General features: G+C 53.5%; 6 protein-coding genes across 11 annotated transcripts in view; 1 reads left to right on the top strand and 5 right to left on the bottom strand.

Moving 5' to 3' along the window:
* The window catches only part of PTGIR (prostaglandin I2 receptor), a 4,799-nt gene extending 1,959 nt beyond the window's left edge, over positions 1-2,840 (bottom strand). The window contains exons 1-2 of one of the 2 annotated variants that reach the window (XM_003915757.2): positions 2,580-2,840; positions 1,033-1,812 (exon numbers count right to left, since the gene is read on the bottom strand). In XM_003915757.2, coding sequence (XP_003915806.1) covers positions 1,033-1,800 — 768 coding nt within the window. In that variant the 5' untranslated portion in view covers positions 1,801-1,812; positions 2,580-2,840. Of the gene's footprint in view, positions 1-1,032; positions 2,075-2,579 lie in introns of those variants that run through there. The other variant, XM_017952549.3, reaches the window with a different exon arrangement.
* Positions 2,841-10,810: 7,970 nt separating this feature from the next.
* Positions 10,811-16,121, bottom strand: GNG8 (G protein subunit gamma 8). The gene is made up of 4 exons (XM_017952550.3): positions 15,474-16,121; positions 12,931-13,193; positions 11,355-11,481; positions 10,811-11,000 (listed from the first exon to the last, which is right to left on the bottom strand). The coding sequence occupies exons 3-4, from the start codon at positions 11,436-11,438 to the stop codon at positions 10,872-10,874; spliced, it is 213 nt and encodes a 70-aa protein (XP_017808039.1). The 5' UTR covers positions 11,439-11,481; positions 12,931-13,193; positions 15,474-16,121; the 3' UTR covers positions 10,811-10,871.
* An 8,483-nt stretch (positions 16,122-24,604) lies between these two features.
* Positions 24,605-37,674, bottom strand: DACT3 (dishevelled binding antagonist of beta catenin 3). Its single transcript, XM_003915760.3, has 4 exons — positions 37,317-37,674; positions 29,810-29,906; positions 29,493-29,645; positions 24,605-26,872 (listed from the first exon to the last, which is right to left on the bottom strand). The coding sequence occupies exons 1-4, from the start codon at positions 37,563-37,565 to the stop codon at positions 25,476-25,478; spliced, it is 1,896 nt and encodes a 631-aa protein (XP_003915809.2). The 5' UTR covers positions 37,566-37,674; the 3' UTR covers positions 24,605-25,475.
* A 10,476-nt stretch (positions 37,675-48,150) lies between these two features.
* On the bottom strand, positions 48,151-93,863 carry PRKD2 (protein kinase D2). Its single transcript, XM_031659130.1, is given in 19 exon segments — positions 48,151-48,854; positions 49,144-49,229; positions 53,151-53,418; positions 57,605-57,703; positions 65,828-65,989; positions 66,897-67,003; positions 67,937-68,009; positions 68,135-68,187; positions 70,089-70,347; positions 73,397-73,474; positions 73,966-73,989; positions 73,992-74,082; positions 77,586-77,739; positions 77,824-77,901; positions 81,218-81,440; positions 81,544-81,698; positions 87,678-87,809; positions 90,600-90,738; positions 92,862-93,863. Coding segments are annotated over 19 exon segments (2,634 nt in total). The 5' UTR covers positions 93,102-93,863; the 3' UTR covers positions 48,151-48,641.
* Positions 93,864-96,265: 2,402 nt separating this feature from the next.
* On the bottom strand, positions 96,266-123,650 carry STRN4 (striatin 4). 3 transcript variants are annotated; one of them, XR_002519003.2, is made up of 18 exons: positions 123,324-123,650; positions 115,677-115,780; positions 115,046-115,119; positions 113,682-113,760; positions 109,850-110,047; positions 107,541-107,682; positions 105,434-105,593; positions 104,710-104,823; positions 104,270-104,385; positions 102,235-102,410; positions 102,096-102,143; positions 101,570-101,691; positions 99,925-100,095; positions 99,610-99,750; positions 99,042-99,140; positions 98,786-98,872; positions 97,287-97,522; positions 96,266-97,091 (listed from the first exon to the last, which is right to left on the bottom strand). XR_002519003.2 is itself a non-coding variant. In XM_021931226.2 (17 exons), the coding sequence occupies exons 1-17, from the start codon at positions 123,603-123,605 to the stop codon at positions 97,353-97,355; spliced, it is 2,283 nt and encodes a 760-aa protein (XP_021786918.1). In that variant the 5' UTR covers positions 123,606-123,650; the 3' UTR covers positions 96,266-97,352. The 3 variants fall into 3 exon arrangements, 1 of the variants encoding a protein (XP_021786918.1); XR_002519004.2 differs by having other exon boundaries at positions 104,270-104,364; XM_021931226.2 differs by having other exon boundaries at positions 96,266-97,522.
* On the top strand, positions 123,190-135,915 carry FKRP (fukutin related protein). Of its 3 annotated transcripts, none has more exons than XM_031659127.1 (4): positions 123,191-123,260; positions 125,236-125,297; positions 126,036-126,142; positions 132,837-135,915. In XM_031659127.1, the coding sequence occupies exon 4, from the start codon at positions 132,876-132,878 to the stop codon at positions 134,361-134,363; it is 1,488 nt and encodes a 495-aa protein (XP_031514987.1). In that variant the 5' UTR covers positions 123,191-123,260; positions 125,236-125,297; positions 126,036-126,142; positions 132,837-132,875; the 3' UTR covers positions 134,364-135,915. The 3 variants fall into 3 exon arrangements, with proteins under 3 accessions (XP_031514989.1, XP_031514987.1, XP_031514988.1); XM_031659128.1 differs by lacking the exon at positions 123,191-123,260 and adding an exon at positions 123,620-124,211; XM_031659129.1 differs by lacking the exon at positions 126,036-126,142 and having other exon boundaries at positions 123,190-123,260.
* The last annotated feature ends 3,038 nt before the right edge of the window (positions 135,916-138,953 follow it).

The following is a 138,953-nucleotide window of genomic DNA, read 5'->3' as shown; positions in this document are numbered from 1 at the left end:
ATGCTGTGGAATGGGTGGCTGTGATCATTTTGAAAATTGTCTTAGGAAGTATCTGTAAGCCACTAAGTACGAGGTAGGCATAGAGAAGCGCTCAATGAGTGGTGGTTTTTCATTACAGGGGTAGGGGAAGGAGGGGGGATGCATTTTATTACGGCGGCTCAGGATGCCTGAGCTGGGAGACAAGGTACCAGAAGAAGTCAGATGCAGAAAGTCTTCTCCAGAAAGCCAGGATCTGTCTGACTGGGGACCAAGCCTCTGTCTGATTTGTTTTTGTTTTCTTTGTTTTCGTTTTGAGACAAGGTCTTGCTCTGTCAGCTAGGCTGGGATGTACTAATCACAGCTCACTGCAGCCTTGACCTCCCAGGCTGCAGCAATCCTTCCACTTCAGCCTCCCAAGTAGCTGAGACCACAGGCACAGGCCATCATGCCAGGCTAATTTTTAAATATTTCGTAGAGATGGGGTTTCACCATGTTGCCCGGGCTGGTCTCAAACCTCTGAGCTCAAGTGATCCTCCTGCCTCGCCTTTCTTTTTCTTTTTCTTTTTTTTCTTATTTATTTATTTATTTATTTATTTTTGAGATGGAGTCTCACTCTGTCACCCAGGCTGGAGTGCAGTGGCACGATCTCAGCTCATTGCAACCTCCGCCTCCCCGGTTCAAGTGATTCGCCTGCCTCAGCCTCCCAAGTAGCTGGGACTTCAGGCATGTGCCACTACACCCGGCTACTTTTCATTTATGTATTTGTTGTATTTTTAGTAGAGACAGGGTTTCATCATTTTGGCCAGACTGGTCTCGAACTCCTGACCTCGTGATCCGCCCGCCTCGGCCTCCCACAGTGCTGGGATTACAGGCGTGAGCCACCGCATCCAGTCCTGCCTCGGCCTTTCTAAATGCTGAGATTACAGGCGTGAGCCACCATGCCCACGATGTCTGACCTCTTTTGAGCCTCAGTCTCCCCATCTGTGACATGGGCACAACCCACAGAGCTGCCCTCCTGCTCTCCCCACTCCCCCCAGCTCCGGGGGGACTTACCGTGAGAGGCAGGGAGCACACGGCCATGACCCCCGTCATGAGGGCCAGCAGGATCAGGTGGTCCACCTCGTCCTCTCCGGTGCGCGGGCGTGGACCCACCGAGCTCTGGTGGCGCTTCTGCTGGCGGTACATGCGGCAGAGGCTGAGGGTGACCGAGCCGTTGCACAGGAAGATGGCGGCCACCAGCAGGGCCACCAGGCCGGCGTAGGCCAGCGAGAAGGCGGCGCCGCCCGGCTGGGCCCAGCGCATGCGGAGGAAGCACCAGCTACCGGGGCAGTACTGCTGGTGTTGGCCCAGGCCCAGCAGGGGCAGCGCGCAGAAGAGGACGCAGAAGGCGTAGATGGCTGGCAGCGCCAGGCGGGCACAGCGGGGCCCATCCAGTTGCGCGTAGAGGTAGGGGTGGCTCAGCGCCAGGCAGCGCTCCACGGCCATGGCGAAGAGGATGAGCATGGACGCCAGGCCGAAGAAGGTCATGGCGAAGGCGAAGGCATCGCACAGCGCGGGGCCTCCCCGGGCCAGGCCCAGCAGGGAGCTGTTGCGCGCATAGGCCACGAACACGGCCGGGCTCAGGAAGCTGGTGCCCAGCAGGTCGGTGGCCGCCAGCCCGGTGACCAGCACCGCGAAGGCCGAGGGGCGCGCCGGTCGCCGCGCGTGCAGGATGCCCAGGGCCAGCCCGTTGCCCACCACGCCGGCCACGAACATCAAGGTGCTGGTGGCCGGCCCCACCGAGCCCCGCACGTAGGTGAGGTTCCTGCACGAATCTGCCATCCCAGGTCTGGGCTGGAGGGTTCCCAAGGTGGAAGGTGTGGGGTCAGAGGGAGCCAAGACTACCCCCACCACCCAGCCCACTCAGGTGTCCCTACTGGCCAGTCCTTGTGGCAGCTGGGGCCTCCCAGTCAACCCCCAGTTCTCCTGTGAATGTGTATGTAGTCCTCTCCTTCTGGCTTCTCCCATCTCTCTCTCTCTCTCTCTCTGTCTCTCCCCGCCCTCCTATTTCTCTTTCTTTTTCTCTTTCTTTTCTTTCTTTTCTTTTTGAGATGGAGTCTCACTGTGTTGTCTAGGCTGGAGTGCAATGGCATGATCTCGGCTCACTGCAACCTCCACCTCCTGGGTTCAAGCAATTCTCCTGCCCCAGCCTCTGGAGTAGATAGATTACAGGCGCCCACTACCAGGCCCAGCTAATTTTTGTATTTTTAGTAAAGATGGGGTTCCACCGTGTTGATCAGGCTGGTCTCGAACTCTTAACCTCAGGTGATCTATCCACCTCGGCTTCCCAAAGTGTTGAGATTACAGGCGTGAGCCACCATGGCTGGCACCCCCCCACCTCCTATTTCTTTCCTTCTCTAGCTCTGTTTCTGCCATTAAAGAGACAGAGAACATCCGGGCATCACCAGTTCTTTCCTTCTCTGTCTCTCAGTCTCTTGCTGTTATCTCCCTGTCTCCGTCCCCTCCCTTGTCCTTGTCCTCCCCGTACCTTTCTCCCTCTAACCCCACACCCTCTACCCGCTCCTGCTCTGTGTTGCTGCTTCCCCAGCCCCTCACCGCACCTCTCCAGTCTTGCCCAGGCTCTCCTGTCCCGCGCGTCTGTCCCTTCACTTGCTCTGCTCCGTGTGTCTCTCGCTGCCTGTGTCGGTCTGTGTGTCAGCTTCTCCTTCCCTCCTCCCTCCTTCCCTCCCTCCCTCCCACCCTCCTCAGCTTGCCTGCTCACCCCAGCTTTTTCATTTCCTCTCTCTGCCCCGCCTTCCCTCACTGTTCTCCAGAGGGCCCCCTGGCACACTCCCCATTCCCCATCCACCCGCCCAACCCAGGACATCCATCTCCCATTGCTGCCTGCACTGTCCTCCCCACATCCTCTCTTGGTTCCCATCACTGAGCCACCTGCCACCTCCCCACACACAGGACTCCTCCCTCCCCCAGTGTCTCCTTCTCTGGCCTGGGTGGGAAATTCCTGAGTCACCATCACTTAGGCTTGGAGCCTCTTGGGGTAGTAGGCGACCGCTAGGAGGGACCTGAAGGGCACACACTTGACCGGGCTTCAATGGGGTGGCCTTGGCCTGGGCTGTCTCAGGGTGGCCTCTGGGATCTATTCTGGGCTTCAGGCCCTGGGGCTTAGGACATTGCCCAGGGATTGAGAAATGACCAGGAAATTCCTCTCTGATGTAGTGTTTTCCAGACACCACTGAGCGTTCTAGTCCCTGGACAAAACTCACTCCTTCCAGAAAACTGAGGAAGGAGGCTTGGCCAGAGAAAGACATGCCAGTCCCTCGAGCCTGTCCCTGGGCACCCAGCTCACCCTGCAGAGACCCGAGAAGGAAGCATGAAGGGGCGTATTTGGTGTCCAGTTGTCAGGAACAGGCCTGGGCGACTTCCACGGCCCATCATGGAAGGGTAGCACTGGGCCACCCTCTGACTTCTTGCACAGCACCCCTAGGCCCCTGGTGACCTTGACCTTCAGGAATCATATTTTGATCACAGGAAGCTGTCCACAACTCCAACATTGCTGCCATGCGTCCTCCACCCTCCCCAAACACAGCCAAGTCACCGCCGCTGCAGCCTCGGGCCAGTGTGACAGACCCACGTGCTCCCACTGCCCACACGGCGTTCACGAGTCTCCCTTCCCACGGAGTCCGTGGCTTCCCAGGCAGCCTCCCAGCCCCAAAGGGCCAGATAAAACCTCAGAGACCCTCTCTGAGCCCCGCTGTTTATCGGGGGGCAGTCTCAAATCCATTTGACTTGACTTCCTGTTTCCGTCTGACCACCTTTTTCCTTGCTGCGTGATGGACCCAGGCGAGGAGAGGGAGCTGGTAGACTTCAGTCGCCTCCTCTGTGCGTGAGGTAACACGGGCCTCACCGGCCTGGTGGCTGCCCTCAGCCTGCAGCACATCCCAGATTGGTCTTTGTAACAAGGAGAGAGCCTGTGCAGATGTCTCATGTCCAAGGCCAGGAGGGATGTGTCCAACCCAAGGACTGGACTGTGGGCAGCTGCAGTCTTGCCTTCTCTGTACCCTGGCGTGTGACCACAACCCCTTTGCCCCTTCCCCCCATCTCCCTATCACCCATGCCCAGCTGGCACCCACAGCTTCCAGCAGGATGAACGCCCAAGTACCAGCCCTACCGTGGCTCCCTAAGGGACCCCACAGCCCTGCTCTAGGGGTGCCTGTGCATGTGGGCTCCAGGTCCTGCCACGTGGTCCCGCCTCAGGCTGTCTGGTCCCCAGGCAGACCAGAGGGAACTCAGGAAGTTATATCGTATTAATGAAGGATGATGCCTGGCAGGCGTGCGTCTTGTTTGAACCGGGTGGCCTCTGGTTCCCCGAGCCTCCCTCTCTCTCGCTTCCTGTTACAAGGACGGTTAACACTCAGGAAGTCCCCTCTGCTCCCATGCCCACTGGGACTGCGGTCAAACCCCCGGTCCCTTCCAGGCCTCAGTTTCTTTTTTGTTGTTGTTTTTCTCTTTGCTTGTTTTTGATTTGAGACGGAGTCTCGCTCTGTCACCTAGGCTGGAGTACAGTGGCATGATCTCAGCTCACTGCAACCTCCGCCTCCCGGGTTCAAGCGATTCTCCTGCCTCAGCCTCCCAAGTAGCTGGGATTACAGGCACGTGCCCCTGCGCTCAATTTTTATATTTTTAGTAGAGGCGGGGTTTCACCATGTTGGCCAGGCTGGTCTTGAACTCCTGACCTCAGGTGATCGGCCTGCCTTGGCCTCCCATAGTGCTGGGATTACAGGCATGAACCACCATGCCTGGCTGTTTGTTTTTGAGACGGGGTCTTGCTCTGTCACCCAGGCTGGAGTGTAGTGCTGCAATCTCAGTTCACTGCAACCTCCACCTCCGGGGTTCAAGCAATCCTCCCACTCAGCCTCCTGAGTAGCTGGGACTACAGGCACCCACTGCCATGCCCAGCTAATTTTTGTATTTTTGTAAAGACAGGGTTTCACTATGTCACCCAGGCTGGTCTCAAACTCCAGGACTCAAGTGATCTCCCTACCTCGGCTTCCCAAAGTGCTGGGATTATAGGCCACCATGCCTGGCCTCAGGCCTCAGTTTCCCTGCTGATGCCACTAGGAGCCAGGAGCCCTGGCAACCCCAGCATCGGTTCTGTGTTCCTGCATCAGGAGCAGGTATGGGTGGCAGTGACTGTGCCTCCCTCCTAATGAGGGGACTGAGTTCCCCAGAGTCCGTACTGGCGCCAGACATGCCTCAGTCACCTTCCCCTGAAACCCAGCCTCCTGCTTGGCCATGGCCCCAGCTAGCCGGGCCAAGCCCACAGCAGTGTCCACAAGGGGGTTCTGCTCCCCGGCCAGGTGCCTTGGGGTGAGGAATCACCCACAGTGTGTTGTGCCAGGGGCGGCTTCCAGGGTGGGTGGAGCTACGGAAAGAGTCAGCAGCCCTCCTCTCGCCCTCTCTCCACCCATGGCGAGGAAAAGAACCAGGCCTCCCTGGGGAGGACCCCGAGGCTGCAGGGAAAAAGAGGAAGGACAGCTCAGAGACCACTGAGATTAGGGACGGACCAAGTGACACACAGCACCCGGGAGGGGAGAGAGATCGAGGCTAATGTGCTGGGGACTGTGGGTGTGTAACCGGATTGTGACTCTGCATAGTTAGTGTGGCCCACGTGACCTAAGTGAGCATTTTTCTCAGCATTGTGATTGTGTTTGTGTGTGTGAGTATTGTGTGTATGTGTGTATTGTGAGCTCATGGGACTCTGTGTGTGCACATGGGCACACAGCTATGTTGTAGTTTTGTTTTGTTTTTGAGACGGAGTCTCGCTCTGTTGCCCAGGCTAGAGTGCAGTGGTGCGATCTCGGCCCACCACAACCTCCACCTCCCGGGTTCAAGTGAATCTTCTGCCTCAGCCTCCCAGGTAGCTGGGATTGCAGGTACTCGCCACCACGCCCAGCTAATTTTTGTATTTTAGTGGAGATGGGATTTCACCATGTTGGCCAGGCTGGTCTCGAACTCCTGATCTCAGGTGATCTGCCCACCTCAGCCTCCCAAAGTTCTCGCATTAGAGTCATGAGCCACTGTGTGTGACCTAATTTTTTTGAGACAGGGTTTCACTCTGTCACCCAGGCTGGAGTGCAGTGGCAAGATCTCAGCTTGCTGCAACTTCCACCTCCCAGGCTTAAGCGGTGCTCCTGCCTCAGCCTCCTGAGTAGCTGGGACTTCAGGTGCCTGCCACCATGCCTGACTAATTTTTGTATTTTTAGTAGAGGCAGAGTTTCACCATGTTGACCAGGCTGGTCTCGAACTCATGACCTTAAGTGATCCCCCCCCCCCAACCTCAGCCTCACAAAGTGCTGGGATTACAAGCTTGACCCACCACACCCGGCCCAGGCCTGCATCTGGAAGTGCCGCAGACCTAAGATCCTGGCTTGCCCTGGGCCTGACCCTCTCCGGACTCCCTGGTTTCCGTCTTCCTGGCACTGGCCCTGGGAGGAGGCAGGCCTTATCTCATGTTCTGCACACACACACCACCAGCTGCTCGTGCCTGCCAGGCCTGCCGTCGGCCTGCTGTGCCCTCTCACTGCTTTGAGAAACTGCTACGTGTCCCAGACCTGTCTCGCCTTGACTCATTCCAGCATCCAGAGCCAGAGGCCTCCTTTCTCTAACCACTCACTGCCCTCCACCGCAAACAGGCCCTGGCCTACCTTCTTGTGGCTGCATCTCACCTTGCTCCAGGGGGCATAACCCAGTCTCCTGCCTCTGAATGGGCCATGCCCCTCACCTGGGGATCCCCTCATTTCCCAGTCTTCAAGGCCTCCTTGTCACCCCCTGAACCTGTCCATAGTGGTCATCCATCCGATCCTCCCATTCCAGTCTCAAACCCCAGCTGGTTACCTCTCCATGCCTATTTTTCTTTCTTTCTTTTTGAGATGGAGTCTTGCTCTGTCCTCAGGCTGGAGTGCACCGGTGCAATCTTGGCTCACTGCAACCTCTGCCTCCTGGGTTCAAGCGATTCTCATGCCTCACTGTCCCGAGTAGCGGGGATTACAGGTGCTCGCCACCATGCCCAGCTAATTTTTGTATTTTTAGTAGAGACAGGGTTTCACCATGTTGGCCAGGCTGGTCTTGAACTCCTGACCTCAAATGATCCGCCTGCCTTGGCCTTCCAGAGTTCTGATATTACAGGCATAAGCCACTGCGCCAGGCCCCAGGCCTGTTTTCTTTGTCTGTAAAATGGGGATAAACAGAGTCCCCTTGAGGGCTACTGTGAGCATTGAGCAAGATGGGACTGTTGAACCGTTCCCCTAGGAAGTGATGGCCAAGACTGCAGCTCCTGCAGGCTCTGGGCTTTCCGTCCCCTGCCCTACCCCTTCAGCCAGGCCATGCGCTGCTCTGAGCGCCTGGGTTGAGGTGCAGTTTGCGATGGGGGTGCAGAGGGAAGACAGCCTGGAATAGGGCAGCTGAGAGCCCTTCGGGTCTGGAGGAACAAGCACCTCGCCCTGCAGCCACCTCTACCTCCTGGCCTGTCTCTGACCCCAGCCTGGGCCTGGCCCCAGAGCTGACTTCACCTCTGGGGGTGGCAGGAAGCAGCAGCTGGTGACCAGAAGCTGGTGCTGCTACGAAGCGGTAAATCTAATAAGATTATTCGGATCTGTTCTCATGGAGGATGGGCACACGGGGACCTGCCCTGTCCCTTCTGGATTGTGACTCCTGGCTTCTCCTTCCCCCAGCCCCAGTTCCCCATCCTCCTCCTCTTCCAGAAAGATACTTCCTGCTGGTCCCCTCTGTGTCCCACTCCCGCCAGCCCTCCCTTCCCCCAACCCAGGTCCCATTCAACCGCTTACATCTCCATAGTTTCTGTCCCCCAAGACCAGGGATGGGAAGGAGGAAGGGTTTGCACTACGCAGCTCCGACATTCCAGCGCTCGAAGGATCTAGCTCCCAAGAGCCTAGGCTCAGGAACTCCTTACACTTCTCCTGATATGCCAAGCTCTGGAATCCTAGGGCGCAGGACCCCAGGATCCAGCCCTCGGAGGTCCTGGGATCCTAGATTCCTTTGCATTTCAGGTTCTGAGCTATGAGGATGCAGGATCTGTGAATTCTGGAATCCTTCTAGCTCCTTCCTGCCCAGCTTCTCTCCCCGTTCCTCCTCCACACCCTAGCTCATCTCTGGCTCACTCCCTGTCCCCCGTCTCCCCCGGGGCTCCCACAGACATGATGCAACCAGGCCCGAGCCAAGCAGGCTCGGCGGTGGGAAGCAGGAGGGAGATGTAATTACAGACGCTCCTGCCTGGATCCTACAGGAGACTCAGACTAGGCACCCGGGGGACCCTAATCCAATGTGAATAATGGAGCAGACTTGTGCACATTCCCCCTGTGGAGGGGAGGCCCAGCAAGCCACCTCCAGCCAGACCCAGGGTCCAGCCTCCACCAGCCACGAGCTGGGGAGCCTGAGTATTAGACAAGATAAGAGGAGATGAGGGAGAGGAGAGGGAGTGATCCTCAGGCCCTTGGACCAACCAGATAAGATAATTGGCCAAACCCACAGCTTCCCTGGCCTGCATTCTCCCCATTTTCTTTTTTTTTTTAAGACGGAGTCTTGCTGTGTCGCCCAGGCTGGAGTGCAGTGGCATGATCTCGGCTCACTGCAAGCTCCGCCTCCCAGATTCATGCCATTCTCCTGCCTCAGCCTCCTGAGTAGCTGCGACTACAGGGGCCCACCACCACGTCTGGCTAATTTTTTTTTGTATTTTTAGCAGAGTCAGTGTTTCACTGTGTTAGCCAAGTTGGTCTCGATCTCCTGACCTCGTGATCTGCCCACCTCGGCCTCCCAAAGTGCTGGGATTACAGGCATGAGCCACCGCGCCCAGCCCTCCCCATTTTCAATGGAGACACAGAATTTTTTATTTTTCTTTTCTTTTTTTTTTTCTTTTTGAAACGGAGTCTTGCTCTGTTGCCCAGGCTGGAGTGCAGTGGTGTGATCTTGGCTCACTGCAACCTCCACCTCCCAGGTTCAAGCAATTCTCTTGCCTCAGCCACCCGAGTAGCTGGGATTACAGGTTCGTGCCACCATTCCCAGCTAATTTTTGTCTTCTTAGTAGAGATGGGGTTTCACCATGTTGGCCAGGCTAGTCTTGAACTCCTGACCTCAAGTGATTTGCCCACCTCGGCCTCTCAAAGTGCTGGGATTACAGGCGTGAGCCACTGCGCCCGGCCATTTTATTTCTCATTCCTCTGTAAGAAGCCCCCGACACAGGCTTCAGGTTAAATGGCGACTGGTCCCCAGCTTCCTTGACCAGGAGACAATAGGGCATGGTGGGGATTTTGGTGAGCTGGAAAACCCAGGCCCTGTCTTACAGCCTGTGAGTCACCAGACCTTACAATTTCAGAGAAGACTTTGCAATTCCAGAGACATATGGACTTTGATGTCAAATATCTGTGTTTTTCAATTTGGCAGCCAAGTCAAGAACATCTTTAAACATCATGTAAAGCCATAAAAATTTAACTGTGGCCGGGCAGGTGTCTCATGTTTGTAATCCCAGCACTTTGGGAGGCCGAGGCGAGCGGATCACTTGAGGTCAGGAGTTCAAGACCAGCCTGGCCAACATGGTGAAACCCCGCCTCTACTAAAAATACAAAAATTAGCTGGGTGTGGTGGTGCATGCCTGTGATCCCAGCTACTTGGGAGGCTGAGGCAGGAGAATTGCTTGAACCTGGGAGGCGGAGGTTGCAGTGAACCGAGATTGTGCCACTGTACTCCAGCCTGGGTGACAGAGTGAGACTCTCTCTCTCTGTCTCTCTCTTTATCTCCTCTCTCTCTACATATATATATATATATATATATCTGCAAGCTACATATGTCCTGCAGGCCAGTAGTATGTGAATTGGAAAACAGAGGGCAAGAACCAGGGCCGTCACAGTCACCCCTGTGTCTCCAGAACAATGACAAAATAAAGGAAGGATGAAGGAATGTACTCATTATTTTATTTCCTCTCCCTCCTTCTAGCCATGTTTCTCTCTTCTCTGAGTCCCCAAGTTTCATTACCACCATGTTCCAGCTCAGATGTCACCTCCTCCAGGAAGCACGCTTACCTCCAAGCTGAGTCAGGAGTTCCCTCTGCACTCCCCGACCCAGCACTGCCCACTCTGGGTTTTTACCATCTGGGGGCAGGTCTTTCTCTCCCACTGGACTCTGAGCCCCAAGAGGGCAGGGCAGAGCCAGGGCTGTCTTGGTCACAGCCATGTCCCTAGCATTGCCCAACGCTGGTCAGAAAGTAGGTATCAGGGAGTGTTTGGAAGAGTTAATGAGTGAATGAATGAATGAATGAACGAGTGAGCAGAGAAAAAGTGCAGGACTTTAGGACAGAAGCGGGCCTGCGGTACAGGGAAACCAGGTGTGAAAAAAGAAGTCGTTCAGGGGGTGAGAAGTGTGGGATGGGGACTGGGAACCCTAAGAATGTCCAACCCAGTGGGGAGGAGAGAGGCTAGTGGAGGGGTTCAGGGAGTACTGGAGTACCCCCGTCAGCACTCTGTTACCTCCTAGCTTTGCGACTCTGAATAAAGGACTTCCTTTGGCTCAGTTTCCTCATGGGTATCATACAAGTAGTCAGCTGCCTTCTGGGGCCGTCGGGACCATTAAGTTCAGGATCGATCGTGGAGGAGATAGCACTGAATACTCATCTCCTCTGAGGCTTTGGTGGAGTCATACTCACTCCACGTCCACCCCTACCCCCAACACACACACTCAGAAGGAATGAGAACGGACACAGCTTCCCCCACGGTGGCCCCAAGCTCTGTGCGTACCTCAGTTTCCCTGAAAGCACAGGCACTACCACAGTTACCAAGTTTATTGGATCCATACTTTGGCAGGGGAGGGTAAGCTGTCTGGAGGGTTCAGAGCAGAACACAAAAGAGGCGCTTGTCGCGGAAGGGGTTCTCCGCGGCGGGTACTGGCGTCACCAGCGGGTCATCTTTGGCATGCGTTTCGCAGAAAGCCAGGAGTTCCGCTGCTGCCTGGGACACCTGCGAGCACCCGGGTGGAGATGTCACCGCCCTGCTCGGCTCCTCAGAGCCGCCCACTTAGGCCCCGCCTCTTGCCCGGTCCCCTCCTCCCACTCTGCCCCGTCTCATATAGGCCCCTCCCCCTGTCCTACCCCGACCCTCGTCCTGGCCCCTCCCCTGTCCTGCCCCCTCCTCGTCTTGGCCCCTCCTCCTGTCCTGCCCCGCCCCTCGTCCTGGCCCCTCCTCCTGCCCTGCCCCGCCCCTTGCCCAGCCCTCTTCCCAGGTGCATCCTTGCACTATGGCTCCCGGCCGACACAGCCCGGGACAGACTGCAGGCCCAGAATCCCCGCCCTGCTCCCTACCCTGACCCAGCACCTTCATGCGGTCGATGTTCACCTCCAGCTTCAGCTGTTCCACCGTCTTGCGGGCCTCGGCAATCTTGGCCATGTTGTTGGACATGGTTGCGGCGGGGAAGGGGTTAAAAGACGCGCGGGAGTTGAGGCTGTGGGAGTAGGTTAGGATACGTTTGGGTCCCGAGGCGGGGGTGAGGAGATGGACCCGGTAACAGGTGCGAGGGTGGAAGGGCGCGCGAATGGGGTGGCCAGGGGCTGGTGGAGAGAGGGACAGATGAGGGGGACAGGAACAAGAGGAGCGATGCAGGAGTGCACGGATGGAGGTACCTAAGGCAGGTGGGGAGAGAACAGGGAGGGGCGAGGGAGGGAAGGAGGGGCGCACAGATGGGAGGCTGAGACAGAAGGACAGGGCCACAGGTGCTGGATCAGAATCCAGGTGTCCTCACCCCCCGGGGGCAGAGCAAGAGCCAGGAGGGGGGCCCCTCCTCAGGCCAATTAGCAGCGGCTCCAGGGAGAACTGGGAATTAAGATCGCGGCGGGAGGGGCACAGAGGGGGACTCATTAGGGCCTTGGCAGCAGCTGCCCCCTCCGCCCCCCTCAGGGAGCTCCCCCACTCCAGCCCTGGCCACCTCAAAGGCTCCTCTGCTCATTAGCAGCCAGGGGAGAGGGTTGGGGGAGCCCAACCGAGGGGAGGCCTATCGGATGGACAGAGGGACAACGGGGCGCGCAGAGACAGAGACAAAGTAATGGAAGGAGAGACTGAGGCACTGGAGAAATGAAGAAACGGGGAGGAATAGAGAGAGGGAGAGACTGGGGAAGGAATGAAGTGATGGAGGAGAAAATAGAGGGACAAATGAAGGGGGGAGCAAGGAACAGGGTGATACAAGGCAACTGGCACCGAGGGGACAAAGGGACCGAGGGGACAGAGCAGGGGAGGTGGAGGAAGGGGGTGTGGGGTGGAAGAGAATGGGGACATGAAGGGAGAGGGTGTGGGGTGGAAGAGGATGGAGGAGATGGACGGATGGGGTGGGAGAGAATGGGGTGATGGAGGGAGGAGGTGTGGGGTGGAAGAGGATGGAGAGATGGAGGGAGGTGGTGTAGGATGGGAGAGAATGGAGGAGATGGACGGATGGGGTGGAAGAGGATGGAGAGATGGAGGGAGGCGGTGTGGGATGGGAGAGAATGGAGAAGATGGACGGATGGGGTGGGAGAGGATGGAGTGATGGAGGGAGGAGATGTGGTGTGGGGTGGGAGAGGATGGGGTGATGGAGGGAGGGAGAAAGGAGAGAGAAGGAGAAATGGAGGAAGGGGGGATGGAGGAAAGAGCAGAGAGACACCAAGGGGATAAAGGGACAGAGACGAGGAGATAGAGGGACAGAGGCAAGAAGGGAAGGAAAGAGAGGGAGATGGAGGGGTTGGGGAGAGATGGAACCAGAAAGTGGGAGAGAGGAACAAAGCGAGAGACAGGCTGATGAAGACGTAGAAGAATTCATTCACTCACTCATTCACTCATTCATTCAATCATTCTCAGGCGAAGAGAATGTGGCCACGGAGCAGGCAAAGGGACCAGCTGTGGGGCCGGGACCGGAGCTTCCTACCTGTTGCTGCTCTGAGCCGGGCTGGCGGCGGTCACAGAGGCTGGGAGGCAGCGTCTGGGTCCCTCCGGCCCGCCCCGCCCCCTCCCCTGGGGCGCAGGCCCTACGGACCCGCCTCCTCCGGGAGCCACCTTCCCCGCCGCCCCGCCGCCTTGGGGCTGCCTCTCTGGGCCCTCTCTCTTGTCTGTCAGTCCTATCTTTGTCCCTCTCCCTGTGTCTCTGCCGCTGCTGTCCTTTTGTGGGACTCTGTGCCTCTCTCACACTCACTAGAAAAGACAGTCTTGTCTAGGTGGGTCCCCGGCCTCGGTGCATTTAATCTACAGTCACACAAACCTCTCCAGTGTGTCCCACAGAGCCTCTCACTCAGCCACACTCGCCACCTCAGTGACACCCCCCAGCCTCATGCTCACTGTCCCTCACACAGACACAAACTGTCTTGCCCTGTCACATAGTAGCACCACACAACCTCACGAATGACCTTGCTCAACACAACCTCACACGGTCACCCCAAATGCCACACACAGCCACCACCAAGGGCAGCCCCAAGGGCTACACATCGGATAAATTATCTCAGAGCCCCAAACGTACCAGCAGTTTGCCACAGTGTCACATATAATGTCTCCAAATGTCACACACATTTGCATGCCTTTTTTTTTTTTTTTTGAGACTGAGTCTCACTGTTGCCCAGGCTGGAGTGCAGTGGTGTGATCTCGGCTCACTGCAACCTCCGTGTCCTGGGTTCAAGCCATTTTCCTGCCTCAGCCTCCTGAGTAGCTGGGATTACAGGTGCCTGCCACCACTCCTGGCTAATTTTTGCATTTTTTGTAGAGACAGGGTCTCACAATGTTGGCCAGGCTGGTCTCGAACTCCTGACCTCAGGTCATCCACCCGCCTCGGCCTCCCAAAGTGCTGGGATTATAGGTGTGAGCCACCGCGCCTGGCCTTGCATGCCATTTAAACTTCTCTCTCAGTTTCACACCCTGTCCCAGTCTCACACTTTCTGTGTCTCATAGTGGCATGCAGTTACCCATGCAACCTGTCAAGTACACACTGTTTTATAGTATTTCATAGTAACACCCAGTTGCCTGTCCAGTGACACCCATGGAAGGCCACACACATTCTCACACAGTCTCCTGGTGTCACACGCATCTGACACATTCCCTCCATACACAGTCTGTCCCTGTCACACACACGCGCCCCATCTCCTGGTGTCATACCTAGCTACCCACGATGGCTCAGTGTCTCACAGAGTCCCACACAATCTCGCAGCGTTTCACACACTCACTCCCGCCTCTCCATCATCTCTTGCCTTCTACACACAAGGCCTCCCTCACACTCTCGCTTCTGAGTGCCCTGCACAGTCACACACTCGCACGCACTGTCACAACGCTGCCATCTCTCACAAGCTCAGTGTCACACATAGTCACACAGTTTTGTTTTGCTTTTTGAGACAGGGTCTCTCTCTGTCACGCAGGCTGGAGTGCAGTGGCATGATCTTAGCTCACTGCAGCCTCCACCTCCCAGGCTCAAGTGATCCTCTCACCTCAGCCTCCGAGTAGCTGGGACCACAAAGGTGCATAACCACACCTGGCGAATTTCTTTTATTTTTTTTTTCGGTAGAGACGGCGTGGGGAGGGGTCTCCCTATGTTGCCCAGGCTGGTCTCAAAGTCCTGGCCTCAAGGGATCCTCCTGCCTCAGCCCCCCAAAGTACTGGGATTGCAGCAATGTGCCCAGATCATGCACTTTTTCACAAGCCACACACAGTGCGGCCGACAAAGACTGTCTGACGCTCACTCCGTCTGTCCCACCTCATGAGAGGCCTTCTGTGTGCCTCTCATGACACCTGTCCACACCACCTCTCAGTGTACGCCAGTCATCAGCCTCACTCCCTCTCACACAGAATCTGCTTGTGTGACACACACAGCACCATATGCTCACCATGTTGCACACAGCCACACACACTGCCCCCTCACACGCACCGTCACACACAATCTCTCACTCCCACATATGGTCTCTCAATGTCCCATACAGAGCCCCAAAGAGTGTCTCTCCCATACCCGATCACACACAACCTTTCATCAGCACACACAGTCACCCACAATCTCTCAGCATCACCAGTAATTTTACAGTGTCACTGTCAGCGACATGTCATCTCTGACATATGCAGTCCCACTCAGTCTCTCCTTGTCGCACATAATCTCACATCAATCAGTCACACACAGACTCCCAGCACCACACACCATCTCACCAATACACCACGGCAGTACACACTCATGGTGTCCTAGTTCTGGCATCACACACCATCTCCCAGCAGTACACACAGATCTCCTGGAGTCACACACCATCACGGCAGTACACACTCGCACACTCTCCAGATGTCGAACGCCATCTCCCGGCAGTCCACACTCACACAGTTTCCTGCCATTGCACACCATCTCCCGGCAGTCCACACTCACACAGTGTCCTGGCGTCGCACACCATCTCACAGCAGTACACACTCGCAGATCTCCTGGAGTCACACACCATCACGGCAGTGCACACTCACACACTCTCCAGATGTCACGCGCCGTCTCCCGGCAGTCCACACTCACACAGCCTCCAGGTGTCACACGCCATTTCCCAGTGTCACCGCGAACACCAGCGTCCCCCGCTCCCCAGCACTCCCCTTTCGGCGCTCACACGCAGCCCCTGCCGGCCACATGAGGGCGCGCGCAGCACGCCCAGGCGCCCACCCTGCCCCGCGAGACTACAGGAGGAGGTGGCCACAGGGAGGAGGGCCCGGCGGAAGATGAAGGGGAGACTCGGGACCAGAGGAAGCACGGCAGGGAGCCAGGGACCGGAGGGAGAGGACAGGAAATGGACGCTGAGAAATTCACAGACAGGGGAGGGAGATGCAGGGAGAGTCAGAGAGACGCAGGGGGCTATAGGGACACAGATTAAGAGAGGGAGCGAGCTAGGGACTCAGAGAGGCAGAGACGGGGAGGGCGCTGCAGAGAGAGAGACACGAGAGGCAGAGACAGACAGGACACAGAGAGACAGGGGGTAGGAGAGAGACACCCAAGCCGAAACGCAGAGTCAGAGACAGGGACGAAGACACAGACACACAGAGATGGAGGCAGAGGCGGCCAGAGAGACAAAGAGATGCGCAGAGGGCGCCTTCCAGTGGGGACCCGACGACGGAGGCGGGGCCTGCAGAGGCGCGACCGAAGGGGAGGGGTCCGGGGCGGGGTTTCTAAGGGGCGTGTCCCTCGGTGTACCTGGGGGCGTGTCCCGATGGATGGGGTTTGGGGTTCCTTCTGGACCTGGACAAGGCGGGAGCCCTAGGAAGAGGTGGAGGTGGGGAGGAGCGTCTTTACTGTGGTCAGCCCACCCTAACTCGGTTTTCACCGCCTGGACAGGGAAGGGAGACGGGCGGGAAGGGGACCCCGACCCGAGTCCCTGGTAGAGATTTGGGTCTCGGACCCTAGCTCCCCTCCCCCCTCCCCTTGCGGGCTCAACGGGGCCAGATAGAGGAGAGAAATCAAGCCCACATCTGGAAAGCATCAGGCGCGCCGGACGTGCCAGGGCCCCAGGCCCGGCTGCGGAAGAGGGGAGGGGAGCCAAGGCGCTCCCTGCCCCGCCATCGGGGTCCGCCGGCGCCGAGGAGGGGCCTGGGCGTGTGCCGAGCCTCTGCGCCTCTCGCAGCTGGTTTCCATCAGCAGTCTGGCCTGGGTAGCCCCCGAGGAGGAAACCCAGCTCAGAGCGGGGGAAGACAGGGTGACGATCCAGTCTTCCCTCCTGCTCCTCCACCGCGGCCAGAAGCTGGGGGGTGGGGGAGATGGACAGACAAACACTGCCTGCCGCGAGCGCAGCCTCCGTTCCTCTCCCGAGCTGCAGACGGCAGCAGATGACCTCAGTCCCTGCCCTGTGCCCCAGCCTCATGACAACTTAGCGCTTGAAGGCATTACGGTCCCCATTTTTTGGAGGAGGACGAAACTGAGGCCCTGGATTCGGATTCCGTTCTGAGGTTATTTATTCAAGAAATCATCAACAAATGGCAAGAGTGAATTCCAGAATCCAATACCCAACCGCCTGGGCGTTTAGAAGGTCTCTCAAACTCAACGCATCCAATACTGAGCTGATTCCATCGACCACATTCGCTCTTACTTCAAGCTTACTCATCTCAAGTGATGATAAATCTTTGAATTTTTGTTGTTGTTTTGAAACAGGGTCTTGCCTGTTGCCCAGGCTGGAGTGCAGTGGTGCAATCATAGTTCACTGCAGCCTGAACTCCTGGGCTCAAGTGATCCTCCTGCCTCAGCCTCCCCAGTAACTGGGGCTACAGGCGTGCACAACCACAAACGGCTTTTTTTTTTTTTTTTTTTTTTTTTTTCAGACAGAGTCTCACTCTGTCATCCATGCTGGTGTACAATGGTGCAATCTTGTCTCACTGCAACCTCCACCTCCCAAGCTCAAGCAATTCTCATGCCTCAGCCTCCTGAGTAGCTGGGATTACAGGCATGTGCCACCAACCCAGCTACTTTTTTGTATTTTTAGTAGAGACGGGATTTCACCATGATGGCCAGGCTGGTCTCAAACTTTGGCCTCAAGTGATCTACCCACCTTGGCCTCCCAAAGTGCTGGGATTACAGGCGTGAGCCACTGTGCCCGGCCTAACTTTTTATTTCTTTTAGAGGCAGGGTCTCACTATGTTGCTCAGGCTGGTCTTGAACTGTGAGCCACCGCACCCGGGCTGGGGTCATCCTTGACTCCCCTCCTTCTCTCACACTCCACGAGTCACCCATCAAGACATCCTGTTAGCTCTATCTTCAAAGCAACTCCAGAATCCAATCCCTCTCACTTCCTCCGCTGTCCCCACTTGGGTCCAGACACCGTTCCCTCCTGCTTGGACTATTACAGTGACCTCTGCATTGACCTCCTATCTTCTCCCTGTCCCCCTCAGCCTGTTTCCCACAGAGCAGCCAAAAGGACCCTGTTTCAAACTGTCCCCATATAATAGCAAGTGGGTATGTGGAGCAATCTGAACCCTCATATGCTGGTGGGGATGTAAAATGGTGAAGTCCCTTTAGGCAACGACCTGGCAGGCTGGGTGCTGAGGCTCATGCCTGTAATCCCAGCACTTTGGGAGGCCGAGGTGGGCAGATCACTTGAGGTCAGTAGTTCAAGAGCAGCCTGGGCAACATGGTGAAACCCTGTCTCTACTAAAAATGCAAAAATTAGCCGAGCATGGTGGTGCATGCCTGTGATCCCAGCTACTTAGGAGGCTGAGGCAGAAGAATCGCTTGAACCTGGCAGGTGAAGGTTGCAGTGAGCCAAGATTGCACCACTGCATTCCAGCCTGGGTGACAGAGCAAGACTCTGTCTCAAAAAAACAAAACAAAACAAAACAAAAACTTGGCAGTTCCTCAAAAGGTTAAACATAGAGTTAACATATGACCCAGCAATTCCACTCCTAGGTGTATACCCAAGAGCAATAAAAACATACAAAATCATATATAAAAATGTTCACAGAAGCAATTTTCGTAATAGCCCAAAGTGGAAACAACACACGTTCATCAACTGATGCATGGACAAATGGAATGTGGTCTATCCAGACAATGGACTATTAATCATTTGTCAATAAAAGGAAATGAAGTACTAATACCTGCTACAACATGGATGAAAGTTGGAAATAGTATGCTGACTGGGCACAGTGTCTCACGCCTGCCACCCCAGCACTTTGGGAGGCTGAGGTGGGCAAGTTGCTTGAGCCCAGAAGTTCAAGACTAGCCTGGATAACATGGCAAAACCCTCTCTCTACAAAAAATATCAAAAAAGTAGCCAGGCGTGATGGCATGTACCTGCAGTCTCAGCTTCCCAGGAGGCTGAGGTGGGAGGATCATCTGAACCCAGGAGGTAGAGGCTGCAGGGAGCTGTGATTGCACCACTACTCTCCAACTTGGGCTAAGTGAAAGAAGCCAGTCACTAAAGGTCACATATTGTATGATTCCATTTATATGATATGCCCAGAACTAGCAAATCTGTAGAAGGCAAAAGTAGATTACTGGATGCCAGGGGCTGGGAAGGTTGGAGGATGGCAGCTGTGGGGCACGGTTTCTTTTTTTTTTTTTTTTTTTGGGGAGGGGTCCGGGCTGGTTACCCGGGGGGGGGGAGTTGCCGGATCTCAGCTCACTGCAAGCTCCGCCTCCCGGGTTTACGCCATTCTCCTGCCTCAGCCTCCCGAGTAGCTGGGACTACAGGCGCCCGCCGCCTCGCCCGGCTAGTTTTTTGTATTTTTTTAGTAGAGACGGGGTTTCACCGTGTTCACCAGGATGGTCTCGATCTCCTGACCTCGTGATCCGCCCGTCTCGGCCTCCCAAAGTGCTGGGATTACAGGCTTGAGCCACCGCGCCCGGCCATAAGGGGCACGGTTTCTTTAGGTGGTGATGGAAATGTTTTAGAATTCATTGTGGTGATATTTGCACAACTCTGTGAATATACTAAAATACCTTTTTTTTCTTTTTTTGAGACTGAGTATTGCTCTGTCACCCAGGCTGAAGTGTAGTAGCGTGATCTTGGCTCACTGCAACCTCCGCCTCCCGAGTTCAAGCGAATCTCCCGCCTCAGCCTCCTGAGTAGCTGAGACTACAGGTGTGCACCACCACGCCCAGCTAATTTTTTTTGTATTTTTAGTAGACATGGGGCTTCACCACGTTGGCCAGGCTGGTCTTGAACCCCTGACCTCAAATGATCTGCCCACCTCAGCCTCCCAAAGTGCTGGGATTCCAGGCATGAACCACCAAGCCTGGCCACTAAAATACTGAATGTCTTTTATATTCAATATATTAAAAACCATTGAACTGTATACTTTACATGGGTAAATTTTATGGTAGGTGAATATATTTCAATACAGCTATTAACCCTCCCCCGCCCCCCCCAAATAAAAACTTTAAAAACTAAGTCTTTTTTATGCTCAGAATTCTCCCATGGGTGCCAGGAAGTAAAAACCAAAATTCCCACCATGGCCCATGAAGCCCCCACGATGTGACAGTCCCTACCTCCCCTCCTTTTCACCTCCCCACTCCAGCTGGCCTCCTTGCTGTTTTGTCAACAGGTCTCTGTTCAAATGTTATCTTCTCAATTAGACCTTTTTTTTTTTTTTTTTTTTTTTTTTTTTTTAAATACAGAGTCTCGCTCTGTCACTCAGGCTGGAGTGCAATGGCGCGATCTCGGCTCACTGCAACCTCCGCCTCCTGGGTACAAGCAATTATCCTGCCTCAGCCTCCCAAGTAGCTGGGACAACAGGCACATGCCACCACGCCTGGCTAACTTTTGTATTTTTAGTAGAGATGGAGTTTCCCCATGTTGGCCAGGGTGGTCTCAAACTCCTGACCTCAGGTGATTTACCTGCCTTGGCCTCCCAAAGTGCTGGGATTATAGGCGTAAGCCACTAACTTCTCAATTAGACCATTCTTGATCACTCTACTTAAAATTACACGCTCCCTTGGCTGGGCACACTGGCTCATGCCTGTAATCCCAACACTTTGGGAGGCTTAGGCAGGAGGATTGCTTGAGACTAGGAGTTGGAGACCAGCCTGGGCAACATGGCGAGACCCTGTCTCTACAAAAAAATTAAAAATTAGTCATGCATGGTGGTGTGTGCCTGTAGTCCAAGATACTCGGGAGGCTGAAGCAGAAGGATCCCTGTAACCCAGGAGGTCAAGGTTGTAGTGAGCCATGGTTATGCCACTGCACTCCAGCCTGGGTGACAAAGTGAGACGGTATCTCAAAAAATAATAAATAAAATTACAAACTCCCCTGCTTCACCACCCCACCCAATCCCCTCATATCTCTGCTCAGTTTTTCCCTATAGTCATCACCTTTAGCAAACTATACAATGTATATATTATGGTACCACCACCACCACCCCCGCCCCCAGCTTCCCTCCCTGTGACTCATTCCTGGTGTATCCTTTTTAAGATCATGGGTCCAGCAAACAGACCATGTAGGGCACTAAGGCCATGAACTCTGAAAATAGTCTGCCTGAATGTGAATCCTGGCTTTGCCACCTATGAGCTTCAGATACATTTTTGTTTGTTTGTTTTTGAGATGGAGTTTTGCTCTTGTCACCCAGGCTGCAGTCCAGTGGCACGATCTCGGTTCACTACAACCTCTGCCTCCCAGGTTCAAGTGATTCTCCTGCCTCAGCGTCCCAAGTAGCTGGGATGACAGGTGCCCACCACCACCCCCAGCTAATTTTTAAATTATTAGTGGAGATGAGGTTTCACCACGTTGGCCAGGCTAGTCTCGAATTCCTGACCTCGTGAGACGTGCATTTCACCTTCCACCACGATTGTGAGCCCGCCCCCCTCCGCCAGCCACATGGAACTGTGAGTCTATGAAGCCTCTTCTTCTTTATAAATTACCCAGTCTCAGGTTATGCCTTTATCAGCAGCATGAAAACAGACTAATACAGGTGGAAAAGATTAAATGAGTCAATGTGTGTAAAGTGGTGGGAATAGAGTCCAGCATGCCATAAGTGCTCAAATAAGTGTTAGCTGTTATTTTTTTGTAAGCACTAAAATCTTAAAAGCCCATCCATATTTACTTGAACCATTTCGGCCAAAGTGACCTGTGTAGCCCTAGACAAGTCTCTTCTCCTTTCTGACTTCCATTGCCCGTTTTATGGAATGAAGTTGGAGTAATGGTTCCCAAGGGCCTGCCAAGCAATAGCTTTTCCTGGAAAACTTTTAAAAATAACTTCTATTCATTATTATGCTAAGTAAAACGTAGGTTTATCCCTTACCCTACCCCCACCATAGAAGATCCGTAGGGCAGGGGTTTGCTTTCTGTTTTGTCCCCTGCTGTAACCCCAGTGCCTGGCTGGGTGCTGAAGATACAGGTGAACACAGCAGGCCTGGTCCCTGCCCTTTCCGAGCTCAAAGGGAGGTAGATCTACCCATGTAGACTCAAAGGTCAAAGCAGCAACAAACACCCATCCTTCTGACTGTGGAATCAGGTGGGGGCTGGGTCCTAGCCCTGGATTCCCCTTGCTATGTGACCAGGGCAAGTAATGGCCCCTCTCTAAGCCTCCATTTACCCACCTAAGAACTGAGCATAATTTTACATACCCAATAACAAAACAGGACGAGCACAGTGGTTCATGCCTGAAATTCTAATACTTCGGGTGGCCAAGGTGCAAGGATTGCTTGAAGCCAAGAATTCAAGGCTAGCCTGGGCAACATAGTGAGAGTTCATCTCTACAAAAAATGGGAAAATTAGTCAGGCGTTGTGGTGCACACCTGTAGTCCCAGCTGCTTGCGGGGGTTGAGGTGGGAGGATTGCTAAAGCCCAGGATTTTGAGGCTGCAGTGAGCTATACCACTGCACTACAGTCTGGGTGACAGATCAGGACCCTGTCTCAAAAATAATAATAAAAAATAAGAAGGAATGAAAGAAGGAAAGAAGGAAGGAAGGAAGGAAGGAACGAAGGAAGGAAGGAAGGAAAGAAGGAAAGAAGGAAGGAAGAGAGTAAAAAGGCAATTCACGTAAGAGGAAATACAAGAGCCAATAAGCATACAAAACTATGTGTTATATCAAGGAAAAGGGAAGAAATGTGCTAATTAAAACAGAACACAGTTTCTCCCCATAAGATTTGCAAAATGAAAATGATCAATAGCATCTATCGTTTGGTGAAGGGGTAGAAAACAGACATCTGAAAAACTGCTGTTGGAAATGTCAGTTGGGGGCAGTGCTAATGGAAGGAAGTGTGGCAGTTTCCATTAAAAGTTCTTACATGGGTATACTGTTAATGACCAAGCAACTCTATTTCTAGGAATGGGTCCTACAAAAATACACACAGATATGCACAAAGAGGCAAATATAAGGATATTACTGTAGCAAGATTCGCAATAGCAAAATAATTGGAGAGCTGAAATATAGGGTTAGATTATGAGAATCCCCATAATGGAGGGAAGCTGGGGGCGGGGGTGGTGGTGGTGGTACCATAATATATACATTCTATAGTTTGCTAAAGGTGATGACTATAGGGAAAAACTGAGCAGAGATATGAGGGGATTGGGTGGGGTGGCGAAGGAGGGGAGTTTGTAATTTTATTCTTTTTTTTTCTTTTGAGATGGAGTCTCACTCTGTCACCCAGGCTGGAGTGCAGTGCTGTGATCCCAGCTCACTACAACCTACACGTCCCAGGTTCAAGCGATTCTTCTGTCTCAGCCTTCCGAGTAGCTGGGACTATAGGAACATGCCACCATGCCCGGTTAATTTTTGTATTTTTAGTAGAGACAGGGTTTTGCCATGTTGGCCAGGCTGCTCTCGATCTCCTGACCTCAGGTGATTCACCTGCCTCGGCCTCCCAGGGTGCTGGGATTACAGGTATGAGCCACTTCGCCTAGCCATAATAGTCTTATATGCACCTATCAATAATAATATAGTGATAGGATAATGTTACCTAAATTTAGATGAAATGAGCCAGACACGGTGGCTCATATCTGTAATCCTAACATTTTGGGAGGCCAAGGCAGGAAGATCACTTCAGCCTACAAGTTCAAGACCAGCCTGGGCAACATAAGGAGACCCTATCTCTACAAAAAGTTTAAAAATAGCTGGGCAGGGTGGTAAGTACCTGTGGTCCCAGCTACTCAGGAGGCTGAAGTGGGAGGACTGTTTGAGCCTGAGGGGTTGATGCTGCAGTGAGTCACGATCACACCACTGCTCTCCAGCCTGGGTAATACAGCAAGACCCCATCTCAAAAAATAAAAGAAAAAATAAGTAGATTTAGACAAAATGGACAAATTCTTAGATGAATAGGGCCTAGCAAAACTGACACAAGAAAAAATAGAAAACCTAAATAGTACTGTAACTATCAAAGAAATTCAATCCTTAATTTAAACCCTCCCCATAAAGAAATCTCCAGGCACAGATGATTTCACACAGTGATAAACACTGCATACATATAGTTCAATTTATGTAAATATACAATTTCACACATATATTACATATATAACTATATGTATATTCATACATATATATTTATATAGTTATTTGGATTCATATATGTATGCAAACACATAAAGAAACATGGGAGGATGCACATAAACTGCTGATTATGATAACTGTGAGAGAGGGGATTTAGGGACTATCTCCTATTCTGTTCCCATTTTTGGGAAACCATATTTTTTGTTTGTTTTTTGAAACAGTCTTGCTTGTCATCCAGGCTGGCGTGCAGTGGCACAATCATGGCTCATTGCAGCCTAGGCCTCCCAGTCTCAAGTGATTCTCCCACCTCAGCCTCCTGAGTAGTTGGGACTACAAGAATGACCTACCATGCCTGGCTAATTTTTGTATTTTCTGTAGAGATGGGGTTTTACCATGTTGCCCAAGCTGGTCTTGAACTCCTGGGCTCAAGCGATCCCCTTACCTCCACTTCCCAAAGTGCTGGGATTACAGGCATGAGCTGTCATATCCCGCCTAAAATCATATTTATGACCAAACATAACCCAATCAAAGGCTAGATTCCTTGATGTAAAATAGCCAATGGTAGGAAGATGATGCTGAGATTCACCCTGGGGCCTCCCTGGAAACTGCCATATCCACAGCAAACAGAAGTTGCTCAATAAATGTTAGTCCAAAGGAAAAAGAGCATTTCTCCCACTTAATCATTCAATGAGAGTCCACCATATATGTAACACTGTGCATTTATTTACAAAGAGGTTAGAGAAACACACAGAATCTGGCCCCCCTTTGCACTGGGGAGTCACCATCGTCATAATAAATACAGTAATTTTAAAAAAGAAAAAAAAAATACTAGATTGGAACAGCTGAGGGTCATCAGGCTTCCCCCATTCCCTCTTACAGGGAGTGGGGGGTATGAGATAGAAACCATCTTCCTTCCCCTCTTCTACCTCCGAATCCTCCATAATTGTCCAGGGATCGAGGTGAAAGAGTCCTTCTTTCCAGGTGTTGCCAACCCCTACTTGACCCTCAAAACCCCCAAATCAGTGCTCCTTCCCTTCCCAGGGCACTCTGCAGAACCACCTGAGTCAGACACAGAGTCTCTGACCAGGGTGCCAAGGGGATATCTTAAGGTTCCAGGGGCATGGAGGGGGCACTTTGTGAATGAGAGGGGGCCATAGCTGGGCAAGGAAAGGAGGAATGAGAGGGCTCATCAGGAATGAGAGAGAGAGTGGTGAAGGGGAACAAACAGACTAGGCTTCTAAACTAAAACGGGGAAATTCAAACCAAATTACCCCTTTTGCATACATGGACACTTACTGTACAGATGAGAAAAGTGACGCCCAGAGAAGGGGAACTGTCTTGCCCAAGGACTTCCAAGCTAGAAGCTGAAATGGGTCAAACAGGGCTCCTCCCCATTCCTCTCGCTAGTGGTGGGGGAGCCTTTTCAACCAAGACTGCTAGGAGTGGGGAGAGTGAGGGGGGTCTTTGGAAGCAGAGAAAACGATGGTCTTTGGAAGGTAGATGTGGAAGGGTCAGTGGTTGAGAGTGTGGAGGTGCAGAGGCCATGAAGGGGGAGCCCAAGCAAATCCCCAAACTCACACTGTAGTCATGACCTTGAGAGAACCCGAACGGAAACGCAGTATCTTTTTCTTGAGCGCGTGGGAAGCCTTGATCTTCACGAAGACTTTGGCGGGGCCGGCGGGCGCCCCTGCACCTGCTCCGCCCCCGGGCCCGGAGGCTGCAGTGGCCGCCACCAGCTGCTGCGGCCACACGAGGCCACCGCTGCCGTCTGAGTCGCTGGAGGCAGAGCTGAAGGCAGGTGACTCTCCCTCGCTGGCGCTCGATTCGCTCTCCCCGTAACCCCCGCCGACGCCTCCCGGAGGCCCCCGGCGTCCCAGGGGCCCCAGGCGCCCGGCCGAGCACTCTGAGTCGCTGCCCGCGCAGCCGTAGAGCAGACGACGCTGGGGAGCTGACGGGGACGGGCCGGGGCCGGGAACACGTGCCGCCGGGGCTCGGGGCCGCACGCGGCGCCCATCAGCAGCGTCGATCTCCGCAGTGGAGCGCCAGCGACGGCAGGACCCTGCGGCCTGGGCCGCCAGCGTGGGCGCTGGACCGCGGCGTGGCCGTGGCGGCCGAGGCTCTTCCCGCTCCGCCGTGGGGTACTTGGGGGGCCCGGACGGGACCGCGGAGGCGCGGCCCAGCAGGCTGGTCTCGGACTGAGAGCGCGAGGCCTTGCGGGCCCTGGGCGAGCCCCGGCGGCCCGAGGCCTCCGTCATGCGTCCACGGCGGCCGGCGGCCCGGGGACGCTCCCGGGGCGGTGACTGCTCCACGCTGCGGCCGCGGGTCAGTGGCGGTGGTTTGCGGCGGGCGGCGCGACCGGGGAGGCCTCGGGTGGCCGCCTGGGCGCCCGGGATGTACTGCGCCTTCACCAAGCGGCCCTCGGCCGGGCTGTCGGGGGGCGAGGGGGCAGCGGGAGGCGCAGCCGGCTCGGGTGCAGCCTCCGACTCCCACGACGACGCCCAGGCGCGGCTCAAGGGGGCAGGGCTGGTGGGGTGGCCCCCGACGCGCTCCACCGAAGGCTCCCGCGCGGGCCGCGCGCTGCCGGGGGGCGGAGACGCGTCGGGCGGCCGCTGACGCACGCTGTTCTGGCGCCGCGGGCCACCGTCCGCGCCCCCGGGACTGGTCCGGGGCTGGCCCGCCCCCCGGCGGCGGCGCCTGCGCAGGAGCGCCGAGATGTAGCCGTCCAGGGGCCGCCCCGCGCCCCCCGCGTCGGGCGAGTCGGTGGGAGGGCGGCTGCAGGGTCGCGGGCTGCGCATCGCCACGGCGTGCAGGGGGCTGGGCGTCAGAAAGGGCCCGGCGCGGGCCCGCCGCTCCGCCGAGGAGCAGGCCTCCGGGCCGGCGGACCCCCCTGCCGTCGGGTAGGGCGCTGAGAAGGACCGCGGCACTGCTGCCCGCGCGCCCACCACCTCCGGAGCGCTGGGACTGGCGTCTCCTAGGGAAGGAAGGCCAAAAGAAAAAAAAAAGGAAGAGAGTGGAGGGGCTCTCAAAGTCCTTTCCCATTTCCCATCCAGCCTGGAAGGGGGGGTTTGCCTCCCTCCCTTCCATGCCCATCTCAGCAAAAACCCTGCTCTCACACCTTCCTTCCTGTAAAATTCATAATAAAATCTTTACAGGGTCCTACAAGACCCTGCGTGACTTGTCCAGACAATGACTCTGCCTCTCCCACTCTCACAACATCTTACCCCTTCCTTCCTTCCTTCCTTCCTTCCTTCCTTCCTTCCTTCCTTCCTTCCTTCCTTCCTTCCTTCCTTCCCTTCCTTCCTTCCTTCCTTCCCTTCCTTCCTTCCTTCTTCCTTCCCTTCCTCCCTCCCTCCCTCCCTCCCCCCCTCCTTCCTTCCTTCCTTCTCTTTCTTTCTTTTGACAGGTTCTTGCTTGCTCTTGTCACCCAGGCTGGAGTGCAGTGGCACGGTCATAGCTCACTGCAGTCTCCATCACCTAAGCTCAAGGGATCCTGCCGCCTTATCTTCCTGAGCAGCTGGGACTACAAGAACGCACCACCATGCCCTGCTGATTTTTGGGGGGGTGGGGTCTCACTGTGTTGCCCAGGCTGGTCTCCAACTCCCAGGCTCAAATAATCCTCCTGCCTCAGCCTCCTAAAGTGCTGGGATTATAGGCAGGAGCCACCGGGCTGACCCTTCTCCTCTTATTTATAGGACTCCAGCCACACTGGCCTCCTGAAATCACGCACCAGTCACATTCTGGCCTCAGAGCCTTTGTGCTTCCCATTCCAGATTCCAGATTCCCGGAATGCCCTTCCTCCTGGATATCTGTTAGGTCCACTCCCTCACTTAGTTCAGGGCACAACTCAAATGTTACAGTCTCATTGAGGCCCTCCCTGGCCTTATTTTCTAAAATTGCACTTCCTTCCCCAAACTCAAAGGGACACTTCTGAGTCCCTTTCCCAGGCTTATTTCTTGTCATAGCACATGGCATTATCTCTTACCCTAGATATTTTGCTTATTAACCCTTTTTTTTTTTTTTTTTTTTAAGACGAGGTCTCACTTTGTCACCCAGGCTGGAGTGCAGTGGCATGATCTCAGCTCACTGCAACCTCTGCCACCTGGGTTCAAGCAGTTCTCCTGCCTCAACCTCCTGAGTAGCTGGGATTACAGGCGCCCACCACCACGCCCAGCTAATTTTTGTATTTTTTGTAGGGACGGGGTTTCACCATGTTGGTCAGGTAGTCTGGATCTCCTGACCTCGTGATCCACCCATCTCGGCCTCCCAAAGTGCTGGGATTACAGGCGTGAGCTACCACGCCCAGCCATTTATCCTGTATTTTATTTATTCCTCCGATAGGCTGGCAGTTTCCTGAGGGCAGGGATTTGCCTGTTTTGTTCATTAGTGTTCATTTTGTTCATTGCTCCTTGGATACTGCTAGATAGCACATAGTGGAGGCTCAAAAACTTACTTGTATGAATGAAAGACAGCAGTTCCTGTTTACCAGTGACTGCCATGCTGCAAGTCCAATGCCTTAGAGCAGAGGCTCACTGAATATTCAAAAATATCCCCTTGGGGCGGGCACTGTGTGTGTGTGTGTGTGTGTGTGTGTGTGTGTGTGTGTTTGGGTTTTGTTTTTTTTTTTTTTTTTTTTTTGAGGCAGAGTCTTGCTCTGTCACCCAGGCTGGAGTGCAGTGACATCATCTCAGCTCACTGCAACCTCTGCCTCCCAGGTTCTAGCAATTCTCCTGCCTCAGCCTCACAAGTAACTGGGACTACAGGCATATGCCACAATGTCTGGCTATTGAGGCACTGTTATTATCCCATTTAATTTATTTATTTTATTTATTTATTTATAATATTTTTGAGACGGAGTCTTACTCTGTCACCCTGGCTAGAGTGCGGTGGCTCCATCTTGGCTCACTGCAACCTCCACTTCCGGGTTCAAGCAATTCTCCAGTCTCAGCCTTCAGAGTATCTGGGACTACAGGCACAGGCCATCACGCCCAGCTAATTTTTGTAGTTTTAGTAGAGACAGGGTTTTACCATATTGGTCAGGTTGGTCTCGAACTCCTGACCTCAGATGGTCCACCTGCTTTGGCCTCCCAAAGTGTTGGGATTACAGGCAAGAGCCAGTGTGCCCAGCCTATTTATTTACTTATTTTGAGACAGACTCTTGCTCTGTCACCCAGACTGGAGGGCAGTGGCGCAATCTTGGCTCACTGCAACCTCCACCTCCCAGGTTCAAGCGATCCTCCCACCTCAGCCTCCCAAGTAACTGGAATTACAGGTGTTCGCTACCACGCCCAGCTAATTTTTATATAGACGGGGTTTCACTATGTTGGCCAGGTTGTCTGGATCTCCTGGCCTCAAGTGATCTGCCCACCTCCCAAAGTGCTGGGATTACAGGCGTGAACCACCGCACCCAGCCATATTTCATTTTAACAGATGGAAACACAGAGGCCCAGAAATAAGAGACCTGCTCATAATCACGTGAAAAGAAAATGTCGCACCAGGAATTGGAATCCAGGCCCGATTCGGAAGTCTGTGCCCACAACCGTACTCTTACTGTCCTTTCCCTGGTCCCAGGGTCCCACCCTCACCCACCTTACCTAGGGACTTGGGCCTCTCGCTGGCATAGATACCCCGGGGCTCAGAGGGACCTAGGCGACCATAGGAGCTGGATCCAGAGAAGCCACTGTCCCCACAGAAGGTTGAGGGTGGTGAATCTGGACCTCCCGTGGAGCTGGGATCTTCATAGAAGCCTGAATTTCCAAGAGAAGCAGAGACTTCAGGGGGTTTGGGTGGGAAAACCAGGGCTGGGGAAAGGAGGAGATGGCGTGGGGAGAGACATGGAGAGCCTGAGAAATAGGGATACAGGGAACATGGCGGCATCCCAGGCAGACCCTACCCCTCTATCCATGCTCACCCGAGCTGCGCCCGCTCTCCTGTTCCAGGCCCCCAGACTCCAGGCTCAGGTCTCCCAGCTGCTGGCCCAGGTCCCAGACGAGCCCAGGCAGGGCCTCCTGAAGGTATAGGGAGAGAAGGATGGTCAGAAGGCCCCCAGTCCTCTGCCAACTGGTCCCCTATTCCATGAGCTTATGGGCAGAGTTTCACTTTGACAATGAGGCTGTTGCTTCAAAAGGATAAAAGTAGTACCTGAGTCCCTGGAACCCCTCAAGATCTCCGTCCCTTCATCCCCATTAGAAAGTCCTTCTGACTGTGTAACTCCAGTCCTTCATGCTGCAGCCCCATCTCATTCCCTCTTAGGTGCGATGAGGCCTCAGAAAACCCCCATCTCTTGCCCCCTCTTTACCAGTTGCTCCCTCCAATTTGTGCTCAGAGCCCCTCAACCCCAATTAGAATGTCCCTCCTTGAGTCTAACTTGAGGGATTGTTGTAAGGACAGTTTACTACTAAAAGGTGGCATCCATGACCCCCAGATCCCTTAGTCATAGGTCTGCCTTCTTCTCCAAGTTTTTCTTTTTTTACTTTATTTGTTTGTTTACTTATTTATTTATTTTGAGACAGGGTCTCACTCTGTCGCCCGGGCTGGAGGGCAGTGGCATGATCCCAGCTCACCACAGCCTCTACCTCCCGGCATCAGGCAATCCTTCCACCTCAGCCTCCTGAGTAGCTGGGATTACAGGCGCCCACCACCATGCTCAGATAATTTTTGTGTTTTCAGTAGAGGCGGGGTTTCACCATGTTGCCCAGGCTGGTCTTGAACTCCTGATCTCAGGTGATCCACCCGCCTCGGCCTCCCAAAGTCCCAGGATTACAGGTGTGAGCCACTTCGCCCAGCCTCTCCCTGTCTTTGACCTTTTTTTCCAGCTACACCCATTGCCCCTTATCACCAACAGAAGGTCCTTTTGTGAGTCTTCCTTAAGTCCCTCCTGCTGCAGATTGCCTCTTTCCCCAATATGGATAAAACAGGCTGACCATGACTCATATACCTCTTTGCTCTCCCTTCAGAAAGAACCTCCAAGCCTCCTAGACAGTCCTGTGAGTCTAGCCTTACTGGTACTGCAGCAGCCATCCCCAGCGTGTTCCTTTGCCCCAGAGACCACATCCTCCTTCTGCCTTTGGTCCACTCCCACCAGGAAGCTCCAGTGGGTCTACCGTTCCTTATCGCCATAAGAAATTTCCAGGAGTCAGGCTGGGCGCAGTGGCTCACGCCTGTAATCCCAGCACTTTGGGAGGCTGAGGCGGGCGGATCACATGAGATCTGGAGTTGGAACCCGACTGGCCAATATGGTGAAACCTCGTCTCCACTAAAAATACAAAAACTAGCAGGGCATGGTGGTTTGCACCTGTAGTCCCAGCTACTTGAGAGGCTGACACGGGAGGATTGCTTGAACACGGAAGGCAGAGGTTGCAGTGAGCCGAGATTGCGCCATTGCACTCCAGCCTAGGCAACAGAGTAAGACTCTGTCTAAAAAAAAAAAGAAGAAAAAAAGGAAAAGAAATTTCCGTTAGTCTACCCTGGGTGCTTCTTGCTGCGGGAAAAGAGCACTTCTCATCAGATGTGAATTAATGAAGGTGAAAGCCCTTTTAGGGGAGTGACCGTGACAAGAGGTGGCGTAAGGGCTGAAGCAACACGGATGGGGTCTCCAGGACATTAGGATTTAACCTCATTTTAGAAAAGAGAGGGTCAGAGGCAGAAGAAGACTCACATGGGTCTGAGTGCGGCTGGGTAGCAGCAGGCAGCCTCAGGCTGACGGCTGACCCTCAGACAAAAGCGGCTTGTCTGGACGGCAGGAGGGAGGGAAGTAGGGAGGAGGGTTTAGGAGGGCAGGCACCCAGCCCTGCCTATTTAGGGCAGAAACACTGGCCGGCTCCCCGGCAGCCACAACCTCCCCCAGTCCCAGTCTCTCCAGGGCCCAGCCTCTCCCCTCCCCCGAGAACAGAAGCCCCCATCTGGGCCTGTTTATTCGAGGAAGGTCAACAAATCGTTCTACTTTGGGCTCCTGCCCTGGGCATGTTGAGACGCTCACGGTGAAGTCATCTTTGAGCGGAACTCAAAAAAGCAGCCGAATTGTGCGGCATCAGGAAGTAGCTAAAAAAATCTGTCGGACCGCCCATGTCCCCCATGTCATGTCCCCCACAAATCACTGGCAATATTCACTCCCCTCTAGCCTCGCCTGGCCTCGCCACCGTCCCTCGAACATACCACGGATGCGCCTACCTCGGGAGAATGTTTCCCCCACATACCTTCCTTGCTTCATTCAGGTCTTTGGTGACCTGATCTCTTCTCTGACACCTTTCCAAAATAGCTCCCCTGTCATTGTGCACCCTGTTGCCCTGCTTTTCGAGTTTTTTCTACGTATCAGTAATGACCTCTTGATTTAAAATTATACATTGGGCCGGGCTTGGTGGCTCACGCCTGTAATCCCAGCACATTGGGAGGCCGAGGCAGGGAGGATCACTTGATTTCAGGAGTTCAAGACCAGCCTGACCAACATGGTGAAACCCTGTCTCTACTAAAAATACAAAAAATAGCCGGGTGTGGTGGTGCGCGCCTGTAATCTCAGCTACCCAGGAGGCTGAAGCAGGAGAATTGCTTGAACCAGGGAGGCGGAGCTCGCAGTGAGCCACGATCACACCACGGCACTCCAGCCTGGGCAACAGTGAGACTTCGTCTCCAAAAACAATTAAAATAAAATAAAATTATACATCAAGGTGTCATTCGTTTGTTGAATCTCTGACTAGAATGTCAGCCCTAGGAATGCAGAAATTTCTGTCTGTTTTGCTCACAGGTGTACCCCCACCCAGTGCCTAGAACTGTGCCTGGCACAAAGTGGGTGCTCAGGAAATATTTAATGGGCTGGGTGTGGTGGCTTATGCCTGTCATTCCAGCACTCTGGGAGTGCCAAGGTGGGAGGATCGCTTGAGGCCAAGAGTTCGAGACCAGCCTAGTGAGACCCAGTCTCTCTCTTTCCCCACATACACATATATATATATGAAATTTATTTATTTATTTATTTATTTATTTATTTATTTATTTATTTTTCAGACGGAATCTAGCTCTGCCGCCCAGGCTGGAGTACAGTGGTGCAGCCTCCGCCTCCCGGGTTCAAGTGATTTTTTTTTTGCCTCAGCCTCCCAAGTAGCTGGGATTACAAGCATGTCCCACCTCACTTGGCTAATTTTTGTATTTTTAGTAGAGACAGGGTTTCATCATGTTGGCCAGGTTGGTCTCGAACTCCTGACCACAAGTCATCCGCCTACCTCAGCCTCCCAAAGTGCTGGGATTACATGCGTGAGCCACTGTGCCTGGTATTTTTTATTTTATTTTTGAGACAAGATCTCACTGTCTCACCAGGCTGGACCGCAGTGGCACAATCACGGCTCACTGCAAACTTCACCTCCTGGGCTCAGGTGATCCTACTACCTCAGCCTCCCAAGTAGCTGGGACTACAGGCGCGTGCCACCATGCCCCGCTAGTTTTTGTTATTTTTTTGGAGAGACAGGGTCTCCCTGTGTTGCACAGGCTTGTCTCAAACTCCTGGGCTCAAGCAGTCCTCCCGCCTTGGTCTCTTGAAGCGCTGGGATTACAGGCATGAGCCACTGCACCCAGCTGTCTATTTTTTAAAAAGAACTATTAGATGAAGGAATGAATGGATACAATGGAATACTATACAGCTGTTGAAATGGAATGAGTCAAATTTCTATATAGAATCATTACCAAGATATAGCATTGAGCAGAAAGAGAAAAGTGCAGAATATATATAGGAGTGACTCAGAATTACCTGGAGGGCTTGTGAAAACCCAAATGACTGAGTCCCATTCCCAGAGCTTTCGATTTCAGCCTGCAGTCGGGCCCAAGTAGTTATATGGCTAACAAGTTCCTTGTGATGTGGTCCTGCTGGCCAGGGGGCCACACTTTGACTGGCATAGTCTCTGGGACCTCACCCAAGAAACTAGAATTTGTAAAATGCAAAGCTTTGACAAAAGCTCCATATTTTTGGGTATCTAAACAGTTTCTATTAGGAGATATGTTGGAAGAGGTCTGGGAGGTGACAGTAAGGTGACAATGATGGTGACCTCAGAGGAAAGGTTGGATTTAGGGGCTCCAGGGAGGAATGGGGGGACTGGATGGTAGAAGGAAATGTTTAAGGAGGCATGACTTGGCATCACATTAAGCTCTGCTGCTCCCCAGCTGTGTGACCTTGGGTGGGTGGCTTTACCTCTCTGGGCTTCAGTTTCCTTATCTATAACTGGGCATCATAGCACACCATCTCCTGGAGGTTATTGTGAGGATTAAATGAGTTTCTTTTGACACATAATAAATGCCAGTTTGTATGATTACAGGAAAGCTATGAATTTCTTACAAGGAAAATAGAAAATGTTTCCATTGTTTAATTAAAAATAAATGTAGGAGTCAGGCACAGTGGCTCATGCCTGTAATCCCAACAACTTTGCGAGGCCAAGGCGGGAGGATCACTTGAGGCCAGGAATTCAAGACCAGCCTGGCCAACATGGTGAAAACCCATCTCTACTAAAAATACAAAAATTAGCCAGGGGTGATGGTGCATGCCTGTAATTCCAGCTCCTTGGGAGGTTGAGACAGGAGAATCACTTGAATCCAGGAGGTGGAGGTTGCAGTGGGCCGAGAATCACTTGAACCTAGGAGGTGGACATTGCAGTGAGCTGAGATCATGCCATTGCACTCCAGCCTGGGTGACACAGCAAGATTCTGTCTCAATTAACAAATAAAGGCCAGGTACAGTAGCTCACACCTGCAATCCTAGTGCTGTGAGAGGCTGAGGCAGGAGGATTGCTTGAGCCCAGGAGTTGGAGACCAGCCTGCACAACATAGCAAGACCTCATATCTTAAAAAAAAAACAAATTAGCCAAGTGTGGTGGCATGCACCTGTAGTCCTAGCTTCTTGGGAAGCTGAGGCAGGAGGGCTGCTTGAGGCCAGGAGTTAGAGGCTGCAGTGAGCTATGATTGCGCCACTGCACTTCAGCCTGGGAGACTTTGTCTCTAAAAATAAATGAATAAATAAATATATCATTTACAAATACATAAATAAACGTGAAAGGATGGACTTTTCGGTAAGTTCTGCCAAGTCTAATTCCGGTTCTTCCATTACAAGGAAGAGCAGAAATTAAGGAGACAGACAGGAGATGCCTCATCCTCTCCAGCGCCTAGGCACCCCCCCGAAAATATTCCAAGTCTACACCCCTCTATTTGCAAGTCTGGCCTCTTTCCTTCCAGTTGCAAAAGGATGAATCTTTAAAAGATTAGAAAGTCCTTGGCCTGAGTCTGGCTCCCTGCCTCCCTACGGTGCCCCTCATCCTTTCTCTGCAGGCTTAATAAGAGTTCGGTTAGGACCCCTGGAGACCCCTTTGCCCAAACTTCCCTTACCTTGTTTCTCCCCTCACGTGCCCCTCATTGGTATCCAATGCCCATTTATCTCTATTAGGAAGTCCTTCCGCAAGTCTGACTTAAATTCTTCTTGCTGAAAAGGACCTTTTTCCTTCTTGAGAACAAGCAGGACCCAGGGAGCCCCTGTCCTCACCCAGGATTCCTGCCTCTCTTCTCTGCAACACCCCTGATCTTTACCTGGTATTCCCATCATTCCTATTAGAAAGAAATCAAGTCTGGCTTCAGTCTTTCTTGCCTTGAAGGAAGTGTATTCCTGGCAGGGGCTGGGGGTGGGGGGTAAGTCATAAGACAAGGGCTGGGGGATCAGAGGAAGCCCTCACCCGCTCTTCAGAGGGACCCAGGAACCCCCAGCACTAGAGAAGTTTATATTTAGCGCTTCTCTGCTCCTCCTCCTCCCCCCGCCTGCCACCGCCTCCTCCCTGATGCTGGGACAAGCTTTGCCTAGAGACTGGGGGGTGGGGGGGACAGGCCTCTCCACTACCATCTCATGCCGGGAGGACAGAGGGCTGGGGGGAGGAGGGGACAGAGGGACCGAGGAGAGGGAGACTGAAGGGCAGAGATGGGGAAGGTGAAGGGTGAAAAGGGGAGAGACCAAGGGCAGAGCGGGAGAGGACGCAGCTACCCACAGCTACCCCATCCTCATGCCTCGCTTTCTCCTTGTCAGGATGGAAAGCGCCTTCCAAGCCGAGCCAGCTTGGGGTGGGGGGAGCTAGCGAAGGCCCCCACAATCCGTCTCTAACTTTGGGAGGGGGTGGGGACTCCCACAGCTGTTTCTGTTTCCAGAAAAGAATGTGCGGGGGGGGGTCCCACTCCGGAGAGGGGGAGGGGCCCGGCGTGCAGCCCCGGGAGTCTGGCTTCAGCCTTCCTCCCCAGTCCCCATCTGGGGAGAGGGCAGTCGAGGTCAGCGGCGGGGAGAGCCCCCTCCACTGCCACCTCGGCTCAGGTTTCCCGAAACGGGAAGCTCTGGCCACACACAGGCTTGGGGATGGGGATCTGCGGTGGAGCCAGGGTGTGCGGGCTGGGGGGAGGGGAAGAGAGACTGAGCCTGGGACGTCGGGCAAGAAGAAGAGAGCGAGGTGCAGACAGGCAGGAAGGGAAGGCCACGGAGACAGACGCAGAGGGACGCAGAGATCACAGAGACAGAGAGACAGGATGAAGAAAGAGAAGCAGACACAGAAAGTCACAGGGATGTGGCAGGACGGAGACAGTGACAGAACCCCGGCATGAGGTCGGGAGACTCAAGGAATGACATAGAAAGGGGAGAGGCATAGGCCTCCTCAAGTCATTCCGGAGACCTCTGTCCATCTTCCACCATGAGAACACCCAGAGGCCAGAAGTCTCCCCCAGGCGCTGCCTCGACCTGCCTCCCCTTGGGTCAAGGAGAGCTGGGGCCAGCTAGGAAGCAAGGGAAGCGTCATCAAACGGTCAAGAGCCCAGTGGGGGGTCCTCAGGGACTGTGAGCTTTCTCTCAGCAGTGGTCCCTCCCTCTGGAGGCCCTCAGATTCCCCTCCTCCCACCCCGCCCCCTCCAGAGATCTCCAAGCACACCAGGACTTAGGGAAGATGGAGCCCTGGTGGCGGGGCCCAGAGAAGGGCATGTTTGGAGCCTGGCTGTGTGACCTTGGGTGAGTCGCTTGCTCTCTCTGAGCCTCAATTTCTCTCTATGTTAAATGGGGACTATCACCCCCTGTTTCCCAAGCTGCAAGAAGACAACGCCTGCAAAGTACCCGGTCCCGGGTTTGACACATACTTGGCGCCCAGAAGGATTTTCTTTGGGGAAGGGGTGTAACGGATGGGGCCTGTTTCTCACGAGGCCCCAGTGGGGGCGATGCAGTTTCCCCTCCCCCGATTTGGGGGCGGGGAGGCCAGGTCCATCCCGCCGCCGGAACTCCGGGGTCTCCAGCCCCACCCCCTGTCCTTTCTCACTCCCTGCCTACCCGGGTCCCCCCCCCCCCCCCCCCCGCCCGGGTGTCTGAGCATCCAACTGAGGCAGACAGACAGACAGACGGGGGTGGAGGGACGGACGGACAGGCGGCCCCTTACCAGCTGCTCCTCCAGGGCTGCTGCGGCCCGGCGCGCCGCCGCCGCATCTTCATCCTCATCAGCGTCCTCCTCGTCCTCGGCCTCGGCGCCCCCCATTCCGGGCTGGGCCAGCCGCAGCGCCTGCTGCACGCGGTACTCCTGCCTCTCCCGGAGCCAGTGTAACTCGCAGAGCCCGGCCAGGCTACCCTCCAGCCAGCCCCGCAGCCGGCCCCGCTCAGGGCTCACCGGGAACGAGAAGGCCCGGATCATGGCTGCGGCCCCCCGCCCCAGCCCGGCCGGGCCCCGCGGCCACCCCTCTCCCGGTCCCACCTCCCCGCCCCAGCAGCCTGCCCGCCCGCTGGCCGGGCTGTCACCGTCTCATCTGCATAGGCGCCCGCCCATTGGGCCGCCCACCCGCGCCTTATCTGCATGGCCACGCCCCCGGCGACCGAGCAACTGCCGCCTATTGGCGAATAACCTCCCCGACGGAGACGCTCGGCCGTGCAACCGCACCGCCCAACACGACGCATGCTCGCAACTGCCTACTCACTCCGCTCGCCACGCCCCCTCCGAGCAACTGCCTCGGGGCCCTGGCCTCGCCCCTCTACGCGTCACAATGAAACAAGCCCGCCCTTGCCTCAATGCCATTGGTCTGTGTCTGGCCGGTCCTGCAGCAAGTTCCACCCTTTTGCGGGCGAGCACTGGCTACCATTGGACTGTCCGGCGCGAGGGGAAGGGTGATCTATAAATAGGGAATGGGTCCACGTGACAGTTTGGCAGCTGCTCCTACCCCTCCACCCCGCCCAGCCTTCAGCTTCTGAGGCTGCGCAGGGGGAGAAAAGGGTTAGGGGGTCGAGCCCTGACTTCGCCTCCTCTTCCAAGAAGCCTTCCTAGACGCTCAGCTGTAAAACCAGACGGACGTCCTCCGATAAATTGTTTCTACGTAAGGCCGGCTTCACCGGCTTGGAATCCGCTTAGAAGGGTCTTCGCGCTTGGTTGAATGTTCTGCAATTGCTGTCTTGAAATTTTTAGTTTTTGAGCATGGGGCCCCTTATTTTCACTTTGCAGTAGGCCAAATATGTAGCCGGTCTTGCTGCTAAGAGTCTGAGATCCATTGCATTCCAAATTCTGGAATTATAAGACCCTGGGTGGAAGATTCTATGCTTTGACCAGAAGAGAGTCTAAGCAGCTTTTGTCTCCCAGGTGCTAGGAGGTTGTGTGCTCATCATTCTTCCATTCCAGGGGCCTTTGTTCTACGTTCTAAGGGGCTTTGTTCTCAGCCTTCTATGATGCTCTATTCTCAACGTTCTCTGGTCCTAGGAGTCTGAGCCTGACATTCGTTTCCAAGGCTTCCCGCTGTCTCCAGGCTCCGCGAGCAGGACTGGGGCACCCTCAGGCGGCCAACCTGTGTCACTACGCCGAGCCTGCCTCTGCCAACTTCCAAGACCTAGCTCTAATATTCACACTCATCTCTCAGACAGACCTTGGCTCCCTAAAAGCCAAGGCCCAGAAGATCATACGAGAAATTTCCTCTTTTATGATTCCGCGTGCACGAAGTGACCTTCTGGTGGTGAGATGGAGAGAAATTGATAGTGGCGACAGACAGCAAAGTCTCCAGGAGCCAGACTTCCTCGGGGTGAGTCACAGATCTGTCACTTTACAACTGTGTGACCTTGGAAAACTTAACCTCTCTGTGCCACCGTTTCTTCATCTGATCACGGGATCATAATACTGGCTGCCTCATAGAGTTGTTCTGAGGATTAAATGAAATGTATCAGATACTTGGAGCAATGACTTCCATGGATCAACAGCCACAGAAGGGTTTGATAAATACGTTTTAAAACTAATCTAGTAAGTTTCAGGGGAAAAAATGTCTTAAAATTTGGTAGAGACAACCTTTATTCAGTCTTCCTCTTGTTCAAAATAGAAAATTAGTCGGGTGTGGTGGTGCACGCCTGTAACCCCAGCTACTTGGGAAGCTGAGGCGAGAGGATCACTTAAGCCTGGGAGGGCAGAGGCTTCAGAGAGCCATGATCACACCACTGCAATCCAGCCTGGGCAGCAGTGAGATCCTGTCTCAAAAAAAAAAAAGTTGAGGGCCAGGCGTGGTGGCTCATGCCTGTAATCCCAGCACATTGGGAGGCCGAGGCAGGTGGATCACCTGAGATCAGGAGTTCAAGAACAGCCTGGGCAACATGGTGAAACCCCATCTCTACTAAAAATACAAAAATTAGCCAGGCATGGTGGTGGGCGCCTGTAATCCCAGCTACTGGGGAGGCTGAAGCGAGAGAATCGCTTGAACCCAGGAGGTGAAGGTTGCAGTGAGCCGAGATCATACCAATACACTCCAGCCTGGGAGATACAGCCAGACTCTGTCTCAAAAAAAAGGGGGGGGGGGTTCTCTTACACTGCCCTAATTTTCCAACAATAGGGAGATAATCAAGGATTGATAAGTGTCTGGGGAATGACATCAGTATTAGTTTTCCATCCCTGCTGTATGTACAAGATCAGTTGAGTCATTTGCCGAGTACAATGTTGAACCTGGAGCTGATTTAGGGTTCTGGTCACCAGGCATTTGAAGATGGATATTCCTAGGAAGATAACTAAAAAGAGAATAAGAGAGAAAAAAAATGAAGGTGTGAGACCAGAGAGCAGCAGATGGTGGGAGGATTCCAAGAAGGAGGTGAAGAGACATCCTTGGTTACTGGAGTCCAAAGAGCTGTAGCAATTCTGAAGATTTCCTTTCTGACTTCTTGATGTTTTTATTAATGACGATGCCAAAAGATTTCTGGAGAATCAGCCAGGTGCGGTGGCTCACGTCTGTAATCCCAGCACTTTGGGAGGCCGAGGTGGGCGGATCACCTGAGGTCAGGAGTTCAAGATTAGCCTGGCCAACATGGCAAAACCCCATCTGTATTAAAAATACAAAAATTAGCCAGGCGTGACTGCACACACCTGTAATCCCAGCTACACAGGAGGCAGAGGCAGGAGAATCGTTTGAACCCAGGAGGCGGAGGTTGCAGCGAGCCAAGATCGTGCCACTGCACTCCAGCCTGGGTGACAGAGGGAGAATCCGTCTCAAAAAAAAAAAAAAAAAAAAGAGAGAGAGAGAGAGAAAGATTTCTGGAGAATCAACAAGCAACAGTTGCTTCCAAACATGGCACACAAACTGGATATGGTGGCATGTGCCTGTAGTCTGAGCTACTCAGGAGGCTGAGGCAGGAGGATCACTTGAGCCTGGGAGGCAGAGGCAGGCGGATCATTTGAGGTCAGGAGTTCAAGATCAGCCTGGCCAACATGGCGAAACCCCGTCTCTACTAAAAATACAAAAATTAGCTGGGTGTGGTGGTGCACGCCTGTAATCCCAGCTACTTGGGAGGCTGAGGCAGGAGAATTGCTTGAACCTGGGAGGCGGAGGTTGCAGTGAGCTGAGATGACGCCACTGCACTCCAACCTGGGCAACAGAGGGAGGCTCTATCTCAAAAAAATAAAATAAAAGAGAGAGAACACAAATGAAAGGCAAAAGTCACATGATGAGAAGCAGGCACGGGAGGACCAGAGTGGGTATTAAAATGGAGAATCCTAGCCAGGCTCTGTGACATGCACCTGTAGTACCCAGGAGACAGAGGCAGGAGGATTGTGTGAGCTCATGAGTTCAAGGACAACCTGGGCAACATGGTGAGACCCTGTCTCTAAAATAGTGTGTGTGGGAGGGAATCCTGGAGTTTCTGATTCCGGGAGGAGGCTGTCTCGTGATGTCATCTACTTGACCCAAGGTTCTTGGGAGAGCTGTCTACAGATGCAGCCTCGTCCGCTTCCAGGGCTCTTGAAAGAGCCTCCCTCTGAGGTCTCTAATGGCAGTGGATTCCCATTCAGCACAGGTCTTATCTCTCTTCATCTCTGAGATATGAACCCAAGGCAGGACAGTCTGGTGTTTGCAATAGTGTAGGGTCCATCCCATCTGAGTTCAAGGTTAGTTTTCCTGCGATGTCTTTTCCAGAGGACTAAATTCCCTGTTTGGGAATTATGAAGAGGCTGTAGTGGAGTATTTGGAGGGAAGGCAGCTTGCACCTCTTAGTGACAAGCATGTGTGTACTTAGTCCTTGATAATATCTGAGAATGTCGATTGTAATAGATTAGAGTCCTCAAGGGCCCAATAGGAGTAGAATCCTTGCGAGTCTTTGAGTGATTATTTCATAAGATTATTGATGTGTGCTCTGGTAGGAAGAGCAATGGCCCCCCAAAGATGTCTACATCTTTATCCCTGGAACCTGTGAATATAGCACCTTTTATGGAAAAAGGAACTTTTTGTGATTAAGAATCTTGAGATAGGGAGATTTATCTTGGATTATCCCGGTGGATCCAATATCATCACAGGGTTCCTTATAAGATGGAGGCAGGATCGTTAGAGTCAGAGAAATATGTAAATATAGAAGCAGAGGCCGGGCCAGGCACAGTGGCTCACACCTGTAATCCGAAAGCTTTGGGAGGCCGAGAGGGGAGGATCGCTGGAGGCCAGGACTTTGAGACCAGCCTGGGCAACATATCTCTACAAAAAAAAAAAAAAAAAAAAAAAAAAGAAAAGAAAAGAAAAGAAAGGAAAAAACTTAGCCAGGTGTGGTGGTGCATGCTTGTAGTTCCAGCTAGTAGGGAGGCTGAAACAAGAGGATTGTTTGAGCCCGGGAGTTTGAGGCTGCAGTGAACTATGATCGTGCTACTACACTCCAGCCTGAGTGAGAGAGCAAGATCCTGTCTCAAAACAACAACAACAACAACAACAACAACAAAAAAAAGACAAAGGCATGTTAGGGTGCTCCAATTCCCCAATTTCCCAGACAATCCTTCCTTGCCTCTTCCCAGCTTCTGGTGGCTCATGGCAATCTCTAACATTCTTTGGCTTGTGGCTGCGTCATTCCAAGCTCTGCCTTCATCATCACATGCTTCTCCCTGTGTCTTACGTGGCCACCTTCTTATAAAGACACCAGTTGGCCAGGCGCGGTGGCTCACACCTATAATCCCAGCACTTCGGGAGGCCAAGGCGAGTGGATCACCTGAGGTCGGGAGTTTGAGACCAGCCTGACCAACATGGAGAAATCCCGTCTCTACTAAAAATACAAAATTAGCTGGGCGTGGTGGCGTGTGCCTGTAATCCAGCTACTCGGGAGGCTGAGGCAGGAGAATCACTGGAACCCGGGAGGCAGGATTTGCAGTGAGCCGAGATCATGCCACCACACTCCAGCCTGGGCAACAAAAGCAAAACTCCATCTCAAAAAACAACAAAAAAAAAGACACCAGTCATGTTGCATTAGGGGCCCACCCTACTCCAGTATGACCTCCTTTTAACTGATTACATCTGCAATGACCCTATTTCCAAGTAGGGTCATATTCTGACACTAGAGAGACAAAATTCAACCCATGACCGGCCCAGAAACCATTGGAGTTGCCTTTTGGATAGTCTTGGATAAAACAAAATAAATAATGGTATAGATGCATGCTGTGTGGATAAGGTTTTGCCTTCAAGGGCAAAGTCATGCCCTAAATCTTGTTCTTATGAATTACATAGTTATAATTTGCCCTAGACACTCATTATTTTTTATTTTATTTTATTTTTGAGACAGGGTCTTGCTCTGTTGCCCAGGTGGAGTGCTGTGGTGCAATCTCAGCTCACTGCAGCCTCAACCTGTCAGGCTGAAGCAATCCTCCCACCTCAGCCTCCCGAGTAGCTGGGACTAGAAGTGTGCATCACCACACTCAGCTAAGTTTTTTATTTTTTATTTTTGTAGAGATGGGGTCTCCCTATGTTACCCAGGCTAGTCTCGAACTCCTGGGCTCAAGCAATCCTCCCACCTTGGCCTCCCAAAGTGCTGGGATTACCGACATGAGCCTGTCCTTTATGAGCAAGAGCTTGGGGCCGATTTTTATTTGTTTTTCCTACTTCCTGTATAAGTGCAGAAACTTGGGGCACGTGTGGAGTGTGAGTGAGTGAGTGAGCTGCTGGAATGAACTGACCAGACAGGATATCATCTATGCATGGGATTAGAATGGAATTATAGGAGAAAACCAAATCCTTCAAATTAGCATTCAGGATCGGGAAAAAAAGTAACTAGGGGTTTCAACGAACCACTGAGGCATAGCAGTCTACGTATGTTTACTGTTGACCTTCCAGGGGAAAGGGAAACGGGGCTGTGGATCATCACGTGTGTGAAAGAAGGCAGAGGGTATGTTAGTACAGTCAAGTGGGTAGTGTTGGCTGCTCTGGAATAGAGGCCAGTGTAGTGTTTGGATTGGAAATAGCAGGAACTACAGTGTGACTGTTTTATTTACAGCCTTGAGGTATTGGACTTGTGGTATCCTTTAACACTGGGACTCTTATTGGGATTTTTTTTTTTTTTTTTTTTTTTTTTTGAGACAGAGTCTTGCTCTGTCACCCAGGCTGGAGTGGAGTGCAGTGGCGTGATCTCGACTCACTGCAACTTCTGCCTCTCGGGTTCAAGGGATTCTTCTACCTTAGCCTCCTGAGTAGCTGGGATTACAGGTACCTGCCACCATGCCACGCTAATTTTTTAATTTGTTTTTAGTGGAGTCAGGGTTTCACCATGTTGGCCAGGCTTGTCTAGAACTCCTGACCTCAGGTGATCTGCCCACCTCAGCCTCCCAAATTACAGGTGTTATGATTGGGATTCTTGGCAGACAGGAGTGTTGTAGGGGATGGAAGTGGATAGTAGGAGGCTCCGAATAACGCGTTGGGGGCCCTAGTGGGCCTCTGGTGTCAGAACACATTAAGGCAGCTTCAAGAAGGGCATGAAAAGATCTAATTCTATTCCACAACTTAGGGTAATTGGTTAAAAAAAAAAAAAAGGGAGCCAGGTGCAATGGCTCACACCTGTAATCTCAACACTTTGGGAGACCGAGGCGGGAGGATCGCTTGAGGCCAGGACTTTAAGACCAGCCTGGGTGACATAGCAAGATCTTGTCTCTATTTAAACAGAAAAAAATTTTCTTAATTCTAAAAAAGAAAGGATCTACTTCTACCTTAAGAGGTTTAGCCTCCCAGATGCACCCTATGTTTGTTGAGTTGGAGGCTCAGAGAGAATCAGGAATGCAAGTCGCAGATCTTGGATATGTGGGTCTGAGGGAGAGGTGGATGTTTCGGGAACAGGGTGGTTGGAGTGGTGGGAAGGTTAGTGGACTGGATGAACAAGGGCAGAATTAGGGACTGGGAGACATAAGCCCTCTTGTGAATGTGAAATACTATGGCTTTGGCTGGGCACGGTGGCTCACACCTGTAATCCCAGCACTTTCAGAGGCCAAGGCAGGTGGATCACTTGAGGTCAGGAGTTTGAGACTAGCGTGTCCAACATGGTGAAACCCTGCCTCTACTAAAAATACAAAAATTCGCTGATGGTGATGGTGTGCACCTGTGATCCCAGTTACTTGGGAGGATTAGGCAGGCGAATGGCTTGAATCTGGGAGGTAGAAGTTGCAGTGAGCCGAGATTGCGCCACTGCACTCCAGCCTGGGTGACAGAGCGAGACTACGTCTCAAAAAAAAAAAAAAAAAAAAAAAAAGAAATATTATTCTTCTACATTGATAGAATATCTTTTTCTAAAGGGATTATTGGAGTAATCTGAGTAAGAAACTTTGCTGGGTAGTAGAGGGCCCAACGAGCCCAAGAGTGGCTTGGACAGGCATAACCATGTGGCTAATTATGGTCTCATTACCATTATTGTTGTGTACTGAGGTAGGGAGTGGGCACTAATACGTTTATGGCAGAGTGTGTGGCCCCTGTGTCTACAAAAACCCTGGCAGGATGCTCATTAAGGGGGTTGATGGTCATTTCCCCCTGAAGGTTAAGGAATGCTTATAGACACAGAGGAGAAAGTTGGCTGGAAGTGAGTCACTGGAAGACTGAATCTTAGACTCAAATTCCTTTTGCACTTCAAAGCTAAATAGTGTCAAGTCCAATGTCCCTTTTCTTTACAGTATATTCAAGTGTCTCTATCAAGATTAGGTTTTGAGGCCGGGTGCAGTGGCCCACACCTGTAATCCCAGCACTTTGAGAGGTGAGGCAAGAGGATCTCTTAACACCAGGAGTTCAATACCAGCCTGGGCAACATAGTGAGACCCCATCTCTATAACAAAAAACATGCCCGGGCACAGTGGTTCATGCCTGTAATCCCAGCACTTTGGGAGGCCAAGGCGGGCAGATCAGTTGAGGTCAGGAGTTCGAGACCAGCCTGGCCAACATGGCAAAACCCCTTCTCTACTAAAAATATAAAACTTAGCCGGGCGTGGTGGCGCATGCCTGTAGCCTCAGCTACTTGGGAGGCTGAGGTGGGAAGATCACTTGAGCCCAGGAGGTTGAGGCTGCAGTGAGCTGTGATCATGCCACTGCACTTTGGCCTGGGCAACAGAGCAAGATTCCATCTCAAAAAATAATAAAAAATTTAAAACTACGTAAAAAACAAAAAATTAGCCAGGTGTGGTGGCTCATACCTGTAGTCCCGGCTACTCAAGTGGCTGAGGGGGAAGATGGCTTGAACCCAGTAGTTTGAGGCTGCAGTGAGCTATGATCATACCACTGTATGGAAGCCTGGGTGATAGACCAAGACCCTGGCTCTAACAAACAAAATTAGATGTTGTGGTTCCAGTGGTCTAATAGGATAAACTTTTTGTCTCTAATGACTTAGGTTGTAGGCCCCTAAGTTTTCATTGGGTGGATTTGACTTTTTTTTTTTTTTTTTGAGACGGGGTTCACTCTTGTTGCCCAGGCTGGAGTGCAATGGCACGATCTCGGCTCACCACAACCTCAGCCTCCCGGGTTCAAGCAATTCTCCTGCCTCAACCTCCCGAATAGCTGGGATTACAGGCATGCGCCACCATGCCCAGCTAATTTTGTATTTTTAGTAGAGACGGGATTTCTCCATGTTAGTCAGGCTGGTCTCGAACTCCCGACCTCAGATGATCCACCTACCTCAGCACCCAAAGTGCTGAGATTACAGGCGTGAGCCACCGTGCACGGCCTTGATTTTATCTTTCACGGCATCCTCATGATGTGCGCTATCTCCTGGAATCCTATAATTGAGGAATTTCAACGTTTTTGAATCATGTCTCTCATTTCTGGTCTCCGGATGTTAACTAGTGGCCAACACAGCAGCAGATCAGGTCTGATAGTCTTTTCCATCCATTTTTAGCCTGGGTCTGTCACGGAGATGGATTCACCTCTATGTTGCCTACACTTCCGGACCTTAGACTAAATAAAGGGATAGGCACTGGGGATGGAGTCTAAGAGCCTTTCCCCAATAGTCTTAGCAACTATGCCTCAGAGGTATCCTGCTCATTTGGATACCTTGATTTACTGAGGCTCATTTAGCATTTTCAAATCAAAGAGCTGCAGCTCAGCCAGGTGCTGTGGCTCATGTATGTAATCCCAACACTTTGGGAGGCCGAGGCAGGCAGATCGCTTGAGCTCAGGAACTTGAGACCAGCCTGGGCAACATGGTAAAACCTCTACAAAAAAATTAGCCAGCATGGTGGCATGTGCCTGTAGTTCCAGCTACTCAGGAGGCTGAGGCAGGAGGATCACTTGAGCCCAGGAGGTCAAGGCTGCAGTGAGCTGTGATCATGCCACTGCACTCCAGCCCGGGCAACAGGGACCCTGCCACAGGAAAAAAAAAAAAAAAAAAAAAAAAGCTGCAGCTCTGGAACCATCAGATGGACAAGTTGATACAAATCAAATTGGAAAATCCCAGAGTAAGCTCCCAGTATTAGCCTAAATTGGCTGCTAAATTCCTTCCTGTTTTCCTGGTTTTTTTTTTTAGGGATGTTGCCCAAACTGGACTCGAACTCCTAGACTCCAGCAATCCTCCCACCTCAGCCTCTTAAACAGCTGGGAATACAGTCACCTGCCACCATGCCCAGCTTTCAGGTAGGTCTTTGCAGCACGTAAGTCAGAGCGTGCTGAAAGTCTGAAGAAAACTTGTTCAGGTGCATGTTCGGATCATTTGCCTTCAGCTGTGGAAGGTGGAGAACCATGTTGTTAGGGTGTTATTGGAGAACTGGGGAGCTGGAGGGCTGGAGTCAAAGGTAGAGAGAGGTGGATACGTGTTCCCTCCAGTTCGTTCCCTCCGCCTTCAGTCTTTCAACGCTAAGATGAAGCTTAAGAGGTCCTCTCTGACTGCCCACCCTCTCTGACCCCTGAGCTCATTCTAGGCTGCCCAAGCCTCCCAAACTCCCCCAGTCCAGCCCTTCCCATTCTGGGTCATCACTGTCCAGGGGCAGGTAAGTCTCTCCACTGGATGGCGAACCCCATGAAGGGCAGTCCTTGGCTGTCTCAGTCACCACTGTGTCCCCAGCATCACCCAGCTCAGTGAGACAAATGAATTAATATATACTTCTCTATATATTTCGTATACAGAGAAGTCATCACATCAATATAAAATAAAATACTAAATGTTGCATATCAGTTTTCTAGTATGGATCAGACTTGGGCTAACTGCATTTTATTTATTTTTGAGACAGGGTCTCTCTCTTGCCCAGGCTAGAGTGCAGTGGCGTGATCCTTGGCTCACTGCAATCTCTGCTTCCTGGGGTCAAGCGATCCTCCAGCCTCAACCTCCCAAGTAGCTAGGACCACAGGTGCAAGCCACCACACCTGGCTAATTTTTGAACTCTTTGTAGAAAGGGAGTTTCGCCAAGTTGGTCAGGCTGGTCTCGAACTCCTGAGATCTAAGGGATCTGCCTGCCTCAGCCTCCTAAAGAGCTGGAATTACAGGCGTGAGCCACCGCGCCCAGCCTGAATTGTTAATAGTTGTGATTAGTAGTAACACCACCAAATAAAAAATCAGTCATCACAAACCATGAGATTACTTTCTTTTCTCCAAGTTCTCTACCCTCCAGTCACATTCCTTTCATCTCTCCCCAGTTTCCAACTCCTTCTCCATTACTCCTCCCTCTCCCTTCTCTTCTTCTCTCCTGGCAATCCTCCTCTATATTTTCTACCCCAGGTCGTCCTCCTTCCAAGATTCCTCTCCCATCAGTCCTCTCTCCCCACCCCCTCCATCCTTCCTCTTTTCAGGCAGTCCTCTTTCTAGATGAACTCCATCTTGGTACAACAAACTATGAGTTAAGAGTGCTGTGTGCTGAGACCAAGGCCATGGGGCCAGAGATGAGTCCGTTTTAATTGCTGGGGAAGCAGGGAGGGGCCTCGGAAATAACTCCCCCCACCGCACTCCCCACGTGTCCCATCCAGTTTGGGCAGGAAGCCACTTGCCCTAGAACAGTTCATTGCTGGGATCCTGTGAAGAACCGCTGTGGAGGGCAGCAGCTGGACGAGGGCACAGGACCTCAGAGAACACTGATGCGCTCCGCCAGCCCCTGCATGTCGTGGTCCTGTGGTGGATGGGCCCCACCAAGATCCCTGTCCGCGGGCAGCCCAGACCCAGGCAGCGGATGCTCTGCCACAAACTGCTCCCAGCGCGCGTCGTCACTCTCATGCGTGATGTATCGCTCTCCCATCTTCCCCTCCAGCTCTCGGAGGTCCAGCCACGTCTGGTACTCCTGGGCCCGACAGAACTGGAGTTAGCTTGGGGTCAGCATTGGAGCAGTGCCTGGAGGCCATCTGCTTTGCCACTGAGAGCTGGGTACCAATGAAGGTGAAGCCACACCCTCTGCACCCACCCAGCCAGTAGACATTTAGCTTCACCCCCTCTTCCAGCCAATGGGAGGACTACTCACATTCCAGACCCAAGGAAACCTACATCCGTCACTACCTGCCTAGCCAATAAGCAATCTAGTTCCACCCATTCCTCCAACCCAGCCAATGGGCCAGCCCTGCCCACTGCATCACCTGTAACCAGGGGTGGCTGAGAGATTTGTCCACGCTGTAGCGTTTGCGCATCTTCACCTGCAGCAGATTGTTGATGAGGTCAATGGCTGCATAGGAAAGAGAAACAGGTCAAGCCCTACAGGTCGAGGGTCACTCCTCTAATAGGCACGCCCTAGCCTACCTGCCTGCCACTGACACCTTCCTTCTGCACTAGCTCAGGTGGTTCAGAAGCCTCACCTGTGCCAATCACTCACCCATCCATTTCCTCATTACAAATTTGTCTCCTCCTGCACACGCATGTTCACAACAGCTCCCTCTTTACCTGTTCTCTACTTCAATTCCCCCATTCCCCTATGTCACCTTTTTTTTTCTTTTTGTCATACACAGGTACATACAATTACATGTGTACTATTCTTTTTATTTTTATTTATTTATTTATTTATTTATTTATTGAGACGGAGTCTCCCTCTGTCGCCCAGGCTGGAGTGCAGTGGCATGATCTTGGCTCACTGCAACCTCCGCCTCCCGGGTTCATGCGATTCTCCTGCCTCAGCCTCCTGAGTAGCTAGGAATACAAGTGTGTGTCACCATGTCCAGCTAACTTTTTGTACTTTTAGTAGAGACAGGGTTCGACCATGTTGGCCAGGCTGGTCTCGAACTCCTGACCTCAAGCAATCCACCTGCCTTGGCCTCCCAAATTATTGGGATTACAGGCAAGAGCCAACGCGCCCGGCCTAAATGGATTTGCAACTTACAATATTTCCTTCTTTTTTTTCTTTTTGAGACAGGGTCTCATTGTTATCCAAGTTGAAGTGCAGTGGCATGATCAATGCTCACTGAAGCCTCTACACCCCCAGCTTGATTGATTATCCTGCCTTAGCCTCCCGAGTAGCTGGGACTACAAGTATCTGTCACTATGGTCGGCTAATTTTTGTAATTTTTTTTTTTTTTGTATTTTTATTTTTATTTTTATTTTTTTTTTGAGACGGAGTCTCGCTCTGTCACCCAGGCTGGAGTGCAGTGGCCGGATCTCAGCTCACTGCAAGCTCCGCCTCCCGGGTTCACGCCATTCTCCTGCCTCAGCCTCCCAAGTAGCTGGGACTACAGGCGTCCGCCACATCGCCTGGCTAGTTTTTTGTATTTTTTAGTAGAGACGGGGTTTCACCGTGTTAGCCAGGATGGTCTCGATCTCCTGACCTCGTGATCCACCCGTCTCGGCCTCCCAAAGTGCTGGGATTACAGGCTTGAGCCACCGCGCCCGGCCAATTTTTGTATTTTTTGTAGAGACACATTGCCCAGGCTGGTCTTTAACTCCTGGGCTCAAGCAATCTGCCTACCTTGGCCTCCCAAGGTGCTGGGATTACGGCCCTCAGCCACTGCGCCTGACCAACTTATGATATTTTTAATTTACAATGGGTTTATCAGGTTTATCTAATGCCAGTGTAAATCAGGGAGCATCTATGTCATCAGGCTGGGCGCGATGGCTCATACCTGTAATCCCAGCACTTTGGGAGGCCGAGGCGGGTGGATCACCTGAGGTCAGGGGTTCGAGACAAGCTTGGCCAATACGGAGAAACCCCATCTCTACTAAAAATACAAAAAATTAACTGGACATGGTAGTGCATGCCTGTAGTCCCAGCTACTCGGGAGGCTGAGGCAGAAGAATCGCTTGAACTCAGGAGGCAGAGGTTGCAGTGAGCCAAGATCGTGCCACTGCACTCCAGCCTGGGTGACAAGTGCGAAACTCCGTCTCAAAAACAGAAAGCATATATGTAATTGGGCCGGGCGCGGTGGCTCAAGCCTGTAATCCCAGCACTTTGGGAGGCCGAGGCGGGCGGATCACGAGGTCAGGAGATCGAGACCATCCTGGCTAACATGGTGAAACCCCGTCTCTACTAAAAATACAAAAAACTAGCCGGGCGTGGTGGCGGGCGCCTGTAGTCCCAGCTACTCGGAGGCTGAGGCAGGAGAATGGCCTGAACCTGGGAGGCGGAGCTTGCAGTGAGCCGAGATCGCGCCACTGTACTCCAGCCTGGGTGACACAGCGCGAGACTCCGTCTCAAAAAAAAAAAAAAAAAAAAAATGTCATCAGATGGTAGTTAGTCACCATTGCCTGCAGAAGCCTCAGAGACTAAGGCCTGTTCATTGTGAAGAAGAGGACTAGCAAATGTCAAGCTTCAAGACAAGCCAGCCCTCATCCGAGGCTCTCTCCTTGATGGGAAGCCTTGAAGGACAAGGCTTCACTGTGTGAACCCATCCGAGGAGAGGCCTGGTGCACACAGGCACCCTGCTCCCGTCAACACCCACAGGATGCTGTGATCCTCACACAGGTGCAACCACACTTAAATTCACTTGTGCACACTCGATGCACTTTTACTCAGGGACTTCTGGGTGGGTCTCAAAAGACAATGTTGGCTGGGTGTGATGGCTTATGCCTGCAATCCCAGCACTTTGGGAGGCTGAGGCAGACAAGTAACTTGAGGTCAGGAGCTCAAGACCAGCCTGGCTAACACGGCAAAACCACGTCTCTACTAAAAATACAAAAAATTAGCCAGGCAGGTGGTGTGTGCCTGTAATCCCAGTTACTTGGGAGACTGAGGCAGGAGAATCCCTTGAACCCAGGAGGCGGAGGTTACAGTGAGCCAAGATCACACCACTGCACTCCAGCCTGGGCGAGAGAGCAAGACTCCGTCTAAAAAAAAAAAAGCCAGTATTGAACACCCCCAGTATTATTCCAGGACTCAAGTCAATCCACATTCTCACTGCTTAGGGCCTGTACTTTTAGACCACCACCAAGACCTTGTCTTGTCCTGCACTGAGCAACCTCCACATCACCCTGCCCCACCTGCTCCATGAAGTCACACCCTCCAGAGAGGGCTCTTCCCCCTTCCACTCTTCACAGACCACTCAAGGAGCTCCCCCGCACCTGACCCCTCCTGTCCAAGTCATCACAGTATTCCCAGAACTGGAACAGTCAATGCCTGGCACATCGTAGGCACTCAACATGTTGAATCAATGGTTATAAATACATGAATGTACTTGTTGAATAAATGGTTATAAATAAACGAATGAATGATCCCCCCCTTCCCATACTCCATCTGTCTTCCTGAGCTCCCTGGCTCCAAGACATGTCCCTCGTTCTCCTGGCTTCTGACACACCCCAGTATCTTAGCCTTGCCTCTGGCCCTCTAAACATGCCATCCCACACCCAGACTCAAAGCTCCAGGCCTTAGGACTTAACTTTTCCAAGCAGGGAAAGTTACAGACCCATTCCCAAGCAGGTCCAAGTCACCAGGCCCGGTGCCACCTCATCAGGCCCAGCCACGACACCAAAGCCCAGGAATGCAGAGATCGCAACGTCTGCCTCAGTCCTGGCTCCCTTCTCCTCCCCGCTCCCATCCCCTCCCAGCTTCCAGGCCTCAGGGTCTGCCCTGTTACTGGACCTCTTCAGAAACCCTCCAAGGCCACATCCCTAGACTGGCCCCCTCGGTCACTGGACCCACTCCAGGCTTCAGGCCCATCTTCACCCAAGTCATGGCCCCAGTACCCAGCAAAGTAGGCAGGCCCTTGTTCCTCAACTCTACCCACTGGTGCCTCCTTTTTGCAAGGCTTACCCTTTTGGGGTCATAAACCCAAAGGCTCCAGGTTCCAACCAATGCCTTGAGGGGCTCAGCCCCTTCTCCTGGTCACCCCAGCCCTTTGCCACCCTCAAGTCCAGTCCCTCTCCTGGTCCCACCCTAGACAAGCCAAGTCTCACTCAGCCCCCTAAGGCTCCAAGTGTCCTCCTTAGCAGTTTTGGGGCACTTGGTTTCCAGCCCAAGTAACCTAGTCTAGGACTGGGTCCCAGCTCACTGTTTATAGGATGGCTCCTCCTGTGGCCACGCCCCTCCAGTAGGCCCGCCCCACCACTAGGCTCCACCCACAAGGTGCCAGGCTGCTTCCCCGTCCATCCCCTCTCGTGGCCCCGCCCACTCCTCCAGCCCCACCCCACAACCCACCCACCCATGGGGTAGGCGGGCCCCAGGCACCTCCAGCTGAGATGTGGCTCCAGGGGCTGGCCGGGTACATGAAGGCAGCGTTCTGGATTTGGTCATTGATGTCCTCGTCCTCGTTGAAAGGGAACGTGCCGCTGAGGCTGACGTACATGATCACGCCCACCGACCACATGTCCAGCGAGCGGTTGTAGCCCTGGTTGAGCAGCACCTCGGGCGCCAGGTAGGCCGGCGTGCCCACCACTGAGCGGCGGAATGACTTCTCACCGATGATGCGCGCAAAGCCAAAGTCACACAGCTTCACCTGCAGAGGGCGAGGGGCGAAGGCTCTATCGGGTGATGGAGCCGCACCCGCCCCAGCATCCCCACCACACCACCCGCCATGGTATTCCAGAGAAAGCTGAATGCTGGTTTGAATCCAGGCTCCTCGGCTCACTAGCTGAGCAACCCTGGGCAAGTGACTTTCCCTCTCCGTGCCTCAGTTTCCCCATCTATAGGAAGAATATGAGCAGAAGAGCACCTATCTCAGAGGACTGCCATGATGGTTAGTGAGTTAAACCATCCAAAGCCCACAGGACAATATTTGGCATGCAGTTGGTGCACAATAAAGGCTAGCTGCTGCTATACCTCTGCCACCTCCAATGGTTTGCTGTTTTAAATAATGCAGATCTTTTTTTTTTAAATAGCCTTAAAATATACATGATTGGGGCGTGGTGGCTCATGCCTGCAATCCCAGCACTTTGGGAGGCCAAGGAAGATGGATCATTTGAGGTCAGGAGTTCGAGACCAGCCTGGCCAACATGGTGAAACCCCTGTCTCTACTAAAAATACAAAAATTAGCCAGGCGTTGGTGGCAGACACCTGTGGTCCCAGCTACCTGGGAGGCTGAGGCAGAAGAATCGCCTGAACCTGGGAGGCGGAGGTTGCAGTGAGCCGAGATTGTGCCACTGCACTCCAGCCTGGGTGACAGAGCGAGACTCCGTCTCAAAAAACAAACAAACAAACATGAAACATAACGGAGATCTTAACAGTCCCTACCTTAAAGGGTGCTTATTTAGACTGAAAGAGAAATACATATGCAACGTGTTAGGAGCAGTGTCTAGCACAGAATGAGCCTCGGTGATCTCAGGTCAGGAACCTAATTTCTCCAGGCCTTGATTTTGTCATCTGTATTGGGGGGTTGTTGATAACAGCCTCCTCTCAGGCTTTCCTGGGGATTAGGTAGGAGCAGGTGCTGACTGCAGTAGCCGGCAGACAGTACGGTGTATGCCTACCTTTCCCTCATTGTCTTATTTATTTATTTTTTTGAGATGGAGTCTTGCTCTGTCGCCCAGGCTGGAGTGCAGTAGCGTGATCTTGGCTCACTGCAACTTCTGCCTCCCGGGTTCAAGCAATTCTCCTGCCTCAGCCTCCCAAATAGCTGGGATCACAGGGACCTACCACCACACCTGGCTAATTTTTATATTTTTAGTAGAGATGACGTTTTGCCATGTCAGCTAGGCTGGTCCCAAACTCCTGACCTCAGGTGTTCCGCCTGCCTCGGCCTCCCAAAGTGCTGGGATTACAGACATGAGCCACCACGCCTGGCCCCTTTCCCTCATTGTTTTTTTTTTTTGTGTGTGTGTGTGAGACGGAGTCTCGCTCTGTCGCCCGGGCTGGAGTGCAGTGGCCGGATCTCAGCTCACTGCAAGCTCCGCCTCCCGGGTTTACGCCATTCTCCTGCCTCAGCCTCCCAAGTAACTGGGACTACAGGCGCCCGCCATCTCGCCCGGCTAGTTTTTTGTATTTTTTAGTAGAGACGGGGTTTCACCATGTTCGCCAGGATGGTCTCGATCTTCTGACCTCGTGATCCACCCGTCTCGGCCTCCCAAAGTGCTGGGATTACAGGCTTGAGCCACCGCGCCCGGCCTTCCCTCATTGTTAATGGCTGCAGTCTAAGGTCATGGACAGGCTTTGGAGCCAGCAAGACCTGGGTTCAAGGTCCTGCTCTGCTGCCTACCAGTCTCAGCCTCAGTCCCCGCTCTGTTCATGTATTGTCCCTTCCCTGTTCAAAACCCTTCCTTGGCTCACTGTTGCTTGCAGGATAGAGCCCCAAATCCTTGACGTCTGAAGCCTCTGTCACCTTTGAAACCAGCCACGTGCCAACCCCTGAGCTGAATCTCAATGTGACAGCCACACTTTCCTGAGGTCCTCTACCCTTTCTACAGATCTTATAGATCTTTCCCTTTTCCAAGATCTACCCTTTCCTATGAATCTTTTTTGTTTTGACGGACGCTTTATGTCGCCTGGCTGAGTGCGGGCGCTAACTTCAGCCTCATTACTGCAAGCTCCACCTCCTGGGTTCACGCATTCTCCGGCAGCGGGATCATGGCGACCACCACTCTGGCTAATTTTTGTATTTTTGACGGAGTTCTGTTCGTCGCCTGGCTGGAGTGCAGGAGCGCACCTCGCTCACTGCAGCCCTACTCCGGTTCACTTTATTCTCCTGTTCCAGCCTCCCCAGCTGGGACTACAGGTGCCTCCCACTGCTACTGCTAATTTTTTTTCTATTTTAGTAGAGACGGGTTTCACTATTGTCTCGATCTCCTGACCTTGTGATCCACCCGCCTCGCCTCCCAAAGTGCTGGGATTACAGTATGCTGGAGCCACCTCGCCACTTTTTGTATTTTTTAGTAGAGATAAATGCCAGCCGGCATGGTCTCATCTCCTGACCTCGCAGATCCTACTCTCCCCACTGCCTCCCGGAAGTGCTGGGATTACAGGCATGAGCCACCACTTCTGCTGGGATCTTTGTACCTTGATGATTTTATTTTATTTGTTTAGACCAGGTCTTGCTTGTTGCCCAGGTTGGACTGTCAGGGTGTGATCTCGGCTCACTGCAACCTCCACCTCCTGTCTGGAGCAACTCTCCTGCCTCAGCCTCCCGGGTGCTGGGATTACAGGTGCCTGCCACCATGCCCGGCTAATTTTTGTATTTTTTAGTAGAGACAGGTTTCACCATGTTAGCCAGGCTGGTCTCCAACTCCTGACTTCAAGTGATCTGCCCACCTCAGCCTCCCAAAGTGTTGAGATTACAGGCATGAGCCACCGTGCCCCACCAGAAAAATTTTTTTTTTTTGAGCTTTGAGTCTGGCTCTAAGGCCCAGGCTGGAGTGCAGTGGCCCGACCGCCTCACTGCAAGCTCCTGCAAGCTCCTCCTGGTTTACTTCATTCTCCTGCCTCAGCCTCCCCGAGTAGCTGGGACTACAGGTCACACCGGCCTCGGCTAGTTTTTCTCAGATTTTTTAGTAGAGACGGGTTCTCAATCGCGGTTAGCCAGGATGGTCTCGACCTCCTGACCTCGGATCCGCCTCGCCTCGCCTCCCAAAGTGCTGGGATTACAGGCTTGAGCCACCGCGCCCGGCCCTCAGAAAACTTTTAAATACGTTTGGAACAACTTGTGTATGTCAATCTATTTCCCCAACTGTCACACACCAGATTTTGAAGACATAGTATGAAAAACAAGCAGAATATTTCACTGAACTTTGTTTCTTTTTTAAGAGACAGGGTCTTGCTCTGTCACCCCAGCTGGAGTACAGTGGCACAATTATAGCTCACTGTGGATGCAGACTCGAACTCCTGGGCTCAAGCTATCCTCCCATCTTGGCCTCCCAAAGTGCAGGGATTATAGGCATAAGCCACCTCGCCTGGCCTTAATAATTTTTATGTTGACTATTGAATAAAGTGCTATATGTTGGGATACACTATATTATTAAAATTAATTTCATCTGTTTCTTTTTACTTTTTTTTTTTTTGAGATGGAGTTTCGCTCTTTTTGCCCAGGCTAGAGTGCAATGGCACGATCTCAGCTCACCGCAATCTCCACCTCCTGGGTTCAAGCAATTCTCCTGCCTCAGCCTCTGGAGTAGCTGGGATTATAGGCATGCACCACGACGCCTGGCCAATTTTTTGTATTTTTAGTAGAGACGGGGTTTCTCCATGTTGGTCAGGCTGGTCTCGAACTCCTGACCTCAGATAATCCATCCGCCTCGGCCTCCCAAAGTGCTGGGATTACAGGCGTGAGCCACCGCACCCGGTCTTCTTCCTTTTTTTTTTTTTTTTTTTTTTTTTTAAAGAGCTAGAGTCTCACTCTGTCACTCAGGCTGGAGTGCAGTGGCATGATCATAGCTCACTGCAGCCACCCAACTCCTGGGCTCAGGCAATCCTCCCATCTCAGCCTCCTAAGCAGCTGGGACTATAGGTGCACGCCACCATTCCCGGCTAATTTTTTTCGTTTTTTGTACAGGTGAGGTCTCGCTTTGTTGCCCAGGCTAGTCTCAAACTTTTGGGCTCAAGTGATCCTCCTACCTCAGCCTCCCAAAATGCTGATTACAGGCAAGAGCCACTGTGCCTGGCCCCCACATCTTGATTAGTATAATCCCCTTCCCCATCCCCACCCCGGCCATCAGCGTTGCCTGGATTTCCCCAAATCAGGAGGGGACATAACTGACCTGAGGAAATGGGTCCGCTGATGCCAGCAACACGTTTTCTGGTTTCAAGTCACAGTGGACAATGTTCTTGAAGTGAAGATGTCTCAAAGCCACTAGGATCTGAGGGGAGCAGATGGGGCCAGTAAGAAAGGTAGACAGGTACTCAGCCAAATCTCACCCTCAGCAGCCAGCCCTCCAAACCCGTCCATGCTTTTTTTTTTTTTTGAGACAGAGTCTTGCTCTGTAACCCAGGCTGGAGTGCAGTGGCATGATCTCAGCTCACTGCAACCCCACCTCGCGGGTTCAAGTGATTCTCCTGCCTCAGCTTCCCAAGTAGCTGGGACTACAGGCGTGTGCCACCATGCCTGGCTAATTTTATTTTTTTCTTTTTGAGGCGGAGTCTCACTCTGTCACCTGGGGTGGAGTGCAGCGGCGTGATCTCAGCTCACTGCAACCTCCGCCTCCATGGCTCAAGAGATTCTCCTGCCTCAGCCTCCCAAGTAGCTGGGATTACAGGTGCCGGCCACTATGCCCAGCTAATTTTTTCTATTTTTAGTAGAGACGGGTTTCACCATGTTGGCCAGGCTGGTCTCGAACTCCTGACCTCGTGATTCGCCCACCTCGGCCTCCCAAAGTGCTTGGATTGCAGGCGTGAGTCACTGCACCCAGACCTGCCCTGATAGTTTTTTTTGTATTTTTAGTAGAGACAGGGTTTCACCATGTTGATCAGGTTGGTCTCCAACTCCTGGCCTCAAGTGATCCACCCATCTCAGCCTCCCAAAATGCTGGGATTACAGGCATGAGTGAGTCACTACGCCTGGCCCCATCCATGCCTTCCTACACACCCCTGCCAGGGAAACAGGAGGCACTGGAGCACCAAAGAATCTCAGAATCATAGAACCATTTACACCTGAGAGAGAAGAGTTAAATGTAAACTAGAAAGGCTCGGCTACATGAGAGGGGCTGTGAAGATCCTGAGATCTTCTAGCATATGGTAAACTCCTGAATGCTACTAATAGAGCAGGTATTTTCAAGATCCAACTATGTGATTCTTTTTTTTTGTTGAGACAGAGTCTTGCTTTGTCACTCAGGCTGGAGCGCAGAGCTGGGATCACAGCTCACTGCACCCTCGACCTCTCAGGCTCAATCCATCCTCCCACCTCAGCCTCCCTAGTAACTGGGATTACAGGCACACACCATCACACCTGACTAATTTTTGTATTTGTAGAGACAGTGTCTCACCATGTTGCCCAGGCTGGTCTCAAACTCCTGCACTCAAGTGAACCACCCACCTCAGCCTCTCAAAGTGCTGGGATAACAGGCGTGAGCCACCCCACCTCACCCTTTTTTTTTTTTTTTTAAGAGATGGAGTCTCCCTCCGTCACCAGGCTGAAGTGCAGTATCATTTGCTACAGCCGCAAACTAATTGGGTTAAGTGATCATCCAACCTCAGTCTCCCAAATAGCTGGGACTACAGGCATGTGCCACTATGTCAGGCTTTGATTTCCCCCTTTTTTTTTTTTTTGAGAAAGCCTCCTGGGTTCACGCCAGCCTCCTGACCAGCTGGGATTACAGGCGCACACCACCATGCCCAGCTAATTTTTGTATTTTTAGTAAAGATGGTTGCTCTCTCTGTTGGTCAGGATGGTCTTGAACTCCTGACCTCGTGATCCACCCACCTTGGCCTCCCGAAGTGCTAGTATTACAGGCGTGAGCCACCGCACCTAGCCTGATTCCATTTTTTAAAAAAATATTTTTCATCCTTACAAAAAACTTTGGGTGCGGTGACTCAAGCCTGTAATCCCAGCACTTTGGAAGACTGAGACAGGTGGATCACCTGAGGTCAGGTGTTAGACACCATCCTGGCCAACATGGCGAAACCGTGTCTCTATTAAAAATACAAAAATTAGTTGGGCGTGGTGGCGGGTACCTGTAGTCCCAGCTACTTGGGAGGTTGAGGCAGGAGAATCATTTGAATCTGGGAGGTGGAGTTTGCAGTGAGCCAAGATCATGCCTTTGCACTCCAGCCTGGGCGACAGAGCAAGAATCTGTCTCAAAAAAAAAAAAAAAAAAAAAAAAGAGGCAGAGAGATTCTGGAGCCAATCTGCCCTGCCCAGGTGGAGAACCTGGCTCAATGCTTACGAACTTACGGCCTTGGGCAAGTCTCTTCACCTCTCTGGCTCTCAGTTTCCTCATCCGTAAAATGGGGGTGATAATAGTACCCACCCACCAGCCTGGCCGACATGGTGAAACCCCATCTCTACTAAAAATACAAAAATAAGCCGGGCATGGTGGCGCGAGCCTGTAATCTCAGCTACCTGGGAGGCTGAGGCGGGATAATTGCTTGAATCCGGAGGCAGAGGTTGCAGTGAGTCAACATCGCACCACGGCACTCCAGCCTGGGCAACAGAGCGACGCCCCATCTCAAAAAAAAAAAAAAAAAAAAAAGAGTACCGACCTCACAGGTTGCTATAAGGTTTCAAGCGTATCTGCGCTTAGGATAGCTAACCACTGTATGTTAGCTGTTACTGTTGTTATTAGTTACTATTTTTGTGATGGCCTGTTGGTAAATATATTTGTGTGTGTCTCTTAAATAAAGCTTCTCCTGCTGTATCTGTTCCTATGATGACAAGGTGAGCTGAGTGGAAGAAAAACAAAAAACCATTACCATTTGTAACCATTTATCTGTGAGAACCATATTTCTTGATTCTCTCAAACAAAATGCCAAGTACACCAGAAGCATAGTGTTGTACTACTGCAATTATTATCTATGTCTCAGAATTTAAATACTTGTGTTTATTCTGATTTTCTTTAAAAAAAAAAAATTTTTTGTAGAGATGGCATCTCGCTGTGTTGCCCAGGCTGGTCTTAAACTCCTGGCCTCAAACGATCCTCCCACCTCAGCTACCCAAACCTTGAGATTACAGGCATGACCCACCCTGCCCGGCCAAACTCCTCATTCTACAGACTGGGAGACCAAGCTGGAAAGATGCATGTGTTGTATGTCATCTCCAGGTTGTTTTTTTGAGACGGAGTCTCACTCTGTTGCCCAGGCTGGAGTGCAATGGCATGACCTCAGCTCACTGCAAATTCCACCTCCCTGGTTCAAGCGATTCTTGTGCCTCAGCCTCCTGAGTAGCTGGGATTACAGGTGGGCACCACCACACCTGGCTAATTTTTGTATTATTAGTAAAGATGGGATTTCACCATGTTGGCCAGGCTGGTCTCAAACTCCTGACCTCAGGTGATCCACCCACCTTGGCCTCCCAAAGTTCTAGGATGACAGGCGTGAGCCACCTCGCCCGGCCCATTTCCAGATTTTGTCAGTTGATTTTCTCCCAGTTCACATGAAACAAAGAGGGCAGGTTAGGCTGGGCATGGTGGCTCATGCCTGTAATCCCAGCACTTTGGGAGGCCGAAGTGGGCAGATCACGAAATCAAAAGTTCAAGACCAGCCTGACTGACATGGTGAAACCCCATCTCTACTAAAAATACAAAAATTAGCCAGGTATGGTGGCGTGTGCCTGTATTCCCAGCTACGCAGGAGGCTGAGGCAGGAGAATCACTTGAACCCAGGAGGCAGAGGTTGCAGTGAGCTGAGATAGTGCCACTGAACTCCAGCCTGGGTGACAGAGCGAGACTCCGTCTCAAAAAAACAAAAAAAAAAAAAAAAAAAAAAACCATTGGCCAGAGACGGTGGCTTATGCTTGTAATCCCAGCACTTTGGGAGGCTGAGGTGGGTGGACCACGAGGTCAGGAGTTCAAGACTAGCCTGGCCAACATAGTGAAACCCCATCTCTACTAAAAATACAAAAATTAGCTGGGTGTGCTGGCACGCACCTGTAGTCCCAGCTACTCAGGTGGCTGAGGCAGGACAATCGTTTGAACTTGGGAGACAGAGATTGCAGTGAGCTGAGACTGTGCTACTGCACTCCAGCCTGGGTGACAGAGTGAGACTTTGTCTCAAAAAAAAAAGAGGGCCGGTTGGAAGCTAGATAGATCCAGACTGGAAGCTAGATAGATCCAGACTCAAATCTTGGCTGGAAAGCTACTCGGCTGTGACCTCGAGGGAGACAGCTATCTCCCTGAGCCTCAGTTTCCTCATCTATACAATGGGGGTTATAACAATACCTACCTCATAGGATGGTGGTGAGGCCTAAATAAGCTCATGAAGTAAAGGGTTTAGCACAGGGCTTGGGTATAGGGCAGGCAAGAGCCCAGAAAGCAGAAATCTGCAGAGAGAGAGAGAAAGAAGAGCAAGCAGGCAAAAAGAGAGGAAGAGACGAAGGCCGGAAAGAGAAACCCCCTCAGCTGCTGCAAGCAGCCACCTGTGAGCACCACGATTCCTCTCCACACCTGAAGTCTGGATGTGGCCGGGCGTGGAGGCTCACACCTGTGATCCCAGCACTTTAGGAGGCTGAGGCGGGCAGATCACTTGAGGTCAGGAGTTTGAGACTGGCCTGGGCAACATGATGAAATCCCATCTCTACTAAAATTACAAAAGATTAGCCAGGTATGGTGGCACACACCTATAATCCCAGCTACTTGGGAGGCTGAGGTAGGAGAATTGCCTGAACCCAGGAGGCGGAGGGTGCAGTGAGCCGAGATCGTGCCACTGCCCTTCAGCCTGGGCAACAAAGCGAGACTCTGTCTCAAAAATAAATAAATAATAAGGTCTGGATGAGGTTGCATTAGGGGATTTCTGTCCCCATCCCATAAGCCAGCCTGACAAACAGGCACACTGCCTGAGAGGATGAGGGTGCTGGGCCAGGGTAAAGGAAACAGCAACGATGACTCTGAGACCCACAGAGATGTCTCAGAAGAAGGCAAGGCGCCAACCAGAGGGAAAGGCCTTTCTAGGAGGGATGTGGAACAGAGAAACCACAAAAGGGGATATTTAACATCGTAAAAGTTCAACTCTATGGCAGGCTGGACGCAGTGGCTCACGCCTGTAACCGGACACTTTGGGAGGCTGTGGCAAGAGGACCACTTAAGCCCAGGAGTTCGAGACCAGCCTGGGCAACATGGCAAGACCCTGTCTTTACAAAAACATACAAAAAAAAAAAAATTGCCAGGTGTGATGGCTCATGCCTGTGGTTCCAGCTAGCTCAGGAGACTGAGATGGGAGGATCACCTGAGCCCAGGAGTTCAAGACCAGCCTGGGCAACACGGCAAGACCTTGTCTCTACAAAAACATTAAAAAAAAAAAAAAGAAAATTAGTTGGACATGGTGGCTTATGCCTGGGGTTCCAGCTAATTCAGGAGACTGAAATAGGAGAATCGCTTCGGCCCAGCAGTTTGAGGCTGCAGTGAGCTATGATCACACCACTGCACTCCAGCCTGGATGACAGAATGAGACCCTGCCTCAAAAAAAAAAATAAAAATAGAATAAAATAAAACCCTATGGTAAATAAAAGTTAAATATAAAATAAAGAGGCAAACAAATACTGGGATAAAACCATTGAACAACGTAAGTGATAAGAATCTAATGTGCCCTCCCAAAAAAAGAAATCAGAACAGAGGCTGCGCACAGTGGCTCACGCCTGTAATCCCAGCACTTTGCAAGGCTGAGGCCGAGTTGGGAGGATCACTTGAGCCCAGGAGTTGAAGGCCAGCCTGGGCACCATAGCGAGACCCTGTCTTTATAAAAATTAGCTGGGCGTGATGGCTGATCCCTGTAGTCTCAGCTACTCAGCAGGCTGAGGCAGGAGAATCTCCTGAACCCGGGAGGTCGAGGCTGCAGCAAGCTCAGGTGACGGAGCGAGACCGTGTCTCAAAAAAAAAACAAACAAAAAGCACAGGCACACAAAGAAAATCTGTCTGAATGTAACACAAATGAGTTTGACATCACTAGTTAAAAGCAAAGATCCTAGGTTCAAATCCCACCAGCTATGTGACTCTGGACAAGTTATTTGATGTCTCTGACCCTCAGTTTCTTCAACCGTAAAAGGGGAGTGAGAATAACAGCACCTCCTACATAGGTTACTATGAAGATTAAATGAGTTTGAAGAATGCCTGGCACATAGTAAGTGCTCAATAAATGTCAGTGACCACATTATTTATCATCACCATTATCAGCCTCCCTTGTCCTAGCCCTGCTCACCTGAGCGATCATTGTCTAAGGCTGGGGCTGTATTGGTCATCCCTGTGTCCTCAGCACTGCCCAGCAAGGCACCAAGCACAGAGGAGGGCCTAGGGAGTATTTGTTCACCAACTGAATGAATGAATGAGAGAAAAAGGGCTCCTTGATGCTTTTTTCTATTGTTTGGTTTTGAGAGAGGGTCTCGCTCTGTCACCCAGGCTGGAGTGCAGTGGCACGGTCATAGCTCACTGCAGCCTTGACCACCTAGGTTCAAGAGATCCCCTCCACTCCCTCCTCCCAGGCAGCTAGGACTACAGACTTGTGCTATCAGGCACCACATCCAGCTAAGTTTTCTTTTTTTTTTTTCTTTTTGTAGAGATGGGATCTCACTATGTTGCCTAGGCTGGTCTCCCCTGGCTTCAAGTGATCCTCTTGCCTTGGCCTCCCAAAGTGCTGGGATTACGGGCATGAGCCATCCTGTTTTTGAGATGGGCTCTTGCTATGTTGCCCAGGCTGTCTCAAACTCCTGGGCTCAAGCAGTCCTCTGGCCTTAGCCTCCTGAGTAGCTGAGATTAGAGGTGTACTCCACCATGCCTGACTCCCCTTTTTTCCAGATGAGTCAAATCAGGTCCAAGGAGCCTGACTGATCATTTTTCTTTTTATAGTAAAAGTAGCTATCATTACTACTAGTCTATTATTTTTCTATTATTATCACTCTTTATTATTATTATTATTGAGACGAAATCTCACTCTTGTCCCCCAGGTTGCAGTGCAGTGGCACGATCTCGGCTCACTGCAACCTCCGCCTCCTGGGTTCAAGCGATTCTCCTGCCTCAGCCTCCCAAGTAGCTGGGATTACAGGCACCTACCACCACGCCCAGCTAATTTTTGTATTTTTAGTAGAAACGGGGTTTCACCATGTTGGCCAGGCTGATCTCAAACTCCTGACCTCAGGTGATCCGCCTGCCTCAGCCTCCCAAAGTGCTGGGATTACAGGCATGAGCCACCGCGCCCAGACTACTCTTTATTATTTTTAATTGTTATTGTCACTCTATCATTTTTCTTTTTTCTTTCTTTTTAGAGGCAGGTCTCACTATGTTGCCCAGGCTGGAGTGCAGTGCCTCTTCACAGATGCGATCCCACTACTGCTCAGCACAAGAGCTTTGACCTGCTCTGCTTCCAACCTGGGCTGCTTTGCACCCTGGTGGTTCCCCGCTCCCAGGAGGTCACCGCATGGATGACGAACTTAATGAGAACAACTGATCAGCGCAGAACTCCTGGGATCAAGTGATTCTCCTGCCACAGCCTCCTGAGTAGCTGGGACCACAGGCACGTGCTACCGTGCCTGGCTTATTTTTTATTTATTTATTTATTTATTTTATTTATTTATTTATTTTTTTGAGACGGAGTCTTGCTCTGTCGCCCAGGCTGGAATGCTGTGGCCGGATCTCAGCTCACTGCAAGCTCCGCCTCCCGGGTTCCCGCCATTCTCCTGCCTCAGCCTCCCGAGTAGCTGGGACTACAGGCGCCCGCCACCTCGCCCGGCTAGGTTTTTTTTGTATTTTTTAGTAGAGACGGGGTTTCACCGTGTTAGCCAGGATGGTCTCGATCTCCTGACCTCATGATCCGCCCATCTCGGCCTCCCAAAGTGCTGGGATTACAGGCTTGAGCCACCGCGCCCGGCCGGCTTATTTTTTATATTATGCTTATTATTACTCCTGTACGATTATGGTTTTTATTTATTTATTTTCTTGAAACAGAGTCTCGCTCTGTCACCCAGGCTGGAGTGCAGTGGCGCGATCTCGGCTCACTGCAAGCTCCGCCTCCCGGGTTCACGCCATTCTCCTGCCTCAGCCTCCCGAGTAGCTGGGACTACAGGTGCCCGCCACCTCGCCCGGCTAATTTTTTGTATTTTTAGTAGAGATGGGGTTTCACCGTGTTAGCCAGGATGGTCTCGATCTCCCGACCTCGTGACCTGCCCACCTTGGCCTCCCAAAGTGCTGGGATTACAGGCGTGAGCCACCGCGCCCGGCCTGATTATGGTTTCTATTATCTGCTATCGTGGCTCCCGCCAGTGTCTTCCTGACCCCCTAGGCATACAGGGCCTCTCCAAGCCAACACCTGATGGGGAGGGGTGGGTGGCAGCGGGCAGGATGGCGCACCTGGGTGATGAGGAACTTGGTGAGGCGCTCAGGCAGCCGGCCCTTCTCACTGGACAGGATCATCTCCAACATGTCTCCATGCAGCTTCTCCATCACCACAAACACTTTCTCAGGCGTCTCGAACATGCACTCCAGGTTCACGATCCCAGGGTGCCGCAGGCTCTGCAGGGTGGGGAGCGGGGTCAGGGCCCAGGTCGCCCACAAACTCAGACCCCAAAGGGTCAGGTATGGGAGCAGGAGGATGACAAACAAGGAGAAGGATGTCCCTGGGGTGTTGGCACTCAGGGAGGGAAGGGGGCTTCCCACAGGCCAAGACAGAACAGGCCCACCTCCACCCCACCTGCCAGGTGCCCAGAAGGATCTTTTTTTTCTTTCTATTTAAAATATAGAGATGGGGTTTCACCATGTTGGCCAGGCTGGTCTCAAATTTCTGGCCTCAAATGATCCTCCCACCTCGGCCTCCCAAAGTGCTGGGATTACAGGCATGAGCCACTATGCCCGGCCCAGAAGGATCTTTACATCCTGAAATTCTGGTGGAGGCCCAGGGTTGCAGGAGGGAGGAGCAAGAGCTTGGAGAAATGGGGAGAGCTCTGCATGTCTGTATCTTTTAAATCCATACCCCCTCTCACATTCCCCAGTCCTATCCTGGTCTAACCCCTCTCTCCCACCCAGATCCCCACTCAGCCTCCTGGCTACAGTCACTTCCCTTTCCACCCACCCTCCAGATGGTAGCCCGAGGAATTTTCCTAAAGTATGCACCTGATTCTGCCCCTCCCTTGCTCAAAAGCCTTCTGTGGCTCCCCAGTACCCTCAGGAGAAAGTCCCAAGGGTCTGGCTTCACCCTGCTCCCTGGCCTCATCTTCCAGTACCTCCTTTCTAGAAAACCTCACGCTCCCTCTCACCAGGCCTTTGTACAGGCTGGTCCCTCTGCTAAGAACACCTTCTTCTCCTCTTCAGTTTCAACATGCATATGGTTTCCTCCAGGAAGCCTTCCCTGACCACCCCTACACACTGGGTCAGCTGGCCCGTGAAAGGAAGCAGCAGAAAGGGAAGGCGGCCTGGTGCTTACCTGCAGAATGGCCACTTCGTTCCGGAGCTGGCTCTCCTGCTTGGTGGGGAAGCGCAGTTTGTCAATGACCTTAACTGCCACGTCCCGGCCTGTCTTCCGGTGCTTTCCTGGGCAGGGAGTCAGACAGATGGGGGTTGAGAGAGCAAGACCACCCAGTTTGGCAGGAGTATCTCCACCTCTGCTGACCTCTGCCCCCCCATCATAGAGACAGTCAGAGTTGGGCAGAGTTGGAGGCCCCAGGAGATATGTGAAAAGGCCAGCAGAGGTGCACTTTGGGAGTAAAGGCAGAAAGAAGGAAAGCAAAAAACAAAGCTCCAAAGAAGAGAATGTATAACATGGGAAACTGGATTTATAACCAGTCAGGATCTAGCATCTAGTTTTGTGGGGCCCATAAGAGTCCTGGGGACAGGGGAGAGACAAAAGTGAGGGGACTCTAGGTTCAGAATTATCTCCACCCAAATTCTACACTTCCAAGAGTGTAAAATTTACCCTCCCTGTCCTATCCAGCTCTAGGATCTAGCTCTGTGACAAATCAAAGTGTAAAATTTACCACCCCTTGAATCCAATCAGAATCTAGGATTTAGCCTGTGGCCAATCAGAATGCCGAATCTGCCCTCCTAGTCAGTCAGAATCTAGGATCTAGCTCTGTGGCCAGAGTGCAGAATCTATCCTCCTATCCAATCAGAATCTAGGATCTAGCTCTGTGGCCAGAGTGCAGAATCTATCCTCCTATCCAATCAGAATCTAGGTTCTAGCTCTGTGGCTAATCAGAATGCAGAATCTACCTTCCCTATCCAATCAAAATCTACCTCTGTGACTAATCAGAGTGCTGAATTTATGCTTCCTATTTACAACAGGAGGAGAGTCCATTGGTTTCTCCCAATGAGAAAAGAACCTACAACCAGTCCACCTAGGATCTAGCTTTCTAAACCAATCAACATAGGAGGTGAGCATGTGACCAATCAGAAAGGAAGGGTTGGAGCTACAGCAGCTTCCCCCAGCCCCAGGCCCCCTCTGGGTTAGCTCTAAAGTGTCCTCACCTCCATAGACCACTCCAAACTGCCCTGAGCCCAGCACTTCATCAGGGAAGATCTGATAGACAGTGGCAATGTCCTGCAGGGTGAAGACAGGGCAGGTCAGGGGTGCAAATGGAAATCGGGGAGGGGGAGTCAAGGAGATGAGAGAGCTGGGGAGGGTTTGTGGGAAGGGAGGGCATCATGTGTGGGCAGGAGTCTCACCACATTCTCTTGGATCTGACTGTTGGACACAGAGATACTCAGAGAAGCTTGTCCTGGGGAGAGGGGAGAGAGAGAGGTGAGGGGACTCCAGGCTCAGGATTATCTCCACCTATACCTGCAAAGGCAGACTTGGGAGTCAGGCCACCCAGATTTGAATCCAATGTTCGATACAACATGCAGCTTCAGGCTGGTGACTTGTCCACTATGAACCTCGGTTTCCTCATCTAGAAAATGGGGATAATAAAAGGACCTCCCTCATAGGGCCACCAGGAAGAGTAAATGAGATGTACTGAGTGGCTAAAGGAGTGACGTTACGGATGATTTTGCTGAGCATTTTACCCTAGGATCTCAGCACCAGGGGAGGCAGACTGACCTCAATATACAGAGAAGGAAACCGAGTCTTGGAGGGAAAGCCCAGACTGACTCCTGCGTCTTCCCTTGAATTTGTCCCCCTACAAACCCAACCAGAGCCAGGAATTTCTAAATCCGGATCTTTCTGCCACTTGAATGTCTCTCTCTTCCACCAGTCTAGGCCCCTGCTCGCCCTCCAACTCTGGGTCCTCACTCCACAGCCCCTTCCCTGGTCTCCTTGCCCCAATCGTGCCCCTCCTATTCACCTCCCACAGAGAAGCCAGAGGGATCTTACTGAGGCACAAGGTTGACCTTATCCTTCCTCTGCTCACAACTCTGCCTTGGCTCCCCAGTGCCCTGAGGAAGAAGCCTGAGCTCCTTAAATGGTCTAAAAGGCATGGCCTAGACCCTCATCTACCTCTGACTTCAACCCCCCACATGCTATTCCTGACACACTGGCCTCCTTGCTGGGCCTCAAATACAGCAAGCTCTCTTCTACCTTCTAGTCTCGGCATATGCTGTTTCCCCGGCCAGGAAAACTCTTTCCTTCATCCTAGACTTAGCTAAATCCTCCTCATCCTCAAGTGTCAGCTCAAATGTCACTCCTAGGACCAAGCTGGATCACTGTCGCAAATGTTCTGTATCACACTCGTTGCTTGTATGGGTTAATGATCAGTGTCTGTAACCCACACTGGATTATAAGCTCCAGAGGGTGGGAACCTGGTACTCTTTCATCACTTTTTGCCTCTGCCTAAAATGAGATCTCATTTTCTCTCCCACATCTCACCCTGCCTCGGCCTCCAGGTCTCAGTTCAGATGTCACCTCCTCCAGGAAGCCCTCCTATACACCCAGATTGGGTCAGGTACCCCTCTGGGCCCCTCCAGCTCCCTGGCTCCCTTGTCCCAACCCTGCCCACCCTGGACTGTCACTCTCTGAAGACAGGTATTCTGCCCTACTGGACTCTGAGCCCCATGAGGGCAGGTCTTGGGCTGTCCTGATCACTGGGTCCCCAGCACTGAACCGCGTAGAGGAGGTACTCAGTAAGTGCATGAGGACTTATCAGCACCTGGGACAAGGCTCATGGAGGGGAAGTGACATGCCCAAGCCCACATATCAGGCCAGGAGCTTAACAGAGATTTGTTGTGGATTTTTGTGTTTTTTGTTTGTTTTTTCTTTTTTGGAGACAGAGTCTTGCTCTGTCACCCAGACTGGAGTGCAATGGTGTGATCACGACTCACTACAGCCCCTCAACCTCCCAGGCTCAAGCAATTCTCCTGCCTCAGCCTCCCAAGTACCTGGAACTACAGGAGTGCGCCACCACACCTGGCTAATTGTTTTTATTTTTTGTAGAGATGGAATCTCGTTATGTTGCCCAGGCTGGTCTTGAACTCCTGGCCTCAAGTGATCCTCCTTCCTTGGCTTCCCAAAGTGCTGGGATTAACAGGCATGATTAATAAAGTCTGAACGCAGGCCTGCTGAGTCCAGAAGCCATGTTTTCAACCCCACCATTGCCCAAGGGCCCTCTTTGGCCCTTCCATTCCCCAGAATCCTGCCCCACCCATCTAGACCTATTCTTTCAAGGACCGGGGTGGGAGGACTTACTGTGGGGCGCGTGGCCTGGGGCGCTGGGTGCGTCCTGAAGGATGACGGGCATCAGGGCCTGGCGGATGGCTGTCTCCCAGCCCCGGGCGGCCTCAGCCCCCTGCCCACTTGGCCCACCTGGAGCCCCGCCAGGCATCTCGCCCACAAAGTAGGTGGCATTGGCGGTGATGATCTCAAAGCAGTGTGGGTTGGTGCCCGGCGGCACAAGGCTGAAGTTCTGGGCGGACTCCACCGTGAGGATTTCTGACAGCGGAATTTCCTGCAGGATGCGGAACCAGCACAGGTGAGGATACCAGGCAGACCCTGGAATTCTACTGCTTACCCAGAAGGATACACAGGATCCATGTTGATGGGGATGGGCCTGGTTTGCAGAGTGGTTAGACAAGTTCCCAGTAATTCTAAGCCTGTTCTCGCTGTTCTTTTATAATTGCTGGCAGAGGCCAGGGGCGGTGGCTCACGCCTGTAATCCTAACACTTTGGGAGGCCGAGGCGGGCAGATCACTTGAGGTCAGGAGTTCGAGACCAGCCTGGCCAACATGGCAAAATCCCGTCTCTACTGAAAATACAAAAATTAGCCAGGTGTGGTGGTATGTGCCTGTAATCCCAACTAATCAGGAGGCTGGGGCAGGAGAATTGCTTGAACCTGGGAGGCAGACGTTACAATGAACCAAGACCGCGCCACTGTTGCCTAGGTGACAGAGTGAGACTCCATCTCAAAAATAATAATAATACTAATTACTGGCAGAAGTGATATGGAAGCAGAGACCAGAAAGGTAAGAAGAAGTCAGCTGGCAAAGAGTAGGGGAACAGCATGTGCAAAGGCCCTGAGGAAAGGCTGTGCTCAAAAGCCAAGCTGTATTCCCATCACATGGCGGTGCCTGGACACATTAAAAGCTTGATAAACATTTGACGGCTGGACGTGGTGGCTCATGCCTGTACTCCCAGCACTTTGGGAGGCCGAGGAGGGCAGATGGCCCAGGAGTTCAAGACGAGCCTGGGCCACATAGTGAGACCCCAGCTCTACAAAAAATTTAAAAATCAGTCAGGCATGGTGCCATAAGCCTGTAATCCCAGCATTTTGGGAGGCCAAGGCAGGCAGATCGCTGGAGCCCAGGAGTTTGAGACCAGCCAGGGCAACATGATGAGACCCCCATCTCTACAAAAAATACAAAAATTAGCCAGGTGTGGTGGTACGCACCTGTAATCCCAGCTACTGGGGAGGTGGGACAATTATTTGAGCCAGGGAGGCAGAGGTTACAGTGAGCCATGATCATGCCACTGCATCTGGGAGACAAGCAAGATCCTGTCTCAAAATAAATAAATGGGCCGGGTGCGGTGGCTCTCAACTGTAATCACAACACTTTGGGAGGCCAAGGCGGGCGGATCACGAAGTCAGGAGTTTGAGACCAGCCTGACCAACATGGTGAAAGCCCATCTCTACTAAAAACACAAAAATTAGCCAGGCATGGTGGCATGCCTATAATCCTGGCTACTCAGGAGACTGAGGCAGGAGAATCACTTGAACCCGGGAGGCGGATGTTGCAGTGAGCCAAGAATGCGACACTGCACTCGAGCCTGGGTGACAGAGCAAGACTCCGTCTCAAAACTAAATAAATGTTTGATAATAAATGGAGGAAATGAGGCCACACAGGGCTTCGCAGGCCACAAGGAAGAGCCTGGGCTTTGTCCAACGGCCTCAGGAAGCCATGAAGGCTTTTGAGCATCATCTGCTTGTGTGCGGAGGGCAGATGGAATAGAATGAGATGGAGACAGAGAACCAGAAAGGAGGCTGAGGGGACCCAGGCGGGACAGAAGGCGCAGGGATCATGGGGTGGGAAACGTGTCAGAGGAGGAAGAAGGGAGGAAGGACAAAGGAAGGAGGGAGGGAGGGAGGAAGGAGGGAGGAAAGAATGAATGACTTAGGTAGCCCATAAAACCAGGTGATGACATGGACACATGGGTGGGGGGACGGTGAGGACAGCATTTTATTTTATTTTTTTTTTGAGATGGAGTCTTGCTCTGTTGCCCAGGCAGGAGTGCAGTGGCGCGACCTCAGCTCACTGCAGCATCTGCCTCCCAGGTTCAAGCGATTCTCCTGCCTCAGCCTCCGAAGTGGCTGGGGTTATAGGCACCCGCCACCACGCCCAGCTAATTTTTGTATTTTTAGTAGAGACAGGGTTTCACCATGTTGGCCAGACTGATTTCGAACTCATGATCTCAAGTGATCCTCCCGCCTCGGCCTCTGAAAGCTCTGGGATTACAGGCATGAGCCACCCATGCCTGGCCAAGGACAGTATTTTAGATGGTGTGGTCTGAGCAAAATGGGAAGATGATAAGGAACCAGCCATGGAAAGTTCAAGGAAGACACTCCAGGACAGGTAACAGCAGGAGTCCCGGTTTTATTACTGTAAGACAATAGGAGCCACTGGGGGGTTTTGAGGGTTTTAATAAAGACTCCCCTGGCTACTAGGGGGGAAATGACAGAGGTTGAGGTCAGAAGCAAGGACCCTGCAAGGAGAAGGCTGCAACCATCCGGGTGGAAGACAGTGGCTGGGACACGGTGTGGGCACAGGAGGTGGTGACGAATACACACACATAATGCAATACATTAATTATAAAGGAATAGCGAAGCCGGGCGCGGTGGCTCACGCCTGTAATCCCAGCACTCTGGGAGGCCGAGGCGGGGGGCAGATCGTGATGTCAAGAGATCGAGACCATCCTGGCCAACATGGTGAAACCGCGTCTCCAATAAAAATACAAAAATTAGCTGGGCGAGGTGGCGTTCACCTGTAGTCCTAGCTACTCGGGAGGCTGAGGCAGGAGAATCGCTTGAATCCAGGAAGTGGAGGTTGCAGTGAGCCGAGATCACGCTACTGCACTCCAGCCGGGCGACAGAGTGAGACTCCATCTCAAAAAATAAATAAATAATAAAAAAATAAAGGAATAGTGAGAACAGCCTTAGAAGTACTGGGAGCTTAATATACCACGCCCTAAGCCGATTGGTTTAGTGGATTGGCTCTTTGAATTCTAGCACCAGCCCTGAGGTATTAGCATTTGAGGCATATTTACAGGTGAGAAGCATGAGGCACTGAGAAGTAGGGAACCTGCCCGGGCCGCCCGCGCTGGAAAGTGGTGGGGCCAGAATCGGATGGGCAGTTCTTGCTGATGAGCTGGAAGCAGGGAGGCTGGGGGTGGGCAGAGGGTGTGATTTGCAGGATCTGTCTGGAGTAACTGGGGGTAGGAGGAGGTGTGGGGAAGTTTGTGGGCACAGCGGGAAGTCCAGGGGAGCTGGAAGCCCGGAGGCTTACCTTATAGTATCTGTTGGTCGTGTTGTTCTGGAAAAGCGTGATGCACTTGCAGTCCAGGCGCCAATAGTGCCTCTTTCTCTGCAAAGATGTTTGAAGAGTCACGTGAACCGCCAGACTTTCCGGCCCAGTCCCGGTCCCGTCCCGTGGCGCTGCTTGGGGCTCTAGGTGCCTGGAGCACCACGTGCACGCCCTAACCCTAGTACCTACCCCCACGCCGTAGTCCCACCCCCGCCCACACGCCCTAACCCTAGCCCCGCTCCTGGCCTTAACCCTAGCCCAGCCCCCACGCCCTAACCCCAGACTCACCTCCACTTAGCCCTCTTCCTCCAGCCAAGCTCCTCCCCTAACTCTAGCCCCGCCCATAACCTTGCCCTTAGCCCCGTGTCTTCCCTAACTCTTGCCCCTAGTCCCACCCTTATAACCCACGCTTCTAATTCAAGCCCCGCCTCCAGCATGGCCCAGCCCACTACTGGCCCGCCTCGCCCCAGCCTGCAGCCCCACCCACCCAGTCTCCCCCACTGCTGAGCTTCAACCTTCACTCCTCACAAGACCTGGCCCCCGCCACTCACCAGCGTGTCCCTCTGTGAAAGCAGCAATGAACCACCCAACCCTCCCAAGAGCTGCTGGATTTCCACATTGTGTCGTGACTGATTGCACCACCCTCATTAGGGATAAAATTTAGGGAGCTGCGGAGGAAGAGTAAGGGGTGAGAAGTCACATGAAGAAAATGACCATGCTGCTTGGGGCCGCAGGGGGCATCTCTGGGAAACTAGGGAGTTGCGGACTGTTTTTGTTTGGTTGGTTTTTGTTTTGACAATTTCCCACCCCCAACACACACCCCGGAGTTTGTTTTTTTTTTTTTTCTGTTTTTTTTTTGAGACGGAGTCTCGCTTCTGTCTCCCCAGGCTGAGGTGCAGTGGCCGATCTCAGCTCACTGCAAGCCCGGCCTCGGTTTACGCATTCTCCTGCCTCTCAGTCTTCCCAAGTGAAGGCACTACAGGCTTCACCACCTCACCCAGCTAGTTTTTGTATTTTTTAGTAGGAGATCGGTTTCCCCACTGCTAGCCAGGATGGTCTCGATCTCCTGACCTCGTGATCTGCCCATCTCGGCCTCCCAAAGTGCTGGGATTACAGGCTTGAGCCACCGCGCCCGGCCTTTTGTTTGTTTTTAAGAGTCTCGCTCTGTCACCCAGGCTGGAATGCAGTGGTGCGATCTCAGCTCACTGTAACCTCTGCCTCTTGGGTTCAAGCGATTCTCGTGCCTCAGCCTCCTGAGTGGCTGGGACAATCACGGTGACCATTACATGCATGCCACCACTCCTGGCTAATTTTTGTATTTTTAGTAGTGATGAGGTTTCGCCATGTTGGCCAGGCTGGTCTCGAACTCTTGGCCTGAAGAGATCCACCTGCCTCGGCCTCCTAAAGTGCTTACAGGTGCGAGCCACCACGCTGGCCCAGAAGGAGATTCTTGAGAGGGCTTCTGTAATAGGCCTTTCTGAAGTCAGGCTGCCTAGCAAATTAACTAATCTCTTTGTGCCTCAGTTTCTCCACCCAAACGGGATGCTATGAGGAGTGGAAACCTTTCTACGATGCCTGGCATACAGAGGACCTCCAGTAAATGCTAATTGGTATTTAGTCCAGCGATTGTGGAGCCAGCTATGTGACACTGGGTAAGTGATTCAACCTCTCTGGGCCTCACCTCCCTCAGCTGTGCAGATGCTATTAGTACAGTAAGGAAGGTCTAGAGAGATTAAGTGACCTGCTGGGCATGGTGGTTCATGCCTGTAATCCCAACACTTTGGGAGGCAGAAGTGGGGGGATCACTTGAGGTCAGGAGTTCAAGATTTGAGAGATTAAGTGACTTGCTCAACTCTGGAACCAACAATCTCTGGATCCCTGTGCTAGTTCAGAACCCGGGTGGCCTTGGGTGCAGTGGCTCACGCCTGTAATCCCAGCACTTTGGGAGGCCGAGGCGGGCAGATCACGAGGTCAGCAGATCGAGACCATCCTGGCTAACATGGTGAAACCCCATCTCTACTAAAAATTAAAAAAATCAGCTGGGTGTGGTGGCGGGCGCCTGTAGTCCCAGCTAGTCGGGAGGGCGAGACAGGAGAATTGCTTGAACCTGGGAGGCAGAGGTTGCAGTGAGCCTAGATCCTGCCACTGCACTCCAGCTTGGGCGACAAAGTGAGACTCGGTCTCAAAAAAAAAAGGACCCGGGTGGCCTTGACCACATCCCTTTGCCTGAGACTCAGTTTCCCCATCTGTGAAATAGGCTACCTCTCCCCACACCTGCCACCCCCAATCCCTCAAGGTCCAACTCTGACAGCGTATGATTGTGTTACTAGACATTCCCAGGAAAGACGTGGGAGAAAGGGAACCTGCGGCTTCAGGCTGCTTGGGTTGGGAGGCACCCCAGGAAACACTGTCATTACTGTGACCAGCTTACCCATCCCCTTTCTGTCCCACCCTCTTCCCCTCACCCTCCCTGCTGCAGCCACATGGGTCTCTGCTGTCCCTGGAACACGGGTGGCTCTACCCAAGGGCCTTTGCACCTGCTGTTGCCTCTGCCTGGAAGCCTCTCCCCCAGAGCCCCACAAGGCTCCTTCCCTCCCCTCCCTTCAACTGCCACTTCCTCAGCGAGGTCTCCTTGAATGACCCTAAGATAGCATGTCCCCCATTCTCCATCTCCTCTTGTTTTTATCACCATCACCAATACCCGATGCTGTGGATGCATTTATTAGCTGTCTCCCCACTGAGACCGTCAGCTCCAGAAGAGCAGACTTTTACCTCTTTTGTTCATAGCTGTGTGCTTGGAGTCAGAACACAGCAGGTGCCCATTAAATATTTTCCGGTGCACCTGTGAGGGTGCCCGCTTACCCCTGCCCCAGGTTTATCACCCTGTGGGGTAGATACCTCATTGCCCCAGGAGGAAACCGTGGCACACAGGGAAGCACCTAGCAAGTGAAGTGGTAGAGCTGGGATCTGGGCTGACTCTCAGCCTCCAGCGCCTGTGTGAACTGTGCTGCGCCAGCTTTCTCAAGAAACATTCATGCCACACCCAGATAGGAAGTGCCTGATCTGCGCCAGCCCTGTCCTAGGCACCTGGGAGGGCAGAAAATATCCTTGCCCTCATGCACCTGAGCTCACATTCCAGTGGAGTTGAATAAGTGTGAACTCTGTATATAGTTTCAAAATGTGTAATCCCAGCACTTTGGGAGGCTGAGGTGGGAGGATTGCTTGAGCCCAGAAGTTCAAGACCACCCTGGGCAACATAGCAAGACCCCTATCCCTAAAAAAAAAAAAAAGAAGAAGAATATAGGTCGAGCGTGGTGGTTCACGCCTGTAATCCCAGCAACTTTGGGAGGCCAAGACAGATGGATCACCTGAGGTCAGGAGTTCGAGACCAGCCTGACCAACATGGCAAAACCCCGTCTCCACTAAAAATACAAAAAAAATTAGCCTGGCATGGTGGTGGGTGCCTGTAGTCCCATCTACTCCGGAGGCTGAGGCAGGAGAATCGCTTGAACCCAGGAGGCGGAGGTTCCATTGAACTGAAATTGTGTCACTGCACTCCAGCCTGGGCAACAAGAGTGAAACTCTTGTCTAAAAAAAAAAAAAAAAAAAAAAATTAGCCAGATAGCATTGCGTCCCTGTAGTCCCAGATACTCAGGAGGCCAAGGCAGGAGGATCACCTGAGCCCAGGAGTTTGAGGTTACAGTGAGTCACAATCACACCACTGCACTCCAGTGGGCAACAAAGCAAGACCCTTTGGGAGGCTGAGGCGGGTGGATCACTTGAGCTCAGGAGTCAGGAGTTCAAGACTAGCCTGGGCAACATAGGGTAGACCCTATCTCTGCAGAAATACAAAAATTAGCTGGGTATGGTGGATGAGCCTGTGGTCCCAGCTACTTGGGAGGCTAAGGTAGCAGGATCGCTTGAGCCCAGGTGGTTGAGGCTGCAGTGAGTCAAGACTGCACCACTGCACCAGTCTGGGTGACAGACTGAGACCCTGTCTTAAAACAAAAAATTATTTTTAAAAAGCTGTAGTGCTTTAAAAGGTTTGCCTCAGGAACTGGGAAAATTTACAAATACAAGGTGCTGTCAGCCCACTGTAGATAAAAAGATATGGAGGTTCACTGTGCAGGAGGGTCTTCCCCCAGGGTTGCTTGGAGGGTTCCGTGCGTACCTCTGGGCCTTGCCTCCCTCGCCTTCCTCCTCCTCACTGGCGTGGAGCGCATTCTCCGAGTGGGAGCCAGGGATGACACCGGAGTCCTCCGACTCATCCATGAGGGCGCTCTTGTCAGCCTCGCTGAAATCGGTGGCCTCCTCCATCGGCACATCTGTGGGGACGGAGGCGTTAGAGGGGCCTCCACCCAGTCCTGCCCCTTCCCCTCTTTCTCCCCAGCGTCCCCCCAGCCTCTCACCTCCATTGATAAGGGCCTCCCCCAGGCAGTCATTAGGGACGCGGGTGGCGCAGCGTTTGTGACAGTTAAACTTGCAGTCTGGTAGGACAGGGAACAAGGCGACAGGTGAGAAGGGGAAGAGAGGTTACCTGGAAGGCTTGAACCTTGACCCTAAGCCCCAGGCTCAAAAGAGTCTACTCTTGCTGCCTGGGTAAGAACCCTGGCTGCCGCCGCCCTGGTCATTTTCCCACTTTCAGCCACAGTTTGCCCAACTCTCAGGAGGTCTTGATTAAGTGGGAGGGGTAGACTCAAAATCCCGATGACTGCCAGGTGCGGTGGCTCCTGCCTGTAATCTCAGTACTTTGGGAGGTCGGGGAGAACAGATAATTTGAGGTCAGGAGTTCGAGACCAGCCTGCCCTACATGGTGAAACCTCATCTCTACTAAAAATACAAAAATTAGCTGGGCGTGGGACTACAGGTGCCCACCACCAAGCCTAGCTAATTTTTGTGTGTTTTTAGTAGAGATGGGGTTTCCCCATGTTGGTCAGGCTGGTTTCAAACTCCTGACCTCAGGTGATCCACCCACCTTGGCTTCCTAAAGTGCTAGGATTACAGGTGTGAGCCACCACGCCCGACTTGTGTGTGTGTGTGTGTGTGTGATTGGTTCTAATGTGCTGTGACTCTAGACTCTGAACACCCTAGGGCTGGGTTCCTCAACCCGTGACACTAACATAGTGCCCAGGATAACTCCTTGTTTTAGGGCACTTGCTCTGTGCATTGTAGGATGTTTAGCTGCATCTCTGACTTCTACCTACTGGACGCCAGTAGCACTATCCCAGTGTACCAAACAAAACTATCTCCAACCCTTGTGAAACATCCCCTAGGAGCGAAACTGCCCCTGGACGAGAACCATTGCTGTAGAGTTCAGTGTTTCCATGGTTCTAGAGACACTATACATCCAAGATTCTAGAGTGTACTAAAAACCTATTTTATGAAGGTTCTATGATTCTGTATTTCTTTTTTTTTTTGTGAGGACGCGGAAAGTCTTCGCCTTTAACGCTTCCAGGTTGAGTGCAGTGGTCGGATCCTCAGCCACGCAAGTCTGGCCCCGGCTCACCATTCGCCTCAGCCCCTCCCGGTAGTTAAATTACAGGCGTACCGCCACCTCGCCCGGGCGGTTTTAGATGGTAGAGACGGGTTTTCACCAGGTTAGCCAGGATGGTTCCCACCTCCTGACCTCGATCCACCCGCCTCACCTGGGGTGCTGATTACAGGCGATTGCCCGCCAGCCTCGGCGAGAAATAGTTCGGTTTGTCTCTAGTCTCTCCCAGACTAGAGGGCAGGGCGCAGTTCTACAAAGACTGCAACCTCTTCTGCCTCCCAGGCTCAAGCAATCTTCCCACCTCAGCCTCCTGAGTAGCTGAAACTACAGGCACGCACTACCATGCCCGGCTAATTTTTTGTATTTTGTGGAGATGGGGTCTTTCCATATTGTACAAGCTGGTCTTGAACTCCTAGGCTCAGGCAATCCACCCACCTAAGCCTCCCAAAGTGCTGGGATTACAGGTGTGAGCCACTGCCCCCGGCCTGATGCCATATTTCTAAGGCTTCAGAGTTTGATGTCCAAGTTTCTAGAGCTCTAGACATCTATGATTTGACACTTCTAAGACTCTTTAATGTTCAAGATTTTAGGGTGTTATATATCTCAACTCTAAAATTTGACAGTTCTGCCGGGCGCGGTGGCTCAAGCCTGTAATCCCAGCACTTTGGGAGGCCGAGACGGGCGGATCACGAGGTCAGGAGATCGAGACCGTCCTGGCTAACACGGTGAAACCCCGTCTCTACTAAAAAAAAATACAAAAAACTAGCCGGGCGAGGTGGCGAGCGCCTGTCGTCCCAGCTACTCGGGAGGCTGAGGCAGGAGAATGGTGTAAACCCAGGAGGCGGAGCTTGCAGTGAGCTGAGATCCAGCCACTGCACTCCAGCCTGGGCGACAGAGCGAGACTCCGTCTCAAAAAAAGAAAAAAAAAAATTGACAGTTCTAGAGTTCTACAATTCTAGGCTTCTCTGCCTCCAGAGTCTGCAGATTCCAAGGTTCTAGGATTCTATACCTACAAGATTCTAGAATTTGATGTTTCCGTGCTTCTTTAGCTCTAGAATTCGATTGTTCTAATAAATTCTTGAATTGGATGTTTCTAAGTTTATATGGATCTAGACCTCTGAGGTTCTAGAACTTTTTTTTCTTTTTTTGAGACAAGTTCTTGCTTTGTCACCCAGGCTGGAATGCAGTGACACAATCACGGCTCACTGCAGCCTCAACCTCCTGGGCTCAATTAAATCCTCCCTCCTCAGAGTCCCAAGTAGCTGGGACCACAGATGCATGCTGCCACGCCCAGCTAGTTTTTAATTTTTTTTGTAGAGACAGGGTTTCGCCATGTTGCCCAGGCTGGTCTTAAACTCCTAGGCTTAAGTGATCCACCTACCTTGACCTCCCAAAGTGCTGAGATTACATGCATGAACCACCATGCCTGGCTGGATTCTAGAATTTGATCGTTCAAAGTTCTGGGAGTCTAGAATTTCCAGGATTCTAGGTTACGATGGTTCCAAGTTTATACGATTCTAGACGTCTAAGACTCTCAAATTTGATGTGCCTATGTTTCTATTACCTTCAAATTCCATGGTTCCAAAATTCTCATGTTCTGAGAATCTATAACTTGGGAGATCTAAGATGTGTAATCTAAAGTTCTGTTGTTATTTTAGCTGAATTCTATCATTCGGAATTTTTGAATGCTATGGTTCTGATTCTAGAATTCTCAGATTCTACAGTTTTAGAATTCCATGCTAAACGCTTTATGAATCTAGAATTCCAAGGTTCTAAAGACTGAGGTTCAGCTGGGCATGGTGGCTCACACCTGTAATCCCAGCACTTTGGGAGGCTGAGGTAGGAGGATTGCTTAAGCCCAGGAGTTCAAGACCAGCCTGGACAATATAGTGATACCTTATCTCTACAAATGATTTAAAAATTAGCTGGATGTGTTGGCACCACCTGTAGTCCTAGCTACTCAGGAGGCTGAGGCAGGAGGATCACTTGAACCCAGGAGGTTGAGGCTGCAGTGAACCATGATTGCACCATTACACTCCAGCCTGGGTGACAGAGTGACACTCTGTCTCCAAAGAAAAACAACACACACACACACACACACACACACACACACACACAAAACACTGAGGTTCTAGGATTCTAGAATTCCAAAAGTCCCAGAACACTAGGATTCAGGGCTCTCCCCTTCTGAGGCCCTGGGCTCCCAAGGCTCACAATACCTGTGCTGAGATCCTTGTGTCCTGCCCCAAGACCAGGTTGGGACAGGGAGGAAGCTCTGACCCTGTCTGTCCTCCCCGACGGGCCCAGCTAACCTTTGCATTGTAGGCCCTGCCGGAAGAGGCCCTTGAGGAGTTTCTTGCAAGCTTGGCAAACGGTGGGCCGTGTATAGCTGTGGATGAGGAAGGTGTGCGGCACCTTGACCTTGGAGAGCAGCATCTTGTCCAACTCAATGGGGCGGCCCGTGTAGGATGAGGCAGAAGAGGAGGAAGAGGATGAGGGGGGACGGCGAGGCAGGAGTTCGGTGGTGCTACGGCTCTGTCGTCGGCAAGAACGAAAGGGACACATCAGTGCATTGGCCCCATGCCTGGGCCCCGTCACCCGCCTAGCTACCAATCCGTCCCATCCCCCATCTCCTCACCAGCTCATCAGCTGTGCAGGGCAGGGACTCGGAGGTGCCGAGGCGCACCGAATGGCCGCTGGCCAGAGACGTGGATGACAGGCGCCGTTTGCGGGCCCCACTACAGTTGTTGGGGATGCTGAAGGCACAGCGCTTGTGGTAGTTCAGCCCGCAGCCTGCAGGGGGCGCCAGAGAGTAAGAGACATGGCCTCTATCCCTCCTAGGTCTCTTCTTGAGAACTCTGCCCTTTCCACCCAATCTCCCACCTGGTCCTGTCCCCTCACCCCCAGCACGATATCCTCCAAAAGGTACTACCCGTAAGTGTATCAGCCCCCGCCCCAGGCCCGCCCCTCCTCAGAGCTCCGCCCCAAGTTCCAGCTTGTAGCCCCACCATCACTCCATCTATCCCCTAGACCCTGAACACACCCACACCCCTTTTCTCACTCCAACAAGGGACACCTCAAAGGTCCCCGCCAAAGCTCCATCCCTAGTTTCAGCTTGTAGCCCTGCCATCACCCCATCTGTCCCCCAGACCTTGAACACACCCCACATCCAAAATTTTCCCACTCCAACAACGGATACCTCAAAGGGTCCCTCCAAAGCTCCGCCCCTAGTTCCAGCTTGTAGCCCCAACATCACCCCGTCTGTCCCGCAGGGCCTGAACACGCCTCGCACCCCACCTTTCCCCACTGCAACAAGGGATGCCTCAAAAGTCCCCTCCAAAGCTCTGACCCAGCCCCAATCCTCTATGGTAAGCACCTCCTTTTAGTCCTCCCCAAAACTCCTGTCCAACTCCCTAGAGACACCTGTTCCCCCTTCTAGCCCTGACCTTCCTTTTTCTGAGGCCCCTTTGGTTCCCCTTCTTTCCCCAGCCCCAAGTTTCCCAGAGAAAATGCCTCTCCTCACCCCCACCCCTAAGGTCACTATCACTCCCTCCAGGTCTGCTCACCCCCCATACCCCACTTTCTCTTTTCTGTAGACCTGGAATCCAGGCAATCCCTAAGTAGTGTGATTAAATCTTAGTAGTGCGGACCAGGCATGGTGGCTCACACCTGTAATCCCAGCACTTTGGGAGGCCAAGGCAGGCGGATCACTTGAGGTCAGGAGTTCGAGACCACACTGGCCAACATGGCAAAACCCCATCTCTACTAAAAATACAAAACTTAGCCGGGTGTGGTGGCACACACCTATAATCCCAGCTACTCCGGAGGCTCAGGCAGGAGAATCACTTCAACCCAGGAGGCGGAGGTTGTAGTGAGCTGAGATCATGCCCCACTGCACTCCAGCCTGGGCAATAGAGTGAGACTCAGTCTCAAAAAGAAGAGTTATCAGTTGTACTCAGGTTCATTGTACCATACTAGGCAGAAGTATGACTTGTTATCGTCTTTATTTTATTTTGTAGAGACAGGATCTCCATGTACCCCAGGCTGGAGCACAATGGCACAATAATAGCTCCCTGCAGCCTTCAACTCCTGGGCTTAAGCAATCCTCCTGCCTCAGCCTCCTGCGTAGCTGGAACCACAGACGTACGATACCATGCCCAGATAATTTTTTTTTTTTTTTTTACAGATGGGGTCTCGCTATGTTGCCCAGGCTGGTCTTGAACTCCTGGGCTCAAGTGATCCTCCCACCTCAGCCTCCCAAAGCATTGGGATTACAGGTGTGAGCCACTGTGCCCTGCCTATTTTATCTTTTAAAATCCTCATCCATGGAGAAATCAGCTCAAGTCCCCGTTCCCCACTGGAAACGTGTATGCGTGCTCTAATACATCTCCAGTGATTCCAAACGATTCCAGGATCGCTTTCTATTCTGGAGTGAAGAATGTTCCTCCAGCCTTTGGGAGGCCTTCTGGTAGCCGCCTGCTCCAGGCTTTCCAGTTCCACACCTCCTCATTGTAGGCACTGTCTTGGCTGCATGTTGTAATCGCGGAGGCAAGCTTGGAGAACGGTGTTGGCCCTGCAAGAAGAGCTTCAGCAGGGCAAATGGTCTGCATACGGGAACCATTTCCCAGTGTTGGCCTTGAATCATTCATATGCTTTCCAGAGTTTCAGAATCTTATCTATAACTCCCAGAATGAATCTCAGGATAGAGTTAAACTCCTGTTGGAATGGAGTCATTTGGGGTTCTCTTGCCACCACAGGAACTGGGACCATCATCTGTGATGCTGGGTCACTGAGGTCCGTGCTGAGAACCCATTAGGACTTGATGACACCAGGGCTGTACCATGACGAAGACTGCATATGCTGAGACCTCAAGAGTTGGATATGGTGTATGGACGATGGCAATATTTATAAGAGCTTTGAATGCAGAGCCAGTTTCTGCAGGCCTAGAGTCCTTAAATAATACAAATATATTTAGGACTGCATGATGATCTGGAACACAGGATGCTGGAGAAACGATTTCTTTTTTTTGTTTTTTTGTTTTTGTTTTTTTTTGAGACGGAGTCTCACCCTGTCGCCCAGGCTGGAGTGCAATGTATGATCTCAGCTCACTGCAACCTCTGCCTCCCAGGTTCAAATGATTCTCCTGCCTCAGCCTCCTGAGTATCTGGGATTACAGGCGCCTGCCACCATACCCAGCTAATTTTTGTATTTTTAGTAGAGACAGGGTTTCACCATGTTGGCCAGGCTGGTCTCTAACTCCTGACCTCAAGATCTGCCCGCCTCGGCCTCCCAAAGTGTTGGGATTACAGGCGTGAGCCACCGCACCCAGCTTAGAATCTGGATTTCTGTACAAGCGTGGCACCCATGGAGCTACAGATACTGTCTCAGACCTAATACCCAATGGAACATCCAAAAACATGCCTCTAATCTCAGGGCACATTGTATAAAAATGGAGGCGCATGGGGCCCAGCGCAGTGGTTCATGCCTGTAATCCCAGCACTTGGGGAGGCTAAGGTGAGTGGAATACTTGAGACCAGCCTGGCCAACATGGTGAAATCCCGCCTCTACTAAAAATACAAAAATTAGCCAGGAGTGGTGGTGTGCACCTGTAATCCCAGCTATTTGGGAGGCCGAGGCAGGAGAATTGCTTGAACCCGGGAGGCAGAGATTGCAGTGAGCCAAGGCCATGCTGCTGAACTCCATCCTGGGTGACGGAGCAAGACTCTGTCTCAAAAAAAAAAAAATGGAGCCACAGGGTCTCATCACAGAATGGATGGTCCTCACCTGTCATCTGTCCTCATAGCGAATGCAGGTACATGGCCTTCATCTGTAGGCAGAGCCCTGATTTCAACATTCTCACTCAGAAGCATGAGTAACAGGGACAGAGGACCTATAGATCTTGACACTTGGGCTGAACCTTGAGATATCTTGGCTTAAAGAACTGTATGTTTTGGCCAGGTGCAGTGGCTCACACCTGTAATCCCAGCACTTTGGGAGGGTGAGGCAGGTGGATCATTTGAGGTCAGGAGTTCAAGACCAGCCTGGCCAACGTGGTGAAACCTGTCTCTACTAGAAATACAAAAATTAGCCGAGCAGTAGTGGTGCGTGCCTGTAATCCCAGCTACTCAGGAGGCTGAGGCAGGAGAATCACTTGAGCCTGGGAAGCAGAGGTTGCGGTGAGCTGAGATCCCACCACTGCACTCCAGCCTGGGTGACAGAGTGAGACGCTGTCTCAAAAGAAAAAACAAAACAAAACGCTATGTTTTTAAACTATGATTTAAGGAGATATGTATGGCTCCTGTTATGGATTAAATGTCCATGTCTCCCCCAAAATTCATATGTTGAAACCCTAACCTCCAATGCAACTATATTTGGAGATGGTGCCTTTATGGAGGTAATTAAGGTTAATTGAGGCCGAAAGAGTATGGCTGTAATCCAACGGGACTGGGTGACCTTTTTTTTTTTTTCTGAGACAGAATCGTGTTCCATCACCCAGGCTGGAGTGCAGTGGCGTGAACACGGCTCACCGCAGCCTCAACCTCCTGGGCCCAGGTGATCCTCCCACCTCAGCCTCTTGAGTAGCTAGGACTAGAGGTATGCACCACCATGCCTGGCCAATTTGTTGTATTTTTTAGAGACAGGGTTTCACCGTGTTGCCCATGCTGGTCTCGAACTCCTGGACTTAAGCCACACAGGGTGGTATTTTGTTATGGCAGCCTTGACAAACTAAGACAGGTGCCACGTTGATAAGAGGTGGACCCTGATGGTCATGTTTATGAGGCGAGATTCACAGTTATTCAGACACTAATCTAGATGTTGCCATGAAGGTTTGTTTTTGTTTGTTTGTTTGTTTTTGAGTCAGAGTCTCGCTCTGTTGCCAGGCTGGAGTGCAGTGGCAAGATCTTGGCCCACTGCAACCTCTGTCTCCTGGATTCAAGTGATTCTCCTACCTCAGCCTCCCAAGTAGCTGGGACTACAGGCACATGCCACCCCATCTGCTAATTTTTGTATTTTTAGTAAAGATGGGGTTTCACCATGTTGGCCAGGATGGTCTCGATCTCTTGACCTCATGATCTGCCCGCCTTAGCCTCCAAAGTGCTGGGTTTATAGGTGTGAGCCACCGTGCCCAGCCAAGGTTTGTTTTTTCTGTTCACCCTCTCAACCCAGCTTTTCCCCGACTCCAGGAAGAACTGGGAAGAGAAAGCCCCATGGAGGTATTTTCTTTTCCTTTTCTTTTTTTTTTTTTTTGACAGAATTTCACTCTTGTTGCCCACGCTGTGATGGTGTGCTCTCGGCTCACTGCAACCTCTGCCTCCTGGGTTCAAGAGATTCTCCTGACTCAGCCTCTCAAGTAGCTGGAATTACAGGCGTCCACCACCATGCCGGGTAATTTTTTGTATTTTTAGCAGAGACGGGGTTTCACCATGTTGGCCAGGCTGGTCTCAAACTCCTGACCTCAGGTGATCCACCCGCCTCGGCCTCCCCAAGCGCTGGGATTACAGCTGTGAGCCACTGCGCCCAGCCCAGTGGAGGTATTTTCTGGATGTGATGAAAATCCATAATCAGTTGACTGTAAGTGGGAGAGGTAATCCCGCTTGTTCTAGGTAGGTCTGATTCAATCAGCTGAATGTTTTAAAAAGCAGATCAGAGACTTCTCGGATGAAGAAATTCCACCTGTGGACATCAGCTTCGCCTTGTGCCTGAGAGTTCCCGCCTGCCCTTCTTGATAGGATGAATTTTTTGTTTCTTTTTTTGTTTTTTTGTTTTTGTTTTTGTTTTCAGACAGAGTCTTGCTCTGTCGCCCAGGCTGGAGTGCAGTGGCACGATCTCGGCTCACTGCAACCTCCGCCTCTCGGGTTCAAGCAATTCTCCTGCCTCAGTCTCCGGAGTAGTTGGGACTACAGGAGCCCGCCACCACGCCCGGTTAGTTTTTTGTATTTTTAGTAGAGATGGGGTTTCACCACGTTAGCCAGGATGGTTTCGATCTCCTGACCTTGTGATCCATCCGCCTCGGCCTCCCAAAGTGCTGGGATTACAGGTATGAGCCACTGTACCCGGTCTTTTTCCTTTTTTTGCACCAGGGTCTCACTCTGTCACCCAGGCTGGTGTGCAGTGGTGCAATCAGGGCTCACTACAGCCTCGAGCTCCCAGGCTCAAGTGATCCTCCTGCCTCAGCCTCCCAAGTGGCTGGGACCACAGGTGTCTGTCACCATGCTTGGTTAATTATTTCTTGTACAGGCAGAGTCTTGCTATGTTGCCCAGGCTGGTCTTGAACTCCTGGCCTCAGGTGATCCACCCACCTTGGCCTCCCAAAGTGCTGGGATTACTGGCCTGCCCCACTGTGCCCAGTTGGATTTGAGTTGCCTAGCTACCACACACAATTCTGTAAGCTGATTCCTTGCATATAAATATCTTAATATATATCTCCTACTGGATCTGTTTCTCTGCTTGATCCCTGACTGATACAGGCCCCACCCTCTTCCCCAGTCACCCTTCTGCTCCCCTGGGCTCTGTTCTTAGGCCCCTACTTGTCCCTCTCAGCTCCACCTCCTAGGCTCCGCCCCTAGACTTGAGCCCCAGCCCAGCCCCACCCCTCCTTCCCCAAGCTCTGCTTCTGGGCCCATCCTTCTTGCCATTATTACTTTCTAGGCTGCACCCCCAGCTCTGAGCCCCGCTTCTCCTCCCCACGCGGTCCCCGCGCCAGGACCATTAGGCTCCGCCCCCGGTGCAGAGCCCCGCCCCAGGCCCCACCCCCAACCCCTTGGCTCTCACCATCGCACTTGAGGCCCTGGCGCACTAGGCCGAAGAGCATCTCCCCGCAGTGATCACAGAAGGCAGGTGCCCGGTAGGAGTGCACCGTGAGGGCGTGCGGGCGGATCTGGAAGTCCTCGAAGGTGGCTGAGGCTGTAGGCGGAAAATAAGGGTGGATGCTTGAGGCGGGATAGGCCGAAGCTTTTCCAGACCCCACGTTCCCTGATTTCTCACAGTCCTCCCAGCTGCAAGGTTTGATCTTTCCTTCCTTCATTCATTTGCTCTCATACTACATTCTGCCTGGCTTCAAATCCCAGCGCCACCCCTGAACAAAACACATATATCCCTATGCCCCGGGCAGGGACGGATCGGGAATTGGGGAGTTTTTAATGGGCAGGGAGCTTCAGTTTTGCAAGATGACAACAGTTCTGGAGACTGGCTGCACAACAGTGTGCATTAACTTCAAATTACTGAACTGTACGCTTAAAGGTGCTTTAAAATGTGGGGTTTTTTGTTTTTGTTTGTTTGTTTGAGACAGTGTTTCGCTCTGTCACCCAGGCTGGAGTACAGTAGCGCGATCTCGGCTCACCAAAACATCCGCCGCCCGGTTCAAGCAATTCTCCTGCCTCAGCCTCCCAAGTAGCTGGGATTACAGGCATGCGCCACCACGCCCGGCTAATTTTTGTATTTTTAGTAGAGACGGAGTTTCACCATGTTGGCCAGGATGGTCTCAAACTCCCGACCTCAGGTGATCTGCCCGCCTCGCAGGCGTGAGCCACCGCACCCGGTCTAAAATAGTAATTTTTATTTTATGTATATTTTACCAAATTAAAATTTTTTTAATTAAAAATACCACCACCACCAACAAAAAAACATGGGTAGGCTGTGTGTGGTGGCTCACATCTGTAATCCCGGCACTTTGGGAGGCCCAGGTGGGCGGATCACTACAAGTCAGGAGTTTGAGACCAGCCTGAACAATATGATGAAACCCCATCTCTACTAAAAATACAAAAATTAGCCGAGCCTGTAATCCCAGCTACTCAGGAGGCTGAGGCAGGAGAATCGCTTAACCTGGGAGGCAGAGGTTGCAGTGAGTCAAGATCATGCCACTGCACTCCAGCCTGGGCGACAGAGCAAGACTCTGTCTTAAAAAAAAAAAAGAAAAGCTCAGTGTGGTGGTGCATGACTGTAATGCCTGTAGTCCAGCCACCTTGGGAGGCTGAGGCGGGACGATTGCTTCAGTCTGGGAGGTAGAGGCTGCAGTGAGTGGTCATCATGCCACTGCATTCCAGCCTGGGTGACAGAGCAAGACCCTACCTCAAAACAAAATAACAGGCCGGGAGCGGTGGCTCACACCTGTAATCCTAGCACTTTGGGAGGCCAAGGTGGGCAGATCACTTGAGATCAGGAGTTTGAGACCAGCCTGGCCAACAAGGTGAAATCCCATCTCTACTGAAAATACAAAAATTAGCCACGTGTGGTTGCAGGTGCCTGTAATCCCAGCTACTCGGGAGTCTGAGGCAGGAGAATCGCTTGAACCCAGGAGGCAGAGGTTGCAGCAAGCTGAGTTTGTGCCACTGCACTCCAGCCTGGGTGAGAGAGGGAGATTTCATCTAAAAAAACAAAAAATAAATAAAAATAACAAAAACAAAATAAAACTCAGGTTTAGGGGAGAGACAAGGATGAAGATAAAAATTCAAGTGAGGCCAGCTTATGATATGAAAGAGTACTTAAAGCCTGAACGAGGTCACTAAAGGTGTAAATCCAGACTTCTGTCATTCATTCATTGAGCTGGTTTCACTGAGCACTGCAGTATGCAGGAGCAGCAGGGAGGACAGCCATGAAAGGCAGCTGCCCCCCACCCTCAAGAGGGACCAAGGGCCATAGACTGGTCCAAGGTGCTGAGAGCATGCTCATCTATACGACTGGAATAGTGAGTGAGTGAACTGGCTTCTGGCTGTGTCTGAGAAAATCACCTGGGTGGAGTGGGGGGGGCTTTTAAAAATACTGATGGGCAGATCCTGTCTCACTTTGCAGAGATTCTGATTTAATTTAGCATTTTCGTGGGAGGAGCCATGGACATCATAACTTTTTTTTTTCTTTTTCTACTTTTTTTCTTTTTTAGAGACAGGGTCTCTCTCTGTTGCCCAGGCTGGAATGCAGTGGCATGATCGTAGCTAACTGCAGCCTCAAACTCCTAGGCTCAAGAAATCCTCCCACCTCAGCCTCCCAAGTAGCTGGGACTATAGACGTGTGCAACCTTGCCCGGCTTTTTTTTTTTTTTTTTTTTAGAGACGGGGGTCTCCTTATGTTGCCCAGGCTGGTCTCAAACTCCTGGGCTCCAGCCAGCGATCTTCCCACCTCAGCCTCCCAAACTGCTGGGATTACAGGTGTTAGCCATTGCAACTGGCCCATTTTTTACTTTTATATTAAAGTATAGCACAGTCAGTTACAGATCGAACTCCTTCTTCTCCTCTTTTCACTACTTCTCCCCTTCTCACTACTGCATTGACTAGTCTTATAAATAAATAAGTATAACATATGTTCAGGAAAGTGCACAGCTCAATGAATTTTCAAACTGTACAAACCGTGTCACTAGCATCCTAATCCATAAATGAAAGTTTAGACCAGCCCCTAAAAAGCCCCTTCGTGGCCCCACTCTGTAACCATCTTCCCAAAGCCCCCAGCTCTCCCTTTGTTTTTTTTTAGAGGGAGAGAGACGAGGAGAGATGGAGTCTCACTATGTTGCCCAGGCTGATCTCGAACTCCTGGGTTCAAGCGATCCCCCCAGCTCCAGCTCAGCCTCCCAAAGTGCTGGGATCACAGACGTGAGCCACTGCGCCCGCCCGGCCTCTCCTGACTTCCAACTCCCGCTACCCTCTCCTCCCCCAGATGCCCCGCCCCGCCCAAGGCCCCGCCCCCAGGCCGGCCACCACCTCTCACCCGACAGCACCACCTCCACCAGGTCGCCCTCCTGGATGTCTCCGGCCGAGCGCACCAGCTGCAGGAGGTTGGCCGACGTGGGGTCATGTTTGAAAAGCAGGATCTTGTCGTAAAGGCCGTAGAAGCCACACTCAGGGAACTGAGGGGCGGGAGAGGGATGTGGCGACGGAAAAGCTCAGAGCCGCTTTCAGCAGCGGGCGGACTGTGACCCTCCCAGGGCAGGGCCGGCTGTTTCCCCCGGAAACGCAGAGACCCCGCAGGCCCTCGCTTCCTGCCTGCCCCCTCCCAACCCCAGCGCGAGCCGGGCAGGATGCCAGCGCCCCAAGTGTGCGGGGAGGGGGCGCCGGCGTGGGTTTGGTGGCTGGAAGGGGGAGCTGGGGTGGGAGGGAGAGTGGCTCCGGGAGCGTGGACACCTCGAATTTTCCGGAACCTGGCGGAGGTGGGAGGGGATGCTGAATGAACACCCCCTCCCCTGTGCCCCCTCCCCAGGCTCACACACCCGCCCCCCAGCTTCCTTCCTGGATCTGTCTATTGTTGTCCCAGTTACCTGGCTCGAGGCCCAGCACTGGGGTGGGGCGAGCTGGAAGGCGGACTTTTCGGGGCTCCTGGGAAAGTGGGGGGGCGGGGCTCTAGGACTCGAGGGGGCTGGAGATAAGGGGGGCGCCTCCTACCCGATGCTCAAAGGACCCAGGTGTCTGGGTCCTCAGCTTGGGGGGCCTGGGGGCAGGAAATGAAACCGGGTAGAACAGAAAGTGAAACTGCCCGGGTGGGGCCTCGGGAAGGAAGGTACGGGGCCCTAACACACCTGGACCTGGCAGAAAAATAAAACTGGGGTGAAGCCTGAGCGGGGCAGGCTGGGGACTTGAGCACTGGACAAAGAAGTTCACCCAAGGGACAGTCTGCCCCTGTACCCCCACTGCATCAGCTTCCCATGAAGTGGGCTGAGTTGGGGTGGGGAGCTGGACCTGCTGGATTTGGGCATTTGGTGGGCAAAACCCTATCAGTTCTCACTGCTAAGAGAGAGTCCACAGAAGACCAGGACTGTCTTGGCCCTGACCCCTTGGGAAGTTTTTCTCCAAGCTTAAGTTTCCTCGTCTGTAGAATGGGGGAGCTGGCCCAGTTCCCCACGTTTCTCTGACGCCCAAAGGATTCATTTCCAGGAGTCTGAAAAGATTCTGGAATTTGGATATTTTGGGACTCCAACATGCTCACATTATAGAATTATACATTCTAGATTCCAACCTGGTATCACTATACATTTTAGGATTTCAATAACCTAAATAAGTGGTAATCTAATATTTTAATATTCTAGGAGTCTGACAAGCTAGGACTGTGGTGTTTGGATTCTTTAGCATTCAAGGACCTCATCCATCAGCATTCCAAAATTCTAACATTTTAACTTTCTAGGATTCAACAATCTAGGAATCTCATATTCCAACATTTGAATGTTTTACTATTTCACAAACCTAGAATTCTAATATTTTGAACACTAACATGGGGGCAATTTAATTGCCTAGGATGCATAGTCCAACAATTTATGGTTCTAATATTCTAACATTTCTACAGTCCAGTACTCCAACACAGAAGCCCACTGTTCTTTTAACATTTTACGATTTAGACGTGGAGTTCCACCTGGTTTCCTCTTGCCATAACACCCAGCTGCCCACCCTGGGGACCCTGGTGTCCACAATTAAGAGTGGCTAAGAGGACTGTGACTAGGAAAGGGAATAGGGTCCCCAGGGTCTCTAGGGGTGCCTGCCCCTCCACACATATCTCAGGCTTAGGGCAAGGCACAATTGGGCTCTAAGACCTCACTTGCCCCTGGCAGCTAACTCAAGCACCTGCACCCACACATGTCACCGGATCACCATGGCCAGCCCGGGTTCAATTTCTCCTGTTTCCACCAAATGGGAGGCCCAGGATGGGCCTGGATGTGGAGGTCCGCCGACATCTGCTGCCCCTTCCTCCCCTCTCTACACCTGGCTGGCCCCCCCCCTTCCTCCCTGTTTGCTGCAGAAAACAACAACATGCAGGGACATGAAATTTGGGGAGGCCTCTGGGGCACCCCACCCCTGCCCAGTCCTCTCTCAAAGAGATGGTGGGGAGAGGGGCAATGGAGGGGGGCAATGTCGCCTATCCCTCCATCACCCAATGCTCAGGTCCCCTTCCCCCCTCTTCCGCACACCAGGCCCCAGACCCCTCCGCCAGCGCCCCCTCCTTCAATCTCTCCCCGAGCTGCATCGAGGGAGCCCGCGCCCTCACCTTCTGGTCCACGATGGAACAGGCCAGCTGCTTCACATGAGCCAGCTCGGAGGCGGCGGGCAACAGCACGAACTCGCGGGTCAGCCCGATCTGGATGTGAAAGGAGACCCCGGAGCCCGGGGCCGGGACCTGGGGCAGTAGCGCTGGCGGCGACTGCAGCTCTAGGCCGCCGGGGGGCGGAGGAGACCCCGGCCCGGGAGAGCCAGGGAGCCCGGCGGGAAAAGAGGGGGCGGCGGCCATGGGGGGAAGCCAGGGACCGGCCGCCTGGCGCCCACCCGGGACCCGGCCGGGGGGCCCCGGGGGACCCTGGGTCCTAGATCCGCGGGATCTCGGGAGCAGGTGGTGGGAGCGCGGGGATCCAAGAAAAGATCTGGCAGGTGGAGGGGACCTGAGGATGGCGGGGTCCTGGGAAGGAGAGAAAGGCACTGTAGCGGGTCAGAGGCCCGGAATCCAGGACTCCCAGCAGAGCAGAAAGGAGAAAAGTAGTGGTTTGGAGGTCCCAGCGATTGAGAGATTCCAAGAAGCCCAAGAGGAAATCTAGTAGGTAAGGGTCACAGGGATCAGGAGAGCCCGCGATTCAAAGGCCCCTTCCCTAGAGGACGGATTGAGAAGGGGACAGAGGGAATCCCAGGAACCAGTGCTCCAAGAAGAGGATCCCACTCAGAAGGCGGCCCGGGGGAATTCACCTTGAGGGTGGAGGCAGGAGTCTCTGAGTCGGGGACCAAGTGGATCCCAGAAATAAAGGGGTTAGCAGGGACCCGACCGGCCCGGGGATGGGCAGAGGGGTCCCGAGGGCCGGAGTGGGTAGAAGGGAATCTCACGAATCGCAGAAGTTGGAGAAAAGTTCGGTCGGGAGCCGTGAGGAAGGGGGCGTTGCCGGCGGCGGGGTGGGGTGGGGGGCAGGGAGGGTCGCCAGGCGCCAGTAGCTCTTTTTCCCCCTCCAAAGTTTAAGTCGGCGGCGGCGGCCCAGGAGGAAGTGTCCGGAGCGACGGCGCAGTCGACCAATCGGCGCGGGCCTCGGCAACGTCAGCGAGGGGGCGGAGCCTACCGAGGGGCCGGGGGCGGAAGGGGAGGGCGGGCTTGGTGCCTCTGAGTTGGGGGTTGGACCTCCGCCTCCTGGGTCGGGGACCTGGGATGGTGTGAGAGATGGAGGGCAGGCAGGCGAGACCAGTTCCTTCCCTGAACACAGCCAAGCCTGGAGAGTTAACTTTTCCCTCGACTGGACAGGGAGGGGAAACACTGTCACCCACCGCCGGTCGCGGGCGTCGGGCTTGGAGACCATTGGCCCTTTAAGGAGGGGAGCCCTCTCCGGCAGGCGTCCGGCGCCCATGACAGTGGACAGGGTGGGAAATCAGGGTCAGGTCCCGGCCCGCTCCCTTGGCTCGGCCTCTCTGTTCTCCGAGCGTCGCCCCAGCCCTCCCCGCCGCGTCCCAGCCCAGGGAAGGGGGTGCTGCAGAGCGTCCCCCCGCCCCAGCCCATTTAACACATGGAAAGACCAAGGTCTCTAGATGGGTAGGAAGGGCTCGCCTTAGGTCTGTCTCCAGCGTTGCTGGGCAAGGTGCATGGCGCTAACTGGATGGGTGGGGAGGGTCCATCCCCCCCCCCCCGCCAACCCCGCCTTAGGACGGTGCGGGGCTGCCAGGAGGGAGGACAGCACACCCATACCACTTCATAGATGCAGAGTGAGTCTCCTGGGGATGTGGATGGAGTACATGTGCGTGTCTTTCTCTCCATGTGACTTTAGGTGAGTGGCTTCTCTGTGAACCTCAGTCCCTCCATCTGTTGGGACTGTAATAGGACTTACCCCACATGGGATGGTGGGAACCGATGCGATGGTATACAGGTGCCTGGAAACGCAGCAGTTCAGTAGAAGCGGTGGTTGTCTCTAATATGCGGAAAAGGGTGGCCACCTCCAGCACTCAGGCTTTGATGGGTGGGCACGTCCATTTAGTCACCCAGCAAGTATCTGTGAGGACCTACTGGGTGCTGGATGGACCCTGCCGTAAAACTGCAGCCGCTACAGGGGTCAGGCTTGATCTCTTCTCCCCAGCTCATCATCAAATAGTGGCTACCATTTAGTTTACACAGAGTAAGCTGTGTTTACACAGAGTAAGCTGAAGCCTCAGAGATCTTGCCCAAGATCCCAGAGTGAAGTTGCTTGAGGGAAGCTGCCCCACCCACCCCTTTGATTGACAAGTCAAGGCCTTGGTTTGAGCTCTAAGAGAGGGGCCACCTGTCTGGCTGGGATGCTGGCAGGACTGGAAATGGCAGGACTAGCTGGGGATGGGGGCTGCCAGAAGAGCCCCTCTTCCTGGTGTAGGGCCGTTGGGGGTAGCTGAGGTCGGTACAGTATCGATTCTGTCACCACATCCGGGGACTGGGGCTGAGGAAGGAAGTCTGAGGCTGGAGTGAAAACCCAAACCACCACCTGGGGAACTGCATCGAGCCCAGAGGGATGAGCAGGGAGCACACCACGTGGAGCCCACGCAGGCTCCTGTTGGCGTCACCTAAGGGCCTCCTGCCCACCTGCACCCTTTTTCCTGAGGGGCAGATGACTGTCCCAGCAAAATGCTGCCATGTCCCCAATGTCCAGACAGCGACCTCCATCCTTTCTGGTATGTTCACTGGGGCCTGCTGGGGGACTGGGGACACAGCCCTTTACAACCCAGGAAGAGGGCATTAGTGGCCTGTGGCAGAGGTGCTAGGACAGCTGAGGACGCCTAGCTGGTAGGTGGTGGAAGCCTCCTCCTGGAGACAGGAGCGGCGGTCCCCTCCATCTCATCTGGAGCATGTGGACACCTGTTCCCTCTTTTTAAGGCTGTGGACCCAGTAAAATGCCATGTAAAGCGCTCAGCACAGTAGACATGGACTACTGAGAACAGAAAGGAGGGACTCATCAGGACATGCGCCCCGAGAGATCGGGCACCTGCAGCACCTCCTCCTAGCATGGAGGAGCCTGCGGCCTGCGTCCCAAAGCCATCATTCTCCACTGGCAGGAGCAGCCTTTCCCTCCCTGCTCCTTGTGGGCCTGGGAGGGAAACAGGAAGGGGGTTTATGTCCTCTGGGCACCAGCCCTTTGGCCTCACCACCACCCATCACACATCCCAGGCAGGGCTGAGGCTTCAGCTGAACTGTCATCACAGATCTGCTCCCCAGGGCTCTGCCCCTGGGGAGGGAGCACTTAGGGACAGAAAGAAAGGGCACAAGGAGATTCGGTCCAGTGCCTCCACTTCTGCTCTCCACCCACACCCCACCCAAGCTCTGGGCCCCTCTCCGTCCCCTGCTGCCCTACCACAAAACCCCAACCCATCATATCCCCTCTCTCCAAACTCCACTCAACCCAGGCAGAGCCGGTCACTCCTCCCCCAAAGTCCCCAGTCCCCTCAACAGATGGCACCGTCACCCATCTTACTCCAAAGGGTTTATTGAGACAAGTTTTCACATACAAGATGGGGGCAGAGGGGATAGGGGTTATAAACAGGAACCTGGAAGGGGACCGAGAGTGCACGGTAGAACCAAACAAGAGTGAAATAAATAGAGGAAAGAGTGGAGGCAGGGAGGAGACTGACTGAGACCATCACACAGTGATAACGTGGGTGGGGCAGCGCCATGAAAATCTCGTTATTTATACAGATATACAGGGAGTTCAGGGGGACCCAGGGGCCCCCTCCACCCTCCATGCCCCAGGGAGGGGCATAAGAAAGCCATCTCTGCCCATGGGCGACCCCGTGGGGCGCTGGGAGGGCTGCCCTAGGAGTCTTGGGCAATCCCTGGCCTGGAGGCCATGGTTAGTGTCTGGAAAGCAGTGGAGAGGGCCAGAGGGGAGGGGCAGCCAGGCCGGGGCTCAGCTCCGAGGCTTCTGGCTGCCACCCTTTCTCCCAGCACAGCTCCTGCCCAGGTCTGGGAGGATGGGGGATGGGGCAGCAGGAGCTCAAGGGGAGAACCTGGCACCTTCTGGAGTCTTGGAAAAAGTGATCCCTAAAGACACCCAGCCCTGGCTGTGCTGCCCTCTGGAAGGCAGCTCTGATACCAGGAGTGGCTGTCAGGGCACAGGGGGAAACCCCGAGGCCATCCTCAGGGGTGATTCCTGAAAGGGGCCCATCCCCAGGCTAAATGCTTGGGGAAGGCAGCCGTGGGGGAGGGATTCCTGGGGAAAGGGCCGTTAGCACCACCAGGCTCCACGGCAAACAGAGGCCAGGCCTCTGCACCTCCAGTGAGGCTGGGAGTCCCCTGCGGGAGAGAGAAGGGAGAGGAGACTGAGCCACCGCCTCTAGGGCACCTCTCAGGCCTCAGCCCCTCCCCTGCATGCCCAGGACTTCCCCAGTGATTCTCACAGGACGCCCGACTGGACTGCGGGGCTCAGCACACTCAGGAGTACCAGGCATGGACGTGTAGGGACTCAGGTTGCGGGGTTTCTGCCCTCACCTCAGCCCCACCTGCCCGGCCCCGCACCCTAGCCAGCGTGGCGGCCAGGGCAGGGCCAGGTGGGCATCATACGAAGACCTTGGCCAGGGCGTCGGCGCCAGCACTGGCAATGAGGGCCTTGCTGGGGTGGCAGGCGACGGCGTGGATGGCCTCCTCATGCTTCTTGCGGTGGGCTGTGATCTCCTGCACGCACGTTTTGTTGTCCAGGCTCCAAAGACGCAGGGAGCAGTCATGGCCTGAGCAGGGGTCGGGGGCAGAAGGGGTGGTCACCGGGCTCCTCGCCCAGACGCAGTCCTGGAACCCCTCACCTGGCCTTGTCCAAAGGCCTCAGGGGAAGTGGGGCTCAACTCTCCTCTCTCACCCTCTGTTCATCACCTCCTGAGGCCCACCCAAAGGAGAACCCTGGTCCCTTCCTGTCCACAGTCCATCTCGTTCCCCAGCATTTCCTGAGCAGCTACTGCACACTGAGCCCCGGGGCGGAGGGGCGGGCAGTGAACAAAACAGGCAACTCTCTCTGTCCCGCAGCCTTGACGCTGCAGCTGGGAGACAGGAAGAGAAAGAAGAAAGCAACCCAGCCGCTCAGTGTGAGGACAGAATGGCCCCAGGAGGAATGCAGGGAGCCTTCCAGGCAAAAGGACAGGTGGGAAAGGTCCTGAGGCAGGAGGCGGGGGTGGCCACAAGAGCGTGAGCAGGGGCTTGGGGAGAAGAGGGGAGAGGACAGCAGGCTAGGCAGGGCCCTGGTGAGGAGAGGTCTGATTTAGGGTCAAGAGGATCAGGCAGGGCAAAGGCTTAGCTCCCTCCACTGTCTAGTGGCCCCCAGAATAGAGCCCTGTCTGGGCACTGGGCTGGAGTTCACTGACCGGCCCCTCACCCACCAGAGGCTGCCAGCACAGGCCCAGAGGCAAAGCCCAGCCACAGCCTCCAACACCACAGCCTGCGCCTCTGTGCACACACACACTCACTGCTGCACTCACTGCAGGCCTCACCCTTCACCCCACAGCAACCTCCAGTCTCCTCCACCCACCTACATCCCATTCCATCCCTTCTAAGCACAGCCGCGTTGCTGGCCTCAATGCCCTTATCCAGAGACAGCAGGGTGGGAGCACAGAAGTCCCTGCAGGTACCCCCAGGTAGACCTGGACTGATGTTACGAAGCTTCAATGGCCAAGTTACAAAGCGTCAGGGCGTCAGGGCCCACATCTGTAAACTGGGGATCAAAGTACCAACCGCACAGGCTGCTTAGTGGCCGAATAAGACGATGCAGCTCCAGTGCCCCAGAGGAGTGCCCCAGTGGGCTGTGCTGCCCGCTATGGTCATCACTGTCATTCCCGCCCAGACCAGCTGCCCCCTGCCCTCTATGGTCACCACTGTCATTCCTGCCCAGACCAGCTTCCCCCAGCCCTGGCCCCCGGGCCCACTGAACACTCGCCTGGAGCCAGTGCCCAGGCCTCTTCCTCCCCTTCTCCCCAACCCTGGTGCAACTAGTGTGCCCAACTTACTTCCTGACATCAGGAATGCGCCATTGGGGTCCACGGCTAGGCAGGTGACTGCGTCCAGGTGTGCAACCATGGAGTGCACCAGCTTACCTGAGGCGAGAGGGGCGGGTGGCAGGTTTCCCTCCCGCTCTGAGCCTCGACTGAGAGAATGGAAGGACTGGAGGAGACGCTCCCAGAGCCTCCCACAGGGACACAAGCATCTCTGCTGCCTGCCTTTGGCCCTCCCCACCCACCGCGAGCACAAGGGGCTAGGCCTCACCTGTCCGATTGTCCAGGAAGCGGATGCCCCTGTCGTCATGGGCGGTGATAGTGAGAGGCTGGTTTGGATGACTCACCACTTGGTTGATCTGGGTTGGACCTGAAGGAAAAGGCAGGAAGAGGGAAGGCTGTCAAGGGGAAAATCAGGAAGACTGGAACAGAGGCACGAGTGCAGCGTGACAGCCCCACAGCAGCCTCTGCCTGGATGTCGAGGGGGACTGGGCGAGGGCACTCCCATCCCTGACCGCCGTGCTGGTTCTGCACAAGCAGCCCCTGGGCCCTGTTTTGGGGCTGGGGGAAGAGGAATAACAAACATGAACACATTCCGCCACTCTACCAAGAGGGCCTGACGGAGTGGCCTTGACACGCTCTCCCCACTCGGCCCCCCCAGTGCTCTGGCTGTGAGGGCGGGGGGCCCTCCACTGGGACCCGACTTCCTTCCTGCTCAGGGCCCGAGGGTACAGGGGAGTCATCTGAGCTGACTGGCAAGGGGTCACCAAAGCCCCAGGAGGAAGTGGTGCCCGCAAGACACTGAGACCAACTCCCTGAGCTGATGTCAGCCCCCTTACCGCTGCTGCCCCGGGACTCCAGCGTGAGGAGGGCACCACCAGCCTCCAGGTCATACAAGACAGTGTCGCCAGAGCGGAAGGAGGCCACGATGTGGGCAGGGTCGGTGCTGGTGAAGGCCACTGAGGTTGGGACCCCGTGCTCTGAGGGCACAGGGAAGAGAAGGCTGCTGAACGGACCCTCAGACCCAGCCCTGCCCCAGGGTGGGGGACTGTGGGTGGGAGGCCTGGGGCCTCAGCGGGAACCACTCTGATAGCCTCCAGCCCTGCATAGCTCCAGGGTAAGGTGCTGGGGCCCCCACTCAGGGCCCCACTCACCGCTGGCTGTGGGGAAGGTGCAGAGGCAGGCCGGGCTGCTGCTGCTGGGGTCCCAGATGCGGACAGTGCCGTCGGCGGAGCAGGAGGCCAGGCGCTGGGAAGCGGGACTGAAGGCCAGGCCCCACACGGCATCCCCGTGGCCCTCCAAGACGTGGCTCAGCACGCTTGGGTCTGCACCCACCACAGGGAGGAAATGGGCTGTGTCAGGGATGTCAGCTCCTCCCTGGACAGCCCAGAGCCCCAGCTCTGCCAAGCCCCAGGCGGCTGGGCTCCAATCACCCATGCACCCGCTTCACGCCTGCTGCCCCTTGGAACTGTCCACCACCAGGACAGCCTGGCAGCTGCTCACACTGCCCACTAGCTTTCCAAGGAAGGTTCTAGGGCTCCAGAAGGCAGGGATTTCCCTCTATTCATGGCTGTCTCCCCAAGCAGGGCCCAGAAACTGAGAACTCAATACAGAATTTTTTGGACTCCATTAAGGAAGAAGGAACAGTATGGTTCTGTCCCAGCCCTGGCCCAAGCAGTCTTTTCAGCCCGTGACCCAGTGCATGAGTTTGCCTGGTCTCTCCAAAGCCCCCTGGTCATTCAGAGGTCCAACCACTGCTTCCCTGGTCGCTGGAGTCCACACCAGCAGCTCTGGCCTGCTGACACTGAAAGTGTGGTGGTTAATGTGGCTGGGACCGACCCTGACCTTATGCAGGTGAGCCTGTTCTCTAAAGTCTGTCCTCCCCTTGAGAGGAGACAAAGACCTCTGAACTCTGCCCGGACAAGGTCGAGCACAGGGCCAGGTACATGATCAAGAGGAGGCAGAGCCGGGTGCAGTGGCTCACGCCTGTAATCCCAGCACTTTGGGAGGCCAAGGCAGGTGGATCACCTGAGGTCAGGAGTTCGAGACCAGCCTGGTCAACATGATGAAACCCCGTCTCTACCAAAAATACAAAAAATAGCTGGATACGGTGGTGCATGCCTGTAATTCCAGCTACTGAGGAGGCTGAGGCACGAGAATCACTTGAACCCAGGAGGCAGAGGTTGCGGTAAGCCAAGATCACACTACTGCATTCCAGCCTGGGCGATAAAGCGAGACTCTGTCTCCAAAAAAAAAAAAAAAAATTGTGGCAGAGAGCAGGAGGACAGATGTTGAACAGGAGTGACAGTCTGGTCACTTCCCTACTTAGGTCTTAGATGCTCCAAAGAGAAAGCCCCAACTCCCTCCAGCCTGGCCCAGCTAATTCCACCTTCTCTGCTTTCTCTGGACATGCCCTCCCCCTAACCACGCAGAGACGCTCGTGGATCCCCACACACAGAGCACACGGCATGGCAGAGCAGAGGCTGCCAGGGCCAGCCACGCCTGTGCATGGGCTGCTCCCAGCCTGGGCGGTCCCAGCTCTGCCTTCTGGACACCACCTCACATGATTCTCAGGCAGCTTCACCACCTCCTCCCACAGCCATCGTTCCCAGCCTGGCTGGCTCGTCCCTCAGCCACGCACTACATCGTGCTGCTCACAACACAGCAGATGGGGGAGCCATCACATGCACTCCCGAGGCCTGCAGTGTTGGGCAAGAAGTGGACGTGACGTGTGCGTGCGTGGAGGGGACGGCCAGGCCCCAGCGGATGTGAGGGGAAGGCAGGCGGCATTGTCCTCACCATAGCCATCGTAGGGATCCATGCTGAGGTCTGGAATCTTCCAACTGTGGATACAGGCATCTGCCCCTCCACTGTAGCAGTACTCACTGTTGCTGCCCATGGCCACAGCCAACACTGGGCCCCTGGAAGGGACAAAGATACGGAAAGGGGGATGAGACAAGCTCAGAGCCTCCCCTGGCCACAGGACCAAAGTTTCCTACTAGCATTCTTCAAGGATGGCCAAAAGGAATTCAGTGACTGGGGCTCTGGCCATGCTAGCTGGACAAGCTACCTGTCCCCTGCCCTCCCCCACCCCACCTCCATCTCCTCCCCTGAAGGGCTGTGCAGAGCACCAGCTGCCAGGGTATGTGAAAGTCAGCATGGAGCCCCAGGAGCCAGGGCTGTGTATATCATGGAGGGGCACGGGGACTCAGAGCCCCTGCTGTTCTGCCTCCTGCCATGTGCCTCCCGGGATGGCAGTGAGTGGGTCAGGGGTCAGGCTACGTTTAGGACGAAATTTCTAGCAGGCTCAGGGGCACCTCCCTACCTGTGAGCCCGGAAAGCATGGATAGGTTCCACGTCTAGAGCCGCATTCCTGTGGGATGATAGAGGAGCCTGATGTCACTGAGACCCTGTCACCCCCATCCCTAGATGCCCCTACCCGCGGCCGAGTTTGCTGCCCTCACTTCTTGGCTGTGACTGCCTTCTGCAGGTTCCAGAGCTTGAGCGTGCCGTCCTCGGAGGCGGTGAGCAGAGCCGACTGGCTGTGGTGGAAGGCCAGGGAACGAATGCCATCGTAGTGCGAGCGCAGGGTGAACTTGGGGTTCCATGTCTTCTTAAAAGCATCTTTGCTGTCAGACAGCTGGGGTTGGGGGGAGCCGCCTCAGTGTCTTTGCATCCATCCAGCAGTCATGCAGACACTGACACCCAGGGCTTGAGGCCCCCTCCCTTCCACCCAGATGACCCTGGCAGGAATGCCCTCAGAGCCTGGGCTCCAGCTGGGACCTCTCCCCTTCCTCTGCTGGGCGGAGTCTCCACACTCGCCCAACAAGTCCCCACACTGTGCTGGGCTCTGGAGAGACAAAGGTGAGCCTGACCCCTCAGGGTCTTGCAGTTGAGACGAAGGGGAATAAGGGACACAACTGGACCATCCCACAAGTGTGTGGGATCATAAGCCATGAGCAGGGCAATGAATTAAAGATGCGCAGGGAGACATCGGGCAGCCTGCCCTCCTCCCTGGGGGCCACCGAGGCTTTCCTGAGGAAGCACGAGCCAGCAGGACCTCACCAGATAAGGAGAGGGCCCTGGTGAGGGAAAGGGCCCGTGCAGAGGCCCTGAGGCACTGAGGCAGCAAGGATGGGCCCAGGCCTGAGAGGTCAGTGGTACAGGCTGCGGAAGCAAGGAGAGTGGCAGGGGATGAGGCAGGCACTGGGTGGTGAGCCCCGGAGGAATGCGCATTTCACACTAAGAAAAAGCCTGGGAGAAATGAGGAGCTGAGGAACTGTTTAGAGCAGGGGAACGCCATGGCTTGTTCCTGCCACCCCTGAAAGGCGCAGATTAGGGGCAGGTCAAAGTAGCCACAGACCAGGCGCAGTGGCTCATGCCTGTAATCCCAGAACTTTGGGAGGCCTAGGATGATCATTTGACCCCAGGAGTTCGAGACCAGCCTGGATAACATAGGAAGATCCTCTCTCAAGAAGCAAAAAAAAAAAAGTAGCCTCAGCGAGAGAGGTTGAGAGGCCAGGAAGTCCCAGAGGAGATGAGGGCATGGAGACCAGATACGTGACCTTGAAGGGAGAGGCAGTGCACAAGTGGGAGAGGTGTGGGGGCCTCTGTCCGCCATGTTGCACATGCCCTGAGGGACGGTGGGAGAGGTGTGGGGGCCTCTGTCCACCACGCTACATGTGCCCTGGTGCCGCTCACCCAGCGGGGGACCTGGAGAGGGCCAGGCTCAAGAGAGATGATGAGTAGAGTACCAGGCAAGCCTCAGCGCCATGCCCCAAGATGGGCTCCCAGCTGACATCCCTGCCTCAGCCATCCCTTCTGCCACAGTTCTTTAAGGCCAGAGGATCTGCTACTGAGTGGTTCACTCACCCCCTCCCCTAGCGGGGCTCAGAACACTGTTCTTCCCCAAGATGGAGTGACACCTTGAGGCGTGCAGAGGGACCCCATAGCATGCTCCACTTCTCAGGCCTCTGCTCTGACCCCACTTCCTGAATCTCACAGCAGTCACCCCCCACCCCCGAGCCTCGCTAGGGTCACCAACACTGGAGATCCCATTCTGTCACAGTAAAATGTGCACATGCACTCACACCAAAAGCTCCCAGCTGGCCAAAGGCTCCCAGATGCCCAGAGGCCCGTCCACATATCTCAGGCCTGGAACATTTCATTTCAGCCCAACTGCCCATTCATACGAGACTGGCCTGACTTGGCAGAGCAGGGCGTGGCTAGAGGTCATCTTCCTGCATCCCAAATTAAATCACCAGGGTGGGAGGGGCACTGAGTGGTGGAGCCATGGAACTATGATTAAGACACGGGCTCCAGAGTCTTCCAGGCCCTGCGCCTCGATGACCGCAGTCAAGTCCCTCCACTGTCTACATCTGCACCCCTCTGTGAAACAGCATGAGCAGGGCACGGGTGGCACCCAGTCAAAGCTTGCAGGGGCTAGCCCTGGGCACAATGCCCAATGGGGACAGTACGGGGGGCACCCAGAGAACTTACATCGCAGCTGAGGTCGTTGTCGTTGGTGACGGTGAGATCTGCCAAGTCCCCCAGGCTCACCTCCCCGCCCCCGATAGTGTCCATGATGAAGACGTCTGAGGAGAAGCCAAAGGAACCTGGTAGGGGGAGGGGAGGGAGGGGCAGAGAGGGCCAGGGAGAGAGAGAATGACAGAGAGAGGCAGAGAGAGATAAAGAGCGAGAGAGAGAGACAGGGAGAGGACAAGATGAAGAATCACAGCTGGAAAGAGACAGAGAGACAGACAGGGCAGGACAGACAAAAAGAGAGGGAGACAGACAGACAGACGAACTTTTGGGGCAGGGAGGCTGCAGACTGGAGGCTGGGCCTCGACCCTGAGGACACAGAAGCCCTGGGCTCAGCTCTGCAGCCTCCCTCTGCCATGGGCCCGCAGGACTGGGGCCAGGTGGGGGATGCCTCTTACCTTCGTGTGGCCGGGGCTGGGGTGTGCCAGGAGGCGGGCCGGTCACTTTTGGGGGCAGCCCATCCACATCACGCAGGTCAGCCAGAATGCCCTGGAGTTTGACCCGACGGCTTTCTGCAGGGTCAAGGCATAGGGCCGGAGTCACCCAGCAGTTCCAACCCAGTCTGGCATAGGTGACGCCTTCCCCACACTGAGGGCTCCCTGCCACTCTGGGGGGCTGTGAAGCTCTGGCCCCGGAGGGGGGAGGCGCATAGGCAGAGGAGAGGAGGTTGACTGGGCCCCTCCGTGGGGCAGTGGGCAGGTCACTGCCTTGCCTAGGCCTCAGGCCCCAGCCATCCATCCCACGTGACCTGAGAGCCCTCCTAGCTGGGAATCACAGGACAGGGAGGAAGACGTGGCCCTCCCACCTGCCTCTCCCCCACTGGGTCCTCATCCTGTTCTCTCCTTGAGGCCAGCCAGAGCTAGACGCCCGCCCTGGAGGGCTGGCAGCCCCACTTCAGGAAGAGCCAAGCCTGCCTGTGTCTCCACAGGGATTTTCCAGGGAAGGGGTGAGGGGCCGGCGCCATGGCCTGGGCCTCCTGCTCTCCTTGGCTACCCTGCTCTCAGGAAACATATCCGTCCGGTGGAGAGACCCTGCACAGGAAGCGGCTGCAGGCACCTGGGCCTGCTCCCACTCCCTCAGCGGGGAAGGCAAGCAGGAGCTGGCCAGAAAATCTCAGCTCACCCAGTTCATGGGGGCTCCCATCCACAGCGCACCGCCGAGGGTCTGGAGCCCCTTCCCCATCCTCTCCTGAGCCCAAGAAATCAAACTCATTGATAGCATCTTCGGAGTCGTCTTCCTCGTCCTCGTCTTCCATTTCGGGCACCAGAGCCTTGGATGGGAGCTGGGGCATGGAGAAAGCCAGACAAGTCAGGGGGCCTTTTGTCCACAGACTAAGCCTCCTCAATGCCTGGGAACAGATAAGCCGGGGCTCTGGGCCTGTCTCTGCTCATGGGGCTGCCTCAGCTGCTAGCCAGCTGCCCTGCAGCGCCCCCTGCTGGGCCTTGGACAGCTACTACCACTAGGGCCGGTTGGCCTGAAACCACCCTCACGCAGCCCTTGGCCTAGCCCTGGCTCAGCCTGCTCCAGTTCCCCAGGACGGTGCCTCGGAAGAAGAAAAGTCAGATAATGCAACAATCTGCCTATGGGGAGAGCAGATATGCACTGGTGTCCGTATGTGAATATATGGAGATGCAAACAAGTGAGGACGAATGGACCACAGCATTGCAGCCATAAACACAGCACTGGCTGCTGTGCTGGCACAAGAGCAAATTCCACTCACTGAACGAGCACTGACTACACCTCACAGACACGACTTAACCCCCAAATCTGTGAACAGCTACCGTAAACACTGTCATTATCATTCCCACATTACAGGCCAGGAGACAGGCTGAGTAGCGGGAACCCACTTGCCCCAGGTCACCAAGGTCAAGCTCTGCCCACCGTGAACTCCTCCAGGGCGTGGCTGGCCCCTTCCACATGTCAGCCCCCCAGGCTGAGTCTGGTGACATCTCTCGGGCAGCACTAAGGGGCCAGGCTCTGAACTGCATTGGGGCGGACCAGAGGGAAGGGACACGGAGAAGACCTAGGGCCAAGATTTATTCAACACTTGTAGAAAGAATGGGGAAGGGGAGGGTTTATAGACAGCATGCCCAGAAAGGCAGCAGCCGGGCTTAGGACTCCAGAGGAAACCACCACAGGTGCTCTGAGGGGCACACGAGTGGCAAGTGTGCTCCGCTAACAGTGCCTGAAACCTCCACCACTACCAAGTGCCACCAGCGCCACCGACTAACCCCTAATGAGCACTTGGGGGACGGCCACCGTGCAGCTGAGGGCTTCCTGGGCACCAGCTCATGCTAATTAGATCCTCAACAACCCAGACAAAGGGACTCAGCCCCATCTAAAGGGTGAGAAGACTGAAGCCAAGACAAAGAAGCATGGGCCTGAACTCACACAGCTGGACCAGGGCCGCCTGGGAGCCATGGCAGTCCCCTGGGTTCCCAGCTGGGCCTCGCTGGAGGGCTGCTGTGCGGAGACGGAGAGCCCTACCCAACCAGCCAGCCCCAAGGGTGTGGGCCTAAAGGGGTGCAAACACCACGGATGATTCCTGATAGAATGGGTGGAGGCGTGGAAAAGGACTAGAAATTCTCAGAGGGACAGGAAGGACCAAGCGTCTGGAGCAGGGGCCAGCATTTGAGACCCTGGACTCACAGCCCTCCTGCTCTTCCTCTAGACCTCCTGCAGTGCTGTGGCTCCGTGCACACCACTCCACTTGGAGTGTGACTCCGTGCTGAGCCACACTGGGACACTGGAGATGGAATGGAGGCCCAGACAGGCCCAGTCCCTCCCGGGGAGGGGTCAGGAGGGATACAGACCAGACAGGGAGGATCCCAGAGTGGCCAGGGCCAGGGAAGGGAGCCCAGGGTGAGTCAGAGAAGGCTTCCTGGAGGAGGGGGTGTCTGAGCTGAGTCTAAAGGAAGAAAGGAAGGGGACCCAGGCAAACGGACCGCTAATGGGAAGCCCGGGGCTCAGGGAAAGCTCCGAGGCCATCTCCCACAGGTCCCTCCTTCATGGGCACATGCCCCTGCCTCCACCACAACACGTCCTTTTGCACGTGTCTATTTACAAGGCCGCTGCTGGCCAGAAGCTCCTCCAGGCCAGGGCCTGTGTGTCTCTATATCCCTGCTGTCAGCACACACCGCAGCCCCTGAAGGCCCAAGTTGACTCTGGGAAGGGCCTCGATCAGGTCACACCCAGGCCAGGCTGTGCAGGGCACGGAGGAAGGGCTCACCTTCACACGCTGCTTCTTGTGCTGCACGCTGTCCAGCTCATCGTCCTCATCGCTGTCTTCGTCCTCGCAGTTCTGCAGGAAGGGGATCTGCCCCAGCACTGAGCCGCCCAAGCGCTCTTTGCCGTCTTTGCCTGCCGCGTTCCTGCCGAAGACAGCGGAGCAGAGGAGGCATGAGTCCTGCCAGGGGTCAAAGCTCAGATGGGAAAGTGCCTGCCCAGACTTGGTGGCCAGAGCTCAGACCCAGCTAACCCTCAAAGCCCCAAGCAGCCTTGACTCTGGTCACACACAGAGCCCTAACCCCAGCCTCTGCCCGACAAATGCTCATTCCAACTGCAAGCCTCACTCAGACCGCAAACGGAGCCTAGCTCCTCACTGACCACTGACCTGCGTTTCAGAGGGCCAGCCCCCAACCCTGGCCACAAATCTCCATCCTATGCTGAGTCAGAAGGAAAGCTGGATGAGAAAGTGCCACTGACTCAGCAGTCACCATTCCCACAGCCCAGTCAGACCACAAGAGCAGGTCAGGCAGGAGGCAAGCATGTCCTGCAGGAAAGAGGAAACGGCCATTCTACAAATGCTCGGCGAGGCACTGAAAGCCAGCCAGCCTCGCGCAGGGAGGGGCGCCGGCGATCCCTACTATCCAGGAGCCTGCACTATCCCCAGCAACAGATGGCACTCCTCCTTCCACCTCCTGGCTTCCAACTTCATGTCAAGTTATAGCAGAGGAGGTATTGACCCAGCCTGACTGCGGGAGAAGGCAGGGTGGAATTTGAAGTACAGATGGATGCAAAACGTTCCCCCTTTCTGCCATCAGCTTGATGCCCTGGAGGTCTTATCAACTGCCGGTTACCAATGGCTGCAGAGGCCACTGCAGATGTACCCTCTTGCCTCACAGGTGCCATCCCCAGAGCTCCACTCTTTCCGCAGAACACTCGCTGCACCCGCAGCAGGACACAGGACTCCGTTCTCACAGGCCTTCCTCCCACAACAACACTGACATGCTGCACGGGCTCAGCCTCCTTCTCTGCTTCCTCCTCCTGCTCCTCCCTCCAGCCTCTAAGCGGGAGAGCACCTGGGCAGTCCTCAGATCTCTTCTCTGCACCATCTACACTCACTCCTGCAGGCACTGCAGACGGCCATGGCTTTCCAGAGAATGCCCATGTGCTTGTTCAACTAGAGCTATGTTTAGGGCTCAAATGCCCCCGAGCTCCAGACGAGCTCTGCTTCTCCACGTGGAGGTAAACAGGCCCCTGTTCACACAACCTCGGCGGCCCCCAGAACCTCCACTCCCAGGCTTCCCCGTCTCAGAGGACGCTGCTCCAAAGGCTCACACCAAACCCTGAAGTCACTCGTCTCTTTTCCTCTCCCCTTAGCTGCAGTCCTTCAGTGTCGACTGCCCAAAGGCCTCTGGGGAGGATGACACCTCTCGCCTCGCCACCGCTAAGGTCCTTCAGCTCTGTCCAGGACAGGGACACCATCTCCTAAACTGGTCCCCCCCTCCCTCCTCTGTGACCCTCCTACAGCCCTTCCTTCTCGGAGTAGATCAGGTACGTCAGATTACATCACTCCCTTGCTCGAAACCACTGGCTTCCCACAACCCTGAGTTAAACCCAGACTCTATCCCAGCCCAAGGCCCTGAGTTACTGACTCCTAAGACCACAACTTCCCCATAGCCCACGCCTCGCTGTCTGCAGCCACGCCGGCCTCATGCTGCTTCTATGCAGGCTGCGCCTCTCCTGCCTCTGGACCTTGGGGTTCACTGTGCCCTCTGCCTAGCACATTCTCCTCCCAGCCACTCGTGTGGCTTACCCTCCATTTAATGCCCACAGAGGCCCTCCCTGCCCACCCCCCAGAGAGAAGCACGTATTGGCCCTGTGGTCTTCATCGTGCTTAGCATCACCTACGTGGCCTCACTTGTTCTGCTTAACTGACAACTGCTGATGACAATGAACAAGCCAGAGCTTCCTGAGGGTGGCGACCACGTGTACTCCACTCCCTGCTAGCAAGACACCCAGGGTCTGCCTTCGGTAGGCACCCCATGCGACTGAGGAGTGGGCAGGCCTGAGTGTCAGGACGGGGGCAGGGCTGGAGATGAGGCTGTGGGGAAGTGTGTGGAGGGTACCCAGAACGGAATCCAGGGAAATCCCAGCAGTAAAGGCACCGAGGGTTTCGGAACAAGGGAGCCCACGGCATACTCCAGGAGGAGGGGCCACCAGGGCACCCAGCGCCATCAGCTGATGCTCTGACCCTGGCCTTCACCAGCAGTCAGGAGGAACAGAGAGACACACCTGCCAGGCCCAAGGGCTTACCTCTTTATCTGCTCCTCGATCTGTTTCACCAGCAGTGACTCCCCGCCACTAAGCCCCACAGGGCCTGGTGGAGCCCTGGGGGTCCCTTCACTCGGCTCTACTGCCCCGTTGAGCTCCAGCGAACGGCCCAGCAGGGAACGGACGCGCTTGGACCGCATGTCGAGGATGGTGTCTGTGTAGCCCACCTCTTCCAGGTACCTGCAGGGGTGCAGAGCCATGCAGGTCAGACATCCCCCGGGCTTCTTCATGTACTGCAGGGGCCAATGCAAACTGAGACAACCTCGTTAAGGGGCCACTTAAGAGCATACGCCAAAATCTGACATAGGCACACCCTCGCTCCAGCTGTTCCCCGTCAAGGCTATTTCCAATGGAAGCCCTTGTTCACACACACAATGCTATGTGTGAGGGTGCTCCCTGCACTGCTGTATGGGGAAGCTGAAGCACAGGGACCAGCCTCAGCACCCACCGACAGGGGCTGTGTCAGCAAATGACTCATAGCGCTGCGAGGCAGGAGATCGACAGGGCAGAGCCTGAAGGGAAGCTGGCCACGGTAAACAGCAGAACGAAAACGCTAAGTTCTATGATCCACATGATGCCAATGTTTGTAGAAAAAAAACAAAAAGGCGTTAATGTGCATAAAGCTTACACCACACACAAACACACGTTTGTATTATGTCCCCCAAGAGGCCTAGAAAGATCCATAAAAAACGTAACAGCAGCGACCTCTGGAGAATGGGATTAGAGGCGTAAGAGGAACTTTTGCAACTTACTCTACTTACTTCTACAAATGAGCACTTATTACTTCTGCAATTTAAAAACTGAAGCCAGCTGGGGACTGGACTAAAAGTAAAAAAAGAAGAAGGAAAAAAGAACAAAAATCAATTTGGGGTATTTGCGGCTTCAAAATACAGAGACAACAGTCCCTTGCTAGTCCTCAGGAGGCTTCCTGGCCAGGAGGCCTTTGCTGTTCCCTGTCCCTTCGCAGCCCTGACCCTGCCTCTCCAATGTTAGGCTGCACACACCTGCATGTACGTCTCATCCTGTGCACCTGTGTGTGTCTGAGGCTCCTATCTCCCCACCAAGAGAGACAGGGAAGCATGGGGCTTTAAAACTCGGCACTGGGGGGCGGACTGCCTAAGATCCCACAAATTAACCATGCAACCTTGTGTAAACAGATCACCTCTCCGCATCCCACTTTTCTCATGAGGGGAATACTAGCATTATACCACACAGAGATCTCAGTGAGGAGCCAACAGGTGGAAAATGTTTAGCACAGTGCCAGGCACATAATAGGTACTTGGTAAGTGTAGCCTGTTAGTATTACTATTATTGTTTTAGGGTTATTGTTTGCACACACTTTAAGCTAGCAACCCCACTTCCAGATATCTAACTTGAGTAAATCAAGGATATGCACAAATGCCTTCCCGATTTTTATCACATTGTCTATAATACTAAAAAATTAAAAGTAACCTCGACAAAATATAAGGAACTGGCCATGGAGAGTTACGGTTATCTATATGACAGACATTATATGTTGGTTTTTTCCCTCCATAGGACCAAAGGAAGGAAATTATAAGGTCCTCAAAATGATGCAACATAACTAATTTATATGGAGAGATGTTCGCAACGCTTAATGGTGAAAACAAATCCCAGCTTTTATAAAATATATAAGCTGGGCTGGGCACGGTGGCTCACGCCTCTAATTTCAGCACTTTGGGAGACCACGGCAGGCGGATCACTTGAGCTCAGGTGTTCAAGACCAGCCTGGCCAACGTGGTAAAACCCTGTCTTTACTAAAAACACAAAAATTAGCCAGGTGTAGTGGCACACGCCTGTAATCCCAGGTACTTGGGAGGCTGAAACACGAGAATCACTTGAACCCATGAGGCAGAGGTTACAGTGAGCTGAGATTGTGCCACTGCACTCCAGTCTGGGTGAAAGAGCAAGACTCTGTCTCAAAACATTAAAAAATAATAAATAAATAAATAAATAAATAAATGAAATACATAAACTGAGCAGTGTGGCTCATGCCTGTTGTCCCAGCTACTCAGGAGGCTGAGGCAAGAAGATCTCTTGAGTTCAGGAGATCAAGGCTGCTGTGGGCTGTGACTGCACCACTGTACTCCAGCCTGGGTGACAGAGTGAGTTTATTAAGATAACAGAGGCAAAAATACACAGCCATGGAAGAAACTGAGACCATATATGGCAAAATGTTTATAGGGGTATGAAATTTCTTGAGCAGAGGAATTGTGAGTAATCTTTTTTTTCTTTCTGCTCTCTTATATTTTTAAAGTTTTCTAAAATGCACAAATCTCTTCAGCAATTAAAAACTAATAATTTGAGGCCAGGTGCAGTGGCTCACACCTGTAATCCCAGCACTTTGGGAGGCCGAGGCAGGCGGATCACCTGAGATCAGGGAGTTCAAGACCAGCCTGGCCAACATGGTGAAACCTTGTCTTTACTAAAAATACAAAATTAGCTGGGCATGGTGCTGCGTGCCTGTAATCCCAGCTACTAGGGAGGCTGAGGCAGGAGAATCGCTTGAACCCGGGAGGCAGAGGTTACAGTGAGTCGAGATCGCGCCATTGCACTCCAGCTTGGGCAACAAGAGCGAAACTCTGTCTCAAGTAATAATAATAATGTAATAATCTGGCCAGGTGCAGTGGCTCACGTCTGTAATCCCAGCACTTTGGGAGGCCGAGGCGGGAGGATCACTTGAGCTCAGGAGTCTGAGAACAGCCTGGCCAACATGGTGAAACCCTATCTCTACTAAAAAATACAAAAATTAGCTGGGCGTGATGGCACCTGCCTGTAATCCCAGTTACTCAGGAGGCTGAGGCAGGAGAATCGTTTGAGGTGGAGGGAGGCAGAGGTTGCAGTGAGCTGAGATCGTGCCACTGTACTGCAGCCTGGGTGACAGAGTGGAAACTGTCTCAAAAAATAATAATAAATAATAATAACATTAATAATTTTCTGGTTCAAACATGGTGAGTTACTGTGATCATTCACAGTCAATTACAAACCTACTTACAGATCTGCCCTCTCCCCACTTCTCACTACTGCATTTGATTAATTTTTTTTTTGAGACAGAGTTTCACTCTTGTTGCCCAGGCTGGAGTGCAATGGCGTGATCTCGGCTCACCGCAACCTCCGCCTCCCAGGTTCAAGCGATTCTCCTGCCTCAGCCTCCCGAGTAGCTGGGATTACAGGCATGCACCACCACGCCCAGCTAATTTTGTATTTTTGGAAGAGACGGGGTTTCTCCATGTTGGTCAGGCTGGTCTCGAACTCCCGACCTTGGGTGATCCACCTGCCTTGGCCTCCCAAAGTGCTGGGATTACAGGCATGAGCCACCGCACTGGCCTGATTAGTCTTTAAAAATCTAATTAACAAATAAAAAATAATTTAATATTACCCTTGGGGAATAAAAAGCCACACTTCATAAATCTTCACAAGGTATTGAAAAAAAAAAAACAAAGCCACAGGGCTCCTATGGCCACCGAGATTTAAAAAAAAAAAAAAAAAGAAAAAAAAGGCCACAAAGGGCTCCTATGGCCACTGAGATTAAAAAAAAAAATAAAAAAGCCACAGAGGCATTCAGGGACACATTCCAATGGGGGCGTTCCCATGTCCGCCTCCTGCAGTGCGTTTCCCTCCCTGTCCCCAGGCCAGGCTCCGCCCACAGAGCGAAGGCCACTCCAGCCATGGCGGGCTAAGATACTGATAGTTCAGCGTCCCCACTGGGTACACAAAAGGACTGTGGAGCCTTTGGACTTCTCTCTCAAGCCAAATGTGCCATGTGTCCCCAGCCCCACTCCCCAAGCACACTCACTGTCGGAGAAGCTGCCGCCCCTCCTTCCACACCAGCGGGCTGTTCTCCAGGGTGACCGATTCCACGGGGCCATTGGAGACTGGCGGGTGAGAGAACGGAGGCTGTCTTAGTCGGGCCACTGCCACCTACCCATCACCTCCTCCATCCTCCTCACCCCTCCAACCCAAATCGGTCACTGTCACGGGTCCTGTGGCGTCACTTCCTGAGTGTTGGAACCCTGCTCTCTTCCCCCACGTGGGGATGCCTCCTCCTTGAAGCGGTCCTCATCTCTAGGTCTCCTGACTGGTGGTTCCCCAAACTGGCCCCCGACAAGATAAGGGCTTTTTCTCAAAACTCTGGCGAGTTGTCATTTTCCTTCACAGAAAGCTGGCCTGGTTCTGAGAGTAGGGCTGACCGGGTTCAAGCCCGGCTCTGCCCCATCCCAGCTGTGTGACCCTGAGTTAGGGTAAGCGGTGTCAGTTTCGTCCTCTGAGAAATGAGCTTAATGATAACAGCATCTCCCTCTTGGGAGTGCTGGGAGGATGCAATGAGGTAATTTGCTTAGTATTTTATTCAAGTCTTTTCTGGGCATCTACGTCGTGCCTGGCTAGGGACCTGGGCTACCCGGGTCAACAAAGACCTGCCCCTGTGGAACTTCCGTTCCAGTGAGAAGAGCTGGCAGCAGGTAACGACCATCACTATCAGCTGAGCATACAAGGTCTTCTCAGCTTGCCTCAGCCAAGCTTCCCCTCACCCGGCCCGCCCTCCCACATCCTCTGCCCTACACCGTTTGCCCAGTCACAGTGACCGACTCCCTATCCTCTAACTCGTTCAGCGTGCGTCTCTGCATCTGTGCTGTCTCCCCTGACTCTCCTGCTGGGGAACAGAGTCATCTTTCAAGAAGCTTAGACTCTAAGGGACCAGAGGGGAGGAACCACATCTCCCGTGCTCTCTGCTGTATTCCTGATCTGTGATACAAAGCCTGTACCCCACAAATAAAGTCTTTTTGGATGAACGACTGAATGGCAACCCTGTTCAAACGCCACCTCCTCAGTGACGTCTTCCCCGGCTTTCCCGCACCGTCCCCAGCGCTCTATAAATAGTCCTGGCGCCCACTCCTTGCAAAGGGATCCCATGAGCTGCTCGTGTGTCTGCCTCTGTTGCACAGGGAGACGGCAAGCAGGACTGGCCCCCAGGGTCCAGCACAGGACCTGGCAGCCCATGGGGAGGACTCTGAGAGTGAGAATCCGCCCCTCCCCAGCCCCGGGGCCGATTCTGCCTTCTAAGGAGCAAAGTGAGAAAGAGGCACCCCATCTTCCTGCTTCTCCAGCACACATCGCGTCCACGGGAGGGCGCCGACCGCGCGAGCATCAGAGGGTGGGTACCTTGTTCTGACACATCTGCTTTCTTCTCCCCCTGGTTCAGGTCTGTACCAAACTTCAGTTTATGGTATTTGGCCCTAAAAGAGCAAATGGTTAATGAATAAGAGATGCGGGAGAGTAGACAGGGTCAGTAGTTACCTGAGGAATCCGGAATCCCAAACCCCAAATCACAGGGCCTCCCACAACTGGTCTCCTACCACTGAGGCTGAAGCATCCCCCACACCCCTGGCCTGGTGGAAGAGATCACTCCCTAGAGTCAGGCTACCTGAGTCCCCTAGTCTCAGGGGTCCTTGAAGAAACCATCAGCCCTTGAAACCCCAGTTCCTCGTCTGAAACAGGGCTAACAATACCCGTTAGGCTACGGGAAGGGGTAAGGGATAACCGAGGTAAGGACTGTACAATATTTGGCGCACAGTGGGCCACCAGCATCGTGAATACTGTTTCTGGTAGACGTCTAGCCGGAATCCCACCTACCCTATCTTGTTTCTCCCCTAGAACCTTATGGTACTGGAATGATGGAAAAGAATGTCGACCCCAAATCTCCCTCAGCTGGAAGGAGGTGTGGCTGGTGGCCTCCTGACACTGTGCTTGACATGGACCCAGAAGGCAGGCCCAGGGCAGGACGAAGGCTCACCTTTCCTGCTTCAGCGCATACTCTAGCATCTTGATCCGCCGCACCAGGTCTGTCTTCAGATTCTCCTGCCCTTTCCTCTCTCCCTGGAGGAAGGCCACCTGAGCCTGGGAGGGCACACAGGAGGCAAATGAAGACAACGGGGCTCAGGCTCACTGCCGGTGTGTCCGTCACTCATCCAGGCACAGTACCAGCCCACAGCCACCCCACAGTGATGGGCGGCAGCCACTTCCTCGGCACAAAGACCCCGAGCCAGGGTTCAGGAAGCACTGAGAGGACAGGCTGGATCTGTTTCCAAGGCCCCCTGCCACGTCATCCACAACGAGGGCCGAAGGGGAGCCCTTAAACCCTGAGATGACAATGGGGACAGCCTAGGCCTCACTTGCTGGCTGCTTTTGGAGGGAAGTCGGGTCAGGGATGGCAGTGGAGAGGAGGGTGGGCATTCACTGCCCTGGACTCCCCCCAACACCCTCTGGCAGGTGCTGTCCCTAAGGCTACTGGTGGAGGTGGTGTCCCACTATTCTTACCAGAGCATCTGTCTCTGGGAGGCGTGGGAAGCTACTTCTGGAGCTTTGGGACAAGAGTGGGTGGCTTGGCTCGGCTCCCGCTCCAATACAAAAGCTTTACAAGCCAAGCCCACTGTGGGACCAGCCATCCCACTGCATTCTGCCCAGGGTGTGAGAGAAATGTGCCACAGACACGACCCCGGGTTCCTGCCAAGCACTTCACACCGTCTGCTGGCTTGAGCTGCCCTGTCTGCTCCAGTCTGTCAACAAGTCATTTAGAGACACTGGGCCCACTGCCTTCCAGGCAGGATCCTGGCCTCTGACCATGGTCCAGAAGCCCTTGTGCCAAAGCCCTGGCCCAGGGCTCATCTCTGGCTTCTCCCCAAGCACCCCACCATTCCAGCCCAGAACAGCCAGAGCTCCAGGCCCAACTTAGACACTTACTCGCTACATGATCTTAGGCAGGTCATTGGCCTTCTCTGAGCCTCTATTTGCCCCTCCAGAAAATGAGACTCATAAGAGTGCCCTCCCCTCATGTGCTAGCTTCTGCTCAGTCCAAGGCCTGGCACAGAATAAAGGCTAACAAATGCCAGCTTCTACTTCTCTTATCACTTTTACTCTCCATGTACATTTTTTGCAAATCCAAAATGGGCCCAGTTCCTTACAGGAGGCAGGATCCCTTGGAGACCCCAGATCAAGTAGAAATGTCTGTTTCTACTTGATCTGTAGATCAATGAAATGGCCAGGCACAGTGGCTCACACCTATAATCCCAGCCCTTTGGGAGGTTGAGGTGGGCAGATGACTTAAGGTCAGGAGTTCGAGACCAGCCTGGGCAACATGGTGAAACCCCATCTCTACTAAAAATACAAAAAACTTAGCCAGGCGTGGTGGTACACACCTGAAGTCCCAGCTACTTGGGAGGCTGAGGCAGGAGACTCGCTTGAACCTGGGAGGTGGAGGTTGCAGTGAGCCAAGATCGTGCTACTGCACTCCAGCCTGGGTGACAGGTCGAGACTTTGTCTCAAAAAAAAAGAAATACATGTCACCAGTTACCTTATAGAAAAGAACCTCATCTGTCCGCTTCGAGAATGGGATTTTTTTTCCCCCTCTTAACACTTTTTACCAACACATATGTATATAAACATCCAAGGCCAGATGGGGAAACTACTTATCTGACATCAACATCTCTAAGGCGTTTCTGTCCTTCATGTATCTTCTCGGTCCCCCAAATCTACTCTCTGAATCACTGGAGAATGTGTGAGGAGAGGCGGACCGACCACCAAAGACAAGCTCTGACTTTCCTCCTCACTCTCTTCCCTGCCCTCCTGGGCTTTGGTGATTGATTCCTCAACCTCCCGGGGCAGTTCAGCCTGCTGGGAACCTACACCTTGGTCAACACCTGCCACTGTTTGGTGATTGCCCACACGCATGAGGTGCCCCAGTAAGGCACTGGGCAATAACAGAGGAGCCACGTGGTTCCTGCACCCACAGGGCTCAGTCCCGTGCAGGAGACAGACATGAGCAGCAGCTCACACGCAATGTGACTAGACCCCGTTGTGGGAGTGAAGGATGCTATGGGAGGAGGGACAAGAGGCGACAGTTCAGCTAAGGCCTGAAGCTGAAGAGAAGTTAGCCAGGGGAGGGAAGGGCCCTGCTGGCAGAGGACGGAGGCAAGAGCAGCACAGTGGGCTTAAGGAACTCTAAAAAGGCCAGGATGGCTGCTTCAGAATGTGTAAAAGGCTCAGGGAAGCCATGGAAGGGTTTTAAGTAGAGAGAGGTAACCGATTCGCATGTTACAAGGGCAGCCCCAGCTAAAACATGGAGAACTGACGAGGGAGCAGGAGAGCGGCAGAGCTGGACACAGAGACCCCCATCACAGATGAGGGCAGTCCCAGAAATCCCAGGACAGAACGGCAGTGGCCTGGACTAGGACGGGGGCACACTGGAGGTCTATCTGTGGGGGCGGGAGGCGGAGTCGGGCATCCCACCCAGACCTGTCACTGGTTGGGTTCCCCCTTCATCCCTCTGCTGCCTCATTGGGCCATGGTCTCCCTCCTCCTAATGAGGACGTAAGGGTCTCAGCCGCCCACTCTGCTTTGCTGTCCCTTTTCCAGTGCCTCTGGAAACAGAACCAGAAAGATGTGGTTGGAGCGTCTCAGGGAGGTGGAAACCCAACAAAAACGGGAAGCATCAGTGGCCAGTCCTTCCCTCGCTGCAGATGCCAGCAGTCCCCACTGGCTGCCTGGTCTGCAAGTGCCAAGGGCTGTGGTAGGCCTGAGGGTCAATCCGGGATCTGGAAGTGCCGCTCACCACTGCTCATCACACCCACCCACTGCCACTCCCTCTGGCCAGAGCCACAGAGCACGTGCCCCCAAAACCTTCTGATACCTGGCAGCTACTGCCTCTCCGCCCCTCCAGCTATTCCCAGCAAGGCAACATCTAAAGGCTTCGGAGGAGTCCTAGCAATTCAGTCCTCCCAGGAGCTGATGCCTCTCTGAATTCGCTGCTTCCTGTCCCAGCTCCCTGGGAGGAGTTCCCGTTTCGTGCCACCTAGCCCTGCATCTCCTAAGGGGCTCCTTCCCAAGCTTCAACAGCTGCTGGCAGGGATGAGCCCCCAGGAAGCCGGAGTGGGGAGGGGACAGCTCCGCACATTCTCTGCTGGCACCGCACTCACTGCAGCTCCCTGTCACTGCTCCTATACAAATCTCCAGTTCAGATCCCTCATTAAAATGTCCCTCCTATCCTCAAAAAGCTTCCCCTCGGCCGGGCGCGGTGGCTCAAGCTTGTAATCTCAGCACTTTGGGAGGCCGAGACGGGCGGATCACGAGGTCGGGAGATCGAGACCATCCTGGCTAACACGGTGAAACCCCGTCTCTACTAAAAAATACAAAAAAAACTAGCCGGGCGAGGTGGCGGGCTCCTGTAGTCCCAGCTACTCCGGAGGCTGAGGCAGGAGAATGGCGTAAACCCGGGAGGCGGAGCTTGCAGTGAGCTGAGATCCGGCCACAGCACTCCAGCCTGGGCGACAGAGCCAGACTCCGTCTCAAAAAAAAAAAAAAAAAAAGCTTCCCCTCTCAGAGTTGCCACAGAACAGGGGCAGAGCCACACAATCAACTACAGCTTTGCGGTCCCCTGCACGAACAAGCTTCCTCTGCCAGCCTGGAAGTTTCAGATGGGCAGAAACCGCATCACCTACTTCTCAGAATCCCCCACCTAGCAAATGCCTGCTCATTATCAGACTGAAGCTCCACCACCTTCCTGCTCCAAACTTACGGCGCCTACTGCCAGGACCTCCCGAGGGGCTGCCTTCCCTGCCATTCAACACACGTGTACTAAACAGGGTCGCACGGCAGGTCTTCTGCTAGGAGCAGCTGTATTAAGCTCTTCACAGAAAAGTTATTCAGAGTCCATCAGGAAAATCTGACACTGCCCAGGTCTTAAGGGATCTCACGGGGGAAGTCACACTGTCTGTTAGCGCTAAGCGTTCAAGTAAAGGTGTGTAAAAGAGGTGCCGCTGATGGGAGAGTAAACTGGTGGGTCAACATGGCAGAGTCAATCCCTGTTTCTTTTTCTTTTCTTTTTTTTTGAGATGGCATCTCGCTCTGTCACCCAGGCTGGAGTGCAGTGGTATGATCTCGGATCACTGCAACTTCCGCTTCCCGGGTACAAGTGATTCTCCTGCCTCAGCCTCCCGAGCAGCTGGGACTACAGGCGCCTGCCACCACATCTGACTAATTTTTGTATTTTTAGTAGAGACAGGGTTTCACCATACTGGCCATGCTGGTCTTGAACTCCAGACCTCGTGATCCACCTGCCTCAGCCTCCCAAAGTGCTGGGATTCCAGGCGCGAGCCACCGCGCCCAGCCCAATCACTGTTTCATAAACACATCCATTCTACTATTCCACTCATCTGTTCTGCTTCACACTCGCACATGAATAAGGGGTACTCACTGCAGCCATGTCTGATGGGGAGAAAAACTAGAAAAAATCTAAAAGTCCACCAACCAGGGTCACACTCAATCAGCTATGGTGTAAACATCCCATGGGACTCTATGCAGCTATGAAAAAGCGTAAGAAAGAGTTCTCTGTGCTGATATGAAAGAAAACCAAAACACATTATGTCACAGAATGATACATACAGCAGCAGTTCATCTATTACACAAACACAATAACTCTTTTCTCTCGGGAGAGAAGAGCAAGAAAGGGATGAAGAGAAGGAACTTTCCTTTTTCACTCACATATATATGTGTATACACACACACACACCCCTCTGAGATGTCTGAATTTTTACTAATGTAACAATAAAAGAAAACAAAAGTGCAAAGTGACAGTGCTGGCACCATGCCAGACACTAGTTCCTCTCAAACTCCAAGAAGGGTCATTAAGTGAGGGGATAAACATCTTTTCTCTCATCAGCCTCCAGGATGAGAAGATGGTGTGGTGGGTGCTGTGCAGTGCACTGGTGCAACATCCCAGAGGCTAAGATTCAGTCCAAGCTCTGCTATGACTGCTTGGGTGACCCTGGGGAGGCCACTACACCTGCCTGAACCAATTTTCTCAACTGTACTGGGTAGCAGAGAGGTACAGAACATGTGCTTAAAAGTCCACCGACGGTCGGGCATGGTGGCTTACACCTGTAATCACAGCACTTTGGGAGGCCGAGGCAGGTGGATCTCTGGCGGCCAGGAGTTCAAAACCAGCCTGACCAACGTGGCAAAACCCCCATCTCTACTAAAAATACAAAAATCAGCCAGGCGTGGTGGTGCACACCTGTAATCCCAGCTACTTGGGAGGCTGAGGCAGGAGAATTGCTTGCAACTGGGAGGTAGTGGTTGCAATGAGCCGAGATCATGCCACTGCACTCCAGCCTGGGTGACAGAGTGAGACTCTGTCTCAAAAGAAAAAAAAAAAAGGTCCACAGACAAGCCCTTCTGCTCATCTGCTGGGATCCTCGATAAATCACCCTCTCAAAACTTCCATTTCCTCGTGCTTTTTTTTTTAAAGGCAGGGGGAATATCCTTTACCCTCCCAGAAGGCCACAAGAATGAAATGACAGCTCGTATCTACAGTACTTGATACACAGCCCCAGACATGGTATGTGCTCACTAAATTGCAGCTGGTGCCGTTATTGCTGAGTGAGGTAATGACACTGCCTCTGCTACATCACGGGGCACTGAGAAGATCTGATGAGATGTATGCTGGGAAAGAGCTTCGGAAGTAGAGAGTGGGACACAAGTGAGAGCAGTTACATAAGGATTCTGCTCCCACCCCAGCTCCAAGCCTCAGCCACCACAAGTGAGGGCAGGGGGAGAGTTACTTGAGGTCTTTACTCATCCTATGAACAAAATGCAGTTTTTGTTGTTGTTGTTTTCTGAGATAGGATCTCACTCTTTCGCCCAGGCTGGAGTGCAGTGGTGCAATCATGGCTCACTGCAGCCTCAACCTCCGGGGTTCAAGCAATCCTCCCACCTCAGCCTCCTGAGTAGCTGGGACTACAGGTACACATCACCACGCCCGGCTAATTTTTGTACTTTTTTGTAGAGATGAGGTCTTGCTATGTTGGCCAGGCTGGCCTGGAACTCCTGGGCTCAAGGGATCCTCCCACCTCAGCCTCCCTAAGTGCTGGGATTACAGGCATGAACCACCGCACCCCATCCCTACCGACAAAATTCTCATCAGTTATTTATTTGGGTGCCAGCTTCCACTAGATAGAAAACGGCAAATCAGAAGGGGAAACGTGGGCTGCTACAAGGAATACTAGCAGAAAAGTACTGACAATTTCTGCTAATAATAACCCAGTCCAAGAATCTTCAGACTTCCAGTGGGCCATTCCTGATCCCTTCAAATCCGGACATCTCCATGATCCTCCAGTCACTGCCAATGGACCTGATGTTCCACGAGGTCACAAACCCCAGCCGAACTCTTCAGACTCTTCCACACATCAGCCCGGAGCATATCCCTGTCCCAAGCTACCCCACAAACCATGGGGTCTTTTCCCAGGACTTCCACAAACATATCTCCTTCCCCCCAACCCCACCCTACCCCCGTTCTCTCTGAGATGCCTCCTCATGTTGCCTTCGGGCTCTACAAAATTCTCCCCCCTAAAGCATCACCCCAGGGTAACACCTAACTCGTCCTCATTGGCACCATCCCAGGACCCTCACCTCCATACTGGACATGCCCGACACCCCCACACTCCAGTTCAGGGTTCTCTTCCTACATCCTACACACACGTCCCATCTCAGTGCCATCGCGCCCACTCCTGCACACCCCCAAGTGGAACGTCCACTCTCAAGTTCTCCCACCCAGGCTCCTAGGGTACATCTCCTGTTCTGTCCACACTTCCACTCCAAAGATCCCTTCCCTGCACTCTGCAGCCACACATGCCCGGGATCCCCAAAGTTTCCCCTAAGAGGGAAAGCCACACACCTTCATCCTGGACCCCTCGAAACTCTCTTCCCACCTCTCGGGTCCTTACACAGCCACCCTTCCGTGCCCACTGTCCAGTCGTCCCGAAACACACCCATCTCAGGCTCCCGGACTTCCTCTCCCTAACTCCTCCCGGTTCCCGGTCTGGATCCGCTCTTTCCCAGCGTGTCCCAAGTCCCCCCTCGGACGCTTCTACTTCCCACCTGCACCTGGCTAGGGCCGGGGTCGGGGGTCCCTCTGCGCCCGCCGAGCTTCTGCTCACTCCCACAGGAGACCACTCAGGTCTTTCCCAGACCCCTCCAGCTCCTCTCCACACCCTTTCCCGAGTTCTCTTGGGCTCCCCTCTAGGGCCCGAGTCGCCTCTCTCAGGAGCCCCGCGGCCGGCGCGCTCAGTTCCAGTCCCAGTCCCACTCCCAGCCAGTTCTGGTACCTCGGCCGCTCTCTCTCGGCCGGTCCCGGTGATCCCTCCCACCCCCGGTCCCTCCACTCCCACCTCGGGCCGTCCCGGTCCCCTCCCACCCGGGGTGCCCTCAGGACACCCCTCGGACGGCCCCTCACTCGCCCTCCGGGACCGTCGCGGTCCCCTCCCGCCCCCTCCCGGCCGTCCCGGCGGCCATTGCTCCAAGATGGCGGCGGCGGCGGCGGCGGCGGGTGAGGCCGGGCCGGGCCGGGCCGGGCCGGGTGGGGGGTCGGGGGTCCCGGGACGGCGCTCACCTGTAACTCGGCGCGCTCGGCCTCCCAGCGGGCTTTCTCGGCTTCAAAGCGCGCCCACTCGTGCTGGATAAAGTGCAGGATCCCCGGCAGGCTCAGGGGCTCCGGGCCCGCCGTGGGCCCAGGGCTGCCTCCGCCGCCGCCTCCCTTACCTGCCGGGCCCGGCCCGGGGGCAGGGGCGGAGACCGGGGCCGCCCCAGTGGGGCCAGGGCCCGCGCCTGAGCCGAGCGGACGGCAGGAGGAGGCGGCGGCGGCGACCGCGGCGGCCGCTCGCTCCTCCATCATGGAGGCCCCGGGGCCGGCCCGCGCGCCCGCTATGCTTCGCGCGCCTGCGCGGGCGCTCCAACACCCCCCCCACCACCACCACACACATACACACACACACACACACACACACACCCCACCACCCCGCGCGCGCCTGACGGAGGACAGTGGGAAGAGGGGCTGGCGGAGAGCGCGAGGCCGGGCACGAGCCTCGCCCACCCGGGTCGACCCCGAGGGCTAGCGTGCCCGCGCGGGGGGCGGCGGGAGGGAGATCGCGCCCCGAGGAGGGCGAGGGAGACCCAGGCCCCGCACGACGGTCCCCCTCGCTGGAGTGAGACTGAGGAAGGGGCCACTTTCTGCCCCCCTCCTCCTACTCCGCCCCAGAGAAAGAGCCTTACCCCTTCCACACCCAAACATCACTCTCCTGGGCAATTACTTTTACTCTGAGAGAAAGGGCGACCAGCAGTGGCCCCATCCTCTCTGATTCCTGTCCAGGTCGGTTGTCATGGTAACCCTTCCCCATTGGTGGGGGCGAGTTGGTGGGGGACAGCCTTCCCCTCCCTTCCACCTTTGTGGTTATGGAGCCCCAAACCTCTTCGGACTCTGCACCAGGAGAAGGTTGCTAAGGTAACCTAAGTCCCTGGTGGTCCTTCTGCTCCTTTCCTCATTGGTTACTATGGCAACCCCCCACACCTAGCATTCAGGTAGAAAGTACCCCAGCCCCAAAGACGCTGATCTCTAAGAGAAGCACCTCTTCCCCAGCCCCTCCCCCATAGCCACCTAGTTGGCATTACCGTGGTAACCGTCTTCCCCTTCCCATTGTGGGAGGCCCATGCACCAAACCAACCAGGTGTTTTTATTTAGAGGAGGAGATGCTCTGCTGAGGAACAGTTGCTATGGTTACAGGGCCTGGACCATCCTCTGGGGGACGAGAAACAGGCAAGGTCAAGGCCTGGTTACTATGGTAATAGAGAAGCCCCCTTCCAGTGACCCTAGGAACCAAGCCCAACCAAGGAGGGGAATTTTTTTTTTTTTTTTTTTTGGAGATGGAGTTTCACTCTTGTTGCCCAGGCTGGGATGCAATGGCCCGATCTCAGCTCACCACAACCCCTGCCTCCCTGGTTCAAGCCGTTCTCCTGCCTCAGCCTCCTGAGTAGCTGGGATTACAGGCATGTGCCACCACGCCTGGCTAATTTTTTTTTTTTTAGTAGAGACGGGGTTTCTCCATGTTGGTCAGGCTGGTCTTGAACTCCCGACCTCAGGTGATCAGCCTTAGGCCCGCCTCAGCCTCCCAAAGTGCTGGAATTACAGGTGTGAGCCATCGCCCCTGGCCAGGGGATGTTTTAAGAATCTCTCAGAGGTGGAGTGTGTCTAGGGAGGGGGTTGTCATGGTAACAGCTTCTGTTGGCTTCTAGCCCTACCTTTTCTGGACACATTCATGCTAGAGGGATGGTTATAGGTTGCTGTAATAACTGACATCCCTCCCATTCACCCCACCCCACTCCTGAGACACCCCAGGTGGTGCCTGAGATTATGGGACTTCAAGAGAAAGGATTCCCTGACCTTTCTCTTGCCACTATTGTGGATAAGATGAAATTGTGCTCTATTGTACAGAAATGGCTAATTTGGGGTTTTCTGGTTCTCCTCTCAGGAGCGCAGCTCAGCTGGGCTGGAACTGCCCTCCTGGAACTCCCCCAGCCTGCAACCTAGGAGGTAAGAAGTCCCTCAGTGTCACCCGCATTCTCATGGAAACTGCCCTTCCCTTATTTCCTAAGGCTTTCCCATGTCTCTCATTTTTTTCTTTTCTTTTTTTTTTTTTTTTTGAGACAGAGTCTTGCTCTGTTGCCCAGACTGGAATGCAGTGGTACGGTCACAGCTCACTGCAGCCTCCACCTCCTAGGTTCAAGTGATTCTCCTGCCTCAGCCTCCCGAGTAGCTGGGATTACAGGCGCCCGCCACCACGCCTGGCTAATGTTTTGTATTTTTAGTAGAGACGGGGTTTCACCTTGTTGGCCAGGGTTGGTCTCAACCCTGACCTCGCGGATCCACCTGCCTCGGCCTCCCAAAGTGCTAGAATTTACAGGCATGAGCCACCGCGCCCAGACCTCTAATTTTTTTCTTTTTTTTTTTTTTTTTTTTTTTTTTGAGACGGAGTCTCGCTCTGTAGCCCAGGCTGGAGTGCAGTGGCCTGATCTCAGCTCACGGCTCAGCCCGGTTCACGCCATTCCTCGCCTCAGCCTCCCGGTAGCTGGGACTACAGGCTCACCACCTCGCCTCGCTATTTTTGTATTTTAGTAGAGACGGGGTTTCACTGTGTTAGCCAGGATGGTCTCGATCTCCTGACCTCGTGATCCGCCCATCTCGGCCTCCCAAAGTGCAGGGATTACAGGCTTGAGCCACCGCGCCCGGCCTCTCTCATTTTTTTCTAACCGTCACATTCCCATTCCACAGATGCAGGAACTGAGGCTCAGGCCAAATCACAGCTCAGACCCCATGAACCCAAGGCCTGAAGAGAATTTGGATTCATTTACATTGTTTTGTGGGGACTGGAGAGACAAGTAAGTTCTCAGCTTAACTGTCCTCTCTGGCTCTGACTACCATTTCTAAGGCAAGCCCCTTGTTTCTACTCTTGCGCCCCTTGCTGGTTTCTTGCCCTGTCTGTAAGTTGTATGGTTGTTGTCCGTCTTTTTTTTTTTTTTTTTTTTTTTTTTTGGGACACGATCTCGCCCAGGCTGGAGTGCAGTGGATCAATCTTGGCTCATTGCAACCTCCGCCTCCTGAGTTCAAGTGATTCTCACACCTCAGCCTCCCCAATAGTTGGGATTACAGGTGCACACCACCATGCCCAGCTAATCTTTGTATTTTTTGATAGAGAGGGGGTTTCACATGTTGCCCAGGCTGGTCTCTAACTCCTGACCTCAGGTGATCCGACCGCCTGGGCCTCTGAAAGTACTGAGATTACAGGTGTGAGCCACCACAGGTGGCCCTGTCAGTCTTCTTTCTGTCTTCTGGAGGGCTGACCTAATGAGTACCTCATTCATTCTGTATCCTCAAAACACAGGGTCCACTACAAAGAATACTTGAGTTTGTTGAGTTACCGAGTTGAATTAATTTATTAATGTGCCACAGCCAAGCTTTGAAAGCACCTGTCAGGTTAGGGCTGGGGAAGGCTCACCAAAGATGGGTTGAGAGTCAGGGCTTCAGAAAGAACCCAAGAGAGAAGGCAAAGTTTATTGGTTTAAAGCACAGCTCTGTAGCCAGCTTCTTGGATCAACTCTTGGGTCCACTACTTCCCATTGTGTGACCTTGACAGAGAGTTAAAGAGACTTAACTCTTTAAGACAACTCTGGGCACTCTTGTTGCCCAGAGACTTAACTCTTTAACTCTGTGTGCCTTTATTTCCTTTTTTTTTTTTTACTTTTGAGATAAGGTCTCACTGTGTCACTGTCACACAGGCTGGAGTGCAGTGGCAAAGTCTCAACTCACTGCAGCCTCTGCCTCCTAGGCTCAAGAAATCCTTCGACTTCAGCCACCAGAGTAGCTGGGACTACAGGCGCGCACCACCATGCCCGGCTAATTTTTTAATTTTTTTGTAGAGATGGGGTCTTACCAGTCCACGCTGGTCTCAAAATCCCAGACTCAAGCAATCTCCCCCCGCCTCATCCTCCCAAAGTGCTGGGATCACAGGCGTGAACCACCGCATCAACTGGTTTCCATTTTTAAATGTGATCATAACGTGAGGATTAAATAAGTGAATATGCATAAAGTGCTTAGAACAGGGCCTGGCACAGGGTGAGCTGCTAGAATTGTTATTATTATCCTCCGATTCAGAAAAATTTAGAACATTCAGACCTTCAAAATCATCATTGCATCCACTTTGCCCCAGTGAAGGAGTTTGTAGCCCTTAGAGGTGGTGAAGTCTACGTGGCTTTGTCAGGGTACTGGATGATTCCTTTCCCCGCCTCAGCTTCCCTCACATCCTCACCAGCAGGTGGCACCTCCTTATCTGGCCATCAAACCCACTGGTGTCTGCTCTGCAAGGGCCAAGGTCCGTGGTGGGCCTGAGGGTAGCCAGGACCTGGCTGCTGTCCTCTGCCCTGCTGGGCACCTCCTGGCCGACCCAGAGTCAGTCAGACAGTGTAGCAAGAGCCAGGGCCTCGGAAGCGGAGACCTGGGTTCTCATCCCTGCATCCTTCCCATCTCTCTGAGCCAGAGGTTCCTGTCTTTCTTTTTTGAGACAGGGTCTCACTGTGTCACCCAGGCTGGAGTGCGGTGGCTGGATCACAGCTCACTGCAGCCTCTACCTCCTCGGCTCAAGGGACCCTCCCACCTCAGCCTCCCTCCTAAGTAGCTGAGACCACAGGTAGGTTCCACCATGCCTGGCTAATTTTTGTATTTTTTGTAGAGACAGGGTTCCACTATGTTGCCCGGGCTAGTCTTGAACTCCTGAGCTCAAGCGATCCTCCTGCCTCAGCTTCCTATAGTTCTTGGATTACAGGAGCGAACCACCACACCCAGCCCACGTTCCCTATGTTAATAATTCAAGTCACTCATTCATTCAACACATATTTATTGAGCACCTGCTATGTGCCAGGCACTGAGCTGTGCTCTGGGGATACAGTAGGGAAAACAGATCCCTGCCCTCCATGGTGATTCTGGCAACAAACAGACTAAGTAAAATCCACGTGACAACTACCAGGGGAGCAAAATAAGGCAGGAATGGGGTATAGGAAGTACATGGGTGATAGGGAGATGCTTTTAAAAAAAAAAAAAAAAAAGCTGGGCTCGGTGGCTCATGCCTGTAATCCCAGCATTTTGGGAGGTCGAGGCGAGCAGATCACGAGGTCAGGAGTTCGAGACCAGCTGACCAACGTGGTGAAACCCTGTCTCTACTAAAAATACAAAAATTAGCCCGGCATGGTGGTTCATGCCTATAATCCCAGCTACTCAGGAGGCTGAGGCAGAAGAATCGCTTGAACCTGGGAGGCGGAGGTTGCGGTGAGCTGAGTTTACACCACTGCACTCCAGCCTGGGCAACAGAGCAAGACTCCATTTCAAAAAAAAAAAGATAAGGTCTCACTCTATTGCCTGGGCTGGAGTGCGATGGTGCCATCATGGCTCACTGTACCCCCGACTTCCCCAGCTCAAGTGATCTTCCCACCTCAGCCTCCCAAGTAACTGGGACTACAGGTGCAAAAGCCATCACGTCCAGCTAGTTTTGTTTATTTTTTCTCAGCAAAGCAAGACGCTGTCCCTTTAAAAACAAAAATTGTTTTGGCCGGGTGCGGTGGCTCACGCCTGTAATCCCAACACTTTGGGAGGCCAAGGCAGGTGGATCATGAGGTCAAGAGATTGAGACCATGCTGGCCAACATGGTGAAAACCCATCTCTACTAAAAATACAAAACTTAGCCGGGCATGGTGGCACGCTTCTGTAGTCCCAGCTACTTGGGAGGCTGAGGCAGGAGAATCACTTGAACCCGGGAGGTGGAGGTTGCAGTGAGCCAAGATCGCACCACCTCACTCCAGCCTGGCAACAAAGCAAGACTCTGTCTCAAAAAAAAAAAAAAACTTGTTTTTGGCTGGGTGCGGTGGCTCACGCCTGTAATCCCAGCACTTTGGGAGGCCAGGGTGGGTGGATCACCTGAGGTCAGGAGTTCGAGACCAGCCTGACCAACATGGAGAAACGCCGTCTCTACTAAAAATACAAAATTAGCTGGATATGGTGGCGCATGCCTGTAATCCCAGCTACTTGGAAGGCTGAGGCAGAAGAATCGCTTGAACCTGGGAGGTACAGGTTGCAGTGAGCCAAGATGGTGTCATTGCACTTCACCCTGGGGAACAAAAGCGAAATTTCGTCTCAAAAAAAAAAAAAAAAAAGAAGAAGAAGAAAAGGAAGAAAAGAAAAGAAATAAGAGCAGTTTGAGAAAATGTTCTGGGTGACTTAAGCATACAGGTTGGGGAAAGCATGGCAAGAGATGAGGGCGGAATGGGGAACAGACAAGGGGAATGTCAGAAGAAGCTTCCACTTTCTCCCCTGGGCACTGGGGAGCCATGGCAAGTTGAGAGCAGGGGAAGGAGAGGCCTGACTTGTGCTTTAGGAAGACTCCTCTGGCTATCACGAGGAGAGGAATTGCCAGGAGATCGGGGGAGGTTGGATGGGAATGTGGGTGGACCTGGTTGAAGAGGGAGCTGTGGAAATGGGGAGGAGGGGACAGAGGATTTAGGACATAGGGAGGTTAGCTGGATGTCCCCTCTCTCTAGGAAGGACAGAAACCTACAAAAAGTCATCATGGGGACACTTTATTTGATCATCTGCTTGGAACCCAGAGCTGGCTGAATTCACCTGTGCTGGACCCGCCAGCCAAACTTTCTTTTTTGAGACGAGTCTTCTGTAGCCCAGGGCTGGAGTGCAGTGGCCGGATCTCAGCTCACTGCAGCTCTGCCTCCCGGCTCACGCCATTCTCCGCCTCAGCCTCCGAAAGTAGCTGGGACCAGGCGCTTCTTACCCGCCTGCTTGTATTTTTGGTAGAGACGGGTTTCACCGTGTTGCCAGGATGGTCTCTCGATCTCCTGACCTCATGATCCGCCCGTCTCGGCCTCCCAAAGTGCTGGGATTACAGGCTTGAGCCACCGCGCCCGGCCCTAGCCAAACTTTCAAAGTCGCGGTGGGGAGCCATCTGGTGCTTGAGGGTGTGGCCAATGAATGTGGAGGGGAGTGTCCTAAGGTTGGCAGCCTCTTTTGATGCAAGCTACCCCACTTTTTTGTTGTTGGGTTTTTTGAGACAGGGTCTCACTCTCGTCCAGGCTGAGTACAGTGGCATGATCATGGCTCACTGGCTCAAGCCATTCCCCACCTCAGCATCCTGAGTGGTTGGGACCATAGGTGAGTAGCACCGCACCCAGCTAATTTTTTATTTTTTGTAGAGATGAAGTCTCCTTATGTTACTCAGGTTGGTCTCGAACTCCTGGACTCAAGCGATCCTCCTGCCTTGGCCTCCCAAATTGGTGGGATCACAGGTGTGAGTCACTGTACCTGGCCCACCCCACTTTTGTTTTGTTTTTCTTTTTTTAATTTGTTTTTTTTTTTTTTTTTTTGAGACGGAGTCTCACTGTGTCTCCCAGGCTGGAGTGCAGTGGCACGATCTCGGCTCACTGCAAGCTCCGCCCCCCGGGTTCACGCCATTCTCCCGCCTCAGCCTCCCAAGTAGCTGGGACTACAGGCGCCCGCTACCGCACCCGGCTAGTTTTTTGTATTTTTAGTAGAGACGGGGTTTCACCATGTTAGCCAGGATAGTCTCGATCTCCTGACCTTGTGATCCACCCGCCTCGGCCTCCCAAAGTGCTGGGATTACAGGCTTGAGCCACCGCGCCCGGCCTAATTTGTTTTTTCTATTTTTTTTTTTCCCGAGACGAAGTCTCGCTCTGTCACCCAGGCTGTAGTGCAATGGTGCCATCTCAGCTCACTGTAACCTCCACCTCCCGGGTTCAAGTGATCCTCCTGCCTTGGCCTCCCAAATTGCTGGGATCACAGGCATGAGTCACTGTACCTGGCCCACCCCACTTGTATTTTGTTTTTCTTTTTCTTTTTTTTTTTTTTCAAGACAGAGTCTCGCTCTGTCGCCCAGGCTAGAATGCAGTGATGCCATCTCGGCTCACTGCAACCTCCACCTCTCAGGTTCAAGTGATTTCCTGCCTCGGCCTCCTGAGTAGCTGGGATTACAGGCACCCGCCCTCACACCTGGCTAACTTTTGTATTTTTAGTAGAGATGGGGTTTCACCGTGTTGGCCAGGCTGGTCTCAAACTCTTGACCTCAGGTGATCCACCCACCTTGTCCTCTCAAAGTGTGGGATTACAGGCGTGAGCCACCACGCCCAGCCTGACCTTTTTTTCATTTATATTTTTCAGCACCCTACTTAAAAATATTTTTTTTAATTCTAATTAAATACGTATAACATTAAATGTACCATCTTAACCATTTTTCAGCACACAGTTCAGTCGTGTTAGGTGCATTCACATTATTGTGCCGACAAACCTCTGGGACCTTTTCATCTTCCCAAACTGAAACTCTGTACCATCAAACAACTCCCCATTCCCCTGCCCGCAACCCCGACACCCGTCATTCTACTTCATGTTTCTATTAGTTTGACTCATTCTGTTAAAAAAAAAAAAAGTTGTTTGTTTTTTTTTTTTGAGGCAGAGTCTCACTCTGTTGCCCAGGCTGGAGCGCAGTGGTACTATCTCAGTTCACTGCAAGCTCTGCCTCCCGGGTTCACACCATTTTCCTGCCTCAGCCTCCCGAGTAGCTGGGACTACAGGCGCCCACCACCACGCCTGGCTAATTTTTTGTATTTTTGGTAGAGACAGGGTTTCACCATGTGAGCCAGGATGGTCTCAATCTCCTGACCTCATGATCCGCCCGCCTTGGCCTCCCAAAGTGCTGGCATTATAGGTGTGAGCCATCGCGCCCCGCCAAAATATTCTTAATTAGTGGCCAACATTTTAAAATTTGGGTAATTCTGATTTTTAAAAGATATTTCTGGCTTTTCATGCAAAATCAGAGTTGTCAGGCTGACCATCAGGGAGATGATGGGATGGCACAGGATTTCAGGGTATGAGGTGGCGGCAGGGGAGGGGCTTGAGAGCTGTGGCATCAGCCTCACCCTGGAGCCAGAACCAGGGTGTTGAGGGGCAGGGAGGGGGAGATCGGGGGTGGCTTCCTGGAGGAGGGAATGGTAGAGAGGGAGATGAGAGTGGGAATGGATTTAGGGTGTTTAAAACTGAGCCTGAATCTGGATAAGTTGACAGAGAATAGGCAGAGGGTGGCACTGAATGAAGACAAAGGGAAGGTGATTCACTTTAAGGAAAAACAAAACAAAACAAAACATCCAGCACCTAACGTGTATCTGGCTCTGTTTTGGTTTTGAGGACCCAGCAGTGACCCAGCCAGGCTCAGGTCCCACCCTCCTGGGTCTCGCATGCTAGTAGGGAGACACCCTCTTCCCCAGCGCTGATGACTTAGAGTGGTCAGGCTGTGGTGGGGGAACCCAGGGGGCTGAGGACACCCAGAGTTGGTGCATGGCCCAGACTGGGAGGTCACGGAGTGCTTCCTGGAGAAGGGGAAGTCAAAGCTGAAGCCATAGGGAAGAAAGGGAATTGAGAAAGAGCTGTACAAAGGGGAAAGGCTGAGGGTGGCAGAAGGGGGTGGTTCTGACAGTCAGCTGCTGCCTTCCCTTTCATCCCCCTCCCCAGGATGTCCTCGAGGCCCAGCTAGCCCCAGACTTCGACCCGATGCGGCTCACCCGCTGCCAGGCTGCCCTGGCGGCCGCCATCACCCTCAACCTTCTGGTCCTCTTCTATGTCTCCTGGCTGCAGCACCAGCCTAGGAATTCCCGGGCCCGGGGGCCCCGCCGTGCCTCTGCTGCCGGCCCCCGCGTCACCGTCCTGGTGCGGGAGTTCGAGGCATTTGACAACGCGGTGCCCGAGCTGGTGGACTCCTTCCTGCAGCAAGACCCGGCCCAGCCCTTGGTGGTGGCAGCCGACACGCTCCCCTACCCGCCCCTGGCCCTGCCTCGCATCCCCAATGTTCGTCTGGCGCTGCTCCAGCCTGCCCTGGACCGGCCAGCCGCAGCCTCGCGCCCGGAGACCTATGTGACCACCGAGTTCGTGGCCCTGGTACCTGACGGGGCACGGGCTGAGGCACCGGGCCAGCTGGAGCGCATGGTAGAGGCGCTCCGCGTGGGAAAGGCACGCCTGGTGGCTGCCCCCGTCGCCACGGCCAACCCTGCCAGGTGCCTGGCCCTGAACGTCAGCCTGCGAGAGTGGACCGCCCGCTATGGCGCAGCCCCCGCCGCGCCCCGCTGCGACGCCCTGGACGGAGATGCTGTGGTGCTCCTGCGCGCCCGTGACCTCTTCAACCTCTCCGCACCTCTGGCCCGGCCGGTGAGCACCAGCCTCTTCCTGCAGACCTCCCTTCGCGGCTGGGCTGTGCAGCTGCTGGACTTGACTTTCGCCGCGGCGCGCCAGCCCCCGCTGACCACGGCCCACGCGCGCTGGAAGGCTGAGCGCGAGGGGCGCGCTCGGCGGGCAGCGCTGCTCCGTGCACTGGGCATCCGCCTAGTGAGCTGGGAGGGCGGGCGGCTGGAGTGGTTCGGCTGCAACAAGGAGACCACGCGCTGCTTCGGAACCGTGGTGGGCGATACACCCGCCTACCTCTATGAGGAGCGCTGGACGCCCCCTTGCTGCTTGCGCGCACTGCGCGAGACCGCCCGCTACGTGGTGGGCGTGCTGGAGGCCGCGGGTGTGCGCTACTGGCTGGAGGGCGGCTCACTGCTGGGGGCCGCCCGCCACGGGGACATCATCCCATGGGACTACGACGTGGACCTGGGCATCTACTTGGAGGACGTGGGCAACTGCGAGCAGCTGCGGGGGGCAGAGGCCGGCTCGGTGGTGGATGAGCGCGGCTTCGTATGGGAGAAGGCGGTCGAGGGCGACTTTTTTCGCGTGCAGTATAGCGAAAGCAACCACCTCCACGTGGACCTGTGGCCCTTCTATCCCCGCAACGGCGTCATGACTAAGGACACGTGGCTGGACCACCGGCAGGATGTGGAGTTCCCCGAGCACTTCCTGCAGCCGCTGGTGCCCCTGCCCTTTGCCGGCTTCGTGGCGCAGGCGCCTAACAACTATCGCCGCTTCCTGGAGCTCAAGTTCGGGCCCGGGGTCATCGAGAACCCCCAGTACCCCAACCCGGCACTGCTGAGTCTGACGGGAAGCGGCTGAAGCCCTGATACCCTCGCCTTTGTTTTTCAGGGGTCTGTCTGGATGTGGAGAAGCTCTATGTGAGCAGTGAGGGGTGGAGGGGTGTCGCGGAGACAGGGAAGGGGGAAACTGACCAAGAAAGAAATTCGAGGGAGAGCATGAAAGAAGGCTGACATTGGCAGGAGGAGAGCACCAGGAGGAGGATGGGAAGCGACCTCCAGATTTCTCAAATGGTCATGCCCACTGGGAGCCGTGGATATGCATGGGGACATTCTGGGTCATCCCAGTCACGGAGGGAGCCAGGGATGTCACGCCGTCCCGCAGGGTCCAGCAGGGCCCCAGACCCGAAAAAGGTGTCCTGCCCAAGATTCCAAGAGCCCTGCCCTCTAGGGCAGGGACAGAGATTTGGAAACAGAAAGAGTGCAGGCTCTGGAGCCAGATTGGCAAGATTCAAATCCTGGCTCTATCGCTTATGAGCCAGGTGGGCCTGGGGAAGCATCGCCCTTTCTCAGTGCCTCAATAGCTTCCAGCATGCGGGACCCTTGGCTGCAGGGATTGCTTCCGCCACTAGAGGGCGCGCCGGTCCCGCTCCTGGTGGCCTACTGTGGCTGCCCGGGCGACAGTATGCCCAGGGTCTCTGTTCCATAGCCATCTACTCTCTTCAGCCTTTGGACTTCTCTCCAAGCCCCTGTGGAAGGCGGACAGCAGTGACCACCTCCCCTTCTTTCGGACTGCGACCTCCTTCCCTCCTGAGAGAGCCCTGTGACCTGCATGCTACTCTTAACTATTCTATTCAAGACTGAGTAGAAGTATTTCAGTCTTGCAGAGGAGAAAATGCTCAGAGCTCCGAGGTGCGGCTGTCGTCGAGAACCGGGTGCTGGACCGGGCGCGGGGGCTCACGCCTGTATTCCCAGCACTTTGGGCGGCCGAGGTGGGAGGATCGCTTGAGCCCAGGAGTTCTAGACCAGCCTGGTCAACATGCCAAGACCCCGTCTCTATTTTTAAAAAAGAAAAAGAACAGACTTCTGAATCTCAGCTCCACTCATGATTATTACCTCATTATTTCAGCTGTCTGCACCTATTTCCCCACTTGCACGGCAGGGTAGACAATAACCGTAGCTCACACTCACTGAGCACCTGCTGGGTACCAGGCACCATTCTCAGTGTTTCCGTTGGATCAGCTGATGCGTCCCTCACCTCAGCCCTCTGAAGTGACAGCTGCTATTATTTTCATTATACAGATGAGGAAGCTGAGGCCAGAATGGTGAAGTCGCTTGCTTAAGGTCAGACAGCTTAGGAAGGGGCAAACTGGGGGCTTGAACCCAGGTGGTCAGGCTCTGGAGCCCACAATTGTCTTACCCAGTATGCCCCTCTCTAGTCATGGTCCCCAAGAGAGGCTTGGAGACTCACTTAGCAGGTGAAAGCAATGGCAGCCTTCCTTATTTGATTATGGACCTAAGAATAAATGGTATTTGGGCATGTATTCCCAATATGTGTATATTTATTTATAAAGACATACAGATACTTATCTGTATGTTAGTAATAAAGCTTAAATTATTCCGTTTTAAAATTATGAATATGAATAGGGTTTTCTTATGTTTCTTGCCTCATCCCAATGACTTGTTTTGCACGCCCGGGTGTGAGCACCCAACATTCAAGATCACAGGTTTAAAAAAAAAAAAAAAAAAGGCTAGCCAGGCGCGGTGGCTCATGCCTCTGATCCCAGCACTTTGGGAGGCTGAGGCAGGAGGATCACTTGAGCTCAGGAGTTCGAGACCAGCCTGAGCAATAGAGCAAGACTCTTCTCAATTAAAAATAATAAATAAGGCCAGGCATGGTGGCTCACACCTGTCATCCCAACACTTGGGGGAGCCCAAGGCAGACGGATCTCGAGGTCAAGAGATCGAGACCATCCTGGCTAACATGGTGAAACTCCGTCTCTACTAAAAATACAAAAAATTAGCCAGGCGTGGTGGTGGGCACCTGTGGTCCCAGCTACTTGGGAGGCTGAGGCAGGAGAATGGCATGAACCTGGGAGGCAGAGCTTGCAGTGAGCTGAGATCACGCCACTGCACTCCAGCCTGGGCAACAAAGTGAGACTCCATCTCAAAAAAATAAAATAAATTTATAAGTAATAAATAAAATAAATAAGAGGCAAAATGTGAAAAACAAGCAAGAACTGGGCACAGTGGCTCATGCCTATAATCCTGGCATTTTAGGAGGCCAAGATTGGAGGATCCTTTAAGGTCAAGAGTTAGAGACCAGCCTTGGCAACATAGTGAGATCCCTTCTCTACAAAAGAATAAAAAAATAGCCACTGTATTAGTCCCTTCTCACGCTACTAATAAAGACCTACCCGAGACTGGGTAATTTATACAGGAGGAGAGGTTTAATCAACCCACAGTTCAGCATGGCTGGGGAGGCCTCATGAAACTTACAATCATGGCAGAAGGAGAAGAAAACACATCTTGTGATGGCAGGAAAGAGAAGTTCCAAGCAAAAGGGGGGAAAGCTCCTTATAAAACCATTAGATCTCGTGAGAACAGCATGGGGGCAACCACTCCCATGATTCAATTACCTCCCATCCAGTCCCTCCCACGACACAAGGGGATTATGGGAACTACAATTCAAGATGAGATTTGGGTGGGAACACAGCCAAATCATATCAGCCAGGCATGATGGCATGCACCTGTAGTCCTAGCTACTGGGGAGGCTGAGGCAGGAGGATTGCTTGAGCCTAGGAGATCAAGGCTGCAGTGAGCTCTGATTGCACCTCTGCACTCCAGCCTCAGCAACAGAGCATTATCCCATCCCCCAGCCCCCTCAAAAAAAAAAAAAAAGAAAGAAAAGACATGGGCTCTGAGGTTGGAGAGGACTGGGTTTCCCAGCGCTGCCACCTCCTCCCAGGGCCTCTGTTGACCTCTGTCTCTGCGACCCCACCTTGCATTTGGGAAATGGAAGCAATGAGATCGCTCCTCCCATAGGAATGTGTTCGTGGTAAAGGGGTCCAGAGTCTGGCTGGGTTTGAATCCTGGCTTGGCCACTTGCCTTCTTTGTAATCTCAGGCAAGTCACTGCCTCTCTGAACCTGTAAACTGGGGAGATTGGTAATATTGCACAATTGTACATTCCTCAGAGGAGGAGGCCTCACAGACCAGCAAGGGAAGATTACTATTTGGCCCAGTCTCCTGAGGCTCAGACATCCAAAGCCTGATTTCTTGTAACCCGACCCCTGCTTTTAACCACTGAACCCACAAATGGTTCACAAAGTGACTTGGCAGGTCCCCAGGGAGGATTCTGGAATGTATGGGGATGATTTGCATTATCATCATGACTGGAAGCTGCTCTTGGCTCTTGGGAGATGTGGTCCAGGGATGCAGCTGTCTTGTAATATTAAGGAATCTCCACACAGTACAGCATCATCCCTTGTCTCATGCAGCTTCCAGATGTCTCACTGGACATTCAGGAAGGAAGGGTAATATTCAAAATGTTTTGCCACTGGTACTGTCATATAAGTTAATATATGTCAATGTATGCATCAAATTTTTAAAATATTTTAGGCCAGGCATAGTGTCATCCCAGCACTTTGGGAGGCCAAGGAAGGAGGATGGCTTGAAGCCAGGAATTCGAAACCAGCCTGGGGGTCAGGCAACATAGAGAGACCTTCATCTCTACGAAACATTTCAAAAATTGAGCAGGGCGTGGTGCCACACACCATTAATCCCAGCACTTTGGAAGGCCGAGGCTGGTGAATTGCTTGAGCCCAGGAGTTCAAGACCAGCCTGGGGGCCAGGCGCAGTGGCTCATGCCTGCAATCCCACCACTTTGGGAGGCTGAGGCGGGCAGATCACTTAAGGCCAGGAGTTCAAGACCAGCCTGGCCAACAAGGCGAAACCATGTCTCTACTTAAAATACAACAATTAGCTGGACATGGTGGTACACACCTGCAGTCCCAGCTACTGAGGATGCTGAGGTGGGAGGATCACCTGAGCCCAGGAGGTCAAGGCTACAGTAAGCCATGATCATGCCACTGCATTCCAGCCTGGGCAACAAAGTAAGACCCTGTCTCAAAAAACCAAAAATCCTTATTATCCCCTAAGTTATGATATGACAAAGATCTGTCACAATTAACCTGAACTAATCCATTTTTATTTGAATACATATTGAATTTTAGTGCTTTCTCAACTACTCTTGTACTATCATCCAGCCAGAATAGAAGTATTTCAATATTTTAACAACCAGTATTGGCCAGGTGTGGTGGCTCACGCCTGTAATCCCAGCACTTTGGGAGGCCAAGGCGGGCGGATCACAAGGTCAGGAGTTTGAGACCAGCCTGGCCAAAATGGTGAAACCACGTCTCTACTAAAAATACAAAAATTAGCCAGGCGTGGTGGTGGGCACCTGTAGTCCCAGCTACTCGGGAGGCTGAGCAGGAGAATTGCTTGAACCCAGGAGGCAGAGGCTGCAGTGAGCTGAGATCGTGTCACTGCACTCCAGCCTGGGCAATAGAGCGAGACTCCATCTCAAAAACAAACAAACGAAAAAGAACAGTATTTCCACACTAGTTCAGACCAACTAAATTTTAGCCTTACTTGGAGGTGAAAACCCTGGC

Source organism: Papio anubis, chromosome 20 (assembly GCF_008728515.1).
Source record: "Papio anubis isolate 15944 chromosome 20, Panubis1.0, whole genome shotgun sequence".
In the NCBI taxonomy this organism is placed as follows: Eukaryota; Metazoa; Chordata; class Mammalia; order Primates; family Cercopithecidae; genus Papio; species Papio anubis.
The sequence above is the reverse complement of the archived record's forward strand: the minus strand, read 5'-3'. Positions and strand labels throughout refer to the sequence as shown.

Bases quoted from the DNA above. Each gene is read 5' to 3' on its own strand.
- GNG8 (XM_017952550.3), bottom strand. From the start codon at position 11,438: ATGTCCAACAACATGGCCAAGATTGCCGAGGCCCGCAAGACGGTGGAA. The intron at 11,001-11,354 runs GTGCTGGGTCAG...GGGTGCTCGCAG, and splicing joins TGAACATCGACCGCATGAAG to GTGTCCCAGGCAGCAGCGGA.
- DACT3 (XM_003915760.3), bottom strand. From the start codon at position 37,565: ATGATCCGGGCCTTCTCGTTCCCGGTGAGCCCTGAGCGGGGCCGGCTG. The intron at 29,907-37,316 runs GTAAGGGGCCGC...CTATACCTTCAG, and splicing joins CAGCCCTGGAGGAGCAGCTG to GAGGCCCTGCCTGGGCTCGT. The intron at 26,873-29,492 runs GTAAGGTGGGTG...TTCCTTCCCTAG, and splicing joins CGAGAGGCCCAAGTCCCTAG to GAGACGCCAGTCCCAGCGCT.
- STRN4 (XM_021931226.2), bottom strand. From the start codon at position 123,605: ATGATGGAGGAGCGAGCGGCCGCCGCGGTCGCCGCCGCCGCCTCCTCC. The intron at 113,761-115,045 runs GTACCCACCCTC...CTCACCCGCCAG, and splicing joins AGCAGATGTGTCAGAACAAG to TCTCCAATGGCCCCGTGGAA. The intron at 102,411-104,269 runs GTAAGTTCTCTG...CCCCAACCCCAG, and splicing joins ACAACGACCTCAGCTGCGAT to CTGTCTGACAGCAAAGATGC.
- FKRP (XM_031659129.1), top strand. From the start codon at position 132,876: ATGCGGCTCACCCGCTGCCAGGCTGCCCTGGCGGCCGCCATCACCCTC.